This window comes from Xenopus laevis, chromosome 8L (genome assembly GCF_017654675.1).
Source record: "Xenopus laevis strain J_2021 chromosome 8L, Xenopus_laevis_v10.1, whole genome shotgun sequence".
Classification (NCBI taxonomy): domain Eukaryota; kingdom Metazoa; phylum Chordata; class Amphibia; order Anura; family Pipidae; genus Xenopus; species Xenopus laevis.
In genome coordinates, this window is record NC_054385.1 from 58,607,481 (window position 1) to 58,740,252 (window position 132,772).

At 38.6% G+C, this 132,772-nt stretch overlaps 5 protein-coding genes and 1 long non-coding RNA gene across 8 annotated transcripts; 2 read left to right on the plus strand and 4 right to left on the minus strand.

The window, feature by feature from the left end:
- The first annotated feature begins 7,505 nt into the window (after positions 1 to 7,505).
- LOC108699531 (nyctalopin-like) lies at positions 7,506 to 19,752 on the plus strand. Its single transcript, XM_041573910.1, has 3 exons — positions 7,506 to 8,630; positions 17,912 to 18,004; positions 19,717 to 19,752. The coding sequence occupies exons 1-3, from the start codon at positions 7,506 to 7,508 to the stop codon at positions 19,750 to 19,752; spliced, it is 1,254 nt and encodes a 417-aa protein (XP_041429844.1).
- On the plus strand, positions 17,974 to 22,235 carry agtr2.L (angiotensin II receptor type 2 L homeolog). Its single transcript, NM_001092505.1, is given in 2 exon segments — positions 17,974 to 18,004; positions 19,717 to 22,235. A coding segment is annotated over 1 exon segment (1,059 nt). The 5' UTR covers positions 17,974 to 18,004; positions 19,717 to 19,830; the 3' UTR covers positions 20,890 to 22,235.
- Positions 22,236 to 25,409: 3,174 nt separating this feature from the next.
- On the minus strand, positions 25,410 to 57,263 carry slc6a14.1.L (solute carrier family 6 member 14, gene 1 L homeolog). Of its 3 annotated transcripts, none has more exons than XM_018229990.2 (14): positions 57,105 to 57,263; positions 50,995 to 51,139; positions 45,578 to 45,709; positions 43,265 to 43,426; positions 40,183 to 40,315; positions 39,632 to 39,764; positions 39,392 to 39,532; positions 37,852 to 38,080; positions 35,633 to 35,758; positions 35,327 to 35,445; positions 34,727 to 34,826; positions 32,915 to 33,024; positions 26,024 to 26,191; positions 25,410 to 25,702 (listed from the first exon to the last, which is right to left on the minus strand). In XM_018229990.2, exons 1-14 carry the CDS (start codon positions 57,159 to 57,161, stop codon positions 25,553 to 25,555), a joined length of 1,905 nt encoding a protein of 634 aa, XP_018085479.1. In that variant the 5' UTR covers positions 57,162 to 57,263; the 3' UTR covers positions 25,410 to 25,552. The 3 variants fall into 3 exon arrangements, with proteins under 3 accessions (XP_018085479.1, XP_041428724.1, XP_041428725.1); XM_041572790.1 differs by having other exon boundaries at positions 50,995 to 51,160; XM_041572791.1 differs by lacking the exon at positions 26,024 to 26,191 and having other exon boundaries at positions 50,995 to 51,160.
- Positions 57,264 to 63,563: 6,300 nt separating this feature from the next.
- Positions 63,564 to 81,020, minus strand: slc6a14.2.L (solute carrier family 6 member 14, gene 2 L homeolog; the record flags this gene model as incomplete). Its single annotated transcript, NM_001091185.1, is given in 15 exon segments — positions 63,564 to 64,349; positions 65,882 to 66,049; positions 66,699 to 66,808; positions 68,619 to 68,718; positions 69,324 to 69,442; positions 70,358 to 70,483; positions 70,791 to 71,019; positions 71,321 to 71,461; positions 73,650 to 73,782; positions 74,842 to 74,974; positions 75,279 to 75,440; positions 75,851 to 75,923; positions 75,926 to 75,982; positions 77,456 to 77,600; positions 80,890 to 81,020. Coding segments are annotated over 14 exon segments (1,728 nt in total). The 3' UTR covers positions 63,564 to 64,181.
- A 373-nt stretch (positions 81,021 to 81,393) lies between these two features.
- LOC121397038 lies at positions 81,394 to 93,200 on the minus strand. The gene is made up of 3 exons (XR_005963373.1): positions 92,527 to 93,200; positions 81,839 to 81,888; positions 81,394 to 81,412 (listed from the first exon to the last, which is right to left on the minus strand). It is a non-coding gene; the product is annotated as an uncharacterized LOC121397038 (long non-coding RNA).
- Positions 93,201 to 109,519: 16,319 nt separating this feature from the next.
- LOC121397297 lies at positions 109,520 to 112,255 on the minus strand. Its single transcript, XM_041573911.1, has 2 exons — positions 110,129 to 112,255; positions 109,520 to 110,041 (listed from the first exon to the last, which is right to left on the minus strand). Exon 1 carries the CDS (start codon positions 112,253 to 112,255, stop codon positions 110,348 to 110,350), a length of 1,908 nt encoding a protein of 635 aa, XP_041429845.1. The 3' UTR covers positions 109,520 to 110,041; positions 110,129 to 110,347.
- Between the last annotated feature and the right edge of the window lie 20,517 nt (positions 112,256 to 132,772).

The window sequence follows — 132,772 nt, forward strand, 5'->3', positions numbered from 1 at the left end:
CACCAAGATAATATGGCAGCTGCTATCCTAAACAAACGGAGAGAACTTCTAGGGCTGTTTATTCGGGTATGGTAAAGTATTGTGCAGAATAAATATAGTGTTCTAGCTTGCACTATCGTGGCTAATCTATTGTCAATATACTGCTTCGGTAGCTTTCCTTCTCCTTTAAGCAGTGCTAGGCCAACCCGGCCAGGAGCCCTAGGCAGCCTGGCCAGGCAAAGTGCCCAATATGCAAGCGTGCATGCGCAAAACTCTCAACTAGAGTGAGAGATTGCATACGTCAGCCAGAGCAGGGATCGGACTAGGGGGTAGGAGAGGCAGAGGAAGTGTGTGCCTGGCAACCGTCCAGCTTTGTGCCCTAGGCACGTGCCTACTCTGCCTACCCCTAGTTCCGGCCCTACCTTTAAGTCTGACATCAAAGTAAATAAATCTCTTTATATTATGGTATTTTGCTCTTTGTAATGAGTCCTTTGATATGAACGCATTATATTAATCCATATGGAAACATTACAGTTTTTTTTAAATTCTATATTTTACACCAACATTTTTTGTTGTAACATAACTGTATTTAAAGAGCTTTATAGGACATGTTTATGGATGAAGTTAAAAATGTGTGTTACTCGTGTTCTTAATAATTTACAAATAATAAAGTTTAGATTAGGTCAGGTGAGGTCTGGAGTTCAGAATCTCGTCACAGATGCCTTTCTTACCCAAACCTTGAACAGACACATATAGACAGCACCAGCTACAAATCAGTTTCAGTAATGAACAGCCATGTTGGACTGGGTGTCCAGGGCCCACCCGGGCCGCCATCTTAAAGGGATTGTTCACCGTCCAAACACTGTATAAATTCAGTTGTTTTCAGATTGTTCCCCAGAAATAGACTTTTTTTCAATTACTTCCCATTACGTATATACTCGAGTATAAGCCGAGTTTTTCAGCATCCAAAATGTGCTGAAAAAGTCTACCTCAGCTTATACTCAAGTCAGTGGGCAGTGGCTGAGATTGCAGTCACTTTTAATCATTCCTATATCAACAGTTTGCTTGGGGAGAGACTGCAATATCACACAGCGCCCTCTGTTGGTTATATGAAAGAATAACAGTGACTGCAATATCACACAGCGCCATCTGTTGGTTATATGAAAGATTAAGTGACTGCAATATCACACAGCGCCATCTGTTGGTTATATGAAAGAATAACAGTGACTGCAATATCACACAGCGCCCTCTGTTGGTTATATGAAGGATTAACAGTGATGGCAATATCACACAGCACCCTCTGCACATGGTAGTGGGACAATGCACACAGTAATCAGTTTGGCAAATCTCTGTCACCATCAACTTTGCAAAGAAGTCCGGTTGATCGCTGGGGGGGTCGCTTTGGCGGAATGTGCGCTGCTGGGAGACAGGGCTGTAGTTGTGTCTAGGCTTATACTCGAGTCAATACGTTTTTTCCCAGTTTTAGTAGGTAAAATTAGGTACCTCGGCTTATACTCGGGTCGGCTTATACTCGAGTATATACAGTATTTTTTACTGTTTTTCCAAAATCTAAGTTGAAAGTTTGTGTCTCTGGTGTTTGTTTGGCAGCTCAGTAATTCAGGCGCAGACTCTAAAACTGTTACAATTTTGCAACATTGAGTTGATACATTTCTCAGCAGCATCTCTGGAGTATTAGCAACTATTGTATCAATTCTAACAGCTGCCTGTAATGAAACCCAGGGATTCTGCTCAGCAGGAACAAAGATAAGAAATGTAGCAACTAAATGTATTGATTTAGAACAGTTTACAGGGTCGGCGACCCCCCCTCCGTTTGTTAGAAGGTGAAAATAGAAAGTAAAGAAAAAGTCGTTATTTCTGGTGAACTATCTGAAAACAACTCGTTGTTTGAAGGTAAACAACCCCTTTAAGGGCCCAACACCCTCAACCCATCATAAACACCCCCCACCAAACCACACATTGCATACCTTTTCTCTTGGCGCAAAGATCTTAGCCAGCAAGGGTGTGTGGGGGTCACAGATTCTGGCAAGCGGGGAAGGAGCAAGGCTGTGGTCCTGATTTGTAAAATCTCACCCAACCATGTACCTCTTCCTCTCTACTCCTACTAGTCCCCCGGTTCTCAATAAGCATGGGGGTGGGCCCACAAAAACAGGGCAACAGGAGGGAAGAATGCAGAGGTGGTCTGTCCCATGAGGGCTGGTATCCACTTTTTTTTTTTTTTTCCCCAGTGCCCCGGCTGTACAGTCCACCTGTTGAACAGACTTAAAACTGCTGATAATGTATAACTAGTACTGCAACTAATTCATATGATGCAGTTGTCTTAAACATAACATGCTTCTCAGTTTCCTGGGGTTGTTTATATTTAATCATCAATACATGGGCTTTGCAACCTGACATGTGACAATCTTTTAAAAAGCCGCAGTCCACAAAATGACTGCAAGATGTATAGGTTACGGGAATATATAGGTGTTTACTTAATAATATCCTGTTTGAATAATTGAGCAGGAAGAATTAATGTTCAACAGGGAAACATTTAGTCTTCTATGTAAAGTGGCTGGTCTAGTCCACAACCCATTAAGAACCGAAACATTTGGTGAATGGTCCCACAACACAGTTAGTATTTGTGCTTGATAGGCCCTTGAATCAAAAAGCAAAGAAAGATTAGAAAGGTTGATCCTTGAATAGATGTTTGCGTAATCGGTGTAATTTCTAAAAACCTGACTATTTATAGATCAATATGATACACAAAAAACTAGAATATTCTTTTGCTTGTATAGCGTTATCCACATTGCTGAGTGATGTCGCCAGCTATAATCTGCAAAAAAGCTTGCTCAATGTGCTACTGTTCTTTGGCCTTGCATGTTCCATGGTCAACTTCCTCTGAATTCAATTCATTTTCTTTTTAAAACTCACAAGCAGTATAGGATTGCTAGCTGGTGCTTTGCAGCCTTTTACTTGCTAGAAACACATCATCCACTTGGTGGCAGAAAGAGACCACAAAGACGTGACTTTGCTACAATTACTGAGAAATAGTCTTTCTGAATGTTTGATTTCCTCTAAAGACTGCAGTGGAGCCCACAAACCAATTATTTAGGTTTTTACAGCCTAAGGCAGGGGTTTGGGAGGCCATTTGTACGACTTTTTAATGCTTCTGTTTGACCTGATTGATTGACTACTGATATCAACAGAAAATGTTTTGGCAAGGTCACATGTAGCATAAAACCTGGGATTTATTGACATCACTGCGCTCTTTATACAGAGAGGCAAGGTGGACACTTTTTTTTGCACGCCAAATTATTTATTTTATTTTAAACAAAAAAAAAAGTTGTAAAGAAAAAATCCGAATGTCGTTTACAGCTGCATAAACTATAGGAACTTAATTGCTTTTCAAATGTTGCATACAGATCTAGCTAAGAAAAAACTCTTTCTCCCCTCAACTTGCAACTTTTATCTTTGGGCACTATTGTAATTAATGATGATAATCATATTTTCAGACTTAGATAAATATGATATTTTGCCTGTGTATTTGGGGGGTATCAGGGACTAGAGAATAAAGCTGTATAAGTGTGACTGGACACAGGAGATCATTCTGTACGTGCTACTGTGAGCTGCAAAGTAGAACATAAAAATATATAAACAGAATGCTCCTCTGAGCACTTCTGCAGTTTATGTTCACTTTCTATTTTTTGTGGTTTCTGAGATATTAGCAGTTTTATTGGCTTATGTTGCCCACAAAAACCAATCGGCAGGTTCCATTTACTAGCTAAAAGCAAAGCATTTTATTAGTTGCTATGGGTAACAACACCAGGGCAAATTTCTGTATTGTATTATATATTGGGATTAGAGTGCTAATACAAAGCTCTCTGGTTTATTCCTGTAGGGCATGGTCTATGCTGACACAAGTTCAGAGCTTCTTTGCAACTGCCAGTGCTGACTTCTGTACTTCAGCACTTGCACCTGTAACATAAATGTGTGTGTCATGAGCCTTTACATCTTTTCATTGGCTAATAATCAGCTCTTGCTGAATGACCTCATATATAAATAATCACGTGATATTAATCACACTTTACAAATAAATCCTGCAGGGAAATGAATAGATCAACTTTGTATACATAAGTATCAGGTGTAGTAATATATTCATATGAATGAATCGTTCATTTTTAAACCCATATTGTTATATAAAAACCAGAGCTCTTACTGTATGTAATTGTGTTCTGTATGCATAGTTAAAAAGGGCAGTTATGGATCATTAGTAGATGTTAAATGAATATTAGATAACTATAGCTAATAAGCTTTGCCTTTTCTCTGTATCCTTTTTAGGATGTTGTTTTCCAGCAGATGTTGCCCCAAGGGAGTCACCAAACAAATTGTTTTGCTGTTTAAAAAAAAATGGAATGTTTAAACTCTTCAGCTGCAGTCTCGATTAACTGTCCTGGCAAGGTTTTCTTTTTTTAAAAGTTGAAATATTAGATAAAAATGGATTGATGCAGTTGAGTTTTATAATACAAGTTATTTCTTATTACAGAGAGAAAGTAAGTCAAAAATGAAGAATTGTTTGATCAAATAGGGCACTGCTTGGCTAGGCATTTCCATATTTTCTGGACATATATATAGAAAAATATATAATGATGTTCTATAAACTGTCCATTAAAAGTCCATTAATACAATTCACACAGGCTACGTAAATATTTATTTTCCAAACTATTGTAAATGTATTGTAAATATTTCAGTTAAGTAGTGAATTTCCACTAAGCTCTTACTCACTTCCATCTGGTGATCCCCCTCTTGAGTAATGCTGCCTTTGCTTTACACATTGTCATGTATTGTTTACTGTACAAAATGTTCCTTGCACTGGTGAAGTTAAATGTCCTGTACACAAGCAAAGCTGGGAACATGCTAAAGCATAATTCTTTTTTTGATTGAATAACTCTGTTTTTTAAGAGGCTTAAGTTTCATAATATTCTTCTTTAAGAATGACCTTTTTATGGAAAGTACATAATTAAATCATGTAAGACAGATTGCCTCTTATTAGATAATGTTAAAATCTCAAACAAGCCAAAGGCGTTTCTCTTCTCTATAATGTGACTGAAGATATAAAGTACCATAACTTTCATGCTAGGCCATTGATTATAATACATTGAAAATGAAAATGAGTCACTTAGGTAAGAGAAGTATTTGTTGTGGTTAAGCTGTGGAATGTTACCAATGCAGGTAAGGGACACTTGAATGTTCAGTTCCCATACTTGAACATTCAGGTAAAAAAAATCTGTAACTTGTTTAGTTACTGAGAACTGGCTAAAAGATGGACTACAAAGAGTGGTGGTAAATGGAACATTTTCTAATTGGACCAGTGTTGTTAGTGGAGTACCGCAGGGCTCTGTACTAGGTCCCTTGCTTTTCAACTTGTTTAATAATGACCTGGAGGTGGGCATTGAAAGTACTGTTTCTATTTTTGCAGATGATACTAAATTGTGCAGAACTATAGGTTCCATGCAGGATGCTGCCACTTTGCAGAGTGATTTGACAAGATTGGAAAACTGGGCAGCAAAATGAGGTTCAATGCTAAGTGATTAGTGCAAGGTTAGAAATAACAAATATGTTATGTTGTGGGCATCCATAATTGAGAAGGATTTCAGGACTTTTATGGATAACAAGCTGTGTAGCTCCATGTTATTCAGTGGCAACTGAAGCAAATACATTGCTGTCTTGCATTAAAAGGCCATTAAAGGAGAAGGAAGGCTACCAAGGCCGTTTAATGAATAGTGCAAGCTATTTATTCTGTAGAATTATTTACCATACCCGAGTAAACTGCTCTATAAGCTCTTTTTGTTTAGGATAGCAGCTGCCATATTAGCTTGGTGTGACATCACTTCCTGCCTGAGTGTCTATGATCTCGTCTTAACTCTGGGCTCAGATTACAGCAGAGAAGGGAGGGAGAGAGAGGAGAAACTGAGCATGCTCAAGTCCTAGCCCTGAAGGTTTAAGCTGAAAACAGGAAGTCTGATACAGAAGCCCATGTGTACACAATAGAAGGAAAGAAATGCAGTGTTTATTTTACCAGAGGACTCAGAGCAGCATTACTTGGAGGGTTTATTGGTGTATTTATATAGACTTTTCTGATAAAGCTTACTTAGTTTTAACCATTATCTCTCCTTAAACTCAAAAGGATGAAAACTACATTTTGCTTCTTTATAGATCCCTGGTAAAGCCTAACCCTGAGTATGCAGTGCAGGATAGTAATGATCTTGGATAGAGTACAAATATGTGCAACTTAATTGGTAGAAGAAATAGAGTGCCATGGTTGCGCTTGATTTCTTTTGAGAAAAGGCTCTTGCAAGGAGACATGATTACTCTTTACAAGTACATTAGAGGACAGGCTGCTCCTGCCATGAAGCAAGGTGAGAATCCTGCCTCAGGCTAGAATCCTGCACGGGTCCATTTTTTGTGACCCATACCCGACCCGTACCAACAACCCGCATTCTTACCCGCTTGGACCCGCAACACGACCCGCAAGTACCTTATCCGCAACCCGGAACCCACGACCCACTGACCATCAAGAATCAGGAAGTGCTGTCATTGTAAACCGGAAGTGGCATCATCAGACGTAGCCATGATCAGAAAAAAGGAGTAAAACAGGAAGTGCTGTAATGTAAACTGTAAGTGACATCATCGGAAGTAGACGTGACCAGAAAAAAGTAGTAAATATCGATATTGAGAAGACCCGCGGCCTGACCCGCAGAGCCGCCGACCCTCGTCTATACCTTCTATCAGCAACCCGCAGGGTACTGCAGGTTTTTGCGGGTAATCCGCAGGTACCCGACTTGCTGCAGGACTCTACCTCAGGCGCACAGAGCTGCCAGTTACCTGGGGCAGCAAAAAGCTGCCTCTGGTAACCACAAGAGCCAAATTTCTGGGAAGGGGTGGGATCAGGGCTGCTGCCTCATGGGGTATTATTTATAGATACCAGAGAATCTTTTTTTTTTTTCCCCACAAAAAAAAAATCAATGAACCAGAGGCCACCCCTTTAGACTTGAGAAATAGAACTTTTTGTGTGACGGAGAGTAGGTGGTTCATCACGGTGAGGACAGTGAGGTTGTTATGGCAGATTCTATTAATCCGGGCAAGTGTTACATTATTAATTTAGGTTGCAATAAGACTAAAGTTCATTTAGTTCAACCCCTCCAAACACCCATACCCCCCCCTAAACAGACCTATCAATACTTACATACATAAATATATACATTTAGAACATTCATCCTGATGCAATGAGGGTTGCAAATACAGAGATCCTGCAGGACTGGCATGTAAATGTTCCTACTGAAATGTTTCAATTGTGTAGAAGATTAAAGAAGCTTAAGTATTAGTAATGGCTAAACTCTGATTGGCCAGTCACAGTTTTTGTCTGCTTGGTTGAATCCAATCAAATGTTACCCTAGGCACCTCAAACATACAGACCTTACTACTCCAGCAGAGCCATGTTCTCAGTTATTCTCTCTGGGTGTATTATAATGGAAAATATGGGAGCAGAACTCATAAATTCTACGTGTCCTGGAATGTGTCTCTGTTTCTCTGAAGGAGATATTCAGTGTGATGAGACTGGGCTCAGAAACCTTCCTCCAGATCTACCTGCAAGTGCCGTGTCTTTGAACTTGGCCGGTAATCTGCTTCAGGTACTTACCTTCAATGCTTTCACAAGTGTCCCTCTTCTTGAAATCCTTTGTTTAAGCCACAACAGCTTGACTTTCCTTTACCCTGGATCTTTTATTGCACTCATCAATTTGAGAGAGTTAAACCTCAGCAAAAACACAAGACTGACCTACCTTCATGCTTACACTTTCCGAGGTCTGTTGCACCTTCTGTCCCTGGATCTGTCTCACTGCAACATCTTTGAAATCCACCCTCTTGTGTTTTCCCCTTTGTTATCCTTGGAAAATCTTGACTTGGGTTTTAATAAAATGCGTTACATTTCGCAAGCCTTCAGGAAGCTTCAGAACATCACAAGTCTGTCTCTGGAAAATAATCACATAGAGGCCATAGGCAGAAATTCTTTTCGATATCAGCAAGCTTTGAGAGATCTAAATCTGAGAAGGAACCGGATTTGGGTGATTCAAAGTGAAGCCTTTAATCAACTAAAGAAATTAAATGTACTAAATTTAGGGCACAACTCTATATCTCATTTCCCTAATCAGCTTTTCAGTGGATTAATCCAGCTCAAGATTCTGCACCTGGAAGCCAATAAGATTGTCGCTATCAACTGTTCCTTCAGCCGGCTAACTAACCTGAAAAAACTGCATCTAAACAACAACCAGATAACACATATCACACCCCATGCTTTCAGTTCTTTAAAGCACGTGCAGCTACTTCATCTGAGTAAAAATAACCTGACCTCCATGCCCGGTTACTTGTTTTCCAGCATGCCCAAACTCAGATTTCTCTTCCTTTCCTTTAACCCTTGGAGCTGTGACTGTAGCATGTCCTGGATTGCCAGGTGGTTGGTATCATATGATGGGATGATACAGGGTGTGCACTGTATGTATGGGTTATCACACTGGAGTGCCACTGATGTTTATACAAAGAATGGCGCTGTGTGCCCGCAGGAGAGATTTAAAGAGGGGGAATGTGTAGAAACCACAGTGAGTTCTGCCCCACAGTTATCTATTCCTATAAATGTATGCACTTTTTTACTACTGATAAATAATATTGGTATTTCTTTTTTGTCTAATTTTAAATTTAAAAATGAGTGGTGAAATCCTGTATTGTGACCAAATCCTACAAGGGTTTATGTACAAATAAAATAAAAGCGGAGGTTGTGGACACACTAACAAACCTGATGTTTTCCTCCATTTAACAAAATAAAAATTGCTTACTTTTCCTAAAGATTGTACGTTTAGAGACAAAGTTGGCTTAAGAAAATGTTATTGCCTTACAAGGAAGAATCTATTCTCAGACACATGTACCTATCTCTATAAGTATGGTGTACAGGGATCCCCAATCTTTTTTTTACCCATGAGCCACATTCAAATATATAAAACATTGTAAAGCAACACGTATGCAAAAAGTTCCTGGGGATGTCAATTATGGGCTGTAGTAACTATTGGTAGCCCTTATGTGGACTGGCAGCCTACAGAAGGCTCTGTTTGGCAGTACCAATTTTTTATGCAACCAAAACTTGCTTCCAAACCAGGCAATTAAGAATAAGCTCCTGCTTTGAGGCCACTGGGAGCAACATCCAAGGGGTTGTTGAGCAACATTTTGCTTGTGAAGCCACTGGTTGGGGATCACTGCTCTAGCACTACAATCAGCGTGCGAGCTAGTATGCAAAAAGAAAAAAAGACTCTTTCATAAAGGGATACTGTCATGGGAAAAAATTTTTTTTTCAAAATGAATCAGTTAATAGTCCAGCAGAATTCTGCATTGAAATCCATTTCTCAAAAGAGCAAACAGATTTTTTTATATTCAATTTTGAAATCTGACATGGGGCTAGACATATTGTCAATTTCCCATCTGCCCCAAGTCATGTGACTTGTGCTCTGATTAACTTCAATCACTCTTTACTGCTGTACTGCAAGTTAGAGTGATATCACCCCCTCCCTTTTCCCCCCCAGCAGCCAAACAAAAGAACAATGGGAAGGTAACCAAGATAACAGCTCCCTAACACAAGATAACAACTGCCTGGTAGATCTAAGAACAACACTCAATAGTAAAAACCCATGTCCCACTGAGATACATTTAGTTACATTGAGAAGGAAAAACAGCAGCCTGCCAGAAAGCATTTCTAAAGTGCAGGCACAAGTCACATGACTGGGGGCAGCTGGGAAATTGACAAAATGGCTAGCCCCATGTCAGATTTCTAAATTGAATATAAAAAAATCTGTTTGCTCTTTTGGGAAATGGATTTCAGTTCAGAATGCTGCTGGAGTAGCACTATTAACAGATGTGTTTTAAAAAAAAAAAAAAACATGTTTTCCGATGACAGGATCCCTTTAACCACACCGTTGCTTAAAAATACATGTACAGGTAGTTATCCAGAATGCTTGGGACCTGGTGTTTTCCAGATAAGGGATATGTTTCTAATTTGGATCTCCATGCATTGAAGAATATTCCTGTGCAAGTTTTTCTGCAGAATATGAGTGTAGTATTTGTGTAAGAGAAAGTGGTTTGACCTCCTTTGTAGGCAAAAAAAGGAACACAGTCTGGGAAACAAAATCTGAGACAAATCTCAATATTGATTACAATGTGCAGGAGCAAATGACAGAATGTCTAGTGAGTGTAAAAACACAGGTGCGGCACAATGGAAACCAGTGAGAACTATGAATTGAGAAAGTATTCAGAAAAGTTAAAGGCACATTATTCCTTTATATTTATTCCCCTGAGGCCATAAGAGTAATACCAGATGGGATACTTTTTATGATATTTAGAGACCCTGCATAGTTAACCAAAGCAAAACACTGAAATAAGCCCAACTTCGTTGGCAAACTGGCTTATTCCCGCTGTATGGATACAGGGCTTCTTCCAAGAATATATTTTTAGAATGCAGTTCCCATGTACAAGTTTTGGCACAAGCTTTTGGAAGAAAGAGCACAAAACTCTTGCAAACATTCCTGTTAAATCTGGAACTGCTAATTAGAATATGGGACAGTGATCAACTAAAAGGTTAGCTACACTGCCAAGTGCACTAGGATTATGCTAACACACAGAATGCATCTTAACAGCTGTGTTATTTCTCTCCTTGCTGATTTGTATCTCATTTTAACTCTTTCAGGGATGTCAGGGAACTGACATCTGACCTACTTGGCAGGAATAATTTCAATGTTCCCACGGTCACTAACATCAGTTCCTGTGACTTATGCAGATGTTCTCTTCTGCTGTTCACTTTGAGGTGATCGTTTGTATTCCAATAATATTTGCAAAATCTAAAGAGGTAATAAAATGATGCATTATAATTATCCAGGCCAACATGAACTAATACCCACATGAGTGTCAGTGTTTTAATATATCCTTCTGCAGTAAGCGAGTCTGAATAACACAAGTGCCTATTCGCTTTGGTCCTTCATTAACAAGCTTCCTATATTTTTGACTAATAGAAACCCAAAGACAGTTGTTATTTCCAATTAACCCCAAAACGCAGAAGACATTATTACTGATTCCTAACAACACAACTCATTGCTCTTTAATAATGCACATTAATGATCTGATGGCTTATTTGATATGATCTAGGAATAGATTTAAAGGAGGGTCAGAACTGGTAAAAGGAAAGGAACGGCTTCAGTAATTCATCGAACTTTCATGGCTGAACTCTGGAATCAAATGCTCTGAAAACATGTACAGGTATAGGATCTGTTATCTGGAAACTCCTTATTCAGAAAGCTCTGAATTAGAGAAAGACCGTCTCCCATAGAATCTTATCCAATTAATCCAAATTTTTAAAAAAGTATTTTCTTTTTCTCTGTAATAACAAAACAGTATGTTGTATTTGATCCAAACTAAGACAGAATTAATCCTTATTGGAGGCAAAACAATCCTATTGGGTTTGTTTACATGATTTTTTTTTAGTAGACTTAAGGGCTGATTAATAAAAAATCAAGTTGGGTATTTTTTCTAGATTTAAGAAAAATGCAGAGAAAGACGTGGACACGGAAAAATGCATCCGCGAAACCTCGAACAGTCGGAATTTATTAAAGGAAAAAAAACACGAAAAGTCGCCAGTAAAAACTCGCAAGTAAAAGCTGGTGAAGTTGTATAGAAGTCAATGGGAATGAACTCTAACAACTTTATATATTTATTTATTTTCCCAGTTTATTAAAACATTTGTGATTTTCAGCTTCATTGAAAATGAATGGGACAATGAGATTCTCGCTGTTCGGGTGCTGCCAGGTCTTAGCGTGAGAGGACCAGGGAGAGAGTTCTGGGAAGGCAAGAGAACCGAACATTGTAACTGGAATGGAGAACAAGGCGAAGTCTGGAACAGGATGGGTCAAAACCAAACACGCAAAGCAGTACCGATTCAGAAGACAGGAGAGTTGTCAAGGTCATAGGCCGAGACATACATACCAAAATCAAAGTACAAAACAGGATTCGATAGAGAAGTCAATACACGAGCAAAGGTCAGGACAGGCAACGTACAACACAGGATCAAGGACAGAAAGGGTCAGAACAGATCAGGAATACTCAAAAACGCACCCAGGAATTAAAGAATTAGACCTTTATGTTGGGCAATGCACATAGGGCAAAGAGCCCTTTAAATATTCAAACTTTGCGCCAACCATTGATGTCACATTTGGCACCTCCAAACAAAGCCGAAGATACCCGAGCAGCGCGAACCCGGAAGAACCCGAGGCGAAGTGCATGAATCAACCCAGGGCAGAGGCAGCATGGTTCCCGCCGTGGGTGCGACAGGCGTTCCCGTCGCACTTGGCCACCATGCAAGTTTCTCGCATAAGATAGCATTCGAGAAAAAGGTTTTGTCTGTTTTTTTTTTCCTGTCCGAGTTTTTTTTTCACAAACTCAGATTTTGATAAATCTGTCCCTTAAAGTATGGAGATCCAAATTACAGAAAGAACACTTATTTGGAAAAACCCCAGGTCCCATGCATTTTGGATAACAGGTCCCATACCTAGATAGAAAGAATTACTCAACCCCTATATAATAACAACTGCAGCTGCGGTTGAGCATAAGTAGGTTCAGCATCTACTGAAGTGCACCTATGGATGCAAGGGGTTCCCTGGAGCTACTGCCACTTTGGAGGTGAGATTCATCAATAAGCACAGTGTACTTCTGCCTAAAGATGCACGTGTATATGTCACTTTGATGGTGAGCACCATAAATTATGCAATCCCAACTCTAAACATTTTTACCAGAATTTTGTCTGGTTTGTCAAAATATACATGCGCAATTGCACTTCTTTTGATTCATCACACACATCGGACACATCTCCCCCTCCACGCCACATTTGGACCTTGAAAACTGCTGCATTCTAGGTACAAAATATGGCAAATTGCATCTGAAATGTCAGTTTGTGCACTGTGCTTGAGGTCGTCAATGACCCTTAATATCCCCAGCAATGACAGATACTGCAATTTGCACAACAATCTGTTACTGAGTAGCATTATGGAATTTATTATCTCTCTGGAGTTCTGGAGTATGTCAGCCTGTACTTGGTATAACTTGATAGCATACAAACATTTTGACAAGTTTTAACCCCTAAGAGTCTGTTAAAAGACACAATGCAGACTGATAGATTCCTAAGGCTGGCAGCTACTGCACCACAGTCACAATGTTTATTGGATGAATTCCACAGCTTTCCAGCGGTTACAAATAGTGATGTGTGAATTTGAACCCTTTTCATTCGGCCAAAAATGTGCGAATTTCCAGTGAAATCCATGAAACGGCGAAAAATTTGCAAAACGAAAGTTTTGATGCCTGCGTCAATTCTGACGCTCGTGCCAATTTTGACGCCGGTGTTAAAGTCAATGGACGTCCGAATAATGTTGACGTGCGATGGATTTGACGCAAGTGACTTTTCCGACTCGCGTCCCAAATTTTCGCGGCAGTTTTGCGTATTTATTAGCTGGCGGCAATACAAGGAAATAGCCCAATGTAAAAGCAGTTCATCTCTAGAACAACGAATCCTACCACATTCATTTCCTAAACTGAACAGAACAACCAAGTATCCACACGCCTTGTCCCTTTTTATAAAAAAGCTAATAAGAATAGCACAGTATACAGAATATTGAAACAATAAATGTTTGATCACTGTATCAGAGAGATGTTTTGCTCAAAATTGTTTGCTTCATACAACATGAATTCTAACATGATGTGCTCACCGAGGGACACTGTTAATTCTACTCTATGGAGATTATTCAGATATTCAGTATAATGATGATATGTATTAGTGATAGGTGAATAAATTTGCCAGACATGCCATCGCGGTGAATTTCTGTATTTCGCCACCAGCAAATAAATTCTTAAAACTGCAACGAAAATTCACCGGCAAAAAATTTGCCACAACTATAAAAAATTGTTGCACGTCAGAATTGTTGCATCAAAATTTTTCTGTATTTCACCACCATCTAAAATATTAGTAAAACTGCAATGAAAATTCACCTGCAAAACATCCGCCACAACAAAAAAAAATTGTTGAGCGTCAGAGTTGTCTCGCACAAACAAATTGTTGCCCATTGACTTTAATGCATTTGGACAAAATACTCGCACGTATAATAACTATTGCTCGCATAAAGAATTGTTGCTCGTTAGGGATGTAGCGAACTGCCGATTTGGTGTTTGCGAACGCCGTTCGCGAACACCGGCAAAAAATGCGAACGTTCGCGAACAGTTCGCGAACTTCGAACACCCGCTAAAATCGTTCGATTCGAACGATCGAAGGATTTTAATCGTTCGATCGAACGATTTTCATTCGAATCGAACGATCGAAGCATTCGATCAAATGCATTTCATTCGATCGAATGCTTACAATCGTTCGAACGAATGGAAATCGTTCGATTTTTAGCGGTCGAAGGAATTCGAATGGTCGAACGATTTGTATTCGAATCGAACGCGAACGCAAAATGCGAACGTTGCGCGACGTTCGCGAACATTCGGCGGATGCGAACGGTTGAAGTTCGCGCGAACAAGTTCGCCGGCGAACAGTTCGCTACATCCCTATTGCTCGTCAAAATTATTTTGATGTCCATTGACTTCAATAAGTCAATTCGCCGTTTCTCGAATTTTTCGGTGAATTTGCAAATTTTACTGCAAAGCAAATCGCTCATCACTATTATGTATCACTGTATATTTCAAACTCTACCATAAATGCCAAATATTTTGCCTTTACCTCACTTCTGGAAGGACTGAGTAGATTGCCATTGTTGCTAATTTGGCTGATATAGGCATAGCCAGTGATTTCCCTGGTCATACCCATAGTACTTTCTGTGGCACACTCCCCTACAGCCTCTTAATAATAAGTGAAAGAGAAAACAAAGCGAATTTTCGCTAAAGTTAGTCACTTTGCCCTTTAGTAAATTTGCCCCTATGTTCCTCCATTGTCCACTATCACACTTCCCAATACATTTTATAATAACCCAAAGAGCAAACAGATTTTTTTATATTCAATTTTGAAATCTGACATGGGGCTAGACATTTTGTCAATTTCCCAGCTGCCCCATGTCATGTGACTTGTGCCTGCACTTTAGGAGAGAAATGCTTTCTGGCAGGCTGCTGTTTTTCCTTCTCAATGTAATTGAATGTGTCTCAGTGAGACATGGGTTTTTACTATTGAGTGTTGTTCTTAGATCTACCAGGCAGCTGTTATCTTGTGTTAGGGAGCTGTTATCTGGTTACCTTCCCATTGTTCTTTTGTTTGGCTGCTGGGGGGGAAAGGGAAGGGGTGATATCACTCCAACTTGCAGTACAGCAGTAAAGAGTGATTGAAGTTTATCAGAGCACAAGTCATATGACTTGGGGCAGCTGGGAAATTGACAATATGTCTAGCCCCATGTCAGATTTCAAAATTGAATATAAAAAAATCTGTTTGCTCTTTTAAGAAATGGATTTCAGCGCAAAATTCTGCTGGAGCAGCACTATTAACTGATTCATTTTGAAAAAAATGTTTTTTCCCATGACAGTATCCCTTTAATGATTCGTTTCAGTTGAAATTAATGCATGCAAGCTTACAGAAAGCTAATATATCCTAGGAGCTGCCATATCTTCTCCTATCCCCATTTAGTACATTTAAATATGCAGAGGTGTAACTACACAGGACGCAGATCTTGCGACTGCAGGGGGGGCCCCATGAGCCAGCAATTTCAGTATATATTGGTATAACCGTTCACCTCTAGAAATTTTGCGGGACCTTGCTACAATTAATTTGCTGTAACATCTAGTTACACCACTGTGTATATGGCAGCCAAAATTAGTTCAGCCCAGTAATCACATTTTATAAGCCACAAATATCTTTTTTTTAAGTCATTTACAAGCAGTTTTCTTGCTTGAAATAGGAATAGACTTGATAGCTAATAAATAATCATCATGACAGCAGTTTTCTGTGCAAAGCCTTTAAATCAGGACCAACATCATGGCATCCAGTGATGAAATTTTGCATATTTGAATTCTGTCTGAAGCAACGAAGTCCAGTCATGGCACAGCATGCCTAGCTCCGAAATACTTCTGCCCATAGCACATAATGCTTGCCATAGGCAGTTGAGGAGTAGAGCCTTGCTCTCAGTAGTACCTTGTGCTCATTAGTACTCTCTTGCTAGAGATGCCCCTCATTAAAAGAGCACTGTATTAATGTAATGACCCATGGTCAGTTTCATTAGGAGTGAATCAGTGAATACTCATTCAAAAAGAATATACCACCTCCTTGCATATAGAGCCCAGTTGGAAACGCCCCTGAAGTGTTTATACAGTGCAAGAGATAACTTGATAGCTAGTTAGAGAGATCACTGGATGTATAGATGTGTAGGTGATAGATAACTGACAGCCTGACATAAAAAGAAAGGAACTGGCTGAGAGACAAAGCAACAATTAAATAAATAATGGTATAGATAGTCAGACATAGAGTCATGTCATTCTATTGAGCCCACCAAAGAAAAGGAGTTAAAAACCTGAAGTCATGTTATGCTTTTAACTTCTTGAAATACACACAGAGGTTCATTACTGAGTTAATCAGATCTGGAAGAACCATATGCACATGAAAAAGATTGCTGCTTAAAGGGATACTGTCATGGGAAAAAAAAAAAAATTCAAAATGAATCAGTTAATAGTGCTGCTCCTGCAGAATTCTGCACTGAATCTATTTCTCAAAAGAGCAAACAGATTTTTTTATATTCAATTTTGAAATCTGACATGGGGCTAGACATATTGTCAATTTCCCAGCTGCCCCAAGTCATGTGACTTATGCTCTAATAAACTTCAATCACTCTTTACTGCTGTAGTGCAAGTTGGAGTTATATCACCCCCCTCCCCCCCCAGCAGCCAAACAAAAGAACAATGGGAAGGTAACCAGATAGCAGCTCCCTAACACAAGATAACAGCTGCCTGGCAGATCTAAGAACAACACTCAATAGTAAAAACCCATGTCTCACTAAGACACATTCAGTTACATTGAGAAGGAAAAACAGCAGCTTGCCAGAAAGCATTTTTCTCCTAAAGTGCAGCACAAGTCACATGACCAGGGGCAGCTGGGAAATTGACAAAATGTCTAGCCCCATGTCAGATTTCAAAACTGAATAAAAAAAAATCTGTTTGCTCTTTTGAGAAATAGATTTCAGTGCAGAATTATGCTGGAGTAGCACTATTAACTGATGCGTTTTGAAAAAACATGTTTTCCGATGACAGGATCCCTTTAAAAAGGCAGCTGTCAGTAGGAGAGGACAACTATGTAAAGATGAAATTGGCAAAACAAAGTGCAAACAATAAATACAGGGCTTCCCATTGACTAGAGACTCATGGTCTCCCCAGCTTGTGTTTGTGTGTGGCTAGGGGATTCCCAGGTGTCATACACTTCTTAACCTTTCTTCTGCTATGCAGCACTGTCAAATCTAGGCAAAACAGACCATTTGTTCTCCATACCAAGAGCAGAAAGAGTTGTGTAAAAAAAGGAGTTACCTAAATTCCCTTTTCTGAAGCTGATGTCCCCTGTATGGTATTTTTTTTGTCTTAGCTAATTTACCCTTTGTAGTATTTTTTTGGTTTAGCTAATTTACCCTTTGTAGCTGGCTTAGAAATAATTATATAGAAATACCAAAAAAACAAGATGTGAGGAAGAACCTGTAATTCTTTCCCCCTGTTGAATTAGTGACAGCGTTATACTTATGAAGCTAAGGGCAAGCACAAGCCGAAGTTTTTTTCTGCCAGGAAGTAGTGCCAAGATTTTGTGTTCCAGTCGTGTAGTGATGCAAGCTAATGTCTCCCTTAGGAATACACTGATAATATAAGAGAGAAGCCAGAGATTTCAGACTATTACTCCGAAAGGAACAAGCTGATTCTGTCAAAGACTTGCACCATTATGGTAAGTTAACAGTTGTCCTGGGGGATACTAAAGATTTTCCAATATTTAATTTCAAAGGTATGCTTTCAGGAACATTAATTGCTTAAATAGTGCAGCCTACAGTCATTACATCTCTGGGATTTCTTTATGTTTCACTATATGTTTCCCTTAGTACAAGTGTTCCTCCCCGAGCACAAGAGGAACCTTATTGCATCTTGTTTTTAGATGGACAATACACTGAATCACTGTCTCTACCCTTTTATTTGATTGAATGAGGCAGGAGTTTTTTTCATTATTTGATGCGTTCAGAGTAGAATAGATGAGGTGACATAGTCATTAGCATGAAGAGTATCTTACATTTTCTACATTGCATTATTTCTGGTTAGATGGATCATTATTAAATACAATGTGACAGCATGCAACCCAAGGATAATGAAAGAAACTATTAGCAATATATTTACTGGGGACTTTTGAGAACTAAATAAAAAAAAACTATTATACCTTGATTACTGTTGGGGTAATCTTCTGGATCTGATTTCCTTTCTTTCCTTTTCTTGTTTTATTTTTTACTATGTATTTTCATATTGTTTCATATGCACAAATGCATAAAAATGACATATGGACTACGTTGCATAGCTTGGAAACCTATTCCTGTAATATTTAAGCCTGTAATAGTCTAAAATAATAAAAAAAGCTGAAACAAAATGTTACAAAAAAGGAAAAACAAAACACAAAGAATGTGTTCTACCTCATATGGACACACTTCTTTTTATATATATATATTTTTTAACATAAATTGCTTTTCTGTTTGGGTATATAGAATACGTACGCAGTATGGAATCTGTTATCCAGATACCCATTATTCAGAAAGCTCCCATAGATGCCATTTTATCCAAATAATAATTTTTTTTTAAATGTATCCCTTTTTCTCTGTTATAGTAAAACAGTACCTTGTACTTGATCCAAACTAAGATATAATTAATCCTTATTGGAAGCAAAACCAGCCTATTGGGGTTATTTAATGTGTACATGATTTTATAGTTGACTGACATTATGAAGATCCAAATTACGGAAAGATCTGTTATCTGGAAAACCCTGGGTTCTGAGAATTCTGGATAACAAGTCTCATACCTGTACAAAGTAATACAACAGCAACTTTTGAAGCAGTTATTTTAAATGGGTCCTAACCAGAACTGATTTAGGGCAATAGGTCTTTGGAGATGGAACTGAGATCCAAATTACAGAAAGATCATTTATCTGGAAATGCCAGATCCCGAAGATTTGGGATAACAGCTCCCATATCTGTATCATCAATTAGCATTCTCTAATGTTTTTCTGTTTAACACTTCCATGATGCTTTGCCTCATGATAATCAGGACAATTACTTGTTATCTCTAACTTTTGTTGAAGTTCCAGAACGAAGCGATTGTTCAGCGCCACAGACAAATAAATAACCATTTTAGGAAGCAATACAGCTGTGTGCCCTTGTATCACATTGCCAGTTCATGTGTCCTTATCTGATAAGCAGCACAGTCACACTACTCAATGAGGACAGCAATGCAGAAAGCTCCAACAGAAGCAGTATGTACACCAAAAACTGGGATTGCTTAGTGTGGATCCATCCAAAGGGGTCACTAGGATTATCTCACTTGTTTTCTTTCCAAATATGCTTTCTTTCTGTCTTTTTTATGTTTTACACATTTGAACAATCGTTATTGGTTTTTATTCTTTAGGAACTGAACTTGCTGCTAAATTCCAAAGAACCTTAAACTGCTGACCTTTTGCTAAGGAATATGATCCAGAGGAACTACTCAGTGCTTATTATTTCCAGCAAGACTCTGCAAGACATGACTTCTACTTATCTGAACATTTCTAGCAACGTGTCAGACAAAATGTCATGCCAGAATATGACCCTTACAGACCACCAGCCGGAGCTGATGCCAGTATTGTACTCTATTATTTTCACCTTTGGAATCATTGGCAACTGTTTGGTGATTGTCGTTTTCCGCCTCCAAGGAGACCTTAAATCTGTTGCCAGTATTTATATTATGAACTTAGCCGTGGCGGATCTAGTGTTTTTGGCCACACTACCATTTTGGGCAACATACTATGCTTTTGGCTACAACTGGCTTTTTGGGAAAGTGATGTGTAAAATCTCAAGTTCCCTTTTATGTCTTAATTTATTTGCAAGTATCTTCTTTATTAGCTGTATGAGTGTGGACAGATACTTAGCCGTTGTTTACCCTTTTAGTTCACAGAGGAGGACCAAGCACCAAGCTTGTCTAGTTTCCATATCTGTCTGGATCTTGGCTATATTGTCCTCTATCCCCACATTTTATTTTCGCAATGCCTTCTATATTGATGAACTTGGAGTCCGTGTTTGTGCAATGGATTTTCCAAAAGAAAAATATTCCAGCTGGTGTGTGGGGATGGCTTTAATGAAGATCATGCTTGGGTTTTGTGCGCCAGTGTGTGTCATTGGCACTTGCTACCTGATGATTGGCATACATCTTATAAGGTCGAAAGGACCAATGATCACTATACAAAACCGAGACAGAGTCTTGAAAATTGTCACAGCAATCGTGATGGCCTTTTTAATCTGCTGGTTTCCCTTCCATGCACTCACCTTCTTGGATGCTCTCGTCAGAATGCACATAATAAGTAATTGCCAAATTGTGACATTTATTGAAAAAGCCATGCCGTTTTGCATCTGTATGGGCTTTTCCAATAGCTGCATTAATCCACTATTGTACTGCTTTGTTGGAAACCAATTTAGGGAAAATTTCAGACATTTATTTCTATCCAAGATATCGGTGAATATTAACAGCCAGCTAAACTCTTCTAGAAAGGCAAGTGACTGCAAGGAGCAAGAGCCAAGTGGACAAAGTAATAATGTGGTTATATAACTGTTTGGCCCTCCAGTGTCCTATAAATCCTCATTTTACAGTGACAAGTTGCATGCCAGGTTGGTTGGAAATAATTTTTCTGAGAAGCACAATAGCTCAAAGCAATTCTCAGCTAGAACGTTTCCTTAACAATATCTTACTTTCTTATTCCTTCATGGACAAAGGAATCACTTGTAAGATTTTTATTCAGTGCCATACGATTTACAAATTTGGTAGTACCACAACATATAACTTTTGGTGCTAAAACCCCATATTTTGACCCTATATGAAGCAAGGTGCCACTAGGCTGGGTACCAATAATGATAAATAGATGAGCGCATTTTTGTTGTTGCCTTGTATGAACATAGGTATTATTTCACTACTGTGTGTGTGTATTTACAGGAACCTCTCCAGAGCATTTAATTTAAGCATCCAAAGGAAATATCTGTTCTAAGTGCTATTACAAGCTGGTTACTTACTTAAGTACGCCATCATTTTGGCGCAATTGCATCCAATACAAAAGCCCTCTTGCCTTTGCATTTGTAAATAAGCCTTGTTGTCCCCCACTCAATCTCAAAAACTAAGAGAAGCACTCACAGTTTGTGTGCAAAAGCCCTACTTAATTATCACAAAAAGATGGCTAGTACAAGCTTTTGGGGTATCTCCCCTTCCAATGTTATATGCTCTATTTTCAATGTGCAGGTACAGAATAAGAGAAAAACGTCACATACATCTTTTCAATCTGTATCATAATCATTTTGGATTTCTCTATGTTTTTTTTGTTTAAAGAATGAGACTGTTATCCAGTGTTTTGCTGCTAATGGCAGGGAGGTTACAGTTCAAGCCTGGGAAGAAAGTATTTCCTATTCTGGTGGGGGGGGGGAGTGCTGCATTCATAGATTCCATCTTGAGGATTAATTCTAGTTTCTTCAGAATTGCACAGCCAAGAGTGTGGGAAATCTGTTGCTACATATAAAAATGTTTTGACACACGTGTTTATGCATTTCTGAGATCAGATGAAAAAAGCCCTTTTGCAACTAAAGAGTTATAATGTTTAGTATCTGGGCAGATTAAATCTTCTGTGGGCCCCTGAGCTGTGCCTTGCCCTCACCCATTCTTTGCCCTTGCTTCTCCCACATCCCAACCCCAACCAATAACACAAGGACCCTGGTATTACGGGCCCTAGACAACCACCCAAATTGGGGGACGCAACAGTGTTTGCAAGCTGAGTAAAAAGAACAACATAGTTTTCTCTACAACTCTACAACTGCAAATAAATCATTCTGTGAATGTTTCTGAATGAAATACATTTCAGCACTTGCCAATATTGTATGCAATCCTTGTAAATAAATAGTTTTTAAAGGGAACCAGGCTACTTCCCTGTGTTTCATCAGATTTGTTTGCCTTTGTATTACAGTTAAACACAAATAACAGAGCTATGTACACAATTGTAGATGGTCAGTGAGTTTTTGTCCACTGTTGTCCCAAGTGGGCACTACAACTGATGTTGTATAGTGATGGCATGGATTTGCGGTGAGTTTCTGCATTTTGTCGCCTGTGAATGTTTTCGTGAAACTCCGTGGAAAATTTGCCGCAACAAAAAAACTTGTCACGCATCAAAATTATTCAGACGCCCATTGACTTTAATGCATTTGGACAAAAGAGTCATGTGTATAAAAATTGTCACTCGTGTCAAAATTTCAATCCCTGAGGAAAGCAGGGTACAGTTAGAAATAGAGGTGCAACAGAAGATTCATTTTCTCTCACTCCAGACGGAACCATAAGAAAAGATCAGCAATGCCATGCTTCACTGTGAAAACCCATTGTCCTTTTTGCTGGGAATATGTGGTATGGAAGCTTTGTGAAAGCAGTGAAGATGGGATATTGTATTGTGTTTTGTCCTAGAGCAAACCAGATAATACTGAATATAAAAATAAACATTATTGGTTATATGGGAACTGTGGAGACAGAGAGGAGTCATGGTAGGCACACAAACCTCCAGAAGATCTCTCTTTCCCCCTTCGGGCAACTACGGAAAAGTCCTGCATGTGTTTTGCCACTGGCGATTTACATTATTGCTGGTGGGGAAGCATTTGCAAGAGATTAGTCACCCACAGTGGTGAAGATTTATAATTTTCTGGTGCACCTTTGCCCTAAGAAGAGGGCTCTTCAGGTGTTACAATAATTAAATCTCTATATCAACATTTTTAAATAATTGGTTCAAAAAAGGGAAGAAAAAGCCAATTTTCACTTATGTTTGTCTATTACTGGTGGGTTTTATGTGTATCATTAGCACTTTATCAGAATATATTATATGCACCCCTGACATAGAGTCGTGCTCTCACTATTTGTGCAGGTATTAAAGGGGAAAAATTACATCATAAACATAAAGGCAAATAAATGAAAGTGTTTACTGAACTGTGCAACTGAGAGAGTTCTATAGGAGACAGTATATTTCAGGGACAACTTAAGGGTAAAGGGTTATGGTAAATGGGGAGATTTGTAGAGTTTGTGCTCCAGTGATTTATTGCTTAAGGGCATTAAGAACAAGGAGGGATTGCAGCGATTCCTATGCACTGTGAATGGGGAGAAAGTATGTAGCCCACCCCACATCCCTCCATAGGCAATTTCTCTTTGAGGGATTGCGTGCAAATGCCTGCACATGGCAGTATGCTCTTTTAAAGTGATACTGACACTAAAAAACTACTTTTTAAATTATGAATGTACATTAAAAGTTACCTATAGGTCTTGTTGATCATTTTTTGCTCAGAGCTTTGCTTTTGTAAGTAATTGTTAGTTGAAGTTCCTAAACCTGAATGTTTTTCCAACCTGACTGTCCCATCTCAGCCTGTCAGTTAAAGGAAAACCCTCCAAACAATGTAGATCTCTAGTCTCTATAAAAAGTTATTGCAAAAAACAGCTCATATGTAAATCCCTGCTTCATGTAAATAAACCATTTTCCTAATAATATACTTTTTTAGTAGCATGTGCCATTGGGTAATCCTAAATAGATAATTGCCATTTTAAAAAATAAGGACAGCCCCCTGGGATCATATGATTCACTGTGCACACAAACACACCAAATAAACTATAATTGTTAGGTCACAATTAACAGACAGAGTTGTGTATTTTGCTTCCACACTTCTTCCTGTTACAGTTAGAGTTGTAGAATTTCTGGTCAGGTGATCTCTGAGGCAGCACACAGACCATCACAAAATGGTGGCTCAAGGCAAGAGATGTAAAAGGGCAGTTTTTACTTAAATATATACACCAGTTTGGTAAGATTCTTTCATATGCCACTTAATTTGATATAAACTATCTTTTGCTTAAGTATTCATTTTGGGGGTATAGTTTTCCTTTAAATTTTCTCCCACATACAGGAACATGGGGCATCAGACAGGTAAAAGCATTGTGCAAATACTTTATGGCAAAGCTATAAGTTGCTTTCAAATGCAATATTATGATAGATGTAAAAAAGAGTTTCATTTCTGGTGTCAGTATCTCTTTAAACTTGTTCCCGTTAAAATGAAGACCATTTTTTTTTTTTTGCAGAGGCCCTGTTAGATCAATACCAGGGAGGAACAGTTTGTACTGCAGCACTGTAGGCCTAATAATGTTATATAAAAGATCACAAAGCTTGCATTATATAAAAACAGAAATCAATTATGGGGTAGCTGCTGTCTATACAGCGAGTACTGTGCACAGGTCCAATTAAACCAAAGTAAATATCAAAGACATGCACAGTTTCTCGCTTAAAAACATTTATTGGTGCATATAAACCACAAAAACTAACATGTCAATGTACAATTCACACACACCACAAAGCAGTGTCTCCCCCCCAGTCTGCCTACCTGTTGTTAGCCACACCCTCCTGACGCGTTTCGCGCTATTGGGCGCTTCATCAGAGGAGGTCCTCTTCTGATGAAGCGCCCAATAGCGCGAAACGCGTCAGGAGGGTGTGGCTAACAACAGGTAGGCAGACTGGGGGGGAGACACTGCTTTGTGGTGTGTGTGAATTGTACATTGACATGTGGTTTATATGCACCAATAAATGTTTTTAAGCGAGAAACTGTGCATGTCTTTGATATTTACATTATATAAAAACCCATAGCAACCAATGAAACACTAGCATATACTTCTGGTTGAAAGCAAGCATCTAATTGGTTGTAATTGGTTGTAATTACAAAGTCTGTTGCATATTTCATTACATAAACTCTCTCTGTATCCTCCCTAAAAAAATCCTTTTTTGATGTCATTTTAAATCTTATAATACAGGTATGGAACCTTTTATCCATAAACTGATACAGGGGTATGTAGAAAACTTAGGGAACAGCTATATCCCATTGGGTTAATTTTAAGTAAATAATACAATTTTTTGTCAGAAATGAAATAAGAAAACAGTATCTTGTGCGTGATAATAATTCATAACAAATTCATATTCGTGGCAAAACGTTACTATTGGGATTATTTCATATTTAAATTATTTTTAGTAGAAGATCCAAATTACAAAAAAACCCTTATCTAGAAAATCCCAGATCATAAGTATTCCAGATAATTGATCTCATAGTTGCATATTATATGAAATATTCCATGTACATGGAAGTCTCTTTGTGTTGTAGCCTTGTATTTTGTTAATAGTTCAGTTTACAATCTGAAGTCATCTCTTCCATCTTCAGCAGTCACATTAGAAATAGGTATGATTATCATATCCCGTCAGTTTGCTGACTGTTGCCAATTCCTCTGCATGGACTTCTTTGTTATCTGGCATGTGTTTGTATCGTTCTCCTCGATGCTGGCTTAAGGCGGGCCCCCAGTTCTCGGCTGCTTTGCAGGTCTTGGAACACAGAGATACAAATATTTAGTAACAAAAAAAACTCATCACAATAAAGAGGGCAATAAAGTTTCAAGATTAGTAAGAAATAACTATTACACATAAAGAAATCCTGTAATATATGCAAACACATTAAAAAATAAACACACTCAATTTATTTCTGCTTTATAATAAATGTGGTTTTGCTCTTGGTGAGTGAACCCCTTGAAATTAATTTAACCAGTATTAATGACTTGGGGCAGATTTATCAGACCTGAATTCTTTGCAATTGTACATATTAATCCATACTGCATTGACACACACTGCGTGTGTTTAGTGACTTACCTGTAAAACATTTCCTCTTGCACGGATAATTTTTATTACAGCTACAATCGGTATCCAGATGAGACAGAAACTGATCATACACCAGCCGACTGCAGTTCCCCATGTTGGGTAGACAACAGAGCCATAGGTTGGAGACTCAAATGTTATCAGAGACCACAATAGAATAGCCTATAAAATATATATAGAAGAATGTAGCAATATATGTGTGTGTTACATACAAGTGACAGCTGGGGGGTGATGAAAAGGATGTGGTTGAGAAGAAGTTCTGGTCCGGATCATCAAAAGCTATGTGCTTGTCTGGGCTCCCCACTGAAAGCAACCTCCTGCCTCCTCCTGATTATGACATTTGCAAATATTACATTTTTTTTTTTTTTGCTCAGAAAAGGTTTTTATTGATAAGTAAAGCATACAAACATGGTGAAAGTCAACAGTTTTACAGACACTTATGCATAGAGGGAATGACAAGAATACAGTATATATAACCTTATTGCTTAGTGATAGACACACATCCTATAGAGTTTAATAACCCTCTACATCCAAGTTACCCTCCCACAGACGCCAGATTTGCATAAATTTAAGTAGCTGACCTTTCCTTTCTAGTGCAGCTCTTTCCATTGCAGCCACCTGATCCATAGCTTTTTGCCATTCACTAACAGTTGGTGGAGCGGGGTCTTTCCAGTGCAGGGTTATCACCTTTCGGGCCTGGAATAAGGCTTTTATTATAAAAGTTTTGGTAAATTTGTCCAAATTGTCATCCAAGTCTAAATTCAAAAGACAGGTTCTCATACCTAAGCCCCCCCAACCGGGGATGGCTTTCGTTAACCAACCCGCCACCTCCTGCCAATAGTGTTGAAGTGCTGCACACTCCCAAATAGTGTGAATCAGGGTAGCCTCCTCTGTCCCACAACGAACACACAAAGGAGACGGGACCAGCTTCATCTTAAACAACCTGCTTGTGGTATAGTAGGCCCTATGAATGAAGTACAATTGAACCATCCTGTGTCTTTGGGATAAGGAGACCATCAGTGGAGTCCTCAAAGTTTCAGCCCATTGCTCATCTGATATAGCCCCGGCCTCATCCTCCCATCTCACCCTGGCCGGTACCTCTGAGTCTTGGTATATTGGTTTGTGGAGTTTCTTATATAGAGTAGATATCATGCCCTTTTGCTTAATAGTAAGTAGTGCATCTATTAGAGGTGAGTTGCCCATCGTAATGAGCTTCGTTGCACATTGTTTTTTTAGGGCCATCCTAAGTGTATGGTGGGTAAACCATTGCGATGAGGGCAGTTGCCTAGTATCTTGGAGGGTTCGTACTGGGATAATTCGGCCACCCTCCCACACATCCTCCAGAGAGGCAATGGACAGGGACTCCCATATTTTCGGGGGAGTATGGGGATACAGGTACGGAAATACCGCATTGCCCCATATAGGAGTCTGGGGGAGGAGGTCGGCAAAGCTTACAATCTTGTGTGCTTGCGAAAGCAGCCCAGAATGATGTAGGACCAACTCAGAGGCAGAGACCCCAGGCTTTTTAACCAGTAGTGCACGCCATGGCGAGCCCTTGGTTCCTGCCACCGCCTCCCATAAGTGAAACAAAGGGGGGGACAACTCCTCATGAATCATTGGGGCTATGTGGGATAATTGTGCAGCTAGGTAATAGAGGAACAGGTCGGGAAGAGCCATCCCTCCATCTTCCCTGCCCCTCATCAAAGTAGACAACTTGAGCCTGGCCCTAGAAGAACCCCACACAAACCTTCCCAGCAATGAGTTGACTTCAGCAAACCATTTTTTAGGAACACGCACTGGAGAGTGCCACAGAATGTATAGTAGTTTAGGGAGAATAAACATTTTGATCAGGTGGATCCTCCCGGCCGGGCCGATTGGCAGGGCCCCCCAATTTTTACATTTGTTTTGCATCCAAGGAACCAGTGGGTCTAAGTTCAAGGCGATATAATGGGAAAGGGGCAAGGAGATCTGGACACCCAGGTAGGTGAAGCACTTAGTCAACTGAAGGGAGGGGCGCTGTGTGGGTTGATTCTGCCCCGTATCATCTAATAGAAACAGGTTAGATTTAGAGGTGTTGGTTTGTAGGCCTGATATGGCCCCAAAGGAAGTAGTCAGGATTGTCAGTGCTTCAAGGGATGCACCACTGTCCCCCAAGTATACCAAGGTGTCATCGGCATAGAGCTGAATTTTCTCACAGTGGCCCGCCAGTTGCAGCCCCTTGATGTCTGGGTTAATTCTGACAGCTTGTGCAAAGGGTTCAATCGCTAGGGCAAATAACAAGGGAGACAGTGGGCACCCCTGCCTCGTGCCCCTTCCCAGGGCAAAGACTTTTGTACTAAGAGAGTTGATTCGCAACATTGCCTTGGGGTACCTGTAAAGCAGCTTGGCCATATTTATGAACCTGGTACCAAATCCCATCTTGGCCATGACATGCCACAGGTAAGGCCACTCCACCGTGTCGAAAGCTTTAGCTATATCGAGGGCCGCAATTGCCCTATTGCCTGTGTTTACATGTGGGGCTTGTAAATTTAGGAATAAACGACGTGTGTTTAAAGCAGTGGTCTTGTTGGGAATGAACCCTACCTGGTCAGGGTTGATTAGAGAAGTGATGACCCTCCCCAATCTCCTGGCTAGAACTTTGGCATAAATTTTGACATCCGCGGTTAACAGTGAAATAGGCCTAAAGGATTCACAGAGCTGGGGGTCTTTTCCCTGTTTAGGTAGGAGAATAATTGCTGCTTCATAAAGCGAGGGGGGGAAAAAGCCAGTAGTCAGCGCCTCTTCATATAGACGTAAAAGCAGGGGAGCTAGTGTGTCAGAGTGCCTCTTATACATCTCAATCGGAATGCCGTCTGACCCCGCTGCCTTACCCAGGGGAAAAGAAGCGATGGCTTCTTGAAGTTCCTGGATAGTGATCTCAGAGTCCAAGAAGTCTCTAAAGTCGTCCTGCAGCGTAGGAAGTCCCAAAGGATTGAGAAAATTATCGATATCTTGGGTTGAGCCCTGAGTTTTAGAGGCGTATAGGTCACTATAAAAGTTCACTAGTAGCTCTTTAATTTTGTCAGGCTCTGTTTGGAGCACTCCTGCTGGGTCTTTTAGCGCAGGAATGGAGGGGGGAGAATTATGAGCTTTTGCAATTAGGGCTAACAGGCGGCCCGGTGCCTCCCCATGTTCAAAGATGTTCACTTTTGAGAAACTCTGTTTCCTTAGTGCATTTTGTCGCAGGCACTGCAGATATTTCTCTTGTATTTCGCGCAACAGCTGCAAATTTTCAGGGGATGGGTCAGAGGCCGCCTGCGAGTCCAACCGCAATGCTTGGTCTTCCAATTCTTGTTGTGCAGCCAATGCCTGCTTTTTATAAGCAACAATTTCTGCAGAGATTGTGTTACGTATATATATTTTTAGGGCATCCCAAAAGGGGAGGATCACGTTGGGGGTTAGGTTAGTCTGAACAAAATCTGTAATGGCTCCATCTAACGATGCCCTATTGTCCAGGATATTAAGCCAAATAGGGTTGATAGAGGGTCTTGGGCGTTCCAATTTGTAAGGGAGAATCAATTGGACCCTGAGGGGTGCATGATCAGAGATCCCCCTAGGCAAATATTGAACTCGACCCGTGTATGGTGTTAAAGAGTCGTTAATAAAGGCCAGGTCAATCCTAGAGAGAGCAGAGTGCGAAGACGTGAAGCATGAGAATTGAGGGGTGTTTGGGTTAGCTGATCTCCAGGGGTCATGTAGGGAGAGGGAGGACATTGTTCTAGCAAGAATGGTCAATCGAGCCTGCTGCGGGGGGGGTCTTACACTTCTGCTTACCCTGTCTATAGCTGGGGTTAGTACTTCATTAAAGTCTCCCGCAACCAGGACCATTGCATGCGGGAATTTAGTTAAGTGGACAGCCAGGATCTGTAACACCTCAACGTCGAAGGGGGGAGGGATGTAAATATTGATTAGGAGCATTTCACAGGCATAGATGAAGCAGTGCAAGAAAATAAATCTACCTTTCCCATCCGTTTTGATGGACCCAAATCTGAATGGAACCGACTTGTTAACCAGAATCGTCACCCCGGATGAGTGAGTAGTGTAGGGAGCATGGTACAGCCAGCCAACCCAGGGTCTCTTAAGAGCCCTACCCTTGGTCCCCGTGAGATGGGTTTCTTGCAGAAAGGCAATGGATGTATTGTGGGCCTTTAGGAAGTCCATTACGAGCCTGCGCTTAATGGGACAATTGAGTCCCCGCACATTCCAGCTTGTTACATAAATCGCCATTTTACTTTGGGGAAGGTGCTGTTGTCTGTGTATTCCCTCCCACTGCTGGCAGGGTTTACTCCACCAATCTGAGCAAAACATAACAAGACTGAGCATACAGTATCGACATATCTGCAGTTAACAGTAACATACATAGATTCCCTATGTTTCCCAACCAGCCCACCTCCCCTTCCACCCCGACCCCAACTGGGGGTAGAATTACACCCAAACATCATGTTTATGGAAATGGCACTAACACTTAGTCCAAACGCGGACCGTGATCAGAACTGACAATAAAAATGAAAAAATAAGGGAATCAAAGAATGTCAAACAATTGCGCCACATTGCTCTCCCGAGCTAGGATAGAATATCATACGTGGCATAGCATAGCTGGGCACCACTACTGGAGCTGGGGAGTAAAAAGATGTGGTATGCGTAGGTAAACTGGCTTTCAGCGGAAAAACAAAATTTCACGTCAGATAATAGTACTTGTCATGGATAGAGGTTTCCCGGGCTTAGCGCCCAACTGCACCCCAGGCGAAAAAAGAATAATATAACTTTGCGGCCTACAACATAGCTGCTTCGAAGTAAATAACAGATATAAGTACTTGCCAGCCATGGGACTGCCAGCCCGGTTAAAGAGGCGGTATGTTGATGGAATCCAGCCACTGGTCAGCTTCCTTCGGGGTGGTAAAAAATTGCGAGGAGCCGTTGACCGTAACCCTCAAGCGTGCGGGAAAAAGCATTGCATAAATCATCTTGGCCGCTCTCATCCGTCTCCTGACGTCCAGAAACTTCGCCCTTTGCCGTTGGACCTCCGCTGAATAGTCTGCGTAGATGGAGATATTCGCCGACTGGAACCGAATGGACTCTCTGCCCCGGGCCAGTGAGAGGATGGTGTCACGGTCCTTGGCGTTCAGAAGCCTCGCTATAAGGGGTCTTGGTGGAGCTCCTGGGGGGGCCTGTCGCGTCGGGACTCTGTGGGCCCTCTCCACTGCGAAAGCGGTGGACAGTTGCTCGCGCCCAAACACTTCCGCCAGCCAGGTTTCAACAAAGGCCTCAGGCTTGGCCCCTTCTACCTTCTCAGCGAAGCCCACGAATCGGAGGTTGTTGCGGCGGAGGCGATTTTCGAGGTCATCTGCCTTAGCGGTGTTACTATGGGCATGCCTCTGGACCTCTCGCAGCTGCTCCGGCAACGGGCCGCATGTGTCTTCCAGCGCGCCGATCCGCCTTTCGGCCTCCGTCGTCCTCTCTCGCAGTTTCTGTAAATCCTGTCGAATTATAGACAGATCCAGCTTGATCTCATCCGTCTTAGTATTGATCAGCGTGGCACTCGCCTCTGTTGATGCCCTGATCTCCCGCAGGATGTCAAGCAGGGTTGTTTCGTCCTCTGCCGGTGGGGTGGGTGAGGAGGGAGCGCTCGGTGGAGTGTCGGCGCCATCTTGCCTCTCCTCGCGGGCAAATTTCCCCAGCTTCCCTGCTGCCACAGAGGCCCGTTTCTGGGCTTTATTTTGCCCCATTAGTAGTCTCTGGGGTAAAGGGTGCCCGTGTCCGTCTTCCAGAGCCGTTGTAAGAATCAAATAGGGTGCCCAACTCAGAATAATAAGGGCTCAGGGAGAAGAGCTGCGCAATGTACGTCTGATCACATCTAGCCTCAGGCCACGCCCCCCGCAAATATTACATTTAGGGGCAGATTTATCAAGGGTTGAATTGAAAATTCGAATTTTTAGTGTAATTTTACTAGGGAATAGTACAAATTCGATTTGAGATAAAAAAAAATTAAAAGTTTGAATTTCGAAATTTATCACGTATAGTCCCTTTAAGAATACGAATTTGACTATTCGCCATTGCCGATTTTGTGTTTTAGCCTAGGGGGTACCTCCTACAATTTGGAGTCATTTGGTGGACTTTCGATAAAAAAATTATTTTTTTTGAATTTTGGTGAAACACTCAAATGGAATTTGATCCAATTAGATTCGAGTTTGCAGCTCGATCCTATCCACCCATTTTTATAAAATTATTTTTTTTAATAAATTACGATTGGTCGTTTTTTTTTTTGGAATTTCGAGTTCATGGGAGTTGATGGGAATTTTTAGAAACGCCAATAAACTCGAAATTCTACCCTTGATAAATCTGCCCATTAGTATTCTGTACCTCTATGCCATTGTTCTAGAAACCACATACACAAAGCTAGAAAGGCAAAACAGCCACTATTGGTTTTCTACAGGCTTAGATGCAATAGTCAATCGTGGCCAACTGCAACACAAACAGATACCATACTACTATTATTTCTTTATAGTAAGTCTAATTCAGCAGGAATATTTTGAGTAAAGGATTTATTGAGCATATGTTTGATTTCTTGGTTTCATTTGTCTTTTTTTTTTTTGGGAGGGTAGGGGTTTGCCTGATTTCTAAAACCTGCATGTTGGCTGGTTTAAAAGGCAAACTTTCTATTTTTACAACTTTATTTTTTAAAAAAGAAAAGAAAATGTGTTTATTTAAAAAAAAACAGCTCTACAGAAAACATTTATGATTTTTTCCCCCTGAATTGTGGCAAATTAAAATATTAATAAATCATCCCTTTGTCTGTTGTACTTTGACGTGAAATAATAAAAAAACAATGAAGCAATGGATACGCACTGTTAATAAGAGAGGAGAAATGACGAACCAACAACCTCTCCACCAAATCCAGAAGGTCCAGTGTTTCTTTCCAATCATCATCTCTATATCCTTAATGAATCGATTGCCACCTAAGCATGAAACCACACAATCTAAGGTAATATTTACTTATAATATTGTTTGTTTATTTACCAGATCAGATGTTCTATAGTAACTCTATTTAGAATCAAATTATGTTGAGAAAGCATACAAATAAATAATTTTAACCTTGACAATAAAAATGATTATTATGCATCCACAAGAGTTTAGGTATATGTTTTTTAATGTCAATGCCCCTTTAACGCAGCTAGGAGCAGACAGAATAATCTAAATGGACTCCATTGTGTCAGAAGGAGTAGGGGTCATTCACTTTGCTGTCATGGACTGAGCATGACAATCTCAAAGTCTCAGCTGATTGAGGTAGTGATGTGTGGGTTGAGAACTCCCGACCCGCCCCGACCCTAACATGCCCCCTCCCAATCCGCACCTGGCCCGGGCCCGCTGCTGCCAATCTATTTATAGACCCACCCATGACTGCCCCAAAGTGATGTCACAAAAGGGGCAGGGTAGGCGCAAGTCTATCAATCCCGGCGCCGGAAGCCAAAAGCTGGAAGTGGTAGATTTTGTGCAGGAGTCAGGCCGAACCCGCCTGACGTGAGGTCCATTATCTACAAACCCATTATTCAGAAGCTCCAAATTACAGGATTGTTGTTTCCCATAGTCTCCGTTTTTAATCAAATAATTCAAAATTTTAAAATGTTTTCCTTCTTCTCTGTAATAATAAAACAGTACAGTGTACTTGATCCCATCTAAGATATAAACCTTATTGGTGGCAAAACAATCCTTTCGGGTTTATTTAATGTTTAAAGGATTTTTTAGTAGACTTAGGGGCAGATTTATTAAGGGTCGAATTTAGAGTTCACGGGTGTTTGAAAAAACTCCCATAAACTTGAAATTGGAATAAAAAACAACCAATTGAAATGTATCAAAAAATTTGAATTTTTCAAACTGGGGTGAATGGGATCGATCCGCAAATTCGAATCAAATTCAATTCGAGTTTTTTTTCTCTTTCAGGAAGGCTGCAAACAACTCCAAATTGATCTCAGGATGTCCCCCATAGGCTAAAGCAGCATTTTAAAGTGGCGAATAGTTGGATTCAAATTCTTAAACGGTCAGTACATGATAAATTTCAAAAATCTAATTCAGATTTTTTTAAAACTCGAATAGAATTTTAACTATTTCCTAGTCAAATTCCACTAAAAAAAAAAATACTCGAAAATTCGAATTTCAAAGTTTGAAATTTGAATTTTACTTCTACCCTTGATTAATCTGCCCCTTAAGGTATGGAGATCCAAAATTACTGAAAGATCCCTTTTCTGTAAAACCCCAGGTTCTGAGCATTCTGGATAACAGGTCCCATACCTGCATCATATTTATAACCAAGATTCTTCTTTGCAATAAATGGTATATGTAAAAGCTCTGGTCCAATTTACTCTTCAGTAGACTGTGAAACATATGGGAACAGACTAACACAAGCATAGTTAATTTTATACAAATTTTAAATCATTCGCTAAAATGTATGCATTATAATTGGTTGTGTAAAAGGTGGCAGTTAAATGTATTTTTACAAAGATTTATAAGTATAATAAAATATAATAAAGTGTGATGTCGCCATCTTGTGGCAGATTAAAAGAAAGAGATACAGCAGTTTATGCTGAATTTTGGGCCAAAATAATATGACACATTGATCTGCAATATAACATTCCAAAGTGATTTTTATTGGGCATATCTTACCATAAATCCAGTTGATTCCCACCAATTCCAGTACAGCAGAAAAAAGGATCGCCCATCCACCACAGAAGTAATCAATGAGGTTAACCCAGTATATCCCTGACTTCAACAAGAAATCATGTGTTAAAGAAAGAATTGTAGGCATTATGCCTTGCAGACTCACGTATATCACAAATATAAACATATGCAAAAAAATAATGAATGTTTTTGTTTGTTGACTGGAGCAAGCAGCAGATGTGTGTTTACAATCGTTAGTGAGGCATATTTGGATGAGATAAAAATTGTGTTGGATTTTCCATTTCACAATGAAACGTGAGATGTGAAAGTGAGACCATGAACAAATAAATTCCAATGTTTCTACACTTGTTAATTTTTAGCCACTGCTGACTCACAATCTTCCACTGGTCTATATATTCGATTTGGTCACAAGGGTACAATGGCCAGAGACTAGCACAGCACATCTTGTTTATTTCCATTTATACCTGCAGAACAATGCTACAGGAGAGATGGGGGTATTATCTTGCATTGATCCTTTGTCTTTTTTTATTATTTGTAAATAGTAAAAATAGTCCCCTCTCTTAGCCAATGCCTTTGTTTAATTACCTGTGTAACACAGACAAGGCCCAGAAAAAACAAAATCACACAGCAGCCAAGAGTAATTGGGATCCGCATCTTTTTCATCATTTGTGGAAATGCATCTTGGATGGATGTTATAATGGTTTCTGTATGAACAAAATATACTCCACATTAACCTTTAAAAGGAACATTGAGGAGATTTATGCCTAATATTACATGCCTGCTGCCAATATTTCAGAAATGCAAGTGTCATATCAAACCTTATACAATTATTCAATAATATAAATAGAAAATAATTGAACATAGACATTCGATTGATAACGTAACACTCACCTATCATTGCAAACTGTGAATCCAAGCCCAAGGTCAGCAGCATAAAGAAAAACAGGAAGGACCATAAAGGGGAAATTGGAAGCTTTGCTAAAGCTTCTGGATATGCAATAAAAGCCAAGCCAAAACCTGAAAAGTAGACACAATTGTTAAAGCAATCCTATAAATCAAAAATGCATTTCTTCGGTAACAAATATAGGTTAGTTTGCAAATCTGCCCGCTGGTTTGAAGGTTGCATTTCATATTTAAATAAATTATAGTGATTTGAAATTAAAATACAGTGAAAGTATGTAACACACATGAAGTCAAAGACTTATTCATTCAAGAAAAATCTATTTAAAAGTAACTAAAGGGAGTTGTTAAAAAAATGAAGGCTTCCTCATTGATCAATGAAATGTGCTGATTAAAGAAAGAGTAGTAAGTAAACATGTAAAGACTCATTTGCATCCACAAGTGCAGAGAGTAAAGTGCTAATTCAAATGCTATCGCCATGTTTTTTCCCCCACCATGCAGCGTTTTACTCAGAATTCCAGCATCATCGAGGGCACAAAAGGGTGATGAATCTGCACTGTGACTTTTGCACCCGAATGCAATTTCTTGTGTTCTTCATGCAAGTGAAATCTACACCCTATAATTTGGTGCAACTGCAGTGTGGATAATGACACAATGTGCTGTGGGAACCCTGGTTTTATTCTCAACTCACTGTGGGGAAAAGCACCCACTGCATTTGTGGTCATAAATGGGCCCTGTAAAGTCTTTTGGATGCATTATTAGAAGTCAAACTGAGTGCATGCAGCCATATACTGTATATAGCAAGGAGCAAATCCATGGTCCATCTGAAAGGGGAACAGCATCCCAGAAAATATGGTTGGAACCAGTCGCCCCCAATTATACAGATGAACACAACTCTGGTAACTCAAGAAGGTCACTTTAAGACTGACAGACAAAGAAATATCACAGGACTCTCCTTTCCTGAAAGATTTTTCATATGTTGCTTCCCTGTTATAAATCAACAATATGCCAACAACACTGTTGCTTAGGAATGGTGTTTAGTTCATTAAATAAATAAGCAAATCTCTATCTCACAGCTTGGCCAACGAAGGCTAACAAACATCATGGATAGAGAGTTGCCAGCCTGCTAGAATAAAAGAAACAAGTTAGCTAATTACTCCATGGCCATAACCACACATGTCCAAGCCATTTGTATCATTAGGATAAATACATTCAAATCTGTACTGATATGAAAAAATAAAATGTAAATAAACCCCAATAAACTCCTCCCATAAGCCACATGCTTGCCTCCTATAACATTTCAATGTAAACTTCTGGACTTTTTGTAGTTTCATGAGGCAAGATCTGACTAAATTAGAATTTCTATTTTGAATAATTATCTAACTTATTACCCCATGTATAATACATTTGGGTCATTAAATAGGTAATGGAAGATATTTTAATTTATAATTGACTTTACATAAATAAAACAGGCAACAATCACATATCCAGTAAGAATATAGCCTAATAAATGGTGCTTCGTGATGTTATCAGTTATAATGATGTGTTGTGTCACATGACTCACTGGGGCTCATTCATCAATAATGGACAAATTGCACCTGAGCAGTAATCCATGGCTACCAAGCAGTGATTAGCTGTTTTCTGCCAGTGCAGGAATAACAATGACAGAAACAAATTGATTGGTTACCATGGGTTATTACCAAAGTGCAAATTTGGCCACTGTTATAAATGAGCCCCACTGAAACTTGTTGTAAGATATGAGGATATAAGAAGTCACAGTCACTTACAAATTAGAAACCAATTTAGATTCACATTAAGGTGCAGCATAGAAACCAATGCATTCTGCATCAGAATTGATTAATAGTTAGCCCTGTATCATCAGATTCTATGAACTCTGTTTTTATGAATGTTTGGATGATTTTTGACAAATCTTAAGCTCAGCTTCTTAACAGCGGCACAGATCTCACTGAGCATGTGTAGTGCCACAGACACTCAAACGTTCAGAAGATGGGGATGCTTTACTGGTTATCTAGAAATACTGTAATCTGGCACATTAGGACACAGAATGTGGATAGCATTGTGTTATTAATTGTGCACTGCAAAAGCTATTAGACAAAAGTGATTCCATCAAATTCTAAGGATGATTAACTTCTCATAGTGTTCCAGCTTAGCATTTACTGCCTGGTAACGGCACAATGTCTGCAACATACCTGAATCTACTACTTCTGGTACTGGTTTATCTGTAACAAACGCCATATGCCCCAGGATAGAGAAGATGGCAAACCCAGCAAAAATACTTGTAAGGCAGTTGGTAACACAAACTACAATGGCATCTGAGTAACAGTTATTGTGAAATTTATTGTATGAAGAGAGAGCAATCAAGCCACCCCAGGCTGTAGAGAGTGAAAAAAAGATCTGGGTAGCAGCGTCTTTCCAAACCTAAAATGAGAGGAAGTCATCATTAAAAGTGCATGCATTGTACTTAGGCAAACTGTTCAAATGGCACAGTTAATTTAAAGTACAATAATGTTTTTTTTTATTAAGTGCTAAAATCTAGCATGTCTTTTAAACAATTTATATATGTGTTAATTCATCTCCCTTTAGCCAGTGATGATTAAACTGCCTCCAGAGTATAATTATCCCATTTGCGTTTGCTGGGTGTACAGGAAAGTCAAATCCCACCTGGTGCAACAATAGAGCTATGCCTGGGTGCAGGTTAGCAAACTTGTAATTTAGTCATTCAAAAACTTTGGGGCCCAAATGTTGAATAAACCAGTTTGAATATATATATATATATATATATATATATATATATATATATATATATAAAATAAAATTAACACAAGCAACAAGCAGGGGCGTTCCTCCAATGAGGCGAGTTGAGGCACTCGCCTCAGGTGGCAGTGCCCCCCTGGTTGCCAGGGGCGGCAAAAATGCCGCTCCTAGTAACTAAGAGCCGAATTTCCAGTTTTGAACCCGGAAATTCACCTCTTCTAGTGCAGAGAGCGCAATTACACTAACTAGTGACGTGGACCCCCCCCCCCAGCACTGAAGGTGAGTGACGAGGGGAGGCGGGGGTCGGCAAAAACTAAGGTAGTCTCAGGCGGCAAATTGGGCAGGATCGCCCCTGGCAACAAGTTTCAACACACAGGTCCAGCCTAGTATTGTGGTGAGGGCTGCACTGCCATCTTCCTTCTGATCCCTACGATCCTCACTGCTGCCCTGGGTTCATGTGCAAAAGAGCAAGACTGGGACTTAAAACTAGAAAGTGGCATTCTGAGTATTAGTGAGGAGCCTGAAAGTACCTCCAGTGATTAAGGCTTTCCTTTTTATTCTTCTGCAGATTGAAAGCTCTGAATGATAGAACTCATATGGCTGGTTGTTCTATTATATCACAATATACTATGGATGCACTGAATCCAGTATTTTGGATTTGACCGAACCCCCGAATCCTTCATGAAAGATTCGGCTGAATACCGAACCGAATCCTAATTTGCATATGCAAATTAGGGGTGGGAAGGGGAAAACATTTTTGACAAAAAGTCACGTGATTTCCCTCCCTGCCCCTAATTTGCATATGCAAATTATGATTCGGGTTCGGTTCAGCCTGGCAGAATCTGAATCCTGCTGAAAAAGGCCAAATCCTGGCCGAATCCCGAACCAAATTCGATGCATCCCTACAATATACAATACTAGTATGTATCCATCTGGCTATCTATTTTCATGAAACATTTGGTGGGTGACACATACCTCTGCTTCCATTAACTTGGTAATATTTGATTTTGTTCCAATGTAATAGTCAATTCCATTGAATGCTCCTTCTAATGTAGCCCCTCGAACCAACAGAATAATAAGGACAATATATGGAAATACTGCTGTAAAGTAGACAACCTGAAATAAAGTGAATGCACTTATAGTGTGTGACTGGGTGACAAAATAAAAATTTGATTATTGTGTCTCATAAACACAACCATTGTGTTCTGTTCTTACCTTTCCTGACGATTTTATTCCTTTAAAGAGGGCAGCACCAACAATTATCCAAGCTAGCAGAAGACAGAGCGCAAGGTACCAAACAACTTCGCCGGTCTCATCAAGTCCGCCAGAAAGTCGAAGCGTTACTTTTCTAAACAAAATAGAAATATAAACCAAATTACATCTTTGTATGTGTAACAAACAGCAACGTAAAATAGAACACAAACCTTGATACATTTGCTATTTGTTTTGCACAGCTTTTTACACCATTTTTCTAATCATTTGACACAGTATGATAAATGGACCCCATGATGTATGTCAGGGAAATTAATTTGTGGTTAAAACGGTCTTTTCTGCCTGTCACAGAAAGGCTAATAAACAAGGAGAGGTGACACAGGTCCACTTTTCACTGCTCCATGTTCCTCATTCAAAGTGCTTTTTTATTAATTATTATTCATAGTAGTATTGGGGCATTTAGCTGCCATAACTGCAGGTTAAAAAATATTTATATATATGAATTTTAAAATGATCTTAAAAATCATGAAACAATGTCTTCCCCATTAACTTACTCCCAATACTGTTTGCTTGGTAGATCCACATCTTCCATCACTATACTGTTCTCAATGCAGGTTAGATTTCTTTCATTGACCCATGTTAGGTTATATGCTGCAGTGTTATTAGCAATACTGATATTGCAAAAACCTAGGGATAAAATACAAAAAGTACAGGTCACGTTAACAATTAGTTAAGATATATGAAGCCAACCAAGTAACCTGCCAGTTTCTAGAGCTGCAATGCAAGTTCTTAAAAATAATGTTTATTAAGTTCCTAAAATGTATGTTGAACAAGCTTTATGAAGGGAAGGCTGAATTGTTGTTGAACATTCAATTACTGGATAATTTCTGCTAGCAGAGTATATCTGAGACCTGGATGAAGATAAAGTATATATAGGCAGAGGAGGAGCACTCACATAACTGGTCCAACCATATAGATATATATAGTTGGCCCCAACACCTTCTCCTTCCAAAATAAAGCATACTAATCAAAGAGATGCTATTAGAAATTGGCCAAAGTGTGGATATCTTCTAACAATTAATTAAGGCAGACATTGTGTACTGGCAATCATTCTCCTTCTTTTGGTAACATCTTTCAGTTTGGGTAGTATTTATGAAGATGGTTTAACAACGGCACAGAAATGTAGTTGCCATGCCTATTCTTTACACCATAGCTCATCATGTAAAAGCCAGTGGAGATAAAAGCTAAGAAGCACTGGCATAGAAAATGTGCATATAACTGTCTCAGCAGTCAAATTGTCTAAGAAATGCATGCAGATTAATCAGTTTTACTAACTATACTAGTTTCTACAGACATTTTTTGGGCATTTGTTTAACTTCCTTTTGCCAACTCTTTGCTAAACATGCATTTCATTTAATACCAATTGTGATGCTTTTTTTTTGGTGTACAATGTATCTTTACAAATATAATTATGGACTATGGTCACTAGAATTTGTAAATGAGTAGAAAGATATTTTAATACATTTAAACGTTGTCAAATTACGTGCATTTTTTGGCCAAGAAATTATTTTAAAAGACACCAGTCAATGCCTTTATATACGGAATACTGGCAATTAAAATTTTTCTACTGTACCAAAGAACTTCTCGCATTCAATCTTTAAACCAGCAGTTGAAGTGAGTCAGGTCTGAAATTGCTTTTTTTCCTGTAGGCACAGATGGATTGATTGTATTTTAATCTTGGTCCTTAGTACAACTCCCAAAATATATCTGGGAAGCCAAGGTTAGGAAACAGAGTGGTAGGAATGATGCCCTCTGATGTGAACGCAGCCAGAGTCTAAATGTCAATAGGTCCAACATTTAATATACCCTGTTGCAACACTGGTTGCAGTGAGATTATTAATAGGTTTTATTCACAGTGAAGGATTTGTCATTGGCAATAAAGCAAATATTGTATTTAGGAATGGAAATAAAAACAAGCATTTGAGTGAAGGTTTATAATTGTATTGACGTTGTATTTAATAAGTCAATGTATTGTATATTACTAGACCAAGAGTACATGCTAGGTAAATACTCATTATGAAAGTGTTTCCTGTTGTATTGCATTAGTGAAGCCTGTTAGCATTTGCTCTAGTTCTTCAGCCAGCATTTAGGTTTAATTGAGGACCAAAATAAAAGCTGAGATTAGCTGGAGGAATGCTGAATACAAATAAAGGGAATACAGACACAGAAGATATTTCTGGATTAAAGATGAACCAAAGAAACAAGATACATGGCAAGAGTAGAGAAAAGAAAGACACATAGAAGAATACTCTCCATTCAAAATCATTTTGCATGTTGATAATTAGGATACATTTTATAGTGAGTATAAATTTCTCTTGAAGCTGGTGAAGTGGGTTTGCAGGATTGAACCCATGGGTGATATTTCTGCTGGCTCCCTCTGACGCCATTGGTTATTGTTAGTGATGGGTGATAAATTCGACAGACACAAATTTGCGGCGACTTTCCACATTTCGCTGCAAGCAAATGAAGTAGCGAAACTGCAGCGACAATTCGCCAGTGAAAAACCGCCTTGTCAAAAGACGTCAAAATTGTTGTGTGCATAAAAATTGTCGCGAGTCAAAATTATTCTGACACCCATTGACTTTAATGCATTTGGACCAAATATTTTATTAATATATTATATATTACATATTAAATTGTTCGACATTTTGCAAATTTCGCTGTAAATTTGCAAATTAACTGCGAAACAGTACAGATTCGCCCATCACTAGTTATTGTATTTTGCTGCTTCTGAAGTAGACAGTTATTGCTTTGACATTTGCCTCTTTGGGCCGACGACTCCATCTTCCCAATAAAAGAGGGGGCAGCTGAAAACATGACCGAGCATATCAGATTATTCTTTCCAGATATCATTAAAAGCTGATAATACTTTACGGAATTTATTTTAAATTTCTGTATTTCAGTCTGTAGAACAAATTCTGTGCTATGAATTCAAGAGGGACATCACAGCATAGAAAAATTAAAGGGAAACTAAAAACTAAAATGAAAATTTAGCATAAGCTTTATCTTACTGAAACAACAAATTTTCTAAATATAATCAATGTAAAATTCTGAACTGTTTCTGAAATATTCAAGTTACTCCTAACTAACCCCTCAGTATCTGTTCTCTTCATTCTCTCTTCATACAGGAGTTGGATGATTTTTTTTGGGGGGGGGGTCTCCTTTTAACTAGAAGATGTATCACAGCTCACTCTATTAAAATCACAAGAAATCCTGTCATTCTACATGCAGAATTTGAAATGGGATTTAGTTTGACCTGGAATGAGCTATTTGAATGAGCTCTAATACTTCCATAAAATATATATGATCTAACTGTCAGTGACTATCTGACACCCAACTGCTGCATGAAGACAGAATGAAGAGCAACAGATGTTGAGAGAGAAATAGTGAAGGTAAACTTAACACGCTACAAAATGTTTTCATTTTCTCAATAGTTCCCCTTTAAATAACATGCAACCAACCATCTTACCAATGCAAGAAAAGAACTCCAGAGGTGCAGGCTCTAGCATACAGAAATGTGTGACAGTTTTGTGATGATCGGATTCATGAAACGCTGCATTAATGGTGACAACTCACCTCGAGTGGTTTTACTACACTTTTCATCTGCCCAGGCAAAGCAGTCAGACCAAGGCAGTATAGTTTGAAATGAGGCAAACATATAATATAAACTGTAAGCAATGATAATGTTGTAGTAAATGGAAACAAATGTCGTGACTAGAACCATTGTGATACCCACACCTGCAAAACACAAAAAGACAGTTTAATATTTCAGAGCAAATGAATCAACTAATATGTATCATTAATGACATTTTCTCTTGACTTGGTTTAAAATTATGACATAGTAACTGGGCTAAACTATACTGTTTAGAGCAGGGATCTCCAACCTTTTGAACCCGTGAGCAACATTCCGAAGCAAAAGTGGTTGAGGAGCAACGCAAGCATGAAAAATGTTCTTGGGGTGCCAAATAAATGCTGTGATTGCCCATTTGGTAGCCAATGTGTAGATTGTCAATGTACATTGAGGCTCTGTTTGGCAGTACTCCTGGTTTTTATGCAACCGAAACTTCCTTCCAAGCCTGAAATTCAAAAATAAGCTCCTGCTTTGAGGCCACTGGGAGCAACATCCAAGGGGTTGGAGAGCAACATGTTGCTCACGAGCTACTGGTTGGGGATCACTGGTTTAGAGTATATACAGTATCTATTTACCATTAAAAACTGTGTATGACAAAATGAAGTACAGGTATGGGTAACATTATCCAGTAACCTGTTATCCAGAGAGTTCGAATTACAGGAAGACCATCTCCCATAGATTCCACTTTAATCAAATACTTCAAATACTTAAAAATGATTTTCTTTTTCTCTGTAATAATAAAACAGTAGCTTGTACTTGATCCCAACTAAGATCTAATTAATCCTTATTGGAAGCAAAACCAGCCTATTGGGTTTATTTAATGTTTCCATGATTTTTTAGCAGACTAAGGGAATGAAGAGCAAATTACAGAAAATACCCCTTAGCTGGAAAACACCAAGTCCAGAGTATTCTGGATATCAGGTTCCATACCAGTATACAGCATAAACCATAAGCAACCCAACTATGATTATTTTTTGTCAAGGGATCTGTATCTCATTTTACTATAATGGTCATAATAAATGTTGAATGCAAGAGTTTCAATAATGCTCAAAAAAGCAGCCAAGCCTCATGCCTATTTGTTTGGAAGCCCCAGTGAATAAAATAACTGAACTATAACAACAGTGTGCTTGTTCTGTAAAAAATAAATTGACCTGGAGTACTTTGCTGCCGAGAGCCTCACTGTTTATGTTTTCCTGCTCCAAGGTCCCACTTGTGCCAAATTAAACTAGGTACATGTGCCAAACAATAAGCTCCCAAGAACTGTATTGTGCATGTGCCCAACCCAAGGTAGTTCAAGGGAGACATGAGATATGGGTACTTTTTTAATTTGTTGTAATTAAATTAATGTATATATGTACTATTTGTTCCAATAAGTTTAGTTTAGTACATGACTTAAATTTAAAGTTTTCTTTCCAGAAAACAGGGAGACATAATATCTTGCTGTTACATAATGTAAATTTGCAGCGAACATTTGCCTTGCCAACTTCCTCATGCCCGGTGTTTTATTTGATCCTTTCTGTTAAAAAACAACAGTCCAGCCATGCTTAAAACTGAGATTCCAGTTACTGTATGCTGTATGAGTCACAAAAAAATCACTATAAGGTCAATTATCTGGTTAGCCATTTACATTTTATGTGAATACATGACAGCATTTATCTTATGACTGCATCCATAATATAAATACTTCTTGTAGGCCAGAATATTAAGCATTTTTATACCAAATATTATTTAAATGACAACAAAAGGCTATTCACATTCAGTTTTCTATTGCTAACTGGGGCATTCAAATGACCAACTCTCTCTTAGGACTTCTGAGTTGCTGGCCCAGCCCAAAAGGATGAATTTGGTTTTTTTCTAAGCCCAAATTCTCCCTCTAGCTGTCAGGATATCTCTAAAATCCTAAGGGTCATACCTACATGTTCAATTAATTCTGGAGCCACCAGTTCAGTAGCCTCAAGAGAGAGAGAGCTGTTAATCCAAATGACTTGGTTTAGCAGACACAACACTAATAACTTTTAAATAGCTGAAGATATAATCATTTAAAAAGAGGGAACAAAAGAGCATTCTGAGCATGATCCAGCCAGAGTTGCTAAGTCCCTAAAACCCCATCTGACATTAAGAATAACTTAGCTGTCTGTGCCTTACAATTTTATAAATTGATCTAACCATTTTTACAGTTCATATACTTCTTAAAGCAACATTTTAGAATGTTCATATAGAGATCTCATTAAAAATACATTACAATGGACGTTTGTTACCTTGTAGAATTGGTACAGCTCTCCAAACCAAAACTGGACCTGAACTGGTAAACTGACCCATGGAACATTCCATGAAGAACAAAGGGAGTCCAGCCAGGGCAAGCATAATCGTATAAGGGATGAGGAAGGCTCCTACAGAGAGCATACATTATCATTAATAATAATTTTCCTACCACGCTAAATGACCCACAGTATTAATGTGTGCTTAAGTTAAATACTAATAGGGCAATAAAATAAAAGGTATGTTTGCTACTGGTTTAGTAACCCATAGTAACTAAGCAAGTAGCATTTTTTAGCCAGATGTTTAAAGAAGAAGGAAAGGCTAAAATTAAGTAAGATTTATCAGAAAGGTTTATATAAATACACCAGTAAACCCTCAAAGTTATGCTGCTCTGAGTCCTCTGTCAAAAGAAAAACAGCATTTATTTCCATCTATTGTGTACACATGGCCTTCTATATCAGACTTCCTGTTTTCATCTTAAACCTCCAGGGCTTGGGCTTGAGCATGCTCAGTTTGCTCCTATCCCCCTCCCTTCTCCTCTCCTGAGACAGGAAGTGATGTCACGCCAAGTTTAAATGGCAGCTGCTATCCTAAAGAAATAGAGAGCTTCTACAGCTGTTTACTCAGGTAAACATTCTGCGAAATAAATATAGTGTTATAGCTTGCACTGATGTAGCTAATCTATTGACAATAAACTGCTTTGGCAGCTTTCCTTCTCCTTTAACACCTGGTTGACATGGGTAGCTAGACTTGGTTAAATCTATCTGTCTGTCAGTCTATCGATATCTATCATCTATCCAACTATTAGATATTAGGTGGATAGATAAATAGATATCTATTTATCTATACACCTTTTATCTATCTATCTATCTATCTACTATCTATCTATCTATCTATCTATCTATCTATCTATTATCTATCTATCTATCTATCTATCTATCTATCTATCTATCTATCTATCATCTACCTATATAAGTATCTATCTATCTATCTATCTATCTATCTATCTATCTATCTATCTATTATCTTCTATCTATCTATCTATCTATCTATCTATCTATCTATCTATCTATCTATCTATCTATCTATCTATATGTCTGTCTATCATCTATCTATCTATCTACGGTGGCATTTTATCATTACAAGTGTAAGGTGAAGAATTTTTTTTTTCTCACACTTTTTAAGAGCCAGTCATCAGTTTTTTTTGCATTTAGAAGCTAATTTACTAGTAATTTTATAAATGAATACCTAAAAAACAACAGTAGCATTCATTAGTTATGCACATATTCTAGGCATGGGTTATACAAACTATAAATGATTTTCTAAGACCAACAAGAGCATAACTTGTGCTTTACATGCATTTTCTTACTTCCACTTTTTGGACCATGAGCAAAAAGTCACTGTAGATGAAATTATGCCTTGCTACGTGGGGGAAAAGTTAAGTATATGTAAACAATGAAACCACTAACTTTTTTTGGGTCAGCAGTATCAGCTAGAATTATGTGACGAAAGTAAAGTAGACAGGCTTAGCAAAACAATTATAAATTTAGGGGGGCTTTATATCATTAAGTACTGTCTCTGTCCAGCACCCTAACTGAATGCAGTTCAGTTGGGGTGTTCACCTTTGGGTTAACTTTTAGTACAATGTAGAGAGCGATATTCTGAGACAATTTGCAATTGCATTTTTATTTGTGGTTTTTGAGTTATTTAGCTTTTTATTCAGTTTGCAATTTTATCTGGTTGCTAGGGTCAAAATTACTAAGTTAGCCTACCAACCATACGCTGTTTTAAATAAGAGACTGGAATATGAATAGGAGAGGGTCTGAATAGAAAGATGAGTAATAAACATTAAACAATAACAATGCATGTGTAGACTTACAGAGCATTTGTTTTTTTTAGATGGGGTCAGTGACCCCTATTTGAATGTTGAAAAGAGGCAAATAATTAAATAAACTACAAAAAATAATGAAATCCAGTTGCTTGGAATTAAAAATTAACTTAAAGGTGTCCATTTAAATAGTGTTTAAAGGATACTGTGTCATCCACACACACACAAAGCAATTTGATTACACAATGTGCAAAGATTTTTTTTTATTTAGAGTAGTTTTAGTTATTCTTAAAAGGGTATACTAATGTTTTCCAGATAGCGATGATGAGGAAGCCAGTCATTTCCCTTGTTTTTTCTCATATAATACTGCATATAAAATTAAATAATGGTGATTTCTCTTAATCGAGAGACCCTATTCATAATACAGTGTATGACATTTATTTTCTTCTCTTTTCTGATGAAAAACATCACTTGGCAGCACTCTTTACAACAATACTCAGGTAGAAACACTTATTATACATTTGATGCTTCTGACACTGGTTCATGGTTTGGGATTTAAGCATGGAAAGAGAAGACCTATAAAATAAATGTCAAAATCAAAAGGCATTCTAATCTACCCATTGTACCAATCAGCTGAAAGGAACGTCAATGCTAAAATAAAAATATTTTTATATATATATATATATATATTGTGTATATATTGTATATATATATATATATATATTTTATATTGTGTGTGTACTTTTAGCAGCAGGCTGGAGAGAAATAGTTTATGTAGGCAAATGGAGCTGCCAATATTTTCACCAATGACAAGTAATTGTTGCTGGAATTGTTTTAGAAGTTATTAATATGCTGTTAAAAATTTACTCACCTAATGATGGCTTTTAAATGCAATGCCAAGGATTGGTTTGGTGGAAATAAATTTCAGGACCTATTCCAGGAGTTTTTTTTTTTTGCACAATAAAAATCTATTCATATTATTTCCTGCCAGTAGCCAAGCAATGAAAGCAAAATCAGATGCAGTGAGACAGCAAGGACAACTAGAAGAGGCAAACTTGCAAGGCATTTTCGAATGTGGATACTTGAGTTCCATCTACAAAGTAATTATGACCTGCATGTGAATCGCCATTTTAATCGCTACAGGTCAAACTTGCTAGGTGACCAAACATGTGAGGGATACATCTTCTCCTGTCTTCCCCTACTCAAGGGGCATTAGGTAGTTAAATCCAAGTTAAAAAGGAAACAGAAACAATGCAGAACTAGCTACAAGTGTTTTATTGCCACAACATGTTTGGAGCACAATGCTCGCTTCACACTTGACAAAGAGTGTTGTTCTCGAAAGATGTTGTGGCAATAAAACACTTAAAGTAGCTACAGTTGTCCTGCATTGTCCCTGTCTCCTCTTTAACTTGACTTTCACAATGGAAAGAGTCAATGACTGTGTAGACAAGTTATATACAGGCAAGTAATACTTGTCATCATGCTCCTGAGCAGGGAAACGTATAGCAGAATCTTGTCATGCACTCTTATGAGATCCCCCAAAAAGCCAGCAGAATTCAGTGGAACAGATTGTGAAAAAAAACCTACCAAATCAGTACAGACAATATGGTGTGGCAAGACAGAGAGAGATTTTTTTTTGTACCTGGCCTCACCTTTGTAAATAAACGCTACAGTTTTTAATCTATTCTATCTACTATTGGTGATGTTTTGGTAGGCACTATGGGGGTAAACATCTTAATGGTAACATTCTGGTGCTGACATTAGAAGCCAGAAGTCAATACAATTTAGACATTATTGGCTTTTAATTGACCTTGGGGTTGTGCGCCACAGAGGCGCAGTTAAGTGGCAGCTAATGCAAAGCTGAAGGATGGAGAAATATGTGAATTTACAGAAATGCAATCAGTGTTTGTTTTAAGAGACTGATTGCAACATGTAGCCTTTGGAGCTTTTCTGACATTTTTTTATGTGGGAACAGTGCCATCAGGAAAAATGTGAAGTAAATGTGTTGGCATGTGTTGTGTTGTCATGCAATGCTTAACCTATGGTTGTAGGAACTCAGCAGCTCTACAGCTCCTTTTCAAAGTCAGAGTGTCAGTGACCCTTAGGTTATCTGACTATACAGACAACACATAGTTAGTTAGGGTCATTGATACCCTGACCCTGCTAGACAGCTGCTGAGCCAAACACCTGGTATGGCAGTCTAATAGTGCTAATATCTCAAAACATATGTGCTTGAAAGAATCCTTTTTGGGGGTTTACATCTTCTTTAAAACATTGCTGTAATGGAAGATTTTGAGAAATATTCAGATTTACAGGAGAAATGAATATCCTCACTAAGAAGGTAAGTAAATAAAACCGTTGTGCAATTGCGTTGCACAACTGTAACAATTGGATATGGCAAAGGCTTTTTATTGCTTAGCAACTAACCTATTCGTTCCTTTTATTTGATGTCAGAGCATTTGGTTGTAGTGTTTGCTTGCTTGATCCTTTGTAGGAACTGAACTGAAGGTGTATCTGCTTAATCAGTCTGCTCTTGTGCAGAAGAGGCAAAGCAGATAATTATGGCTGGTCAGCTAAAGCCTGCATGCACATTTCATATAGTCATATAAATCAATGATCACTCAGTGTGCTTTGTATGGTGTTCTCTAAGTACCATTCAATATGGTACTGTGAACTTTTAAAAAGAAAATAGGATTGTCAATAATTAACTAGTCAATGAATAAACATATAGACCTCAGTCTGCCATTCATTGACCAGTGATTAAAAAAAAAGAAAAAGAAATCCCTTTGCTTTAGAATTTGATGGACGAGGATACAAAGATTATATTTTGGGTGGATATTTGTACTGCTGCAAGACAACAATATTTGCCATTCTTATTCAAAAAGAATGGGCTGATAAGCATCAAAGTTAACCAACGTAGTGGGGGCTCTTAATAGTAACTCTTACATCTTTACAGGATCTTGCGATATACTTCCAGGGTAATGACACAAGGGGGACAGTAGCAAACAAACAATGCCTTGTTTATGGTAAATAATTGCTAGAAACAGTCATTGAAATAGTTCCTATTTGCTCAGCCACAGAAAGTGAAAGAAAGAATTTCAAGGCACAAGTTCTCCTTTGTCATTCCTTGTTTATGGTAAAAATAAAGTATAATCTTTACAGTAGGGGTCTTTTTACAATCTCAGCAATCTGTCCCACCTATGCCCAGACCTTTATGGCCTTTTCTACAATTATATTTGTAATCTTTGTTGGATATCCTTCTGGTGCTGGTAGTACTGAAAACATTTCTTATTCTCTAAACTGCTGTGGGGGATTACAGTGCTTATAAATTACATAGACAAAATAATTGATAGCTGCTATAAGAGGTAAAGAGGACCCTCCCCAAAAGAGCTTGCAGTCTAAAAGTGGGTATAAGATAAAAGGTGTGGTATATATGCAAACTAAAAGACAATAGATATAAAAAAGAAATAGGTTTTCCTAATTCCCTTCTTGGTTTCCCTAATCCCCATCTTTATGTTGCCAATGTGGCCTTGGCACAATAAATCTATCCATGCCATTGGTATTTTCTATAAACAAATACACTCATACCTCCTCCATTCTTGTAGGCAAGATAGGGAAATCTCCAGACATTACCCAGGCCCACAGCATAGCCAATCAATGAAAGTAGGTAGTCTGATTTTCGGGACCAGTTTCCTCTCTCTATGTTTTCATCACTGCTGCTAGCATGGGATTCCTGAATTAAGACAATGATATTCTGACAAAACACATGCAACATATTCATACAATAGACAATACTTATGTAATATTTACATTTTCTAATGCACAGCCTTGATATCTAAATTTAAATTCTACTAATTCTATGTATGTTTCCTGTTTTTATCAGTTTAGAGAAGGTATCTGTTTCCAGTCATATCATGAATTTCATGGTATTCTGAAAAATGTGTTTGACTGACAACTGGTATAGTTATCCTTATATACTTTTACCTTGTTCTTTTCACAAAAACATGTATTTGTTCTGCCTTTTATAATAGTACCCCCCCCTTGCAAAACTGTTGTCACACACAAACATACAAGCAAAACAAAGGTGTGTTAATAAAGGTGAGCAGTGATGAGTCTAAAGCAACTGGACTTTATGGGGCAGATTTACTAACTGGTGAAAATTTGTCAGCGTCCACCCATCGCAACACTTCGCCAGGCGACAATTCGCCCAGACAATGGCAATTCACTAACATGCAGCGATTCATACTGGGCACCGAACGCTGGCGACTTTTCGCTAGCGGTTCTTCGGTAATGCAACATTTCAAAGCAAAGATACGCTAGTGTTCATTTCTGTCTAGTGAAAATTCGCTAGAGATCTTGCACTTAAGTTGTATGGACTTCTTTATGTTATATGTTGCAGCAAATACTTTACATTTACACAGTTTATTGCACATGTCCAGGGAACCTTAAAGGGATCCTGTCATCGGAAAACATGTTTTTTTCAAAAAGCACCAGTTAATAGTGTTACTCCACCAGAATTCTGCACTGAAATCCATTTCTCAAAAGAGCAAACAGATTTTTTTATTCAATTTTGAAATCTGACATGGGACTAGACATATTGTCAATTTCCCAGCTGCCCCTGGTCATGTGACTTGTGCCTGCACTTTAGGAGAGAAATGCTTTCTGGCAGGCTGCTGTTTTCCTTCTCAATGTAACTGAATGTGTCTCAGTGGGACATGGGTTTTTACTATTAAGTGTTGTTCTTAGATCTACCAGGCATCTGTTATCTTGTGTTAGGGAGCTGTTATCTGGTTACCTTCCCATTGTTCTTTTGTTTGGCTGCTGGGGGGGAGGGAGGGGGTGATATCACTCCAACTTGCAGTACAGCAGTAAAGAGTGATTGAAGTTTATCAGAGCACAAGTCACATGACTTGGGCCAGCTGGGAAATTGACAATTTGTCTAGCCCCATGTCAGATTTCAAAATTTAATATAAAAGAATCTGTTTGCTCTTTTGAGAAATTGATTTCAGTGCAGAATTCTGCTGGAGCAGCACTATTAACTGATTCATTTTGAAAAAAATGTTTTTTCCCATGACAGTATCCCTTTAAAGACAATAGAGTTGTTATAATGCCCTACACTTGAGCCCACTCTAAAATTAATGTTCCATATGTTAGAAAATGTCTGGAGAAAACAGGTTACCAAAAAAAAATTCTAAGGACTTTTGCAGCCTATCACATTTTAGTGAATTTGCGGAGTAGCGTCCATTCGTCAGAGCAAATTGTCGCCTGGCAGAGTGAGAATGACCGATAGCACCTGTCTCTTTCGCTAGCGAATTGGCGCCTGCGCCCTTAAGTAAATTGGCAATGTCTCTGTGGGTGGTAACGCTAACAACTGATGCTATCGTTAGCCACTTGGCACTTTAGTAAATCTGCCCCTATGAGTAATGTGTAATTGGATTTTGGTGACTGCATTACTCTTAAGGGTTTAAAAGGCTGGGAATTGCCTACAAGTCCAACTGAACTGAAGAAGCATCTCGGAGTGGTGAAACATTTGCAAAAGTACTCAGAATGTCCATTTGCTTTAGACTTATCACTACTGAATAACAATGTAATAACTTCACTGTTTAAAATGTCTTCACAGGTAAAGTGAATCAGTTCCAAAGAATTGAAAAAGTCTCTGAGTATTATTATTTGCCAACTGTTGTCAGACCCCATACATATTACTGCTCCATTGTTGGTCATTGCTGTATAACAGAGATAATTTCCTCATTGCTTAGAAATTGCTGCTTTAACATCTTTTTGTGTATACATTTAAGTGGTTGTTTATTCCACCGAAGCCACCCTTATCCAGTTAATTGTCTGTATGCCAATAACTCACTTTAATGAATTACCAAAATTTGAAAAACACGGGCAGGTAAAATCAGCAAATTTGGGTCAAGCAACCAAGCTCTGCGTTTTTATTTGCTAACTGTATAAATATTAAATCCATTTAACAGATTTAAACAATTAATCACATCAGTGCAGCTATACAATCATTGTCTAGGGTATCTGGCACCTGCCAGATCTGGTCAAATGGGCAAATGCTGAAGAGCCTGATCTAGGTCTGTACTGGCCAAATTCAGCCCACAAAGATGGTACCTATTCCCTTACATCTAGTAATAGTACATGGCTATGTTTTTATACCAAAAACATAAAACTCGCTTATACCAAGAGCTCAAATATATGTATTGGATATACACATATATACAACTTGAACCCAAGAAATGGGCACAATAGTCTAGCATGGGGTCCTTAACAACAGATGGAATTTATTCAGTAAAAGTAGTTAGTTATTAAATATTCACACGTTAAACTGTAAGTGCATTCACCAGAATGAAAATAATAGACTGTGCTTCCTAACTAGAAAGGCTCAAAGGCATCATTTGCCTCACCTTTAAATGAGATGCAGAAATGCATTTCCACATTCCTTTTCTGACCCTTATATTTTTAATTAGTTGCAATTATTGCATTTTTAAAAACTATTGACTTTAAACAGTGCATGTAAAAGTGTAGGAGGCAGATACTGATGCTACTTTTCTCTCTGCCTATTCATAATAAGGCTGCTGATTTGATGGAGATTAAATAGGCTTCCTATCTAAAAGACTAATAATAAACCCTGCTAAAAAATTCTGTGTTGGAGAAAAGTGGTATGATCTGTACACAGAAAGCCTGTAGTTATGGGCATCACAGTGAAGAGCCACCAAACGCCATGCGGGAGCAATGTTATTAGACATAAGAGAGATAACTATATTAAAGGGACAGGCTACAGCTGTGGTCTTTAGTTGAGATTGTTGTGGCTAGTTAAACTAATATACATTATGGTACTGGGAACAATTTTGTGACTGTTGGAGGGTGTCCTCAATAGAAATTCAAGATGGAAATCAGCTATACCCAGACATGCTCGGGTATGTGCCACAGGGCAGTGTGACTGGCAGACCCATTTGTCTGGAAGAGCGAAGGTTTTTTTCTTACCCAGTTCCAAGTTTATTTGAGGGGAGTGATAAGAATGCAGAGAAGACTGCTTTCAATGATGTCTGAAGTCAGCAATACTATTATGCAAAATATTTTTGTGTGCCATTTTCACTGAATGTGCCAAGCCACAGATATGAAAACTATTACTATATACATATACTAACCTTTTATAAGATATTACATCTTTTTAAATATATAAACCACTACGACTCTTACTCATATATTATATTCCTTTCTAGCTTCTGGTAGTTTCCCCTCTTTATTTAAAGACAAGATACAGTGGCCTCTTGTCTCCTGCCCCTCCAGACATCATTTCGAGGTACACACGCACATGAACACGCAACCCACATCAGCACTGTTCTTTACACTGAGCATCTGATCTTTCACCTGACATTCAATGCACAGGGCAGCAGTCAGAGAGGCTCCATTACTTAGGAAATGAGCACTAAGGGTTGCCCTTTTGCTCTTGCATTTACAGCCCCTTGAATGAACCCTCTTGTCTTTTCTCATTTCACTAACATTCTCCACACTCAGAATCTGCTGGATCCTATGAAGTCTGGTTAAATAGCGGCACACTCCACTGAGAGGACCTTATGTAGTGTTGCAAATGATCTCCAGACTGCCACGGTCAAAGTACATTACTCTGTCCTCATACTTCTGGATTTATCCTTTGCTTTTAATATTGCTGACCATCCCAATGTAAATTCTATATTTTCTTGGTATCACTAATAAAGCTGGATCACGGTTCTTTTCCAACCTCTCTAACTATCTTTTGGAGCACAGTCTTGTAACTTAAGGGCCAATGTCTAAATCTTTGTGTGTACACTTTGCCCTCCTATTTGTGCCTGTATGTTATTCACCTACTTAGAGTGTAAGCTCTATTGGGGCAGGAGCTCCTTCCTACTGTGTCGCTAATCACATGGCACTTGATCTCTGTATATTTATACTGAATTACTGATTTATTTATTCATCACAATGTTGTCTTTCCTGTGTGTACTTTTCTATATTGTATAATTGTACAGAGCTGCATATTCTAGTAGCACTTTATAAATTAAACTATACATACATACATGTACACATCAAAAATGTAGACTGCAGTAACAAAATAAAGGGGCTAACTGGAAACTCATGGGGAGATGGAGATTGAAGGCTTCCACGTTGTTTTAAATAAACTTCAATTTATTATGTGGTCTTCATTTTGGGCCCTAAAGCTCTTAAAATGATAGCAAAAGAGCTATAATTTTATACAAATTTGGTATTTCTGAAAATATACTGTATACATATACATGGGTGTGTTAAAGTAGAACTAAACCCCCTTTAGCCAAAAGACCCCACTGCCCCCCAATTTTGGCTAAAGGGGGGTTTAGTTCTTCTGTAAACACACTTCTGGAGATCCACATAACCTAATGGATTTCTCCAAACATGATGTGATTATTTGCAGCATTTTTATGCAACTATGCACAGTAACCCATAGCAACCAATTAAAGGTTTGTTTCATTTTTTGACCTGCAGGTGGCTTAAAAAAAGCTAGCTACTGATACTGGTTGCTATGGGTTACTGTCCGGGTGCAAATTTGCCCAATGTTTACAATTGAGCTCCATTGTTACTGGGTGACAATTTAATCGACTGTACAGGTCAGTTACTGTAGCCTTTTGCTATCATGGAAAAACCACTTGAAACATTCCATTGTATTGGTCATTGGGAGTTTACATGTTTCCTCTATCCACAAATTCTGTGTGTTGATCCCCTGCAAAAGTGTAAAGACTGTGTGAACTCTTTATAATATGAGTGCACTTTGGGAAACCTCTTATAAAAGCAGAAAAGCTTAATAAACTAATAGAATAATTCTATCAGTGTGTAGTCTTTATTTGGTAAAGTCCTGAATATTTATCATTCAAAGCACAACGGAAAACAATGACTTCCGAGACTGGGTACACAAGGTCAATCTTCACAGTCATCCAGTCTACCGAGTCTACTGAGTCTACTGAGCCTCACAAGCTAAGGACCAAACGACACTTAAGTTCAAATCCCTATACAGCAACATAGCTGGGAACACGTTGATAACTACAATATCAAGGTTAGCTAAGGACACCATCAACAGAGGTTCTTGGGTAACTAGATTGTAAGGTAGGCAGTTATTACTGACATGGTCATATTCTGACATATTTTTGAAAATTTATAATTTAAGGTCTTGGGGTGTTTTAATCATTCAACTTGCCAATACATATTATAATAAATCTCCGCTAGTCCAATGGCCATGTCCAGTTAAATAAAAAATGGCTTCTGTTAATAGGAATGTTTTATTTCAATTAATTTTCCTTGAGCTCTTCAGTAAACCAAACTGGGACACATCACTCAACACTGAGAGGGCCCATTTTTTCACCTATTTTTATGATCTAGGTTTTCTGTGCGACATGCTTTGTGGTGGTCCCAGCAAACTGCAGAAACTGTCAACAGTAATAGTAACAGACACTTTGTAAGGCATTGACACCAACAGTGAAAGCTACTTTGTTATTATGCAGCAGAATTCTTGCTAGAGCAAAATCAAATATTCTAATAGCTAAATAAATGCAATTCCATCCACATTTTTTTTTAATTTCACACTACACATGTTTCAAATCATATTTAAAATATTAATAACAATTCAAATGTATTTTCGACAGTCTAAAACTTTCCTAACAGGGGCACATTATAAAATTAAAACTTACTTGTGTCAGCTCCTTAGAACTATTTTGACAGCATGTTAAAATATGATTTAATCCCATATTCCAAGCTGCAATGAAATTCCAGATATTAGTCTTCTTTTCAGCGTCCCACTATCACACTGTTGTTGTACTGTTTTGCTATCAGCTATTATTGTAGTATAAGTTTTTTTTGCCAAGGTGTGTATATAAAGCATTTGAGTATCTGGCTCCTCCCAGAGTCTGAATGCTGGTAGTTAATATAAAACGACTGTAACAGTTAGTGGACTACACAATATACTGTCATTTTGCAGAGGAGATTAAGCATTTCAATCATGAAAAGGGAAAAAGTTGAAGGGTTTCTAAAATGCAGAATAACCTTCAACAACTACTGTTGCAGAAAGAAGTAAAATACCAAATTAAAGGTGGGCTACAATCTTACTTGTAACCAAATCAAATCAAATTATGTTTTAGTAATTGATTTTGTAATCTCTAGAATATAAATTGTTTTGTGCATTAATATATTGATCTGTGGAACAAGTGAACTAATATGTAGTCTACATATTCTTTGATTTACCAATTTTACACTTTAATTCAGTGTGAGAATGTTGTCTCATTTGCATTCATTTAATTGCATTTGCTAATGGTTCAAGCAAGACGTGTTTCTACGAATGTAGATTGCATTAGTATGCAAACTTAAAGGGAAATGTAATGAAAGACATGAGCAGAATACATATTAATTGCGAAATGCATTTTTTTGTAATGTTTTTTTTCCTAAGACTAGCATTGATTCAAGATTTTTAATTGCAAGAAATAGCTACAGTATATTTATGTGATGTTTTATTTGTACATACAGTATGACATTTTTATAACATTTTATTACATACACTCCATATAATTTTCCACCAGAAATACAGTCTTTTTTTCAGAATCAAATACATTTTAAATACGTATCTGCTTCTGCAAAACATGCATTGAATGCATTTAGTATAGTAGATAGTACAGGTATGGGTCCTTTTATTCAGAATGCTCGGGACCTGGATCTTTCTGGATAAGGGGTCTTTCCGTAATTGGGATCTCCAAACCTTAAGTCTGCTTAAAAAATAATTTAAACATTGAGAAAACCCTATAGGATTGTTTTGTCCCCAATAAGGTTTACTTATATCTTAGTTAGAATGAAGTACAATGAACTGTTTTAATTTTAAAGTGGTAAAAGCACATTTCCGTAATTTGGAACTTTCTGGATAATGGATTCCCGGATAAGGGATCCCATACCTGTTTCAATATATACAAGCAATACAACATCACAATGTAATTTGAGGTTGTGATAGGTTGAACAATATGTACTCTGAAAATCAAACTGTTGGTCTCATGCTATATGCTGTCATATTTTTTTTTAAGTAAAGCCATTTATCCCAGAAGTCAATAACTGATGACAAAATCTTATTTAGGGGCACAAGTGGCAATTTTATTGTAGCATCTAAATTGTAAAGTGTATGAAAACATTAGCAGGGCTCACTGATGGTCTTTTGGGAAAATGATAATTTGTGCATGTCATTCAGACAAGGCAAGTCAAGGAGCAGCAGCAAACTAGACCACAAGGGGCCCTGTATTTAGGGACAAGGGTGGTCTGTGCCTGCCGATGCTGCTGGGTAGTACAGCCAGGCCTGGGGAGTAAGTGCTTCCTGAATGAGCAGCCCCTGCTTCCCAAGGTCTTTGTAAATTACCCCTAATGTGATTTAACAGCAACAAACTTGAGAAGGGGCCATTAAATGCCTTAATAGACACTTGTGAAAAATTACATGAATAGTGTGGGAATTCACTGAACTGGCAGAGATACCAACACCCCTTTTAAAGGAAAATTTTACATCCAAAATGAATACTTAAAGGGATACTGTCATGGAAAAACATGTTTTTTTTCAAAATGCATCAGTTAATAGTGCTGCTCCAGCAGAATTCTGCACTGAAATCAATTTTTCAAAAGAGAAAACAGATTTTGTTATATTCAATTTTGAAATCTGACATGGGGCTAGACATATTGTCAATTTCCCAGCTGCCCCCAGTCATGTGACTTGTGATCTGATAAACTTCAATCACTTTTTACTACTGTACTGCAAGTTTGAGTGATATCACCCCCTCCCTTTCCCCCCAGCAACCTAACAAAAGAACAATGCGAAGATAACGAGATAGCAGCTCCCTAACACAAGATAACAGCTCCCTGGAAGATCTAAGAACAGCACTCAATAGTAAAAGCCAAGTCACACTGAGACACATTCAGTTACATTAAGTAGGAGAAATAACAGCCTGCCAGAAAGTAGTTCCATCCTAAAGTGCAGGCACAAGTCACATGACTGGGGCAGCTGGGAAACTGACAATATATCTAGCCCCATGTCAGATTTTAAAATTGAATATAAAAAAATCTGTTTGCTCTTTTGAGAAATGGATTTCAGTGCAGAATTCTGCTGGAGCAGCACTATTAACTGATGCGTTTTGGAAAAAATATGTTTTCCCAAGACATTTTCCCTTTAAGCAACAGATTATATTATATTATATTATTTTAGGTGGCCTATAAGAAGCTTACCCAATTGGAATATAGATATTAGTAAATATTGCCCTTTTACATCTTTTACATTGAACCATCAGTTTTGTGATATTCTCTCTGCTGCCTCAAAGATCACCTGGCCAGAAATAATGTGCACACACACATGGTGGAGCTGAAGCTGAGGTCAGCCTGGAGATGCCTCATTTTTGCTTATTTGGGCCGACCTCAGCTTCAGCTCTGTTGTGTGTGTGCGCACGCATGCTGATCGGATTCAGATCAATGGAGCAGGGGCAGGGAGCAGATCTGATTTTATCAGCCTGCAAAAATACTCAGAGAGCCTTCAGCCTCTGTGCCCATAGCCTTTATGTAACAAGAAGTATGGGAGCAAAAGACCGAACTTTATCCATTAATTGGCTCATGTGACCTATACCTGTATGTTTGCCCCTGGTTTTTTGTGTGCCCTGTGAATCATAAAATCCCCAGGGGACAGTCCTTAGTTCTTAAAATTCAAATATTTTACTCAAAGTCTGTTTTTTCAACTCATCTCTCTTCAAGTTACCTTCGTTTCTTTCCCCATTAACAAGTTTCTACTTCCTGGGCAAAACACTCACTCAAAGCCCCAAACCTTTATCACTGGTGAACCTCATTAATATCAGCACCTGTAGTAGCTTTTCAGCATGAGTCAACACAGTCCCTGTTATACACTGCATCTGCTCTGTCTCCTGAGACATGCCTTCCTTTTGGTGTGTTTCCAGTTACTGTGCCACAATAGGTAGATAAATCAAAAGTTAATCAGAAAATGTTCCAGCAGCGCTCCGATAAGGTGAAATAAGTGGTTTATTTGCACCACAAAACAGGCCTGCATTCTCCCACGTGGATATTTTTTAATAAACCAGTTCAGTTATTGTTCAACTAACTACTGGCGCCCAATTATTGTGCACTCCATACATTTAAAGTTGTGCAACACCCTGCCTCCACAACGTTGTGAGGGCTCAACCCATGAGAACTAAGGAAATAAAGGACTTCATTCAGAGCACATTATTGGGGTAAAGCTACCAGTTATAGTAGAAAGCTACTATAGCCTTACATTAGCATACTATTCCAAATATATTCTGCCAAGGACACACTTGTATATTAACAAGTAAGACCATGTCAGAAGGTACCAAGACCATGTAAATAAAACTGAGATAAAATAAATATCACAAATAGGACATTTTATATAAATATTGAGAGTGGTAGTAGTTAATTGAAACCTAGAGGGAAACTGAATCCAATCGCTTTATCCATCCGGCCTCAAGTCTCAGTAGCTACAAATCTCTGCCCCTCCTTGAGTGAAGGGATATGATCAAAACCATGGGGTATATTCATCAAAGAGTGAAGTTAGAGATCGCCACAGTCTTCTAGAGTGAAATTCCGCCACTCTCCACTCATTTCTATAGCATTTTAATGACATATTTATCAAAGGGTGAACTTTCAACCTTAAATACTATTTTAAAATCCCATAGAAATGAATGAAGAGTGGTGGAATTTCACTCTAGAGGACTGTGGTGATCTCTTACTTCACTCTTTGATAAATATATGTGTCTAAACTGGGCTAAATAATGTTTAGCTGCTGAAAAATGTTTTAGTACTGGTACAATGCTGTCTTTGGTTGAACATTTTGTCTCTACATGTGAATGAAGCTTTGCCAACACAGGCCAGTCTTCAGGGACACTAAGCCATGTATACCACAAACTGGTTCATGGAAATCAGTGTTTCATCTTGTATTTATGCCCAGAGTGAGGATGAGTAAAGGTCTTCCCTTGTGACATTCTACTTCCAGTAAATTGGTAACAACCAGACTTTTGTAAATCACTTAACCAAGTTTTAAATTATTTGGCTGGGACCAAATCCTTGACTATAAGTAGTTCTCCCATAGTGTGTTCCCTTCTGTATCCCATCATGTCTCTTAGAATTCATAAACGACAGTGAGGTATAAGTGCATACAATCTCACATCAGTTGTATGTAGTGAGTCACTGCCACTAGAAAAAGTACCAGTAAACACCAATGGTGTTTGAATGAAACTCTTTGACTGCCCATACACAGGGATGTCCACATGTTATTGTTTATATGTTAGTGCTAATTGCTTGAAATATTGAATTTGATGGGAACTGAAGAGGAGCAGGAGCTTCTATCACTGTATTAGCAGATGTGATGTTGAGTTTTGACACATTAACTGAGTTCAAACTGACATACATGCCCAGATGGTCAGGTAGTGTCCAAATCTCATGACCAAATATACATTGCTCTTAAACACACACTAAAGAATGAAGGTATATATTTTATTTGAATGTAACATTATTGTAACGATACGTTACCCTGGTGGTCTAGTGGGCGGGTGGGACGCCCGCCGCTTGCTGGCTCTCTCCTCCTGTGCCGGCTTTCCTATGGCGCGCATGGCACGCACTTCTGGGTTTTACGCTCCGACGTAATGATGTCATCGCGCTTGGCGCGAAATTCAAACACTATATAAAGCGATTTCATTGTTAAGCACATTGCCTTTTGTTAGGTGTGTATTACTACTGATTCCTGTTTGATCTTCTGGTTATTAATCCTTGCCTTGCCTGACTATTCTGAACTCTGTATCCTGACCCTTGACTGCCTGACTATTCTACGCTCTCCAATCCTAAACCTAGCCTGTCTGACTATTCTTTGAACTCTGCCTGCATTGACCCGGACTGTCTAAATATTCTGAACTCTGCTTGTGCTGGCCCGGCCTGTCTGTTCCTCATTGTGTTATCTGGCCTGTCTTCCAAGTTGTGTTCTTCCATCCAGTATCCTTGGTGAGACAATCATGCCCCTTTGCTCATCCAGAACCTTTAGCTTTGCTCCTCTCTTAGTAAGACCTGGCAGCATCCAATAAGCTGAGGGCTCCTCCCGAGGTGAAAGGCTGCTGTTAAAGGCAGAAGCAAGAGCCGAGGCCAGGAAGCCTAGCACTGGTTCTGGATTTAGGGTGCCGAACGTGACAATTGTGTGGTGTATTTGCATTTCCTCTTGTGTTCATCACAGACAGAGCTGATAAATTACTTGTCATAACTGATCTATTATTAAATGTGAGCATTAGGGGTGCTGTTCAACTGTTGAGCATAGCATCGACCATACCTTAGAACAACAACAAGGATGCTCCTGATAAAATCTATATTTACTAATACAGTACAAAGAGAAATCATGTTCATTGCACTTATATCCTTACATTTAACTGTCATTTAAAAGAAATTGAATGGAACATCTATACAACTTGTAAACTGTTTTTGTTTTTTTATCAAGTCTCTGTTAATCACAATGCATCATTTAAAAAACTCACACCCCCAAAAAAAAGAAAAAAAACTTTTGCAAACGTTTTTTTAAATATAGCTCTCGTGAATTTAGCCTTACCCAAGGCCCAGAATGAATTGAAACTTATTCAAGTCCCAAAATGAACCCAGCCTTACCCATGTCCCAAAATGAATCCAGCCCTTACCTAAGTCCCAAAATAAGGTTAAACAAAACATACAGCAGTGGTAGAACAGTGTGTTATAGCACCCAAATTAGCAACTGTTTAAATATTACAGAATACTAGGGTTATTTTGGATTTGCAGGGGACTATCACACCTTTCGTCTGATAATACAACCTCAGTGAGCTCAAGGGGGTGCCAACAGCTTTAAGAGGGCAGATCAATGGTATATGACCAGCGGAGTGTTGGGATATGAATATAATATCTGAATTGAAACAGCTGGATTTGCAATGTACATATTAACACATTGGGGGTATTACACAATATATTATGGTATTTCATGAGTAATGGCTATCAAAAGAAGTTAACGAGTTCGGCTTTACTATTTAATAAAGTGGTATTTTCCATGTAAATACATCTAAGGATGTCATTGCATTGATTTCATTAAATTTCCATGATTAACCCAAGTATGCCTGCAAAATGATTTTTAATATTTCAAGTATTTCAAATTTCTTAAAAACTTCTAAAATAATGTCAAGTGCAACAGTTAAACATTATTGGCACTGTAAATAAAAGCAGGTATGTTGAAGTAAATACAAATTATAGTAATTGTTCCAGGAAAAAGATATTTTCTGAAAAAAGTACCCCAACAGTAAGATTTCCAGGTAAACTTATTACATGTTTGTAAAAGTAAATAGCCTTCACCTATTCTACATATCATACAGTACATTACGCTAGGAATTATTTTATAAGGAGGTTCTATTAATGTACATTACATATTATACATGAACCAATATGAGCAGTGGTAAAGTACAAAGTACAATTTAAAATGCTAGTCCACTTTAACGTGGCTCCCTTTAATCTACTACCTGCTGAACATCACAACTATTGTGAGTATAAAGAACATCGAATTCTTTTTGGTGCTCCATAAAGTTGCTTTGTAACAAAACAGCAAATGGAGTGAATTCCATGGAAATATTCTATGTGTCTTTTTTTCCGGTCTATAATTTCAGGCACAATATGTTGGGCAAACTCCATTGAAGCACATAGTAGTTTTAGTCTTGTCCTTATACAAGGCATTGTCTATATTAGGAGAATGCTTTGTTGTCGTAACCCGACAAGCCTCCCTCGATGGTTGTGATCTCCATTGCATTCCTGGCCTTATGAAGATTATCTGTTGTTTTATACCTTCCCAGACGATGCTGTTCCAAAGCAGGGCCCCACTCTGGCGTTGGAGCACATATCTTCAAGAAGCGCTAGGGGAAAAAAAGCATTTATTGTCAGATTTATTTATGTTTAAATTAGAAATACCAACTGTGTGCTTCAACATGGAACATGCTAGTTCTATTGACTAGATGCAAAGTAAAATTTAAATGTCTATACCAAACCAAACTTTAAATAAGTATAGAACAAATTAGAATTAAGACTATGCCACAACTGCTTTTCTTTTACTTCAGCAGCTCATTAAAAAATAAAGGCTATTATTCCAGACAGAAGATATAAGGGTATAACTCCTAAAAGTTAACAGACCATTTTAATGAACAAATCATCAAGATGAAAGCTCCCATAGCAATCGTGTTATCTTTGTGTGTCCCTGTGCAAACTGATTTGAAGCTGGTCAGCTAGTTGCAGTTGTTCTTTGGTTGCTCCTGAGCAAACTTAGTGCCCTTTATTACACAACCCCCTATTGTGTGTTAAAGAGCAGTTAGGGTCAACTCAACAACATCTTTAAACAGTTACGTTATACTGACTTTTATGCTACTGTACTATAAAATTTCTGTGGGTTATTTTGCTACTTTGCTAAGTTCAAGTGGGGGAAGTAATGGATAATATAATATATAACAGGAGAATTTACTACAGAGATTACTGAAAAAAGTCCTTCATCATGTAATGAGAGCTGAGGTATTAGAGCTCAGTTAGTGAAGCTCTTGGTGCCCATGTATTGAGCACTTGTATCTGGGGCATTTGTGTGCTCTGCAGCTACAGAAATTGGTTGCAAGGTACAGAGGTCAGTGCCTTGCCCTTTGCCTAGGAATTCTAAATGACAACCACTGAACATTGACAAATATCTTGCAGAACCATAGATTGTGGTTTCTGAAATGCTGCTACTGTTGTATAAAAATGTTCACAAGGTGAGGAGTTCCTAGTTAGGGTTGCAACTCGAATTTTATGGTTTGTTACGTTAGAGTGAACTAATGATCATGTTTAGCAAATGTTAAAATGTTCAGCCATTAATGCTCAAGGTTTACACTAAGAGGGTTATTTATCAGTCCGAATTGATCTCAATATTTTCTGCTACAAACTCAGATCAAATCCCCTCAGGTTTTTTACACTTATTTATTATTACATTTTCCCGAAAATTTGCTTTGTGGGAAAAAATCGGAAAAATTTTTTTTGTCCGATTTTCATGAATTTTCGCCTGAAAACTCAAAGAACTGCAGGGTATTGCATGAAACTCATCACACATCAAAAAATTATTGGGACTTCTCCCATTGACTTATATGCAACCTCGACAGGTCTGAGATGCCGGATTTTCAGATCCTGACTTTTCCATCCTCAGGGTTTAATAAATTCCAAAGTTCGTGATTTTTTAAGAGTCCGATTTTATAAAAACAAATCACACATTTTTCGTGATTTTTGCATTCAGAGTTTAGTAAATAACCCCCATTGAGTTTGGAATGTTAACATTAATACAAATTTATCTCAACGCCATCCTAAAAAGTTGCCATTGGATACAGTTATGATCATCTTTAAGAACACATACTCACACCACATGCTTGATCCTTACCTCCCAAAGGGTTCCCTCAGCCTTTATTATTTTTACAACAGCAAGTATAGGAATCCAGATGATACAGAAAATGATCATGCACCAACCCAGGGCAACACCCCAGGATGGGTAAGCAACATTACCATGCTTAGGAGTGTCAAAGGTCACCAGTGACCAGATGAAGATAACCTAGAAAAAAAAACAATTTTTTTTATTATTCCTGAAATACAATAAGAACAGTGAGAAATGTGCAAACTATATTCAAGGTAGATTATATCATGTTCATGATTGTAAAGGGAAATCAGAATCAATTATATTACCATGCTGATGGTAAGTAAGGTTATAATGTATAAAAAGAGGGGTTGTAGGAGCACTCCAAGGCTAAGTAAAAGGTAAATAAGGTGCCACAATGAAGTTGGCATGCTTTTAACAGCAGACTAAATAGTGTTTGTACAAACAAGAGCAGTGCTGTATTCTACTGTCAACATAAACCAATCTGTAAGGCAATGCAAAGTAAATACAATTTACAGAGGACTGTTCCTCAGCTAAATATAAATGTATTTTCCTTGTAATGCTTTTTTTTTTTCAAATTAAAATGGAATTGCCCCTTGGTAATGTTGCACATCCACTATATCTTATTTTCCTAAAACATAAGCTGAGCGCAGAAGCAGCATATCATAAATTGTATTTTGTGTGTATGGGCCCACATGTTGGGGTAGTTGTTTTACTACTTTGTACTGAAATTCAGACAAAATAATAAGTCTGAAGTTTTCCCACACAGATAACTCTCGTCAGTTAGTTGAATTTTCATTGCACAGGCTGAGTTGGCCTAACTTACTGTTAATAGTAGGGGTGTTATGAAAAACCAGCAGAGTCTCCACCACAGCCAAAAGACCCAGTGCTTCTTTCCAATCATCATCTCAATATCTTCAATAAATCGGTTGCCACCTGTAGAAGCAAAATTAGATAATGATATGTACATGGCACAACTCAAAAAGAATGTTTTCTGTATTTGAACAAAACAGGCTGGTACTTAGGGGCAAGTTTACTAAAGGGCGAAGTGGCTAATTTGCCAGCGTGACGTAATTTTGCCACTTCTCTGATTTACTTATGGGGGCTGGCATAAATTCGCTAGCCACATAGACCTACTCTAGCGCTACGTCGCACCCTTACGCCAGGCAAAGTTGCGCTCTGGCGAAGGGACGTAACTACGCTAATTCACATCTTGCAGATTTTACTGAATGTTACCTCTTGTGACAAACTTTACTTCACCAGCTCAGACCAGGCGAAGTGCAATAGAGCAGATAGGAGTTTGTCAAAAAAATGCTGACGTTTTTTACTTTTTACTGGGTGATAGGCTGAAAAAGGTCATACATTTTTTTTGGGGGTACCCTCCTTTCCCCCTACATTTGGCACCTAAACTATACAGTGGGCATATGTGTAGGGCAATATATGACCTCGATTAAATTTTATTAAGTTTCCCTGGCCTTATGTTGTGTAATGTAGTTGCTGCAGCATAGACGTCCATTGTACTTTAACTGCATGCCGTATGCTAATTAGGCATCGCTAGCGTAACTTCAGACTGCTTATCATATTATCGCTAGCGCAACATCGCAACCGTTCGGGAACTACGCCTGGCGAAGTGTGGCAAAGCCTTCGCTAGCGCATTTTTGCCGCATAGTGAATTTGCCCCTTAGGGTTTGTGCCTTTTCTTGGAAATGCTGCAACTCAGTTTTATACATAAAGAAAACAATTACAGATTTTCAAGTATTCTGATCATATTAACGGTATTCACAGTAGCAAAAATGCACTGACAAAAGATAAAAATTTAAATAATTTAATATGTAAAAAAGTATAGCTAATTGGCCTTCAAATGGGCCCAATACTACAGTTTCTCAATTTATATTAATGATTAGGATGGAGGGAAAACCTAATTTTCAGCATCAGGCTGTTAAGGGGGACCTCAGGCTGAGTCCCCATAACATTCAATGTATCAATCTAATAATTACTATACATGGGGCATTGTGATACGCTGAGGCTTTTACATGGGCATTACTGAGGGTTGTATCTCATTGATGCATGGTGTGCTTTTTGTCAGTCATTATTGACTACAGGTATGGGACCTGTTATCCAGAATGCCCAGGACCTGGGGTTTCCACATAAGGGATCTTTCTGTAATTTGGAGCATCATACCTTAAGTCTACTAGAAGATAATTTAAACATTAAATAAACCAAATAGGCTTGTTTTGCTTCCAACAAGGACTAATTATATCTTAGTTTGCATCAAAAGAAAAAAGGAAATAATTTTTAAAAAATGGGATTATTAGGATAAAAATGAGTCTATGAGAGATGGCCATCCCATACTTTGAAGCTTTCTGTACAAGGGGTTTCCGGATAATGGATCCCATGCCTGTACTGCCATAAAACTATCTTGCAAAGTGCCAAGCCACAATGGAGGGGAAATCCAGTTTGCAGCATCAGATTTATAATAGGGTCCTCGGGCTGACGAATCCCCATAAGATCCAATATGTGTCTTGCAATGGTTTCTAATTTCTATTCTTCCCACATTCAACCTGAAATTTAAAATTCTAATTGCTAAGGTTTTATAGACACACTGGCTACAAATGTAAAGCCACACTTCTGTCTTATTTTTGGTCAACAAAAGATATTTAACTCATGCTATGATGGGAACCATTTAAGTACGTCTATAAGCATACTGCTAGAACATGAGGCTACTGAATTATGTTCGGAAGCTCACCATAAATCCAACAGATTCCTATGAGTTCCAGAATTGCAGCAATGAGGATTCCCCATCCAGCACAAAAATAATCAATCAGATCAACCCAGTAAATTCCTGACTATAAAAAAAGAACACAAACATGTTACATTTCAGCAGATACAGCTTAAAGACAATTCTGTAAATAAATGAATGGCAAATATACATTATTTATTACTTTTCCTGGTCCAGGTATGCATACATGTTGCACTGTAATAAATAGACATTGTTCCTTGTTTTTCACAATTTGCACTGCAGATATGTTTCAGTGGCATAAAATCTGATCTTCAGACAATTTGCAGAGACATGAATGGTGCTTTGCTTGGCATGGGGCAATGTTTATGCGTTTGTTGTCCAGACATGTTGCATTAGCTGGCAGTTTATTGTATGCTGGGTGTTGCAGATATGTCTGCAAGATGTGCTGATAAGACAGGAGATTGGCACTAAAGACAATGCAACGCAGACAGTTACTGCAGCTGGTGAACTCCCTTACTAACCCAATACAAAATCTGTGTCTTGAAATTAAACTCTGGCACTTATGTATGCAGACTGATAGAACACTGGCAAAGCCAAAGTAACAGCAAGTGAGGAAGGAACTTGGGCACTACTTTTCAAAGACAAAGCTTTTGTGCCTTTTGTTGAATTAGCTTTCTGAGAAAATATATTTTTATAATAACATTGTAGTACCTGGGTGACACACAGAATACCGAGAAAGAAGAACATTACACAGGCTGCTACAGTGATAATTCCTCGCATTTTCTTCATCACTTTGGGATAGGCATCATGGATGGTAGTTGTTATTGTTTCTGTGAAGAGATGTAGTAATTGATGTTTTCTCCACTGTTACCAACAGCAAAATATCAAACTCAATCTCATTATTAGTATTGCTGGAAGACAATAGTGGCAACAGTATTGACTGAAAATCAATACAATTTGATTTAGTGATAGACTAAAATACTGTAGATAAACTAATAATAATTTGGTCAATTTGCAATCCATAGTAGGACAGGGCTGAAAAAAAAAAAAAAAAGAGAGAGAGAGAGAGAGAGAGAGAGAGAGAGAGAGAGAGAGAGAGAGAGAGAGAGAGAGAGAGAGAGAGAGAGAGAGAGAGAGAAATATGAAAACAAAACATCAGTTAACTATAGGCTGGATGTCATGTCAGCCAGTTCACTTTCAATTTAAATAACTACTGAGTACAGTTATAATTTCGCACCAAACTTTTCAAGCAGCATCCAAACCCACTGAGTCCCAAGAATTCCAGGATTAGAAATAGGCCCCCGATAGCAAAGAAATCCTTAGGTGTTTTCTAATCCCAAATGGGTGTGAAGTACCAGATTATGGTCTGGATTTTCTATATGTACTTAGAAAATTGCTGGGAAACATCTCAGTAAATAGCTAGAGCATGTATTGTGTAAGATCCATGATCAACGAATCAATGAACATTCAAACACACAAGTACTAAACTCAACTAGCTAATGTGTGTGTGTGCTTATTTGAGATGGCTTAGACAGAAAGACGTACCCTATGTTTTGAGCTAGGGGAAATTAGGATAGAAGCAGTAAAAACCAAAGGCTGAGTTGTTTCACAAATAGTTGGGTTTCATGAAAGGAATAATTTTAAGATCATTTCATAGCACTGGCCTTTTACTACCCATTATGATTAAATTATAGGATTATCTCTTACATTTAATTTAAGGATAAAGAATTTAAGATTGTACTTACCAACAGATGCAAACTGGGAATCCAGCCCTAATGTCAGTAGCATGAAGAAGAATAAGATTGACCATAGGGGTGCTACAGGCAGTTGAGACAATGCTTCAGGATATGCAATAAATGCCAATGCAAATCCTAAAATGTAATAGCAAAACATGCAGTATGTCAGAAAGGCTCACAATATTTCTTCTGTGACACACACACACACACACACACACACACCAGTATGGCCAGCAGGTAAGAAAACTTCGTTTTGGAAGTCTGTTAACAAAAGGTTATGTAGAATAGAGAGTATATAGAAGCTTATGTATTGTGCCTTTAGCACTGCTTTTCGGTGGAATCTCCAAATGTAATGAAAAAAGGGTTCTGGAAGCTTAAATTATAGGGAGTCGTCTAGTGAAGATGAGATGGAACATTACCAGACACATTTTTTCTTACCTACCTGAATCTACCACATCTTTTACTTCTTTTTCAGCTTTAAAGGCCATATGTCCAAGGATTGAAAATATGGCAAAACCAGCAAACACACTAGTTAAGCAGTTTGTGACACAGACCATGATGGCATCAGCATAGCAATTGTTGTGGAATTTGTTGTAGGATGACAATGCCACGAGTCCTCCCCATGCAGTTGACAGGGAAAAAAATATCTGAGTGGCAGCATCTTTCCAAACCTAGAACAACACAGAAAAATAGCATAAGAAAAAAGAAATTACAGCATCAAAATTAGCTTTGCTGGTATACCCATACATTATCTACTGTGTATTATAAATAATTACAAAAAATTACAAATGCTTGTTGAAAAAAAGTACAATATTTCAACTACTTTCTTACCAAAATTTATGAAAGAAATGGCATAATTCAAGGTTGAATGCATATGCTGTGATGTTACTAACATTGTTTTATTTAAAAAATGATTAAGGGTCAAACTAACAAAAAAATATTTAGCATTTTGTCGTAAAAAAGAAAACTTACATCCGAATTGGATAGTTTTGAAATATCTGATTGTGTTCCAATGTAAAAACTGATGCCATCATATGCTCCTTCCAGTGTTGCACCTCGAATTAAGAGTATAAGCAGGACAACGTATGGGAATATTGCGGTAAAGTAAACCACCTGAAACACAAACATTTGTTGGTCAAAGTTAAGCAAGTTTTTATGTACACACACATGCTTTCCTTTTGAATATATTGAAGAGTACACTTTGTCTTACTTAGCAATTTTAAAAGAAATGGTCATGTTCAGGTAAAGGATATGTTATTCAGAAAGCTTGCGACCTGTGGTTTTCCCTATAAAGGGTCTTTCTATAATAGCTTATCTATTAAAAATCATATTAACATTAAATACACTTAAAGGGATCCAGTCATCGGAAAACATGTTTTTTTCAAAACGCATCAGTTAATAGTGCTACTCCAGCAGAATTCTGCACTGAAATCCATTTCTCAAAAGAGCAAACAGATTTTTTTTATATTCAATTTTGAAATCTGACATGGGGCTAGATATTTTGTCAATTTCCCAGCTGCCCCTGGTCATGTGACTTGTGCCTGCACTTTAGGAGAGAAATGCTTTCTGGCAGGCTGCTGTTTTTCCTTCTCAATTTAACTGAATGTGTCTCAGTGAGACATCGGTTTTTACTATTAAGTGTTGTTCTTAGATCTACCAGGCAGCTGTTATCTTGTGTTAGGGAGCTGTTATCTGGTTACCTTCCCATTGTTCTTTTGTTTGGCTGCTGGGGGGGGGAAGGGAGGGGGTTGATATCACTCCAACTTGCAGTACAGCAGTAAAGAGTGATTGAAGTTTATCAGAGCACAAGTCACATGACTTGGGGCAGCTGGGAAATTGACAATATGTCTAGATGTCAGATTTCAAAATTGAATATAAAAAAATCTGTTTGCTCTTTTGAGAAATGAATTTCAGTGCAGAATTCTGCTGGAGCAGCACTATTAACTGATTCATTTTGAAAATTTATTTTTCCCATGATAGTATCCCTTTAATATGGTTGTATAGCCACCAATTTGGATTAATGCAGTTTATGTAACATCAAGCACAAAGTACTATCTTACTACAGAGAAAAGGGAAGTAATTTAAAAAAAAAAAAGACTAATTTGCTTAAAATGGATTCTATGTGAGATGGCATTGCCCTAATTCGAGTGTTCTGCATATCAAGTTTCAAGAGATTATATGCATGCAGTAGTGTGTTGGATAAACTGTACTATAATTATTTGACTATAAGTTGTTTGCAGCTTACTGAATGAATTTTGTTTAGCCATACAAAGGTAGACATATGGCTGCTCAGTCTGCTGTACCATGATACATGGAACAAAGAAGTTCAAACTGTTGGTTTAGCAGATTTTCAGTTTGCAGCACCCATTTAAACCATTGCCAGTACTGGGAAGTGAACTGCCACAGAGGCATTAATGCCCCACCTCTAATTGTACAAATTTTGTTATTTGTGAGGTTTGCATAAGTGTTAATTTAATTCATTTTACTCTTTAATAAACATATTTTTATCAGAGGGAGGGAAGGCAGTTTATTTCTAAATATGGGGATACACCCAAAATGTTCCATGTGGCTGTTCTTGGCAGAAAAGTTTAACTAATGGGAACCCTTAAAGGATTATGCTGAATACGGGTATCTGCAATACAGGTTAAGCTGGTATATTTAGCATAATAATGTGTTGCATTACTTTCAACAGATTGCAGAAACTCATATTGTATAAAAGTAGAAACACATTTATTCTCATAAATTCTCATAAAGCATAACTTTTTTAATTTCTCATAGCATTACTAATGACATTCTACCATGAACGACACAGTCAGATGTTTTATAGAGCTTTAAATATAATTTTGCTGCCTGAATAAGTATGTTTTAAAAAGATTCTTGTTGGTAAATGCTGATCACATATTTTTTATATGTTCCTTTAATATTTCACTCCTCTAATAATGTTATTTTGATGTTCTACTGTGAATGCCAAATATAATTCCATATCATTATTTTAAATTCTCTAGCATTGCACTGGAGTCCTCTGCAGGGACTCTGAAAACAGGGCCTGGCAAGAAGAACATAGGCTTAATTGTAACTGAATTTGCTATACCATTATTATTATTATACCATTGCCATTATTAATATATCACAGGACAAGGTAAAAATTGACAAACCAGAGCCAAAGCAGAAATGAAATGCTGATTGTATCCATTCATATGTTTTGTTGACAGACTTGCATCACAAGTATACACCTATGCAAATGAATATTACTTACAAGTTGAAACCTGTATCTCTTTCAGTACATTGTTCCTAAACTAACCTTGCCTGATGACTTTATTCCTTTAAACAATGCAGCTCCAATTATTATCCATGCTAATAGAAGGCAGAGAGCCAGGTACCATACAACATCACCGGTCTCGTGCAGTCCACCTGAACGCCTCAGAGCCACTTTACTACAAAAACAATTAAAAGTATTAATGACTTGTCAAACATACAGTATATATCATTATTTTTCTTCTTTCTGGACTGAGCCAAAAGATGATTCTTCAGACTTCAGAGCTTTTCTAAGCTAGAGCTGCAGTATACTACACTCAGCCAAAGGAATCAAGTGAATATACTGTATATATTGGTATACAACCCCTTGAATCTCCTTGGTCTATAGGATTTTGACAAGTTCCTTGGAAATAATGGGAATCTTAGAATGAGCACCTGGGTCTACAGGAAGTAGACCAGTAGTAGTATAAATGTTTATAGCGTTAAACATTAAATGATTAGCAACAACATGCTTTTCTCATGGACAATGGCAGATCATACCACTAGTTATGCATTCAAACGAGCATACCCCCTAAAGAAAAAATCCCCATCCACTACCCTCCAATGTCCCTCTCCCTGCTTCCTCCCTACTACAAAAAGTGCCCCTAAATGTCACACTGACTTATCCAGTGCAGTGGAGCTCATGGGCACCAACTTCGGTTTTCTTCAAATCCTCTTCCTTCCCTTCTGCAATTTATGGAGCTTTCCAGTGCATGTGCAGTTCAAATAGCCTAGTGTCGATGGTCCCTCTACGAAGATGCAGAAGATCGTGCCCATGAGCTCTACTGTGCAACACTGCATGGATAAGTGTATGCAGAAGATATGAGGTGGACCAAGCAAAAGGGCAATTCAAATTGCCATGCATAAATATTTTCACAGTAGCAATATTATCTACACACACCACAAGATATTTATACATATGTTTAAAGACAGCATTAACAAAATATAAACCATGCATACCAATAGGGTATATAGTAGGGTATATTTTTTCTTTAACGCAATGTTGTGTTGCCATCTAATAAATACTAGAAATCACTATTTTTACTAGGTAACATTATTCGGTATTCATTCCCCATATGTAGTAGTTTCCTGATGTTTGGTGAAGAATAATCGTGCATTTGTAAATTCAATAATTATTAGTGCACATATTTTGGCCTTATAACTTGCGTATCTAATTAAATAAAAATATATATACTTACTCCCAGTATTGCTTGCTTGGAAGTTCAGTCTCTAGATATAAAGTTGAATTTGCTATACAAGTATAGTTGTTTGCTTTCACCCATGTCAGATTTACCATTTCAATATCGTGACCTAGAGTTACATTGCAGAGTACTTTGGAGAAAAAAAAAAACACTGTCGATTATTTTAAGCTCCCCAAAATAACTTTTATTAAAAATTCCCCCATTGTGTAATTATTATTTTTCAAAACAATTACAAGCACGGTATGTGATCAAACTAAGGTGATTTCATGATAGTGGTCTTTAAGCAAATAGTTGAATGAAAAAAGTTTTTTATTAATGTTTTGGTGTTTTATTCTAATACTTGATGCTAGATATAAAACTGTTGTATATTGCTGTAGTACTGAAAAAAAATCTACCTTCTTCTTAACTGATAGAATAGCAAAGTAAAGATTTACCTTTCGGTGTCTTGCTGCATTTTTCATCTGCCCATTCAAAGCATTCTGACCATGGCAATACACTTGTAAAGGAGGCAAATAAATAATACAGACTGTAGGCAATGATGACATTATAATAGATAGTGACCAAAGTGGAAATGAGGACCATTGTGATTCCCACACCTATGAAAAAAGAAAGAAAGAAAGAAAGAAAGAAAGAAAGAAAGAAAGAAAAAGAAAGAAAAAGAAAGAAAAAGAAAGAAAAAGAAAGAAAAAGAAAGAAAAAGAAAGAAAAAGAAAGAAAAAGAAAGGATAAACATTAAATGTTTATATTTATCTTTATTAACATGCTGTAGCTTGTAACAAAATTCAATCATCCAAATTTCATTGCAATCAATGTAACTAGAGGTACCTCTGTTTAAACTAATATTCTGTAAAGTGCTTTGGAAAAGATTGGCACAAGATAAAAACTATAATATATGATTAATTCAATAAACAACATTATTTCTTAAAAGCAGCATGTCAACATCATTATTTATATTCAAAATAAAAGAATCATCTTATTCTGATGGCAAAAGTTAAAGTTTGCTCACCTTCAAAAATTGGGAGGACTTTCCACATAGCTACTGGTCCTGAGCTTGAAAACTGGCCAAGGGAACATTCCAGAAAAAACAGAGGTAGACCAGCAAAGGCAAGCATGATAATGTATGGGATAAGAAAAGCACCTAAAAAAAGCATGAACAATTTTTAGCTTGCTTTTAAAGGAACTTATTCACCATTGTAATATTCTGTGCTACAGTCTTTATCCTACAAATTATATTTAGTTACATTATGGGACACATTTACAACCTCTTGGGCAGGTTTCAAAGTACAAAAAACAGGAGCAAAGCACCATGTTCTTTTTTATTACTTTGCCTCCCTGTCCAACAATGAGTGCAAAGGTCCTTGCACTCCATGTAGTTCAGGTGCACAATTTAGGAAGCACAGAGCACAGATATGCCAAAGAGCCAAATGCTACCTGAGCATTATTAAATACTTAAGTAATACTTCTGTATCACCAAATACAAAACCAATAAAAACAAGGACTGGGAAGCACAGTATCTTAATTTTTTTAGTACATTAAGGGGGTTATTTACAAAACCTTGAATTTCTCTGATTAAGTTTTTTTGACAAAAACTTACATTTTTTATGGGGAAAAAAAACCTCACATTTTTCAAGATTTATTATACCCCAATGTTGCAAAAAGGCAGAATCCACAACCTCAGACCTGTTGAGGTCCTGTAAAAGTCAAAAGAAGAGGCACCTATCCCAGTTTGAAGTTATTGTGGTCTGCGCTGGGTTTAGGCAGAAAATCCAACTTTTTCTGGGTTTTCGGGCAAACACTGAAAAGATTTAGTGATTCGGGGGGAAAAAGTCCTAAAGATTCATGTGATTTTAGTTTTCGCTCTATTTTATTGAGTTTTTTCATGATCCAATGAAATCAGTTTTTTTTTAAATTAATTCATACGCTAAAATCAGGCATGGAAGTTTGTCAAGCTTTTTTTTTATTAATATTATGAAATAAATTCAGATTTTAGTAAATAACCCCATTAATCTAGCACTGAGTACAGATATAAGATCTATTGTCCAGAATGCTTGGGGCTTGAGGTTTACAAGTTAAAGGATCTTTCTGTAATTTGGATGTCCATACCTTAATTCTGCTTAATATAATTTAAACTTTAATTTAACCCAATAAGATTGTTTTTCCACCAGTACAGATTCATGCAGCTTAATTACCATTAAATACAAGGTACTGTTTTATTATTACAGAGAAAATGGAAACCACTTGAAAAAGTGCCAACTTGTTGTGGTAACTCATATGTTAACGTTTGTGGAAAACATATAGAATTTCGAAAGTAGGGCACAGTGAGGAAATATATTTTAGATTATTGGATTGAATACATTCTTGAGAGATTTGTGCCAGCAGAGCCCTTTTGAATTTCCATGTCCCTGTGCTGTTAAACTGAACAGATCGTATCAGCACTTACAGGGCTGTTTTGTACCCAAAGAGCTGCAATTGGAAATTACAAATATCACTGTTTTACTTGCTGTCTCCCCATATGTGCACCTTCTATTTCAGTGATGCAATTCATTGTGAGTCTACAAGACATGGAGCGCCATCAACTACAGTGTGATAACAGTTTAAAGAATAACATTACCTCCTCCATGTTGGAAGGTGAGGTAAGGAAATCGCCACACATTTCCTAACCCTACAGCATATCCCACCATGGAAAGCAGGTACTCAGACTTGCTGGACCAGTTCCCACGTTCCTTGTTCTCATCTGTATTTTCCACCTCTGTACCCTTGACATTGAGAAACACATTCATGTCAGTAAATTATTCAGGAAATATTAAATCAATAAATTAAATAAATAAAATTCTTATATTGCGTTATGTCTATGGAAAAATACAGTGGGTCTTTTATTAAAGAGGAGCTAATGTAACATTAGTGTGAAATTTGTGTAACATTTGGTTTTTTCTCCATAGGTCCATGGTATATACCAGCCCCTAGCACAAGCAGTGCAAAGCTGCTACAGTAAACCTATTAATCCTATTAGTTCCTCTGAAATGATCTTCTATATTATAAAACACATTTGATAAATATGACTGACCTGCTCAAACAGAAAGTGCTCTTTAAAGATCATTCATCGCATGGAAAATTATATGGAAAGTATATATTTGAGGGACACATTTACCATTGTCTGAGCTTTTGTACTCAGTCAGTCATAAAGGAAACACTGTGTGAGGTCACACAGGGTTTTACATCGGAAAAAAAAAACTATGCAATCTTCATAAGTTTGCCTGAGTTTTGTAAAAAAGGATAACTTTGGCACATAAAAGCTCCTGAAGTTTTTCTTTGTTGCAAAGTAACATTATACAGGTATCGGACCTGTTATCCAGAATGCTCGGGACCTGGGGTGTTCCAGATAACGGATCTTTACGTAATTTGGATCTTCCTACCCTATGTCTACTAGAAAATCATGTAAACATCAAATAAACCCAATAGGCTGGTATTGCTTCCAATCAGGGCCGGATTTACATAGCGGGCGCCCCTAGGCCCACTGCCGTTTGTCCCCCCTGTCCCTACCCTTTACTCATGCAAATTTTCATGGAGATTGTATCTCCTGCGCATCCCCAGTGTTTTTGAACCAATGTGGGTGTGGTTGGGCAGCATGCCGCCCCCCTAAAATCCTGCCATCCTAGGCCCGGGCCTAGGTGGCCTTCCCATAAATAGGGTTGACACCCGGCTGGTATTTTACCGGCCTAGCCGGTAAAATACCAGCCAAGGCCGGTATTACAAATTTACCGGCAATGTAGCTGTCGGTAAATTTGTAATGCGATTAAAAGGAGCCCTCGGCCTGCCCCCAATCCCTTGGAACATCCCCTGAAACTTACCTTTTCTCTTACTTCTTCTAGCGTCCATGTCGTGGCCCCGCCCACTTTGACGTCACGGTCCGCCCCTTTTGACGTCACGACCCGCCCCTTTATGTCCCCGCCCCCCAGCAGCCGGTAAAAGGTTTTTAAAAAGGTGGCAACCCTACCCACAAATCCGGGCCTGCTTCCAATAAGGATTAATTCTATGTTAGTTGGGATCAAGTACAATGTACTGTTTTATTATAATAGAGAAAAAGGAATTCATTTTTTTTAAAAAAAATTGAATTATTTGGATAAAATGGAGTCTATTGGAGATGGCCTTTCCGTTCAAATATAATTGTATTTTGTTTACAATTCCACAACATCATATGATTGAATGCAATTAGTTAGGACTGAAGAAACGATTCTTTTTGTGTATTTAAAAAAGGGCACATAAACACTATCTGAACTTCTTGAGTCACACCTAGTGATGGGCGAATTTATTCGCCAGGCGCGAATTCGCGCGATTCGCCGCCAGCGAATAAATTCGCGAAAAACCCTGCGAAAATTCGCGGCAAAAATTCACCAGCGTCAAAAAATTATTTTTTCGAAAAACGGACGCCGTTTTTAGCCGTTTCGCAAATTTCGCGCGAATTTTTCAGCGAAGCGAAACGGCGCAAATTCGCCCATCACTAGTCACACCTAATTCCACAGACTGAAAGGAAACCATGATAGTCCGTCTCTCTGCTCACTGGGAGCAGTTCCCCACTCCTCAGTCTCAGTGTAATGTAACCCCTCCTTTACCTTGTTCCATTATAAAGTGATGGATTTTGGAACTTGAAATCCCTGTATTCCTTAAGAACATGTGCACCATCCACTATGCAAGTTCAGATAGTGTTAATTCACCTGAATAATTCCATTCCAAAGGGGGTGGCATATTGTCCTTTCAAACGACAATTTGTTTCGTATGTTTTATGTAAGCTCAGAAATTAGGCACTATTTAATAGGGTAGCAAAGCAAGTCATGAATTCACTCTTTCTACCTTAACTTCCTTATTGCCTGTGTAGCATCAAAGTAAGGAAATGGGATTGCATGAAGTCAAGTCAGAATCTCTGTGAAAGAACAGAGAAACGGCATCCTCCCTTTTTATCTGTGCTGCCTTTGCTTCTAGGCATAACAACAAAGAAGAGATTATGCACAGGGTGTACAGGAGTAATGAATCATGTACCTCTCCTCCATACAGTGCATGCAAAGAGCTGATATGTTGTATAGGCACTATACTGCCTCCCTGAGTTTCAGTCACTGCAGAATGAAGGGTGATTGGAGTGAGTATGAGCACCTAACCCTTGCTCACAGTTTGAAACATGTATCCATACTGTAGCTTTAATAAAATTCCAACACTTACAGAACCGATTCAGTACAAAAAGGTCACCGATATTTGCGGAACCTGCAGACAGGCATATTCATTTCCCTTTTTTAATGTAGATAGATACACAGAATGGCACGCGTGTCTTTGCCCCAAGCACCAGTTTCAGGCATTATAATGGATTGAGATGCTATGACTGAATTACTGGAAAACAATTGACATTGAGTTTGCATAATGGTCTGAGTTTGGAAGATGCCTACAGTCTGCCTTCATTTTGAAACAGAGAGAATTTAAACTTCTACATATATACATTGTGTGGAATATCAAGTTTTCTAGCCATACCTAAACAATTTATTCTTTCAAATTGTATTATGTGCAAGATAATGAAGAAAATCAAGTTAGAAACTGAAAAGCATGATGTAGAATTCGTAGAGGTATTAAACAGAAAACTGTGGAGCTTTGGAAACTTTTGGATGAAAAGACTGGGGGAGGGGAAGAGCAGTTCCTGTCTGATACACACTAGGTCCCTTGCATACCAGATGTGCATTGTTCAACAGGTGCTAAAACCTAATCTAGTTCAAATATTTGTACACTTGGACACTTTTATGTACTTTTTCCTTTAAGTATGAACACTTGGAAAAATTTAAATCTGCCCATCTGAAAATAAATCTCACTTATTAGTTATATGAAGTTTCCAGATTCGCTCCACAGCACATCCCTTATGCCTGTTCTGAGCTATCATTGCACAGACACGTGTCTTTAACTTGTGCGATCTCTTTAAACAGCCAGAGCAGAATGAAAACTTGCCTGCTGGCCCACTTCCCAGTGCTTGGATTTATACTTGACCCAGCTCTGTATTATTCAGGTACTTACCAGATCCTTGCTGTCTGTTCTTCCACAGCACTTGAGAAAGCCAGGTAAAGAAATCCCCATTCTGCAAAGTAAATGTAAGGAAGGGGGGAGTGCTCTTTGCTGCTGTTCAGGTATTCAGGTGCCACCCAATGTATTATCCTCCTCTTGAAGAAGCCTTCTCTCTTCACTTCATAAAAAAATGGGAATGCTTCACAGACAGAGCTCCTTTATAAAGCCAAACCACCGCCTCCTTTAATTAGGGAGCATTCAGTATTTGCTTTCTCAGGTGGGATGGACAAATCATCTTGCAACACCAGTAAGCAAATAAGGTGTGCTGGAACAATACAGTTTGTTAAAGTGGTTGAGCAGATTAATGTTTGGCTTGCTCTGGGGTTGGCACATGCCAGACAGTCTGTATCATCCTCCTGAATTATTCCAAAATGTTTCAGTAATTACTTTGAAAACAAGTATTACAATAGTCATCTTTGTGCGAGTGCTTTAATTGTGTTAGTAAAGCTTTGATTGTTGTTGTTTTAACAGTACACTTTATTTTAAATAAAATAACCCCTAATTATTACGAGTAATGAAAGAAATGGACAAAAAACTGTTTATCAATAAACACCAATGAAAAACTTCAGAATGATATAGTTGGGAGGTATTTCAGAAATAGCATTTATTTGAAGCACTGGTCTGGGATTCAGTCTGCTTTCCAGTTTTCTGGTGGGGGACCCATCTCACCATTAAGAGGGTTAAATTAGGAATGTAACAGGGGAGGGCCTTGCCATCAATAACAATTCTAGTAACAATCGATCTGGCTTCTGGTTCAGTTAATCATTTACTGCCAACTAAACTAGATGACATATTTTTAGTTATATATAACAAGAAAGACAGAAAAGAAAGGCAAATAACACAAAAAAAGAAAAGAATGGCAGTTGCACACTTGCTCAGATTGCTTTAATCTATAACTTACTATAAATTTACATTCCATAATCCACAATGCTCGACAAACACCTGTAAAAGCTGGGAAAATGATAAAATATTCAGTAGTATGAGATTGGAGCAAAAAATGTAAAAACAGTACATAATAAAATTCAAAAAGTGAAAAATTCTTATTTCTCAGCTACTTGCCCTTTTATACACTTGCTTCCAGAATGGTAACTATTTACATATATATATGTATATAGAACAGAGAACAGGTGATTCTGCACCCAGGCATATTTAACTCTGTTGTCGAGAGTGCCGGTATGTTTATGAATTGTGTATATATATATATATATATATATATATATATATATATATATATATATATATATATATATATATATATATATATATATATATATATATATATATATATATATATATATTAGGGATGCACTGAATCCACTATTTTGGATTCGGCCGAACCCCCGAATCCTTCACTAAAGATTCGGCCGAATACCGAACCCTAATTTGCATATGCAAATTAAGGGTTGGAAAGGAAATTTTTTTTACTTCCTTGTTTTGTGACAAAAAGTCACAAGATTTCCCTCCCCGCCCCTTATTTGCATATGCAAATTAGGATTCCGATTCGTTCAGCCAGGCAGAAGGATTCGGCCGAATCCGAATCCTGCTGAAAAAGGCCGAATCCTGGCCGAATCCCGAACCGAATCCTGGATTCGGTGCATCCCTAATATATATACAGTATATATGCTGATATGTGATGTTGTATTTAACAATTCATTATTATTACATTATGAGTGATTACAGTTTTAATGAAGGTTTTTTTTTAACAAACATTAAGAAAAAACATCATGATTACATGAATTATTTTACTTTACTGCAGATTATGTTGTTTTTTGTTACTACTCAGTCCCCAAGTTGTCCTTTCTTTAACCAAGTGCATTCCTTGTACAGCCAACACATTGCTAAGCAGCAACAGCTAGCGGAGACAAGTATACTGCTATTTTTGTTGTTAGACCTACCAGACAATGAACCATTAACTAAATACTACTAAACAAGTATCTTAACATACTCTTAATATTCAGATGAGTCTGTTTCAATAATCACAGTGTCACCTTAAGAATGATTGGCCTTATCCTTCACAATGTTTTGCATTCTAGAATGTAATGTCCTACTGTGTTACAGCCACACAAGGCTGATCATCAACCTGCGTGCTAAATATAAAAATATAATTATACGCAGGCCAAAATTCAATGATCTGCAGATCTAAACCCGTTGGTGGTCTGCACTCACAGGCACTATTTTAGCCTGGGTTCTACCCTTAGAGTATTCTCAAAAACTAGTGATGAGCAAAATTTTTTGCCAGGTATAGAGTTTTGCCTAAACATTTTTCCAAGAAAAAATGCACTAGAAAAATGTGATGGAACAAATGCCACAAGAAAATGTCCATTGACTTCCATGCATTTTGTATGTAAAAAATGTCCATTGACTTTTGTGAAAATAAAACCATGAAAATGCTTATTGCCTTCAATGCTAATGTTTAGCAATTTTTAACCGTTTTGCAAACCTTACAGATTTACTCATCAATAATACTAAGAAATCAAAGCTGAAAGAACTGTGACTGGATCTTATTATACAATATATTGGGGCCAATAAACAAAGTAGAAATGATTCAATTCCTCTTGGAGCAACATGGTGTTCAACTGCTGTCAAAGTCAAACATATTTTGGCAAATGGGCCTAATCATCTTTATACATGTGTCAATTCATTAAAAACTTTCCTGACTGTGAGGAAAAGTTTGATAAACATCAAAATAGATCTAACTGTCAATGGTACATGTCCCTGAAGTTGTTTCTTAACCTTGTGATCTGCATTGGATAAACCAGAAAATTAAGGGTTTTCATCTGATAAGCTGAAAAAGTTCAGTTTTCATAGAGAAAACGCGATAAAATCGAGTTTTCAGAGCAACAATTGTACAATTCGAATTAACAATCGATTTTGTCATGACATTTTGTCCCTCTGATTTTTCGAGAAAAATGATTGATAAATGAGTTAAAATCAGGGAAGGGAAAACTCAAATTATACTCAAATTAAAGAGAAATTAATTTGAGTTTTAGTAAATGTGCCCCTAGATGAAATGTGGAATATTGTGAGGCATTGGGTGTTTGGTGCTGGTGGTGGTTATTGGTGACTGCCCCTCTACTGTATATTAACTATCATTTACTTCTGAAATTTGTTTTAGGCCACCCAACCTAAACTCACAACTCATATTCTTTAGAGTGCACAAGTATGCAAAGACCAGTATATTCGTACAGGTAGAGTTATTTCAATGCTTCAGAACATCAAGCATAATAGCAACCAGACTGAGTATACAGTCCCACATCTCTATTGATAGAACTTCAAGGTAGCACATTAACTGGGCAAGTATTCCAGTATTGTGCCTTAAGTCTTTATTAACCACAAACAATTGCTCTTTCCATGGATGATTGGTTTAAGGAAACAGACGGGAGTGATAGGAGATGATGACCAAGCCTTGTTAGTGAGAGATTTTATGGTGAAACTGTAATTAAGAGGTTTCTGTGAAATATCCTGTGGTTGAGGCTTTCTTGTGCAGAGTATGTGGCATAGCACTGATAAAGCTACTGTGCTTGTTGTTTTAGAATTTCACATATTGTCTTGCATGTAGTTTATTAATGATAGCTGGATAAATACAGGAGTAATGATCCCTGCTGTTACTTCTTACCTGTTGCCTTTTCATTGGCCATCCATGCTTTTCAGTATTGGTGTTCACTGTGGATACAAATTAGATCACTTAAAATACTTGTTTTGGGGCGTAAAACTGTGATCAATTTGGTTGTAAAAGATCGAATGGCATGACCTGGTCCCTACATGTGAAATAAGGTAAAATAATATTGATATAAAAGAGACAAGGGCATCATGTGTCTAGGGATCTGTATGCCAGAGTGATTCAGATGTGTAATTTGTAAATATGTGCCATAACATTTTTTACAGAACAGGAAAGGAACACATCATAAAGAATTAGCTTTGACAAAATTGTGTTCTCTGAAGAAACTGTGAATATAATTTGCAGTATTGGAATTGTAGAGGCCTCCCCCCCTGCATAGTCTTACCCCAGGATTCTGTTCCCTCTTGAAAAAGTGACGGCAATGCAATGAGCGCAGCGGAGCTCACGGCCACATTCTTCTTCTCTTCGGTAATGTTCATGAAGTGAGTGGTGTGATGGCGCATGCGCAGTTGGAGCAATCTTCCAGTTCGCACTAACAAATGCGTATGCGCCGAAAGAGACAGAAATTGCGAAGTGGAGGAAGAAGACATGAAGATTACCGAAGAAAAGAAGATGGCGGGCGTGAGCTCAGCTGTGCTCAATCTGCATGTGTGGTCACTATTTAAAGAGGGGACAGAATCCTGGGGTAAGACTGTGCAGGGGGTAGGCAGGAAGGGGGGCCAACAGAGGGTGGCCAGTGGGGACTTAACATTGCAGGGGGTTTAGTTCTCCTTTAAATTGAAGGTGAAGAACCCCTTTAAAACTGCCATCCATGCACTTTTCTCATAGCATCAACTGACTCAATGATTACAGTGTAATTCAAACATCACTTTAAGTTCACTGAAGGTTCAGTCTCTTTTCCCCAAATCGAATTCTGTATTGAGATTATAACAATCACCCTTATCCATGGCGATCACTTACTAACATTTGCTAAGTGTGAGAGAGGCCTGTTGCTATGCCATATCAGCAGCCCTGGGCCTTTTAGTAACTGCAGTAACTATCAGGGAGGTGATCTATTACACAAGACTGATATACAATAATCTTGCACACAAACTGTTTCATTTAGGGGGGCAACTAAGCTTAAATTACAATTTTAGGTTCCAGTTGTTTTTTCCACCAAAATGTTGGTAAAACTCACATTTTCAGGTTAAAAAAAACCCTGAATCAATTGAGTTTTTAAAAAAAAAAAAAAAAAAACTTGAATATTTAAAATTTATTACACCCCAACCCTGGAAATAGCTTGAATCTGAAAATCACCTGTCGAGGTTATGTATAAGTCAATGGCAGAGGTCCCTTGAACCATTTGAAAACATTAACAGCCTGCTTGATTTTCAAGGGAGGGTTTAGGAGGGTTTGCCTGAAAATTCAAATGATTCAAACAATTTGAGTCTTTTTTTGCCTGCTGGACTCGAACTCGTACAATCAGGTTTTTCACATTTGAGTTTTTTCTTAAATAAGACTCCATTAAGTTTCGAGTTCATTCAAGTTCATTCAAGCTAAAGAAAACTCTAACACTCGACCTTTGATAAATCAACACTTCTGGTTATATTAAACAACTTTATGGGACAAATGATCTTTCTTTTTCTCTGCTGTAAGCACATCCAATAATAAAGCTAACAAATAAAAGGCAAATACCTAAAAGGCAAATTCTCCTAATGTGCTGTTTGTGAGCAGCATACTTTGCTCCTATACCTTGCTAAATTCCCCAGTGAAATGGAAGAGATCATTGCCTTTAACTGATTTACAGCTAATCATTCACTTCAGTGTATATTTTGGGAAACTGTTTTGTTTGAGCATCTTCCTGCTCTTCCCCATGCAATAAATCTTGGATACACAAGAATGAAACATTTGATAAGGTTTGGAGAAAGGGACCTGCATTTTTGAAAAGGAAATAGTTGTAATAGTTGTAATTGCATTAGAGAGGCAGAGATAGAAGACACAGAACAAAGGATTTTATATACAGACACATAATAACTGTCTGTAGGATCTAACACCTTTAGTGACAACGCAATTAACAAGTAATCACATATGACTCATTACCCATAGGTTTTTGAAAAACATTCTAGTGGAGGAAACAGTAGCAATATACAACATAAAGGTGGAGGATCTGACTTTCTAAGTGCATGTACCATTGTGGGAATCCTAGAGGGGACTATAAAGCTGCTGTAATAATTCCAGGAACCATTTGTATTTATGTCTTTGTTCTTAATGTACAGTTAAAGGAAAACATATACTTTATATTAAGCAGTGAGAACTAACATTTAGGGGCCGATTCATCAAGGGTCGAATATCAAGGGTTAATTAACCCTCGATGTTCGACTGGGAATTAAAATCCTTCGACTTCGAATATCGAAGTTGAAGGATTTAGCGCAAATACTGCGAACGATCAAAGGATTATTCCTTCGATCGAACGATTAAATCCTTCAAATCGAACGATTCGAAGGATTTAAATCCAACGATCGAAGGAATATCCTTCGATCAAAAAAACTTAGGAAAGCCTATGGGGACCTTCCCCATAGGCTAACATTGACTTCGGTAGCTTTTAGATGCCGAACTAGGGGGTCAAAGTTTTTTTAAAGAGACAGTACTTCGACTATCGAACGATTTTTACTACGAATCCTTCGATTCAAAGTCGTAGTCGAAGGTCGAAGTAGCCCATTCTATGGTCGAAGTAGCCCAAAAAAACCTTCAAAATTCGAAGTTTTTTACCTTCGAATCCTTCACTCGAAGTTAGTTAATCGGCCCCTTACAGATGTTTGAGGATAGAAAAAATAAGATGGTCATTTTTAAAGAGGGTTTCAGTTGGGAAGGGAACCGGTATAGCACCACTAGTATAATTATTGCACTTCATCCTTGTATTCCTGGTATGTCTCCATCAGTAACCATATATTTATGCTGAAAGTAACAAAGTAATCTAAAGGGCTTGGGGCTAGCCCAATGTAACTGATATCCAAATCTTTTAAATATAAGGGACAGTCTCTGGTTTTAAAGTTCTGATCCTTAATAATTTTGTACTTGAAAATCTCTGGTTGTAAACAATACATAAATAATTGGGCATGACCAAAAATACATTTTAATGGGAGCTGTTTGTCCATAACAGGGATTGTTTGTCCATATATTGCAATATATTTAAGCTGGCCAACTACGTCAAAGTCATCCCATATCTGGCCAGTCCTATGCTCAATTTTCATCTGATTCATTAAGAATTCTATGGTTTAATTATACATTTTATAAAAGGGACGAATACGTTTTACCTGCAACTTACTAGCTGCTTTCAAAGTAAAACTCCCAAACTTGGCTGCCCTTTTATTAGACACCAGTGGGATCACCTGACTATAGTTGGAGGGGGTGGGAGCTACAACATGGAGCTGGTCACTGCTCCTGTATAACTATAACAAACAGGGGAAAGTTGTGCTCACCACTAGTTTTTAAAATCATTAGGCGGGGGTGCAATGAGGGTGTGACCACAAAAAACATATAGACAAATACAAGATTCCTCTGCACTCAACCCATTATCAATATATTTAAGACAGAGACATTTTGTGCATACTGCTACTGAAAAATGCCTTACCCTTTAAACAAAACAGGGATTGTTTGTCCATATATTGCAATATATTTAAGCTGGCCAACTACGTCAAAGTCATCCCATATCTGGCCAGTCCTATGCTCAATTTTATCTGATTCATTAAGAATTCTATGGTTTAATTATACATTTTATAAAAGGGACGAATACGTTTTACCTGCAACTTACTAGCTGCTTTCAAAGTAAAACTCCCAAACTTGGCTGCCCTTTTATTAGACACCAGTGGGATCACCTGACTATAGTTGGAGGGGGTGGGAGCTACAACATGGAGCTGGTCACATATATATATATATATAGTCAACTACAAGAAGTCCTCTGCACTCAACCCATTATCAATATATTTAAGACAGAGACATTTTGTGCATACTGCTACTAAAAAATGCCTTACCCTTTAAACAACACAGGGATTGTTTGTCCATATATTGCAATATATTTAAGCTGGCCAACTACGTCAAAGTCATCCCATATCTGGCCAGTCCTACGCTTAATTTTCATCTGATTCATTAAGAATTCAATTGCTTAATTATACATTTTACAAAGGGACTAAGTTTTACCTGCAACTTACTAGCTGCTTTCAAAGTAAAACTCCCAAACTTGGCTGCCCTTTTATTAGACACCAGTGGGATCACCTGACTATAGCTGGGAGGGGTGGGAGCTACAACATGGAGCTGGTCACTAGCAGTATGCACAAAATGTCTCTGTCTTAAATATATTGATAATGGGTTGAGTGCAGAGGACTTCTTGTAGTTGACTATATGTATTTTGTGGTCACACCCTCATTGCACCCCCGCCTAATGGTTTTAAAAAATAGTGGTGAGCACAACTTTCCCTTGTTTGTTATAGTTATACAGGAGCAGTGACCAGCTCCATGTTGTAGCTCCCACCCCTCCCAGCTATAGTCAGGTGATCCCACTGGTGTCTAATAAAAGGGCAGCCAAGTTTGGGAGTTTTACTTTGAAAGCAGCTAGTAAGTTGCAGGTAAAACTTAGTCCCTTTGTAAAATGTATAATTAAGCAATTGAATTCTTAATGAATCAGATGAAAATTAAGCGTAGGACTGGCCAGATATGGGATGACTTTGACGTAGTTGGCCATCTTAAATATATTGCAATATATGGACAAACAATCCCTGTTTTGTTTAAAGGGTAAGGCATTTTTTAGTAGCAGTATGCACAAAATGTCTCTGTCTTAAATATATTGATAATGGGTTGAGTGCAGAGGACTCTTGTATTTGTCTATATGTATTTTGTGGTCACTGCCTCATTGCACCCCCGCCTAATGGTTTTAAAAAATAGTGGTGAGCACAACTTTCCCTTGTTTGTTATATATATATATATATATATATATATATATATATATATATATATATATATATATATATATACACACACACATGTTTTTAATTATTTTTACATTTTCTAAAGAATAAATATAATTTATAATTTTTCATGTTGGTACTCATCTGAACATTGACCCTTTAGACAATTGCTACAATGGTGGTTTTTCATCTGATAGTACCTAAGCATTTTTGGCCCAAAATTTGATGGTGTAGGCAAAGGAAATAGGTGTTACATTAGCCTTAAACCAGGTATCCATATAGGAAGAGAGCCATGGAGAGGTGGGGCTCCTGATACTTCCAGGTTGGTAGATGACCCTCAATATACCCATGGAGGTTATATTTATCTTGAAGATCGTCATAGTCCCAAGTTTTTTATTACAAAAATTTAATTTCAAGGTCATATAACTCTGCATGTGGCCAGCTTAAAGGGGTTGTTCACCTTAAATTAAGTTTTACTATGGTATAGACAGTAGAATTCAAAGAAGATTTTAATTTTTTTAGTTTTAAATGTTTTTTTTTCGTTTTCCATTCTTTTGTTCTACAGCTCATCAAAAGCCTTACAACATTTTGGGAATATAATGATTTTGTACACCCTGCTTTCAGAAGGAAATTCAGGATTGAGAAATGAGAATTAATACATGAGAATGAATGGTTAGCTGCTGGATCTTTATATAGGAGCAGCCAGTGTTTCTAATGAAAATCTATATACGATATTAAATAGCTGCAGTTCTGTTCTTTAATATACTTAGTTTAGTCAATTACTAAAATGGTAGAGCAGTTCTGCTGTACTGCTGCAGTTTCTGTGATGTCAAGTATCGTGGCCCTGGGCTATTTACTTGGTTAGCAAAAATCATTGCCAATAATGGTGAAAAATTCAATTGTATCATTGTTTGTTGCTGGGATGCATTTTAGTTACTGTAATTCTCCAATCCCTTTGTGTACTAATCCCTATAAACTATATAGAGCTCCTGATTCCTTTTGCCCCACCCTTGTGAAATAAGATAGCAGTGTAGCCACAGAAAGGAATGCCCAGTACACCAATTGCTGACTGAGGGCTAATGACTGAATATGACAAAACTGCCATGCAGGTGTTAATAGTTGGGCTTAGAGGTATATCATTGGGGAGTGGAGCTAAGGTAATTTGAACCTGGAGCAGTAAGGGAGTTCATCCATTTTGGAGAGAGAAAACTTAAGGTGGCCATACATGGAGAGATGGAGAGATGGAGAGATCTGCTCGTTTGGCGATGTCGCCAAACAAGCGGATCTCCCTCTGATATTCCCACCTTGAGGCCGGCAATATCGGGCTGATCCGATCGTGGGCCCTAGGGCCCAACGATCGGATCCTAACGATGCCCAAACGGGCGGTCGGATCGCGGGACCGCATCAATGAATAGATGCGGCCGCGATCCGACGGGATTTTCTGTCCCATCCAATCGAGATCTGGCCAGATCACGATCGGTGAAGCCCGTCGGGGGCCCCATACACGGGCCAATAAGCTGCCGACACGGTCTGTCGGCAGCTTTTATCGGCCCGTGTATGGCCACCTTTAGTCTCACCCTCCCTTCCATTTGCTTCCCATTGTGTCACAATTGTGGCTGGGGTTACTAGGATACAGGCTAAGTTGCCTCCAGGTAAAGGTAAGTATTTTAAGAGAGAGATAGTTTTTTTGGCAGTGGCGAGTTTACTAAGTTTTAATTGTATTAGCGGGACAAGGGGTTATGTAATAAAAGGAACAAAGTTTGCTCAGGAGCAGTAACCCATAGCAGCCAATCAGCAGCTAGAATTTATTGGTCACCTGTTTAAAAGTAAACATCTGATTGGTTGGCATGGGTTACTGCTCCTGGGCAAACTTATTGCCTTTTATTACATATAGGGGTAAGAGATATGGGTCTCTCGGAGGTGTTACATTACAACAGCAGACATGCTGCAAGAAGAATTCTCTTCGATTTCAGTGCTGGGCAAGGAGATGTCCCATGAAGGACTCTGAAGAAATTCCAGCGAAATGCAATTCTTGCTGCAGCATCCACACAATCTTCTGCTGCATCTTGACTGCCAGTGTTAAATCTTTTAAAGTATTGGAGCAATGGTTTCTTGTTTTTGATTTTTTCATCTTCATGCTCTCTCTCTCGCTTCTCCTTTCATTTCTGAGATCCAGACTTATGGTGATACATTCTTGTAGCTGTGTTGAAAGCCCTTTAAAATCTTACCTTTTTTATGCAAGATGAATAAAATGGAGCCCACTTGTTTCTTACAAAGTGTTGACAAAATACCTCTTTTGACAAAAATGTTATGCACAGATTATGGACACATGGGCAATTACAAAAACAGCAGATAAAGTGCAAAATGTAAAAAGTGCAAACTGAAAAATAGTGCAAATAAATACAGATGCAAAAGTTCCAAGGTATCACACTAGGGACCAAAAACTCAAGGCAAAATGAAAAAGTAATGCAAATAAACACAAGTGCAAATGTTTCAATGTATCACACTAGGAACCAAAATCCTAGCAAAAATACTAAAAACCACAACAAAATGTAAATAAAGTGCAAGTTTATAAAAAATAAAGCTCAACAGTAAACCCATGGCATAACATGTTAAAAAAAAAGCAGCTAAGCACACAAGGCACCATAAAGCAGCTAGGCCTGTAAATGCAAAACTTTAAACAGAAAACTATATAAAAACAAAGAAACAAACAAAAAAAAACAACTGTAAAGATGATAGCAAGCCAAGTGAAAGTCCTATGGAATGTCAGAAAAACCCAAAGTGCAAATAAATCTATGTCATAGGACAAAAAAATGTATTGTATGTAGTATGACAATAATGCGAATAAATCTAGCACACAACTATCAAAACACCTAAAGTGCAGAACTATACAAAAAGGAAACACTACCAAAACAACTAAAGAGAAAAGCTATGATACAATGACCACAACAACAACAAGAGAAAATAAACTTTTATTAATAAAGCCAAGTGACAACAGATGTAAAACAACAACAGCAAGTGCAATACTTACCTGTCGTCTTCGCCTCCGTTCAGCAGAAGGGTTTCAGGGCTGAGAATGACATGTCATGCAAACAGATGGGCCACTCCCGCTAAGTACTAACGGTTCATGTTCTTTTGCAGCTGCGATACAGTTTAGCTGTTAAAAAAGGAAGGAAAAAAGAATCGAAAAATCAAAGGTAATCACAGACATGCACAATTGGTGGCCAGATTCCTAACAGGATGAAAAAAATGTTGTTTTAAAAACACAATTGGTGGCTGGAAGACGTCTGACAGGATTAAAAAAGAAAAAAAAACAATAAGTGACAAGGAGTTTCACAACAGGCATTACAAACAATTGTTGGCTGGAAGACTTCTGACAAAAAACAATTAGTGACGAGGGGTTTCATAACAAGGATTAAAAAACAATTGGTGGCTGGAAGACTTTTTACAGGACTAAAAAAGAAAAAACAATAAGTGACAAAGGATGTCATAAAAAGGATTAAAAAACAATTTTGTGGCTGGAAGACTTTTTACAGGACTGAAAAAGAAAAAACAATAAGTGACAAGGAGTTTCACAACAGACATTAAAAAACAATTGGTGGCTGGAAGACTTTTTACAGGATTAAAAAACAATAGCTGAAGAGGAGATCACGATCACCCCATGAAGGGCCCCTGACCTAATCAGGGGCCCTGCATTGATGGTTCAGAGGCCCTGCATGGGGGGGGGTCAGGGGCCCTTCCTTGGGGGGATCAGGGGCCCTGCATGGGGGGGCATCAGGGGCCCTGCATTGATGGATCAGGGGCCCTTCCTTGGGAGGATCTGGGGCCCTGCATTGATGGTTCTGGGGCCCTTCCTTGGGGGGATCAGGGGCCTGCATTGGGGAGATTCAGGGGCCCGCATTGGGGGATCAGGGGCCCGCATTGGGGGGATTCAGGGGCCCGCATTGGGGGGATTCAGGGGCCCACATGGGGCTTCAGGGGCCCACATGAGGATTCAGGGGCCCGCATTGGGGCTTCAGGGGCCTGCACGGGGGTTCAGGGGCCCGCACGTGGGTTCAAGGGCCTTCAGGGGCCTGCACGGGGCTTCAGGGGCCAGCATTGGGGCTTCAAGGGACCGCATTAGGGCTTCAGGGGCCTGGGGGCTTCAGGGGGCCCGCACGGTGGTTCAGGGGCCCACATGGGGGTGTTCAGGGGCTTACATTGGTGGTCAGTGGCATTGCATGGTGGGGTCAGGGGCTCACATTGGTGGTCAGTGGCACTTACCTGCAACTGGGGTTCTCCAGTGGCGACTTCTTCTCCTCCTGTGCGGTTTTCTTCTTCCTCCAGCGGTGTCTTCCACGTCTTAACCGTCTCCAGGAAGCAGTTCCGACTACAGGAAGAAGCTTCTTCTCCAGACGCGTCTTCAGTCAGTTTAAATAGAGTTTAAACTGTTATCTATGTTACTATTAAAAAGGGTTAATAGCTTCTTTTTCAGGTTAAGCAATAGTATGTGCCAACGGATAACACAGGAATGTTTGTGTTTGCATCCATACTTTCTATTTTTCCTCCGTTTACAATAATTGATGACTAAGCATTACATTTATAACAACAAAAATGAATTAAGAAAAAAGGGCTTAGGAATTCAGTTGCTAAAATCAAGAAATTCCAAGAACCGCAAACACCTTTTGCAACAGCAAAGACAAAGAACACATTTTGAAACTGACCAGGTATGATGAAATGCTGAGATCAGTGCAACCAGACTGAGTATCAGTGGTGCTGAGTGTCTTACAGAAAATATGGCTGCCAGTGGTTCTGATTTTCTGAAGAAGAAAAGAATCTAAAGCCCTCACCTTGGTAAGTTATATTCACTTAATTTAGTCATTGCTGCAGAAACATTTCGTTTTCCAGGCATTTCAGGTGTGATGTTTTAATAAAAAAAGCATTGAAACTATTAATTTGCACAATATATTTGTCATATTCAGCACAGCACAAAACTCCATCATTCAACTAGGCTTCAACAAACTATTTAGTTGCTTTGGAAAGAACAAATAAATAGCACTTGATGTTACACCATTCAAGATGAAAAGGAACAGGTCAGAGATACAAGTTTGGAAGTGTGTATATTGTCTATACACACAGTTGTATACAATGTTCCAACATGCTCATGTTTAGTTCAGAGCCCTGCTCAACTATAAGCTGTAATCATCATTCCATCGCCTGTGTCTAATTTACAGCTGCATTTATTTGAAAGGGGTTGTTCACCTTTAAATTAAAGGGATACTGTCATGGGAAAAAAAATTCTTCAAAATGAATCAGCAGAATTCTGCACTGAAATCCATTTTTCAAAAGAGCAAACAGATTTTTTTATATTCAATTTTGAAATATGACATGGGGCTAGACATATTGTCAATTTCCCAGCTGCCCCAAGTCATGTGACTTGTGCTTTGATAAACTTCAATCACTCTTTACTGCTGTACTGCAAGTTGGAGTGATATCACTCCCCTCCCTTTTTTCCCTCAAGCAGCCAAACAAAAGAACAATAGGATGGTAACCAGATAGCAGCTCCCTAACACAAGATAACAGCTGCCTGGTAGATCTAAGAACAAAACTCAATAGTAAAAACCCATGTCCCACTGAGACTCCTTCAATTACATTGAGAAGGAAAAACATCAGCCTGCCAGAAAGCATTTCTCTCCTAAAGCGCAGGCACAAGTCACATGACCAGGGGCAGCTGGGAAATTGACAAAATGTCTAGCCCCATGTCAGATTTCAAAATTGAATATAAAAAAATCTGTTTGCTCTTTTGAGAAATGGATTTCAGTGCCGAATTCTGCTGGAGTAGCACTATTAACTAATGCATTTTGAAAAAAAAACATGTTTTCCGATGACAGGATCCCTTTAACTTTTAGTATGATGTGATATTCTGAGACAATTTGCAATTGGTTTTCATTTTTTATTATTTGTGGTTTTTGAGATATTTAGCTTTTAGTTCAGTAATCTGGTTGCTATGGTTCATGCATTGATATGAATGAGACTGGAATATAAATAAGAGAGGGTCAGATTAGAAAGATGAGTTATAAAAAAATAGCAATAACAATGCATTTTTAGCTTTACATAGCATTTGTTTTTAGATGGGGTCAGTGACCCCCATTTGAAATCTGGTGCTGGTGAGCTGTCAACCATCCTCTTTACACTAGGCATGTATTTTTTTTAAATACTATACTGCCTTTAGATGTTGGGGTGTGTATTTGTAATATCATCTTAGAGATGAAGCACAATACTGGCTGCAGGTAGGAAAGGCAGGGGGAGTGGTTAAAGCTGTAAATAAATGTATGTACATATGTACATATATAACATGCAGAGATACCAACCAGCCCCATGTCATGAGGGAGATAATGATCCACTCTTCGCCTTTTTGAGACCCAGTTTGTGTTACCATTTGGTGTGAAGGGGAAATGCAGACCTAAAAAAACAGGACTGTATCACTATCTCCTACATGACTCAGAGCTGATTGACGTTCCTGAAATGGTGTCAGGAGGAAAACAGAAATGCTTCTTTCTCCAACTACATAACTGCTCTGAGAGCCCTGCATTCAGCAAGATACATATATAATCTAGGCCAGGAGTGCCCATACTTTTCTAATGTGAGGTCTACTTTTAGTGATGTTGTCCCATGTGGATCTACATCCATAAAAGTATAAAAGTTAGCATTCTGTTACTTAAATACTGATTTATGAGAAAATGTATATTGCTATATTTAAAGGTAAACTATATCCCCAAAATGAATACTTGAGCAACAGATAGTTAACATCATATTAAAGGGGACCCGTCACCCAAAAAAAAAACATTCCAAATCCTATTTTATCACATTAGTCAAGCATAATGAACTTTAATTACACTATATAAATTATTTGAATCTTGTTTCCTTCAGTCTGGGAATTAATAATTATAGCAAGCAGGAAGCAGCCATTTTGTGGACACTGTTATTAAGACAAGCCTTGTATCATCTCAGAATCTTGTTTGTGCACCAGAATGGGGGACCTGATGTCCATCCCCATGCCCTGGCTACACAATTAAACGGTAAAGAGAACAGGGGAATGTGTGGAGAGCAGGGACATCTAGGAAGTGCTGAATGGAAAGTGAAAGTAATTGTCTGCCCCGCCTCTATGCCACTGGCATAGAGGAGGGGCAGACAATATTTGATTGACAGCTGAGATTTTTAAATGAGCTTACAACAGCTATGAATGCTTTAATAAAAAATAGAAATTGGATTTCATGTTTAATTTGAAAAGGACTTTTATTATACAGATTTTTGTGTCTGGGTGACAGGTCCACTTTAAGTGGCATATTAAAGAATCTTACCAAACTGGTATATATATTTAAGTAAATCTTGCCCTTTTACATCTCTTGCCTTGAACCACCATTTTGTGATGGTCTGTGTGCTGCCTCAGAGATCACCTGACCAGAAATACTGCAGCTCTAACTGTAACAGGAAGAAGGGTGGAAGCAAAAGACAGAACTCTGTCTGTTAATTGGCTCATGTGACCTAACATGTATGGTTTGTTTGTGTGCACCGTGAATCATACGATCCCAGGGGGCGGCCCTTATTTTTTAAAATGGCAATTTTCTATTTATGATTACCCAATGGCACATACTACTAAAAAAGTATATTATTATGAAAATGGTTTATTTACATGAAGCAGCATTTAACATATGAGCTGTTTTATGCAATATCTTTTTATAGAGACATACATTGTTTGGGGGGTGTAGTTTTCCTTTAAGAAACAACTATTTCTTATGTAACCGTAACATAATAAATATCTGAATGAAAAGAACGAAATAGCAGGGTGATTTAGTCAAGCTGTTTGTTGACAGTTTCTTGAGATTTACTGATCACCTGCTAAAGGTCTACTGGTAGATCCCAATCTACCTTTTAGGCACCCCTGATCTAGGCTATAGATGGAGAACAGATCTTATTCCTTAGAATTACCTTTCCTAAAGCTCTGCCTTGTGCAGTGGTCCAAAAACCAGAGTGAAAAACTGTAAAAAAAACACAGGACATAATGAAAAACACAGCACATAAATAAGCAACTTCCAACAGCTAAATGATAGCCCTAAATATTCACAAGCATGTGCATTTAGATCATTGTAGTCAGCTTCATTGCAAGGCTAGATAACCTGTATTTCAGGAGTTTGTTGCCAACATATGTCAGCTAAGATCTTATTGAATTTCACTTCACCCTCCTCCCATCAAAAAACTTTTGCAATATTTGCCCTTTTACAGCAAGAATTCCTGTGCTTGTTCTCTCTGTTTTTGCTTACAGTAAATGGTGAGTGTATTATTTAAATGCTGGTAATCTCCACAAATTCAGTATAGTATGCCAAACCTGCGTGGCTTATTTATCAAAAGGATTAATGTGTAGTTTAATATGAAGTACTGTATGATTCGTGCAATGCGAACAAGACATATTGTTGTTTAATGTTCCTGTTGGGTCACATTTATAACAACACGCTGCACAGATGGGTTCTACTGGCCTGTGCCCCACACTGCTTAGGACAAAAACGTTTTTCTTGCATGCCAATTGTTAAAAGTAAAATAAAACTGCCATGTTAAGGGAACACTTTCTTATGCAAATCTCTACTTTTTTTTTCTACTTGAAATTAACTTGTTATATTATATTATAATTAGACAGGAGATGAAATGAAGATGGAAAGGAGGCTTGAATATAAAGATAAACAATACATACAAATATTTAGTAACAATACAAATGTAACTATTGCATCAACTAGCAGTTAGGCAGGTTATATATAGACTTAAAAGTTTGAACTTAATGGACGCTTCCACCTAACTTTCGAATGAAATAAAAATTTCGAATGAAAATTTTTTTTCGAATGAAAAAAAAAATCGTATTTCAAGCTGTGTACTTCGACTGGGGAATAGTCCAAATTCGTTTTGAATTTGAAAAAAAATCAAAAATTCAAATATCAAAATTTATCATGTACAGTCTCTATAAAAATTCGACTTCAACCATTCGCCATCTAAAACCTGTGAATTGCTATTTTAGCCTACGGGGGACCTCCTAGAACCTATCTGGAGTCAATTGATGGACTTCGAAAAATCTACGTTTTTTAGGTGGAAAGCTTCGAATCGAATTTGATCGAATGTGCTATTCCTTGGATTCGTATAATTCGAATTCAGCCTAATACGGACCTATTCGACCAAAGAAAATCTTCGACTTAATTTCGGTTGGTCTTTTTGAATTCGGATTTCAATTCAAAATTTGACCCTTGATAAATAGGGGCAAAGGTCAAGGTGAATTTTCGAAGTTATGAACTTCAAATTTCGAGCTATTCTTTGTGTACTTCGACTAAGGAATAGTCCAACTTCATTCTATTCAAAGTTGAAAAAAACGTTGAAATTCGAATATCGAATTTATCATGTACTGTCTCTTTAAAACTTGGAGGCAATTGGTGGAGTTTCAGAGATCTAAGTTTGTGGGGGGAAAAACTTCGAATTGAAGTAGATCGAAGGCGCTATTCCTTCAATCGTAAGTAGGCCGAATACGGACCACTTCGACCCCCAAAAACCTTCGACCTCTTTTCGGTTGGTCTTTTTGAATTCAAAGTTCGAAGTTTTTTTAACTTCGAACTTCGACCCTTTATAAATCTGTCCCTTAACATTCATTCTGGAGAAAAGCAGAATAATAGCAATTTGTCTTAAATTATTGCCCCTAAACTTTGGTTTATTTGATAGATAATCAATGGCAGTAGTGACTCCTCATTCAGATGTTCATTCAGTATAGCATCACCAATGTATTTACTTTGTATAAAAGGTAACGGACTTTAAATTAATTTGGTAGTGTATTTGGGGGGCAGTATTCAGCTGGAATATGGAAGCATCTAAATTCATTATGAGTGGTACAGATGCACTTGTTAAACAGTTATGTACAGTATAGACAATGTATGTAACAGAGTGTAACTATTTATTTTGCGCACAGGAATGATTAGTTCAAAAATAATTGTCCAAATCCCTTCTGCCCACATGCAATATGCTTCAGGAAAGTTTCTGCTGAGTATAGAACAATTGGTGTTTGGATGCTCAAAGCAGAGGAACACATAACAGAGATATTGAATTTAATAAATGTGTCAATTCATTAAAACTTTGCTGACAGGCCGGAAAGTTTGATAAAACAGATCAAATTGCTGGGAAATATTTTTGGATTTCCCAGTTCAATCTATGATCAATCAACCCCTATGTGAGTACCCTTGGGTGCAGCTGGTGAAATAAGAATACTTCAGTTCCCTTTAAAGCTGGCCATAGATGCAAAGATCCGATCGTACGAATCAAGGATTGGTATGATTTTCTGGACCGTGTGTGGAGAGTCCCAACATTTTTCGTCTTGTGGAGATCGGTCGCTCAGTCGATCAGACAGGTTAAAAGATTTCTGCTGGCTGCCGATAATTTCTCTGCATGTATTGCCGATCGTATGATTTTCAGTGGGAGACTGTCACCAGCTTTGTCGGACATAACTTTCGTACAATTACTGTCAGGGGCAGAACATCGGCTGATCTGTTCTTTTCTACTTTATTTGGTCTGAATGGTTAGTGGCAGGTGGGGAGATGGGGAAGTCCGATCGTTCGAGGAGGCTAGTATAATAATTGAAAGCAACAACCCCCACCAGATCAGTGCCTGCACCCTATCAATTACTTGACTGATAAAGAAATATTTCTTTGCTGTTTTCATGTAGTTGGTCATTATACAACAGACCTGTTTCTCATACAGTGCTGCCCAACCATTGAAGACATGGATGGGTGGGCCATATATATTTATATGTGTGCATTTAGTTGTTGGTGGGCCAGACAGCTTCCCCACTACATTTTAGTAGGGCCATACAGAATCCCAGACCAATTTAACTCACTTGTTCATTCAACTATTTCCCCTCTGCTATTAACTTCTGTCTCACCTCTTTGTCAGTTTCCTGTACTTTTCCTCCCACATTCTCCCACTTTTTTTACTTGCAGGAAATATGCTATATATATCTTATTTTCTGGAAACTTGCAATATATGTTTAAAGGAGAAGGAAAGGTTAAAACTAAGTATGCTTTATCAGAAATATCTATATAAATACACCAGTAAACCATCAAAGTAACACTGATCTGAGTCCTCTGTCAAAAGAAACACAACATTTCTTTTCTTCCATTGTGTACTCATGGGCTTCTGTATCAGACTTCCTGTTTTCAGCTTAAACCTCCAGGGCACGGCCTTTAGCATGCTCAGTTTGCTCCTCTCTCCCCCCCCCCTCCCCTCCCTGCTGTTATCTGAGCCCAGAGCTATGAGAGAGAAGGGAGAGACTCGGGCAGGAAGTGATGTCACAACACGATAATATGGCAACTGCTATCCTAAACAAACAGAGAGTTTCTAGAGCTGTTTTCTCAGGTATGGTAAAGCATTCTACAGAATAAATATAGTGTTATAGTTTACACCATTGTGGCTAAGCTATTGGCAATAAAATGTCTCTGTAGCTTTCCTTCTTCTTTAAGACATTGGTAATGAAAATAAATATTAAATTAAAGGCTGAAGTAAAATATACATATACACAGCATACGAACACATGGAAAAGTTATTTCTCCTCATCACAATTTCCCAACGTTTATCTAGTGTAAAAGAATGTAATGCCAGGACATAACTGTTACCACAAGACAATGAAACCTATCAACATTGGAACATTCCTTCCATCAACATTCCTTTATTTATATCTCTTTGTACATAGACTCTGATAAGGACCAAGGAGAGATGCACATCGCTGGCAGGGTATGCAAATTGTATCTGTACTGACAAGAGATGAGCAAACTGCTGGGGTTGAGTTTCACCAAAATATTTGTTTTGGCAGATTAAACTTCTAAAGTTTCTACTGGAAAATATCCAAAAGCCTGTTTCCAATTATTTAAAAATAAAACATTTCTCTTTGTTTATTTCTCAGGTGAAACTATTTGTTTTCTGTACAAAACAGACAATTGTAATTTTCCTAGAGAAGAGGAGTATGATTTAAAATTCATTCCACACTGTTAGATTTTCATACAAACATACGAGGGCCTTTTTTTCCACGAATCGTAGTTTTATCTAAAAAATTGTGTTTTTTTATTTCTCTAAAACCCAAAAAAATTTAGATTTATTGAGTGTAAAAACCACGAAAAACTCTAATACAAAACTTTGGCATCTAAAGCAGTTGAGGTCCCATAGTAGTCAATAGTGATGGGAAAATTTATTCGCCAGGCGCGAATTCGCAGCAAATTTCTGCATTTCGGCGCCGGCGAACATATTCGCAAAATTGCAGAGAAAATTCGCTGGCATCAAAATATTTTTGCCGCCCAAGACAATTCCGACGCCAGCGACAATTCTAGGCGCTTTAATGGGTGTCAGAATTGTTGCCAGCGTCAAAATTCGCGTTTCGTGGGAAATTCACAAATTTTTTGATGAAGCAAAATGGGAGAAATTCACCCATCACTAGTAGTCAATGATCCCATTGGACCTTTTTTAACAATTCAGTCTTTTAGAGGTTTATGTATATTTTTTCGCTAGGCATTGTCCCTGAAAAGGGGTTTTAGAGATATTTAAATATTTTTTGTGGATCATTACGGTTTTTTTTCATTCATAAAATGTTATATTTAACTTACATTAAATATACTCTACTAAACAATAATTTAAAAACTTTCATGGCATTTCTGTTTTTCGAGAAAGAGTGTAATTGTTGGTTTGAAAGCATTAATACAGGCATGGGACCTGATTCCTGTACCTGAATCTGTGATTTGGATCTCCATACCTTAACTCTACTAAACAATAATTTAAAAATTAAATAAACCCATTAGGCTGATTTTGCTTCCAATAAGGATTAATTATATCTTAGTTGGGATCAAGTACAAGGATCTCCTTTATTATTACAGAGACAAAAGAAAATCATTTTGAAACTTTTGGATTATTTGGATAAATGGAGTCTATGGGAGATGGCCTTCTCGTAATTCGGAGCATTCTGCATAATGGGTTTCCAAATAATGGGTTCCCAGAAAATGGATTCCACACCGGTTCCACTATAATTCAACCTTTCATAAATGGGCCTCCTCAGTAATGTCAGGTGTGTTTCTGACCCCCTTGCTCATCTGAGCCAAACACTGTCACCCCATCTTTGCTAATGCAGAAAGTGCAATTGCGCTCGGCTGTAATTTATAACACATATTATCATTCTATTTGGGTCTGTAAGGTACCACTGGCTTAGACTGTGAGCTCTATGGGACAGGGACATCTTCTTAGCACTTTATATTTGGTATAACAAATTTTCTGTTTATTTATATGATTTTATTGTATTGATCACTAGATACATTTTTATGTATATTCAAAGCCATGTATTTAAGCTGCACATTTGCAGTTTTTGCATTCCCTGCCCAAATCATTAATTCTCAAACTTCCCTAGAACTGAAGACTGAAGTACAAAGAGAAAAAAAGGCTTATTGTACAATATCTATAGTAGTAAGTCAAATCAACTATATTTGCTGTATTCTTTCTCTTGAAGATGTTTCGCTAGTCATCCTTCTAGCTTTCTCAATTCAGAATTGGGAAAGCAAGTCGGATGACCAGCAAAATGTCTTCAAGAAAGAAAATACAGCATGTCCAGTTGATTTGACTTACTACTATAGATATTGCATGACCTGGATGAATTAGAACCTTCACAGACTTATTGTATAATCTACACCCTACACTTTCCTTGTTCCACCAATAAATGAGGCTGCTTTACTGCATTATATTCCTTGTAATTCCTCATAAAGTACCTTTATATGCAAATGCAGCCAAGATACCCTACAGCTACAAAAATCCAAGGGTCACAGATGTCAAATGTGGAAAAGGAGGAGGGATGTAGATAAACAACCTTAATGGTCCTATTTACTTAATTTGTATGCTTCAGTTAATGTTTGAATGCAAAGTAAACTATTTAAACCTGATGTTAAAATTGATCATTTATATTTAACTATTCTTAACACTGTTAATAATATTTTAATTCAACGTTTTTGTCCAAACCCTATCAATGAAGGTTATTTTTAAAAGCTTACTTATTTACAGATAAATTACAATAAATTAATTATTGGCTGTTACCTGCAAACTATGAGAATCTCCGTCATATAAGCAGCATATTAGCTACTGCTTTTTTGCATATTTATTGTGTGAAATATTGATCTACACTGTAGTTAATATGGTATTGTTTATTTGTATTAATTAAAGCAATATCTGTTAATACATTATTTAGTATAAGGAAAAAAAATTATCAATCACACCATTGTAAAAAAAAAAAAAAGTAGAAATCTCTTTTTTCAGATAATGCACATTGTTCTGTATAATAACTACACTTAGGGGGTTATTTATCAAAGTCCGAATTTATCTCAACTGCTACAAACTCCGATCTACAAAACTCTACAAACTCTGATCAAACCGGGTTTTTACGCTTATTTGTTATGTTTTCCCGAAATTTTCTTTTGCAGATAAAAATCAGATTTTCGAGATTTTTTTGGATTTTTTCATCCGATTTTCACGAATTACACGATTTTTTTGAATTTTCACCTTTTCATTTCACCACAAATTTTTCATGATTTTTGCATTTCGGAGTTTAGTAGATAACCCACTAAAATACAAATTTAAAATTAGTTTAATTTCCACAATTATTCAATTTTATTCAATTATTTGCACAAGATTAGAATTTACTTTGACCACAGGTTGTACAGTGTTCCTATGAAAAACCACAATTTTTGCTTTATTATCCCGTGTAGCGCCATATTTTTGGTGTGCCTATTTGTCAAAGGTCAGATTTTATTGGTTTTAAAGGCTTTTGAAACCACGACTAAACTCACTTTCTCTAAACCATGAAATGTCATGACATTTATTAAAAAATCTGAAAAAAAGTACGAATGGAAAAGTACACTGAACGATTCCCTTAAAATGTTAAGTTTTTCGGTCAATTCTAAGAGAAAAAAAAATACCAAAACCTCTGAAGTCTGAATTGATTTGAAGCAGTCCTAAAGGATCAGTGCAGCTCCCACTGACTTCTCTAGGACCTCAACATCTTTTACCTGGCAAAGCTTTGTATTATTGATTTTTGTGGTTTCAACATTTAATACATTTCTTATCTGAATTTTTAGAGCGAGAAAAATTAGAAAACCACAAATTTTTAGAGAGAGAAAAAATTTAATTTGATTGTTAATAAATGGGCCCTATAGTGTACACCAAGTCGACAGTTTAGTCGATAATTTAGCTTGGTTATGATCACTGCTTTTAAGGGTACATTTACTAAAGGGCGAATTATGGATATTTAGAGAAAATTTGCCACAATTCACCATGACATTGCCTATTTACTAAACGGCAAAAAGGACAATTCACAAGAAAAAAACCTCAGCGCCAGAGAAATTTCGCACAGTTTGTAGCAAAAAATCCGGTATTTTATGAATGCGAACACTTCCCTTTTCGCTAAAGTCTATTTTGCCTGGTTCAAGCTGGCGAGCGCTCATTATAAAGATAGAGCCACGTTTAAATCAACATTGCCCTTTCCATGCTCCTCTCTAAAGAATTTTCCCTTCTACTATTGTATGAGCAAATATACTGGCAAATTTCCACAGAGACTTTTCGGCAGGAGAAAATTCACCACAAATCTCTTGAAAAAGCGAACTATTTAGTAAATATTGAAATGTGTTGTGAAAATACACCTGGCAAAGTGAGGAGAACTGTAGTGATGTTAGGTGAAGAGAAAATTCACACTTTAGTGTCTTGGTGTAAAGAGGCCAGACATAGATGTGCACACAGCACAGTTGAATTAATTGATAATGTCAGCAGCGTCAAGGGCAAATTGAGCTGTATTAAAAGGGGCATGCATTCATGGCAGGAAGGGGTCATTCTTCCACTGTACAAAGAGCTGCTAATGCCCCATCTAGAATATGCCGTACAGTTTTGGTCTCCATCACTCAAACAGGACATTATTGAATTAGAGAGGGTACAGAGAAGGGCAACTAAGCTGGTAAAAGGTATGGAAAATCTTAGCTATGAGGAAAGACTGGCCACATTGGGGATGTTCACACTGTAGCAGAGGCGCTTTAAGGGGTGATATGATAACTATGTATAAATACATAAGGGGATCATATAATAATCTCTCTAATACTTTCTTTACTAGTAGATCTTTCCAGCTGATACGAGGCCACCTATTCCGATTAGAAGAAAGGAGTTTCCACCTAAATATTCAAAGGGGATTATTTACAGTGAGAGCTGTGAAGATGTGGAATTCTCTCCTTGAATCAGACGTACTGGCTGATACATTAGATCAGGCAAATTGGAGAGGCTTCAAATTGGTTTTTTTTCCCTTCTTCTAACTAGCAGTTAGGCAGGTCAAAATATAGTTAAAAGGTTGAACTTGATGGACGTGTATCTTTTTCAACCTAACTTACTATGTTACCATGATAAAACCTATTATTAGTCAAAAATACTGCTTGGGAATGGTGAATACTATCTATAATTTGATTTAACTGTTGAAGGGATATTCATAGAGTGCCATAGAGTTCCATTGTTTAGAATCCCATGAAGCAGGAGTACCTAGTGTATATACATTTACAAAATGAATCCTTTAACATCCATTGGAACAAGATTACAAATTGATTGAACAGTCGTGTTGCTGTACAGCACTACTATAAAAAGCAAAATTATTTGTTTTATTTTCATAGTTTGTATTAGCAATTTTGATTTCGATAGCACCATAGTTTTTTGTTGCTTTTAGTTGCAGAAACAAGCTCTTGCGAGTAGGGCTCTCATCCTATTTTTAAGTTGTAACCCATATAAAACCCCTGTTTGTTATAAATAAATGTAAACTACTGTCGGTGCTTCAAAAAAAATTGATGATTTCAATAAAGCAATGTCCAACTTGGGACTGATCATTGCTATTTACCATTTTGGTCTTGACTTAAGAAGCTAGACATAGATGTGGCTTAACTTGTGTGTTATTGGGTGCTTATTGGGTCACATCATCCAGTGCATTATCATTTACTGTCATCTAAGGCAGTACCATATATACATGCACCTCTGTCTGTGTACTTTCTCTGGTCTGGTTTACTCTGCAGGTAATTTTTTGGCTATATAGCATCACTACTGGCCAAAAATGCACCAAATTATTTTGGCAGTGTGATGTGCATTGTACTGGGCTCATCCAAGAGAAACAGAGACGGTAATCTGGCTATTAAAGTGCGCAGGATTTTTTTATATGGTCAGAACTCACAAGTAGTGATGGGCGAATTGGTGCTTTTTTTGACGCCGGCGGCCGTTTTTGACGCCGGCGTCAATTTTTTTTGGCGCCGGGGAATTTTTTCGGGCAAATTTTCGCCGGCGTTTCTCTAATTTATTTGCTGGCGGCAAATCGCGCAAATTCGCGCCTGGCGAATAAATTCGCCCATCACTACTCTCAAATTCTACTAGGGAGTTCAAAATTTCATTCGAGTTTTCGGGTCAATACAATTCATCCACCTTTTAAAAATTTGATTTTATTAATACATTTCGATTTGTCGAATTTCAAATTTATGGAAGTTTAGGGGAGTTTTTAAAAACTCACATGAATTCAAAATTCGACCTTTGATAAATGTGCATCTAAGTTGTAAATACTAGCATACCCTAGGAAGAAAATTGGTAAAACCCCACATTTAGAGACCGCATCTGTCCTCTGCCCTCAATATTCAATCATCGGTAGCTGGTACAAGTTAACATAGATTGTACTTCCATCAGCAACCTGAGGAGGGCAGCAAGGCAACCAGGTCCATGCATAGAGTGAACCTAGCATATGCAGTTATAAATTCCCAGGGAATTGCACACACTCCTCAGAATAGACCAGGTAAGGTGGGCACTGCTATACTGAAGCAACGTCACATGCTGGGCACAGTCACTGGCACATACAATGTTTGCAGCAATAATTGCCAGAGTATTGTATTGAGATGGAGTTGGGGAATCCACGGCACTTTGCCCCATAAGCCTTTGTGCTGCACGCACCCAAACTGTGCTTCCCAGTCCACAGGTCCACCCACTTCCTCTCTCTGATTTCCATTCCAGTTTGTATTTCCCCACCCAAGGGAGGCACTTCTAACTGTGCCTGGCCAATTCACAAGGCAGATGGGTCCGCAAAAATGGATCCACTAGTTAGAAACTAGGTAAACAGATCCTTATTCCTTGACATCAGGGCTCACATGTCTGCTGGTCCACAGTCAAGGGCAAAAGGGTCCTTCAGTCTACAGTTCAGGGCAGATGTTTTTTCAGTTCTGTAGGGAGATGAGGTCTAAAGTCTGAAGGCCATGGCAGATGATTCCTCATGTCTTGAAATCAGTGCAAATGGTCTTTAGGCCCACAGTCCAGGATGGACTGACCCTCAGGTTCAAATGAGTTTTTAGGTTTGGAGGCCAAGGCAGACGAGTCCACTTGACTGGACAGCAGGGGAGACACATGTTCAGGCCTTGACATTAGGGCAAATGGATCAATAGTACAGGGTTGATTAACCCTAAGGTGTAAATGAGTACTCATATTTGGTGGCTAGGGAGCATGGGTCCCCAGGTCTGAATGACAGGGTAGATGGTTTCTTACATCTTGAAGCCTGGGCAGATGGTTTCTCATGTCTGGAGTCAAGGGTAGATCATTTTTGTCCATGTCTAAATTAAACATTACTTAATAATAGCTTGAAACTCTGCATTCATAAGGAAGTTAACATGTTCCCAATGATAAACAGTAATAACTAAATGCACAAAACAGTAATAACTAAGCCCAATCCTAATTAATGACTGCTTATAATAAGATAGGCACAATCAAAAGATATGTAAAAGCATCCTTCATGCAAAACATTGTTTGCACAAATGTATCCATGAAATACAGTTAAATTCCATAAATATTATTAAGAATACTCCAGCCATACTACAAATAGTAATAACTACAGCTCATACATGCTTAATTTAGTGGGAATTAATAAAAAATCTATATTTTAATAAGCTATAATTAAAATCCCTTCATAGTTAATTAAATATAAAGTAAAATAGCAATAGTGGCAAACAAGCCTATCTCAAAAGATTCATAAATAAAAATAACTATCCAAGATTAGCTGTAACCAAGACACAACTATTTACTTAAACTAATGATAACTCAAATATAAAAGACTGCATAACAGGGCCAGACCAGCAGGGCACCTTAGGCAACCTGGGCAAGCGCAAGGTATCCCAAAACCAGAACAAACGCCAAGGTTCTGGTCACGGCCCACTCTTCTGCCTGTAGCAGCCGCCTTTGGCTTTCAGGTCTTATAGAGGGAGAACCAAGGAGAGAGTTCTGAGCGAGCAAGGGAACTAAGGGTAGTGTTGTAGAATGGGAAACAAGGAATGAAGTCAAAAGCCAGGCCGGATCGGTAACAAACAGTCAATGTGGTACAGATGTAGGAGACATAGCAAAGATGGGGGTGACAGGCCGGGTCAAACACACCAGAATCACAGTACCAGATCAGAATCCAGAAGATTAGTCAAAACGGGGCAATAATCAGGCAGCAGACAGGACGGGAACCAGGGATAGGCAGGGTCAGAAACAGCAAGAATACACAGAAGAATCACACCCAGTAACTTTAGGAAAACACCTTTACGTTGGGCAATGTAAATATTTGAATTTCATGCTGGACAGTGACGTCACGATCGGAACTTCCGGATATACCCGAAACTAGCCGAACTCACGAAACCCAGAAGAGCTCATTCATTGGCGAGGCGCCGAAGAGTAAGGGCGCGTTGGGCGTCCCCCCACTAGACCACCAGGCAAGTTCCTCACAGCAGCCCTAGATCTACTTCATACAAAAGCTATCGGCAGAAGTCTGCAAATGAAAATATAACTTTAAACTATTTGCTTGAAACTATAGGGTAACATTTATCTTTTCAATGTCTCACCTCCACAAAGAACTTTTGTCAAAAAAAAGAAATACTTGAGTCTGCTGTGAATATTCCCAAATAGCTATTGAAATCAATTCAGTAAGGTGCCACACTCACACAGGATCGCCTTTTGCAGCGTCGGGTGCACAGCTGTATTCCTCTCTGCCCGAGGAGAAATTCCAACGAAAAACAATAATTCCAGCAGCACTCCGATGTGTGAATCAAAGGTTATTTATTTATGCCATTAGCAGAGCGACGTTTCGGGCTATTCCAGCCCTTTATCAAGCTAAATGCACTGTGTAACAATGTACTTAAATAGGTGATTAAGAGGGAGGGGTTACAACATAGTTCCCACCTCCCAGTGTGAGACACAATTCCCAGCATTCCCAGTGAGGATATCAAAAATTCAGTGAAACAATACAATCATAATAGATTATTTAAAAGTAGTTAAAACATTTATAATACAACAAATGTTAAAACATATATATCATAGTACGAATTAAAGTGCTTAGTGTCCTTAAAAAATTCCAAAACAGCTTTGAGGGTCAAGGGGAGGTCAAAGGAGATCCTCTGATTCCAATCGCACCCCACTTTTCCATGCTTTGTGCAATTGTGCCACTTGTTGATTTAAAAGAGAATTAGTGAATAAAACATTAAAAATTAAACATTTTGATTCTGTAGCCATTTCGACATTTGGACACTTACATATTTATGCTCTACATCTGGAATGCTGGATACCTACAGTTGTCAGTGTACCAGCACATCCCAGGATTGGAGCAATGAAGTTCTATAAAGCAAAAATATGACATATTTTAATATTACTGGGTATATTACATTGTATTACATTGTAAAAACATTGAAAAAACATTTTGTTACACTTCAGGCATAATTTCTTCGGAAATACCATACTATATAAATAACATACTATATAAATAGTTCAGGGGTATATTCTCGGTTTAGTCCCCCAGGGCACAACGTACCTAACCTCGATATCCATTGCATTTCCAATTTCTTTAATAAATAAATTCTATCCCCGCCGCGTCTAAGGGGGCCTACATCATCTATCACTTGGTACCTCAATTGGCTCACTGTATGTCTCGCTTCACTGAAATGTGACGGAATGGGTAAATGATTGTAGTTACACCTTATGTTGGATTTATGTTGTTTGATCCGGTCTTTTATCTTCTGAGTTGTCTCCCCAACATATGCCAGTCCACATGGACATTTAATTAAATAGATGACAAATGTTGAATTGCAAGTGTAGTAATTAGCAATATTGAACTTTCGTCCAGTATGTGGATGTGTGAAAAATTTTCCTTTTGTGATGTTGTTACAATTCGCACAACTTAGACAAGGAAAAGTCCCCATTTTGGGGGTTCCCAAAAATCTTTGTGTACCTTTATTTGTCGGACCAATATCCGCTTTTATAAGTATATCTCTGAAGTTCTTGCCTCGCTGATAGGCCATCATTGGGGCTTTTACAAAAGCTGGTATATGTGGGGCACATGTTTGTAAGATGTGCCAATGTTTTTGGATGATCTTACGTAATCCATTACTGGCTACAGAGAATTTACTTACAAAGGCAAGTCTGTCAGTATCTTTTTGTTTCCTTTGTTCATTCTGTGAAATCTCCCTGATGTCCTGTATACAGGAGTTCAGGAGCGTTTTGGGGTAACCCCTCTGTGAAAACCTTTTCCTCATCTCCTCTGTTCTCTTATATTCGTTTTCCTGTTCTGAGACTACGCGTTTAACTCTCATGAACTGTGTTTTAGGCAAGTTGTTTTTTAGGGCAGGAGGATGAAAACTGGTGTAGTGTAATAAACTGTTACGATCTGTTTCTTTTTTATAGAGATCAGTTTGGAGACCAGAGTTCTTTTTCATGATCCATACATCTAGAAAGTTAATCCTCAATAGATCATGTATAATGGTAAATTTTATAGTTGGTACCACCGAATTTAAATGGTCACAGAAGGCCACCAGACTCTCAATTGTGCCTGTCCACAGCATGATGATGTCATCGATATATCTTCGATATAACTGGCAATGCTCTACAAAATCCGAATTTGTGTACACATATGTACGTTCAAAAAAATCCATGTATAGATTTGCATATGTGGGAGCGACATTGCTTCCCATGGCGGTACCTTGCTGCTGTAAAAAGAAATTATCTTGAAATAGAAAATAATTATCCCTTAGAACGATATTCAATAAAGCAAGAAAGAATTCTTTGGCTTCATATGAATATTCGCTATCGTCTTGCAACACAATACTTATGGCTTGTATGCCATCGTCATGCATTATGGATGTATAAAGACTTTGAATGTCCATAGTTACAAGTATTGTCTCATCTGTCACAATAAGGGTATCTAAGATCCCTAGTAATTGTGCTGTGTCTTTCAAATATGATCTAGTTTTGATCACAAAAGGCTGCAGAATCTTGTCAAGATATATCGAAAGGGGAGCAAAGATTGAATCACTACTGGCCACTATGGGGCGCCCTGGAGGTTGTTTTGAATCCTTGTGAATTTTAGGTAATGTATAAAAGACGGGAGTTATAGGGTGCTTCTGTTGTAGGAATTGCTGTAACTTATCATCTATCAGGTCATCTTCTCTAGCCTTATCAACAGTGTTGCGAACCTTGATTTGTATACTTTTAAGGGGATCTGCTGACAATTTTAAGTATACATTTGTATCACTTAGTTGTAACAAAATTTCGTTAATATAATAACTCTTATTTAACACAACAAGAGCTCCTCCCTTGTCCGCTGGTTTAAATATTAATTCATTATGTGTCAAAATTGTTTCCAATTGTATTCTCTCTTTTTTATTCATATTGGGTTTAATACCCAAAAAAGGATTGGTTTTAAATTTCAATGTTTTTTCAATGTTTTTACAATGTAATACAATGTAATATACCCAGTAATATTAAAATATGTCATATTTTTGCTTTATAGAACTTCATTGCTCCAATCCTGGGATGTGCTGGTACACTGACAACTGTAGGTATCCAGCATTCCAGATGTAGAGCATAAATATGTAAGTGTCCAAATGTCGAAATGGCTACAGAATCAAAATGTTTAATTTTTAATGTTTTATTCACTAATTCTCTTTTAAATCAACAAGTGGCACAATTGCACAAAGCATGGAAAAGTGGGGTGCGATTGGAATCAGAGGATCTCCTTTGACCTCCCCTTGACCCTCAAAGCTGTTTTGGAATTTTTTAAGGACACTAAGCACTTTAATTCGTACTATGATATATATGTTTTAACATTTGTTGTATTATAAATGTTTTAACTACTTTTAAATAATCTATTATGATTGTATTGTTTCACTGAATTTTTGATATCCTCACTGGGAATGCTGGGAATTGTGTCTCACACTGGGAGGTGGGAACTATGTTGTAACCCCTCCCTCTTAATCACCTATTTAAGTACATTGTTACACAGTGCATTTACCCAAATAGCTATTGGTAACTGAATGTTTAATTAGGGGTACAGTGAAATTATTTATGCATATTGGCCCCTTCTGGAAATGTTTAAATGAAAAGTAAATGATTTCAGAGTAAAAAAGAACCAAAGTTGAACTCAAGCTCTCCATATTTTACGTGGAAGTGGTAGTTCAAATAGTTTTGGCAACAAATAGCATAGCAGCACTAGAAATGCACATGTACCTTAGCCCTTAAAGGGATACCTTATATTAGGGAGATATTTACCATTGCTTGGTATTACTTGACAATGGTTACAGTGAGTTATTGTAGTGAGAATGGCACATAGTTATATTAAAATAACCAGACAGTAGGACTTCCTACACCTCTGAATATATTAAACTGCGAGTGAGCAAGTGCATGACAAACTGTACAACCATAGAAGAGGGATTACTCTGCTCTTTCATTCCAGGAGTCCGTGTATGAGTTCATTCTGAAATGATTGTTGCTTACAACATACTGGCTTAAATATAATTGCTTAAATATTTTCTATGCCTTGAACAAAAGGTCAAGGAAACTAAGCTGCTCTACAAAAGCCTTTATGGGCAATTTACTTGCTCTGATTATATTTATTATACTCTTTGAAACCCTCCCTTTCAGAGGCTGGGATCACAGTACTGCTTTTGCCCATGATTTTATTAATTCCATTGAATTTAAAAAGAGAACTGCATTCAATTGCCTTATTAGATGTTTGCATAGACTGAGCACTAGTGATGGGCGAATTTGTCCCCTTTCATTTCGTCGAAACAGTGAATCTCTTCTCATTCCTACAGGTAATTCTGCTTATCCATATACTGCTATATACACCACTCTATTGCAATTCCTGTATACTGCTTATTCTGGTGTATCCCTGATTTGGTTACTGTCTCTTTAAATCATAATTAACCCTTGGCAATCCAGGGGCCCTGAGTCCCTTTTGTGTATGAAAAGTAATGGGAACTGGAGTTTACAGCGCAGTGCCTCCACATAGGGAACACTGAGGAGCACACCTCAGGGAACTTCCACTAGGACAAATAAAACACACAGTTTGCATATGAAACAGATATAAACTTGATATAAACACAATAGTGAACTTGGGCAATCGAATACACAATACACTCTTGCACTGGGTACACGTCTTAACTCACTATTAGGTACCTTACTGTTTCTCCAACACAGTCCTTTTTATTATCAAAGTCCCAATCCTCTGGAAGGGTTTAATAACCACACAGTTCAGTTCAAATAGAATGTCCCTTCCCCAGGTAGCGCTACCTTTCCCAAAAGTACCGCTCCCTTTGGAACATAGCAGCCACTCCCACGTAGCAGGTAAATGCAGAAGACCTGTCTTCAAGTTGGGGTCCCACACTTGTATCCTTGCCAGTATCCTCCCTTGGGTGGTTCACTCATCGGGGTGCTCTCAGAGGCAATCACACTGGAGATTACAGGCAGCTCTGCAGCAGGATCACTCTCACTAATGGCACCTTTCTCCTTCTGAGTCTCTAGCAGCTTGGCAGGGAACAGGATGGGCTCTTTCTGTACTTCCACAGATTCAACAGCTTGGACAGTTTCACAAAACTTGACCTCCCCAAACCAGCAGGGTAAATGTCCTTAAAACTTGGGGAGTGGAAAGACTGATTGAAACAGCCACACCGTGCAATAGAGAGTAGTGACTTTGTTTTACTTGCAGCTCCCTGTAGTCACACACAGGCTGAGAGATAAGTTGACTGAGGAAAGTGAGGGGGCGGGACCTGCAGAGCTCAGAGCTGATCTCCCTGGAAGAAGTACTGTATGCTAAATGAAGCCTAAGGTTTTGCCAACATGTGCAGCATCTACATGTCCAGGGCCGCCATTAGAAATCACAGGGCCCCATACAACAAAATTTAGGGGGCCCGCCCACTCTGGCACCCAAGCCCCACCCCAGATCCCACCCACTCCACATGACCACAATACCATACAGACATCAACGCTAAAAAAGTAACCCCCCCACACACAAGTTATAAAAAAATATTGATGATCAGGGCCCCCTTAAAAGTTTTAAAAAAAAAAAAAACTTTGGCGCCAGGGCCCCCCATAAAAGTTTTTTTTAAAAAGCATTGGTGCCAGGGCCCCCCTTACAAGTAAAAAAAAATTGGGGCCCCAAAGAAAATTTTTTAAAAAAACATTGGCACTAGGGCCCCCCTTACAAGTTAAAAAAAAACGGTGCCCGAAAAAATATTTATTAAAAAAACATTGGTGCCAGGGCCCCCTTACAAGTTAAAAAAAATTGGGGCCCCAAAAAATATTTTTTAAAAAAACATTGGTGGCAGGGGCCTATAGAATTTTAAAATAATACATTGGTGGCCATGGGATTAAAAAAACCACACATACACATTGGTGTTCAGTAGAATTGAACTCATGGCTTCAGGAAACTTTGCCTCCTTTCATGACTTTGGGTCTTTTCGCTGCTTCAGGACTTAAACTTCGCCTGTTTTCGTGACTTGGGGTCTTTTCGCAGCTTCAGGACTTCAATTTCGGCTGTTTTCGTGACTTCGGGTCTTTTCGCCGCTTCGGGACTTCGGCTTTTCCTCACTTCTGCATTTCAGCTGTTCGGAACTTCAAAAATGGCTGCAAAGCTTCAACTCTCTCAAGGGGGGCCAGCTCTTTCTAAAGTGTAGCACTGCTGGGCCCGCCTTCATGCCCGGGCCTGGGACACTTGTCCCCCCTATCCCCCCCTGATGGCAGGCCCTGTACATTACTACAGTGAGTGAAGGAGATCCCAAGTAGTTATAGATATTTATTTAATCCTTAAACCAGGCTGTCAGTTTCTCATATATATTTATATTTATTATGTCGCTGAAAGATTTCACATACATTCAGAAACTTAGACAATGAGAATGGAGCAATGATTTGTGTATTGTGTATAACATGTATTTCCTGGTCATCCCTGGCAGCATAATAATAAACTTTGGGTATGCTCTCTGTTTTCTTCTGTGGGTAAGTAGAAGTTGCAGGAAGGGCACTCATGGATTTTTGTAATCTGATCACCGAGTGCAGTTCTACAGCTCCCTCCACCCAAAGCTCTGCCGATATATTTCTGTGCCGAGGCCCCTGCAGTCGGAGCAGGCTTGTTTGTCTACATACCTTTTTGGTTCTCTGGTGCCACCTGCAGTTGCATACCGGAAGTGACGTCACTGGCGGGTTTTGATATCAAACAGCGTGGCTTCTGCGTACTGTGCCTATGGAGTCCTTACAGTGCTACAACATGGATCAGGCTGCCTTACAATCGACTGGGTGAGTGCCCTACCAGTATACTTATATTTTATTTTAAGGTTCTGCCAAAAGAGCTGTTCATTTATTATTACTCTCATTATGTCCCTGCTGCTTCTAAAAAATGGTACAGGAGAGTGCAGATTTCAGACCCTGTAGGGCATGTGTCAATCCTGCTATAAAGCATAAGAGACTTTGCCAGACATGCTTTCAGGAATTTGCTGTGCATAATAAAGAAAGAGAGTCTGCTTCCACTTCTACTATATCCTTCAATAAGGAGTCTATTATGCAGGGGATCAAGAACGCTGTTGCTGATACAGGCAACCTATGGTTTCTAAAGTACCTGTTTGTTCTACCTCTGTTGTTTAAGATTCCTTATTTCAGAGGATTATGAATCCCATTCCTCTGAGGAGGAAACTTATTGATTCCTTCCCTAATTCAGCTGTTAGGAATCAAGGACATAATTGACCAGGAATGGGTGAAAGGCCCTAAAGAGTTTCCTGTTGAGTATAAAAATTTGTGGATGCTCCAGTGCCCAGTCAGTCTAAAAAGACTGCACTTCTGACTGACAACATTTCAACTTTAAAGTATATAATGGACAGACAGAATTTAGGGCTCTTACTGACTAGCGTTTTTGCCTGCGCTCCCCTGCATTCCGTTTTTCTGCGTTCAGCCGCAGGGGAGCGCAGGAATAGACGCATTCGATTTTTTTCCAATGGGGCTGTACTCACACAGGCGCGTGTAGGCGCCGAACGCAGGAAAGATGCATCATGTTGCGTCTCAACCTGCGTTCGGCGCTCATCAGTAAGAGCCCTTAAGAAAGCACTGTTAACAGCAGGAGCTGCTTGTAAGCTGCAGTTGTTGCAGCTGCAGTTGCAGCTATTTCTGTTTTTAAAGCAATGTCTGTTTGGGCAGAGAACATTGATTAGGCTGTTATGGATAATTCTCCTAAGGAGGCAGTCTGTGAAGCCATTTCTGATTTGAAGTAAGCAGCGGAATTGTTCTAAGGCAACAGTAGATTTATCAAGATTGGCAGCCTGTAATATCTCATTTACCACTGCGGCTACAAGGGTATTAAGCTTCACTCCTGGAATGCGGATACAGCTTCAAAAAACACTTTGGTATTTAGTGTTTTTGGTAAATCTTTGGATGATATTATTTCCAAATCTTTGCCCCAAACTAAGTGTTTTCAAGAAAGAAGACAAGATGGGTTCTTCCAGGCACAAAGAGGAGGCTAGATCCTACCGGCCTGGGAAGGAATACAAGTCTGCCTGGCATTCTAGTCAGTTGTGATTTTTTCATGCCTCTAAGGCTAAGAATTCCAAATCCCCTAAAATTAAACCAAAGTCACAATGAGATGAGGCCGGCCCTACTTTTTACAAAAGTCTGAAGACAATTTTTCATTTCTTCAGGGAGAACCAACAGTGGAGCCAATTATTTAGTCTTGCAGGACTACAAATCTCAGCTACTTGCAAAGAAGGCAATTTTGCCAGTTTCCCCTCAGCAATGGGGTCTAGGCGTTATTTCCCCTTGTTCCTAGTTACAAAAGCACCAGGAGATTTATGGCCTATTCTAGATTAAAGGGATACTGTCATGGGAAAAAAATTTTTTTTCAAAATGAATCAGTTAATAGTGCTGCTCCAGCAGAATTCTGCACTGAAATCCATTTCTCAAAAGAGCAAACAGATTTTTTATATTCAATTTTGAAATCTGACATGGGGCTAGACATTTTGTCAATTTCCCAGCTGCCCCAAGTCATGTGACTTGTGCTCTGACAAACTTCAATCACTCTTTACTGCTGTACTGCAAGTTGGAGTGATATCACCCCCTCCCTTTTTCCCCCCAGCAGCCAAACAAAAGAACAATGGGAAGGTAACCAGATAACAGCTCCCTAACACAAGATAACAGCTGCCTGGTAGATCTAAGAACAACACTCAATAGTAAAAACCCATGTCCCACTGAGACACATTCAGTTACACTGAGAAGGAAAAACAGCAGCCTGCCAGAAAGCATTTCTCTCCTAAAGTGCAGGCACAAGTCACATGACCAGGGGCAGCTGGGAAATCGACAAAATGTCTAGCCCATGTCAGATTTCAAAATTGAATATAAAAAAATCTGTTTGCTCTTTTGAGAAATGGATTTCAGTGCAGAATTCTGCTGGAGTAGCACTATTAACTGATGCGTTTTGAAAAAAACATGTTTTCCGATGACAGGATCCCTTTAAGCTGTATGAACAAGTTTTTAAAACATCAGAAATTCAAGATGGAGTCACCTGCCACAATAAAGTTGGCATTCTACACAGGTGATTAGTTAGCTCTCTCAACTTAAAGGATGCATATCTTCACCTTCTTGTGGCAGAGGAATATCAACATTTTTTAGTATTTTCCTGGGAGGGTCTCATTTTCACTTTCATTGCCTGCCTTTCTACCTTGCCAAAAACCTGCATCAAGGTGTTAGTGGTGCTCATTACCACACTGAGGAAAGAGGAATTTGAAGTGTATCTTCCAATTGTAGCAAGACAAACTTATGTATTTAATGTCTCACTTGGAATCTTTCTTTCTCAACTAAAACATGCTCTTGTCACCCCCATTCTGAAAAACCCTCTCTTGATCCCTCCAACCCATCTCTCTGCTACCTTTCATCTACTTGAGTGGTCTAGTCTACAACCGACTAACATCATTCCTGCTGGACCCCCTGCAATCTGGTTTTAAGCAACAACACTCCACTGAAACTGCCCTAACCCAACTAACTAATGACCTTCTAACGGCTAAAGCCAACAATCATTTCTCACTACTAATACTGCTTGATCTTTCTGCTGCATTTGACACTGTGGATCACCCTCTCCTCCTCCAGTCCCTCTATTTGCTTGGCCTTCCTGACACAACCCTGCCCTGGTTCTCTCTCATTCCTTCAGTGTCTCCTACAATGGAGTAGCATCTTCTCCCCTACCTCTTTCTGTTGGGGTTCCTCAAGGCTCTATTCTGGTCCCCTATCATTCTCCCACTATACTTCCACCCTAGGCAAATTAATCAACTCGTATGGCTTCCAATATCACCGCTATGCTGAAGATACTCAGATCTATCTCTCCTCTACTGATCTCAACCCTAAACTCCTAACTAGGGTCTCCTCCTGCCTGTCCACTATCTCTATTTGAATGTCGCAACGCTACCTTAAATTAATTCTCTCTAAAATACAAATGGTTCTCTTTCCACCAACTAACACTACGGATGGGCAATTTTTTTTGCCTTGTTTTGCTGCGGAAATTACACCCATAGACTTGTATGGCGTCCTGCGTCAAAAAAAAATTGCATTCAAGACTTTGCAAGGGCTGCACCCCTCCTCTGGAATTCTCTCCCACAGTCTGTCTGACTTTCTCCCAACCTTTCTGCTTTCAAGAAATCTCTTAAAACTCACTTATTTAGAGAGGCCTGCCCTTACTTTACCCTCTATGTGATTTAGTTGTATAAACACATTCACTTTACAGCACTGTGCAATATGTCGGCGATCTATAAATACATGTTAATTAATTAATATACGCACCTGCCTACATCAGACTTTTATAAGCATAGGACTGGCCAGATATGGGATGACTTTGACGTAGTTGGCCAGCTTAAATATTTTGCAATATATGGACAAACAATCCCTGTTTTGTTTAAAGGGTAATATAGAAGAAATTCCAGTAGCACACTGAATGCTGAAAAAAGTGTTATATTTATTCACCCAAATACATACAGACAAGGGCGCCCTTGTCTGTATGTATTTGGGTGAATAAATATAACACTTTTTTCAGCATTCAGTGTGCTACTGGAATTTCTTCTATGTATCTACATGACCCGCAAGGCAGGAGTGGGTCTTCTGGTATAGCACCTGGTACCGCAAAGGGTACATGATCAGGGGTGGAAGCACTCTATCATATTGTTGTTTAAAGGGTAAGGCATTTTTCAGTAGCAGTATGCACAACACATCTCAATGTGTTAAATATATTGATAATTGGTTGAGTGCAGAGGACCTCTTGTATTTGTGTGTATATATATATATATATATATATATATATATATATATATATATATATATATATATTGTAATATTGAGGGGGAATCGCAGCCAGCACGCAGATTCTTAGAGAAAGTCAATTTATGTTGGAACTTAAACTCAAAGTAGCTTTTCCTCAGCAGAAAGTAAAATGAACATATAATAAACAGCTTACTTCAGCTTGTGAAAGTCCGTTGGGTTTACAATGTCCAAAGCAGGCCTGGTCAGTCCACTTGAGGCCAAACAACAAAAACCAACAAATGTCCAGGATTATCAGACTTTAGTCCTTTGCACACAAGGATATCTGGTTCAGTCCTTTCCTTTAGCCTGTACAAAGACTTGCAGCTCACAGGCTCCAGGCACCATTCTCTCTCTCTCTTCCAATTGCACCTGTGACTCCTCTTTATGCAGAGTCAAAATCAGGTGTGTACCTGGGTGAAATACATGCTGCTTAAAGGGGCCATAGCCCAAATAATGGGGAAATATACCTCCCGTCAAGGATCCAACCCTGGTGTCCTCTACATATCCCCCCCCTCTGCCTCAACCCCGAGGAGGTGGAGGCACTCTGCACACCCAGACAATGAACCCTAGAAAGGGCATCAGCATTCTGGTGCATCTTACCAGGCCTGTGCTCCACCACAAAGTTGAATTCCTGCAGAGAGAGAAACCACCGGGACACTCTAGCATTTGTTCCTTTGTTTCTTTTCATCCAAGACAGGGGAGCATGGTCGGAAATCAACCTAAATTTCCTAGCCAACAAATAATAGCGTAGAGAGTCAAGTGCCCATTTTATGGCCAGACACTCCCTCTCCACCACTGCATAGTTTTTTTCAGCGGGCGTCAACTTCCTACTGAGAAAAACAACGGGATGTTCCTCTCCTTCAATCACTTGGGACAGAACTGCACCTAACCCAACATCTGAGGCATCTGTCTGTACCACAAACTCTCGTGAAAAATCTGGGGCAACCAGGACAGGGTGACGACACAATGCACCCTTCAGCTCTACAAATGCTTTTTCTGCATCGGCATTCCAGTCTATCATAATTGACTTTCGCCCTTTTGTTAATTCAGTTAATGGAGCTGCAATGGATGAAAAATTGGGAATGCCGAACCTGCTTTTTGGTGAGTGGGCGTGGCCAGTCCTGGATGGCCTCAACATTGTTAACTTGGGGCTTTAGCAACCCCCTTCCAACAATGTATCCCAGGTACTTGGCCTCTTCCATTCCCAGGGCACATTTCTCTGGGTTTACTGTGAAACCCCCTCTCTGTATGGCATCTAACACTGCCTGGACTTTTGGAAGGTGGGACTCCCAATCTGGACTAAAAATTACAATATCATCCAGATAGACTGATGCATATCTTTGGTGTGGGCGCAGTAACCTGTTCATGACTCTCTGAAAAGTGGCAGGGGCTGTCTGTAACCCAAATGGCATTCTTTTATACTGGAAATGACCTTCCGGAGTGGAGAATGCCATTTTCTCCCGGGCCTCCTTGGCCAAAGGTATCTGCCAATACCCTTTAGTCAAGTCTAACATGGTGATGTAGCGGGCAGGGCCTAATCTTTCTATTAACTCATCCACCCGTGGCATTGGAAACCCATCAAACTTGGAGATTTCATTCAGCTTCCGGAAATCATTACAGAATCTCAGAGTTCCGTTGGGCTTGGGTACTAGCACAATAGGGCTTGACCACTCACTCTGCGATTCTTCAATGACATCCAGCTCCAACATCCTTTTCACCTCCTCTGAAACTGCTTTTCTGCGAGCCTCTGGAATACGGTAGGGTTTCATAAAGATTTTTGCTCGGGGCTCAGTAAGGATGTGGTGCTCTATTAAATTAGTGAGCCCAGGCAAATCTGAAAATATCCCATTGTTTCTCTGGAGGAACTCTTTAACCTGTTGGACCTGCGATCTTGAGAGTGTGGGAGCAATTTTGACACTATCAATAGTGACTTGAGGATCAACACGAACACTCCCCATGGCCGAAACTAGTTCTCTTTCTTTCCAGGGCTTTAAGAGGTTTATATGGTAAATTTGATAGGGTTTACGTTTCCCTGGCTGATGAACTTTATAGTTCACTGTCCCCACTTTCTCGACTATCTCAAACGGACCTTGCCATCTGGCCAGGAATTTACTTTCTACCGTGGGTATCAGTACTGCTACTCTGTCTCCCACCTGGAACTGCCTTATCTTAGCTGCCCGGTTGTATACCCGGCTTTGTGCTTCTTGGGCACTCAGTAGGTGTTCTCTGACCAGGGGCATTATTTTTTCAATACACTCTTGCATTTGTGAAACATACTCAATTACACTTTTGTGGGGGCTGGACTCACTTTCCCATGTTTCTTTCACAAGATCAAGCAGTCCCCGAGGTCTCCGCCCGTAAACCAGTTCAAACGGTGAAAACCCCGTGGAAGCCTGCGGTACCTCTCGGATGGCAAACAAGACAGCAGGGAGTAAACAGACCCAATCCTTCCCATCCTTCTGAACCACTCTTTTCAACATTGTTTTTAGTGTTTTATTAAACCGTTCTACCAGACCATCTGTCTGAGGGTGGTAGACGGAGGTTCTCAACTGCTTGATCTGAAATAACCGACACACATCAGCCATTACCTTTGACATAAATGGAGTCCCTTGGTCCGTGAGGATCTCCTTGGGAAAACCTGTCCGTGTGAACATGTTAAATAACTCTCGTGCTATGGCTTTAGACGTAGGTTTTCTCAAGGGTATTGCCTCCGGATAGCGAGTGGCATAATCGAGGATTACCAGGATATATTGGTGCCCCCTGGCAGTCTTTACCAGTGGCCCCACGATATCCATGGCAATGCGCTCGAATAGAACCTCGATTATGGGCAAGGGTACCAAAGGGCTGCGAAAACGTGAAACTGGTGCAGTTAACTGGCAGGTGGGACAGGAAGCACAATAAGTTTTCACCTCTGCTTTCAACCCTGGCCAGTATAATCTGTCAGTTATCCGAGCCTCTGTTTTCTCTACTCCTAGGTGACCCCCTAACGCTTCATTGTGCGCAAAGTCTAGCACCATCCGCCGGAAGGGTTGGGGTACTAACAGCTGCTCCACAATTTCTTCACGGGTCTTAGCAACCCGATATAACAGGTCCCTAATAACAGCAAAATGGGGAAACCTCTCCTCAGCACCAGGTTCCTGGGGTACTCCATTAATTACAGACAACTGCGCTCTGGCATTTGCTAAGGTGGGATCTCGCATTTGGGCGGAAATAAAGGTACCTTTTGAAACATTCAGGTCGGGATCAACGGAATCGGAGGAGGTTTCTTCGTCATCCTCCCCCAACATGACCTGTAATGGAAAATCATCCCCCCCCTCAGAGGTCAGCTCAGGTTCCAGACATGGATGGTCAGCAACCTCTTGACCCTCTGGTGCATTTTGCAAGAATACCTTTTCCAGGGCATTTTCAACCAGCCGTGGTGCATCGGCCTCTATTGGTAAGGGAGTAGGGACACAATCACTCTTTACAGTAATAAACATTTCCCTCTTAACTTTCTCCCAAAGTTCCCAAAACAATGGAAAGTCCCGCCCAAGAATAACCTGGTACAACAATTTTTTTACCACACCAACCTCATGAGTAACGGTGCCACAAGCAGTGGAAATTGTCACTGTCAACAGTGGATATGTCCGAGTGTCCCCGTGTATGCAAACGACACTGAGAGTTTTTGCTTCCTGACGCATCTTCTTGGACACGTTCCCTTGTACAAGGGTAACCATACTCCCTGAATCAAGCAGGGCTTTACCAGAAACACCGTTCACATCCACTTTACATTCAAAACACCTTTCTGGCAAATCAGGACCTGCAATGCAAGCTGGTTGAGCATAAAAGGATACTTTCCGTAGGACATCACACTGCATAGGTTCCACCTGTAGGGGGCACTGAGCCCCATGTGGCCCCATGCCTGGCATCGCCAACACTGCACACCTCCATACTTCTGGGGTGTCGGGGGGCCTGGCTGTAATGCAGGAGGGACAGTAGATAATCTCTTGTCGCCGTCCTTTATGCTGGTTCCAGGGTTCCGTGAAGAACTCTTTCCTGCAGAAGTGAACTTTGCCGCCCGGGTTGGAGCGGGGTCTAGATGACTTGTCGGGGGTAGTAGCTCCTCCACTGTGGTGTCTCTCCACCATCTCCACCAGCCGGTCCGCTGTTTTAGGGTCTCCATGACTGACCCAGCGCTGTAGTTCAACTGGCAGCGACCTCAGAAACCGGTCTAGCACGAAGCGTTCCACCATCTGTGGACCGGTGAGTATCTCAGGCTGCAGCCACTTTGTTGCCAGCTGTATTAGATCATACATTTGTGACCTCGGTGGAGTATTCTTCCGATACTTCCAGCTGTACACCCTCTGTGCCCTGACTGCTGTGGTCACTCCCAGACGGGCAAGGATCTCTGCCTTGAGCCGGTCATAGTGGAGGGCGTCTGCAGGGGTAAGGTCATAGTAAGCTTTCGGCGGATCCCCAGTCAGGAATGGGGCAAGGAGACCAGCCCATTTGTCTCGGGGCCATTCTTCCCGCTCTGCAGTCCTTTCAAAGGTCATCAGAAAGGCTTCCACATCATCTGTGGGCATCATCTTTTGCAGGAAATTGCTTGCCCTTATTATTGTCTGGCTGTTAGGGTTAACCACTGCTGATTCTCGCCCATGAGCTAGCTGTTGTACTGCCTCAGCCAGCATTTTGGACTGGGCCTCTGTAGAATCCCGCAGGGCAGTGGCTTGAGCTGTAGTAGCTTCCCTGAGTGCAGTCAGTTGCACCTCTGTGGCCTTCTGCTGAGCTGCCATGCTCTGCTGCAACTGCACTGTTGCCATGGCCAATTGCCGCAGCAACTCCTCCATGATAAACAGGAGCCTGGCCCTTTAAACGACACTTTTTAAATGGAAACTTTTTCTCTGCAGTGCTGCTGCCCGCATCCGAAACACCACTTGTAATATTGAGGGGGAATCGCAGCCAGCACGCAGTACACAGATTCTTAGAGAAAGTCAATTTATTTTGGAACTTAAACTCAAAGTAGCTTTTCCTCAGCAGAAAGTAAAATGAACATATAATAAACAGCTTACTTCAGCTTGTGAAAGTCCGTTGGGTTTACAATGTCCAAAGCAGGCCTGGTCAGTCCACTTGAGGCCAAACAACAAAAACCAACAAATGTCCAGGATTATCAGACTTTAGTCCTTTGCACACAAGGATATCTGGTTCAGTCCTTTCCTTTAGCCTGTACAAAGACTTGCAGCTCCAGGCACCATTCTCTCTCTCTTCCAATTGCACCTGTGACTCCTCTTTATGCAGAGTCAAAATCAGGTGTGTACCTGGGTGGAATACATGCTGCTTAAAGGGGCCATAGCCCAAATAATGGGGAAATATACCTCCAGTCAAGGATCCAACCCTTGTGTCCTCTACAATATATATATATATATATATATATATATATATATATATATATATATATATATATTATATATATATATATATATATATATATATATATATATATATATATATATATATATATATATATATATATATATATATATATATATGTATATATATATACACACACACACACATATATATACACAGACACATATATATATATATTTATATACTGTTATATAATGTTTACTATGCTTGCAGCAGGATCATTTTCTATGATAACCAATATAATTTGTGTGCACATGTACACAAAGCTTTACAATAATATTTGATAAAATATTTGGGGCATTTGATTTCCAAAGAACTGTTAGGGAGAACCGTGGTGTTCACAACATAATCAATCACCAGTCACTCAGTCACTGAGCACAGCTATGCCAATTACAGACACTGGCAGGGAATGACAGTACCATTCAGCAATACTCACTCAGAAACACATAAGGGCACCTGGCATATGAACAGCCATGGTTCTCATTGAGAGCATTGTAGTGGACAAAAAAAAAAGATTTTAGAGCCCTGCCCATCACAAACACAAATCCTAGCCAATACAACTCGATGTCATACTAATTCTGTATGCGGGAACAAATGGTACAAGGATCATTTGTAAGCTCTACAGGGCAGGGACCGCCTTCCCACTAAACTGTATTTTTGAATGACTATTGCCCTCTGCTGTTCAAGTTTGCACATTACAGAAAAGGAATTATGGGGTAAGATGCAGCAGTGTCTGGATATGAAAACTAGCATATACAAAGTTTGTGTAAAGAGATACATTCATAAACAACAGAAACAGCATAAGCAGATTTGATACTTTGGTGTTGCGTCAGAGTGAATTGAATGTTTCTGCGGTTATTGTCGATGCCTACTCAAAATGTAAAAATCCGTTCACAAAGATGGCTACTAATTTCTGTCTGTATTCAGGCATTGTGCGCAAGTTAAGGTATACAATATTTAGCAGACACTCGCAACTGCTCTGAAATTCTGGTAAAAATGCTGATTTGTGAGCAGAAAACATGGTGATTTTTCATTTGAAATGTTTACTTTACACTGGGCAATATGCAATGTTCCATGCCATACCCACCATAAACATTTTACCAAGCTCCCTAGGTAATCTAGGGACCAAGCTAACCTAGGTAATCTGTTTCCACATTCTACACCCAGCCTGAGAGCTATTGACATCACATAGACTCACAGCACTCACAGCACTCACAGTATAATAAGACTTAAACAATTGATTGGTTTTGATTGTCTGGTTTATTATATTAATTTGTTTATATAGTGCTGGCCTATACATGCATAAGCCCAGAATGTACTTTACCTGCTAGTGATAGGTCATATTGGACTCCTTTTGCCAGCTGTGGAGTGGATAATGAGGGGAGTGGATGTTGTGCAACTACACTTCTCTCTTGTGGTAAAGAAGCCAATAGGGCGCCATAGGTTCATTGGAAATATCCATGGGGTAATACAAGAAGCTCAAATCCCTTCAGCAATGTTGTCCAGCTACAATCCTTAGATGAAGCACATAACATAGATATCCCACTTAGTTAATCTAAAAACAAACCTGCTTGGGACCTGGATAAGATATCTTTCTGTAGCTTGGATCACCATAACTTAAGTCTGCTAAAAACATCCCAAAAACTTAATTTCATATTGTTTTGCCACCAATAAAGATTTACAGTATGTAGCTTAATTAGGACCAAGTACAAAGTACTGTTTTATTATTACAGGGAAAACATTTGTGTAGGTTTCCTCAATATTCCGAAAACATACTGGCAGGTTAAATGGCTCATTATTAAATTGGCCCTAGTGTGTGTGTGTGTGTGTGTGTGCATTGGCAAATAGGTGATTTTTGTTTCTGGGAAGAATACGTAACCCCTTCCTTGGCAGGACATTTCGATTTTACCTCTCTGCTTATGTCCCGTAAACACAGGCCATGTCCTAGAAGAAAGAGCAATTACTGTGCTGGCAATTGGGTCCCTGATAGATAGGACTCTAGAATGTAAAATCGGTGAAAGGTAATTCAGTAAAGAAAGCTGTTCTAGTTTTTAATGATTGCCCTCTTTTAGTGGCAAGGAATTTCTACATGCCTATCTTAGGATATTGTAAGGTGTCGTTCAAGACCAGCTTGAGGTTGAAGGATAAGCCCTGGAAGTACAGTAGCTGAAATGGAGGGTTTGGGTACGATCCAGTGCACACTGAGGGTAATGGGTAATGCCATAGCATCCTCAGCACTTAATAATGTGAGATAACAATAGCATTAGCATTTTTAGCACTTTGTTCAACAAAAAAACCCCAATGAATATAGGCACCACAAGCATACGTAAATTGGGTACTGGCACCCCAAGCACACCATACAGAAAGATACATGGCGGTTATGTAATAAAAGGCACAATGTTTGACCAGGAGCAGTAACCAATCAGAAGGTAGAATTTACTGGTCACCTGTTTAAAAGCAAAGATCTTATTGGTTGCTATGGGTAACTGCTCATGGGCAAACTTAGTGCCTTTTATAACATATGGGGAAATGTGTTGTAGCACCACAGCAAATAAACAACGAATGGCTGTGGATACTTACACTCCAGGGACATTATACACTGTAAAATACAGTGGGACTCATTTATAAACTTTGCACAATGAAAAGTGTTAATATGAATATTTCTGTGCTCTTACTTCATGTTTCCCTGACTTGAAAATGCATGCTCTATTATTATCTTACTGTTTCCTGGTTGGTGGGGAAATGGACAGGAGGGAATTCAAATCCCATGAATAAAGACAAGGAAGTGCCTGGGTGTTGGTCCTGGAGCACATAGCTGTTAACTTTGCATGGCAGTAGGGCTGATGGAAAACAAAGACATATTTCAGAGACTTCAGCTTTTTTTGCCTTCAAACAGTAAGTCCAGGTCCTGTCACTGGGTAATAGGCTAAACTGAAGGAAGGTACACATTTCTTTCTCCCACCTAGTCAATCTGACTGTGTGGGACTTGAACCTTGAGGGGGGGGGGGTAAAATACAGTCAGTGATGGTGGTGGCACATGTGGCTATTTGGGGAGATTAGTTGCCCAGTGATAAATCTCCTCTTCTTTGGGCAACTAATCTCCCCGCAATGCCTTCCCGCCAGTTAGAATCGCCGGTGGGATGGTACTCGGATAGCTTTCGGCTTTCCGAAGTCGCCCGAAGTTTCCTTGTGAGGCAATTTCGGGCAACTTCAGAAAACAAAGCAATGGGCGACTAATCTCCCCATGTGCCACCAGCCTAAAGCTTTTACTTTCTTTTCTTTTTCTTTTGTTTCCCTTGTCTATTTTGTTTTTGTCATTTAGGTTTGGAAAGGCCATAATAAAAATCTGCCCGATGCAAGCGTTTGAATGTGACAGGGACCTTAGATTGTAAGCTCCACTGGGGCAGGGACTTATATGCATGATGTATATCTCTGTAAAGCACTATGGAAATGTGTTGGCAATATATAAATACAAAAGATAAATATATTATAAAGTGTGTACATGTATATACTTTTAATTTTATGAAATTCAACTTTGTGTTTCAGTTGAGATAGCAGATACAGTAACTGATAATAGGTCCATAGTCTACGCATATTAAAAAAAGTGACGATATCATTTCCTCCTTTCCTTGCATTATGCAAAATGTTTGTGCTTTTCAAGCTTGAAACTACAGTAATTACATCTCCTCTCTAGACTAAGATAATCTATGATTGTATCAAATAAAAGAACTTTGACATTTATGATTAGTAGTATGACTGTCACTTCCAGGTCTCACCAGTGGTGAGATGTGAGGCCCCTAAGCTACACTTTCCACAGGGATCCCATCTAGGCTACTTCCACTCCCAAAAGATTAGAAATATACAACCATTAACTTCCAAATTATTAACTATTAGTAATTGGGTCCAGTTGGGTGCTGTGCTGCCTGTGCACAGACAGTACCTGCTTGCTGGATTTTTTAATTATTATTTTCTTTTAAAAATATATATTTTACTGTGTTGCAGGCCTGCAGCTGCTGCTGAGCCTGGTTGGGAGTCGTGCTGCCCCCCCCCCCCGTATATGGCTAGTAGCTGCTTGCTGGCTGACTCTGAGAAGATTTGGCAAGGTGCGCAAGTGTCTGTACTTCGAGTGCTCCCGAGTTCTATATCGTTCCATGTTGGCTTCACCCACCAGTGATGTCACTAGCTTGTGCCGATTCTACTGAAGCTGACACTGCTAGAGAGCTTGGACACTCGAAGTATACTTACGTGCTGTGCTGTCTTCCTTAATCTTCTCACAGCCAGCAAACAGCTACCAGTCCTGCAAGGGCAGCACAGCTCCCAACCGGGACCAGTAGCAGCTGCAGCCCTGCAACACAGTAAAATATTTTTTTTTAAAAAAAATAAAAACAATAACTGAACAAGCCCCATGGACACCTGAGAACTGTGGGCCCCTAGGCTAGAGCCTCGGTCAGCTCATAGATTAATCCGCCCCTGCCACATAGTCAGAGCATTTCCTATACAAAGTCAAAATACCCTGTGTGCAAAAAACTTTTACTATAATATCTGTGTTGCCACTTTGTACATATATATGTCTTATGTTCTTTCACGAGGTCATTGTGTTATAAAGGGCATAACATAAAATACTCTTTCATCTTGTCTTAAATACTATCATCCCAATAAATGTTTTATTGGAGCCTGCAATCTTCTGTTGTATAGCATCATGCAATTAAAAAAGGTCATACACTATTGCCACATTCAGTCTGGCATGCATTCTCACTGACGACTAACCCCAGTAGTCTCTTTTTCATAGTCCAAACTCCAACAACAACTAATGCAGTGACCAACAAAGGTCAGAACCAGGTGCCAGAAGGCCACCTTTAGAAATGGGGAAAAGCAATGAGTAGGCTTTAAAATTAACATTAATAGATAAAGTGATACATTGCTTTTAACATCTGGAATGTGTCACAACCCCTTTACATGTCTAGACAGCAACAGCAAAGTAACTGGTGAAAAACATGCACAAACTTATGTTAAATCTTGTTTTGTTTTTTTTACACAAGGGAGTGTTCCCAGTTGTTCTTTATACCACAAACCAATAACTTGAGTCGAAGCATAATTTTCTGGTTTATAAAGTGGTGAAACAGGTTTAGACATATCTGAAAATTACTGAGCCAGTGATCTTTTTGAAAATAACCTTCACAGTAGTGTATGTTCTTGCATTCATTCCCTTAGCTAATTACACTACTCGAGAGTTGCTGAACAGAAATCAGACCATAGGTGGGAAATATATTAATGCAGTGTGGCACATGAAATGGCTGAATTTTCCTTTGAAAACATTTTAGGACTCCTTTACAAACAATTCAGCAAGTGTGGTGAGCTAAAATAGACGCAACATTTCCCCCATACACATTCTTTGCATTTGCAAGTACAACATATGGTTGATATATGAACAAATGCATGGTGCTATGTGCAGTTTACAGATGGAAATCTTTTTCACTCAAAATTTTAACTCATTGCAGTGGGTTTTTTTTCCCAGAATTCCAGTGTCATCTTGGCAGACACAATTGCATGGGAAGCACCAAAGAGTGCATTTTTTGTGACTTGGGAGGAAGCTGCAGGCAACATTTGCAGAGTGGGGGTGGTATCATTTATGGTATGCCAAAGCATGCAGCATTAATAAGGGCATTATTATGTCATTCACTTGGTGCCAGCCAGCTTTGGCTATTGACACAACCATCCAAGTAAATCCAGGAGTCCCTTGAATCAGTATACACACTTGTGTACAATTCATTGGAGCATGCAGGGCAGACACATTATGGCAGATAATCATTGAGGAACGACAGAATATGTTGGTGCTGTATAAATAAAGGGTAATATGTTAGTAACATCTATCTAACCTATAATCTTTGTATACAAGTGGTAAGTGACTACCTTCTATACCGCCGTAGCTGAAATGATAAATGTGCTGACTAAAATAATGGTAAATATTCCAAATGAAAATGTCTTACTTTTCATTCTTCATACTGTTTCATTGTACATACATTTAGACTGTAAGCCCTACGGGGTAGGGTCCTCTAGCCTTTTGTTTCCTTGACACTGAGCACTTAATCTGTATTGTAATTATATTTTATATTTATGTGAATTGTATATTTTATATATTTTAAATATTTTTATAATGCACTTATTGTTACTTTTTATTCTGACCCCTTGTTTGCTACTACTAATTTATTGTTTTGTTGTACAGTGCTTTGCCCTCAAGGAGTGCTTTACAAATAAAAATATACATACATACATACATACATACATACATACTGTTGGCTGCAACTGGAACAGTATAGGTGTCATTGTGAAATCTGGGAGCCGGATAAGCAGAATTCTGATTGTAAACATAATTATTAATGCGTTCATACAAAATTACCACAGCGATCCATGTTAAATGTTAGAATAAGTCCTTATTCTTATATCTGCCTCAAACTAGTCACTATTCATGTCGCTAGAAAGAGTGTGGCATATGTGTGCCAAAAGTCAAAATAAGTGTAATTACATAGTAAATTAAACTGTTTGGTTTCCAGAGTATAATGTATCTCCATAACACAAATCATGATGCAGCGCTTCTGCCCCTTTCAGATGTAATGACTGATTCTCTGAGAACTCTATTTAGGATCCTTGGACTGCTAATCTAAAGAGAGCTTTCATTAATGTTATTGGATTACCAGCAATTCAGGCTGAACAGGGGCTCCATTCATTATGTCTATTTCTTGTGGGAAGCAGAGAACAGAGTCATTATCAGCAGTGATTGTCTTTTGCTTAATATCATTAAATCACATTTGGACAAACATAAAAGCTGCCTGTATTTAGGCTGCACTGCCCTAGGGAGCTTTTAGCTGTCTTGGGCATTTATATCATACGTCTAACTCCATATACCATAGCTCAAGGAGATAGGTCAATGTTTGGGCACAATGTTTGCCTCTGCCTGGGTGGAGCCAATACTTTCTGCAAGTCAGTTTATTTCACCACCATGCTTCTATTTACATATTTAACACATTTATGCAGTGAATCTTTGACAAAAGTCCTCTACTCTAATTGACTGATGTCAGCATTAGTCAGCAATGCAATGCTCATTTAAGAACCCAAGTGCAATTTGCAGACAAGATAAGTCAAACACAAGTGCAATCAGCGGCGGATTTGCTGGGCGGGCG

Excerpts from the sequence above, each read along its gene's own strand:
- LOC108699531 (XM_041573910.1), top strand. The coding sequence starts at position 7,506 with ATGGAAAATATGGGAGCAGAACTCATAAATTCTACGTGTCCTGGAATG. Across the intron at positions 8,631-17,911 it reads GGGAATGTGTAGAAACCACA|GAATACACTGATAATATAAG; the intron begins GTGAGTTCTGCC and ends TGTCTCCCTTAG. Across the intron at positions 18,005-19,716 it reads CAAAGACTTGCACCATTATG|GAACTGAACTTGCTGCTAAA; the intron begins GTAAGTTAACAG and ends TTTATTCTTTAG.
- slc6a14.1.L (XM_041572790.1), bottom strand. The coding sequence starts at position 57,161 with ATGGGATTAAATCATATTTTAACATGCTGTCAAAATAGTTCTAAGGAG. Across the intron at positions 40,316-43,264 it reads GTGTAGTAAAACCACTCGAG|GTTTTTGCAATATCAGTATT; the intron begins GTGAGTTGTCAC and ends TTTTATCCCTAG. Across the intron at positions 34,827-35,326 it reads GCCTTGTCTGTGTTACACAG|TCAGGGATATACTGGGTTAA; the intron begins GTAATTAAACAA and ends TTCTTGTTGAAG.
- LOC121397297 (XM_041573911.1), bottom strand. The coding sequence starts at position 112,255 with ATGAATAAAAAAGAGAGAATACAATTGGAAACAATTTTGACACATAAT.